This window comes from Maylandia zebra, linkage group LG19 (assembly GCF_041146795.1).
Source record: "Maylandia zebra isolate NMK-2024a linkage group LG19, Mzebra_GT3a, whole genome shotgun sequence".
In the NCBI taxonomy this organism is placed as follows: Eukaryota; Metazoa; Chordata; class Actinopteri; order Cichliformes; family Cichlidae; genus Maylandia; species Maylandia zebra.
Window position 1 is genome coordinate 16,947,495 of NC_135185.1, and position 138,636 is coordinate 17,086,130.

The 138,636-nt window shown below is 40.6% G+C and overlaps 5 protein-coding genes across 8 annotated transcripts; all 5 read left to right on the forward strand.

The window, feature by feature from the left end:
- Positions 1-17,698: 17,698 nt before the first annotated feature.
- Positions 17,699-25,383, forward strand: fosl2 (FOS like 2, AP-1 transcription factor subunit). Its single transcript, XM_004559252.6, has 4 exons — positions 17,699-18,403; positions 20,767-21,021; positions 21,194-21,301; positions 22,720-25,383. Exons 1-4 carry the CDS (start codon positions 18,275-18,277, stop codon positions 23,260-23,262), a joined length of 1,035 nt encoding a protein of 344 aa, XP_004559309.3. The 5' UTR covers positions 17,699-18,274; the 3' UTR covers positions 23,263-25,383.
- A 9,327-nt stretch (positions 25,384-34,710) lies between these two features.
- Positions 34,711-46,726, forward strand: LOC101468020 (uncharacterized). Of its 3 annotated transcripts, XM_076877580.1 has the most exons (12): positions 34,713-35,073; positions 36,004-36,138; positions 36,296-36,871; positions 37,984-38,103; positions 39,571-39,690; positions 40,741-40,860; positions 40,970-41,089; positions 41,213-41,332; positions 42,315-42,440; positions 43,438-43,557; positions 45,114-45,214; positions 45,773-46,726. In XM_076877580.1, exons 1-12 carry the CDS (start codon positions 34,803-34,805, stop codon positions 45,824-45,826), a joined length of 1,983 nt encoding a protein of 660 aa, XP_076733695.1. In that variant the 5' UTR covers positions 34,713-34,802; the 3' UTR covers positions 45,827-46,726. The 3 variants fall into 3 exon arrangements, with proteins under 3 accessions (XP_076733696.1, XP_076733695.1, XP_076733697.1); XM_076877581.1 differs by lacking the exon at positions 43,438-43,557 and having other exon boundaries at positions 34,711-35,073; XM_076877582.1 differs by lacking the exons at positions 40,741-40,860; positions 40,970-41,089; positions 41,213-41,332 and having other exon boundaries at positions 34,714-35,073.
- Positions 46,727-47,017: 291 nt separating this feature from the next.
- Positions 47,018-71,199, forward strand: wdr35 (WD repeat domain 35). Of its 2 annotated transcripts, XM_024806291.2 has the most exons (28): positions 47,018-47,360; positions 47,452-47,569; positions 48,759-48,830; positions 48,950-49,042; positions 50,667-50,795; positions 50,892-51,025; positions 51,412-51,577; positions 51,678-51,820; positions 52,963-53,088; positions 53,278-53,463; positions 54,998-55,033; positions 55,143-55,203; positions 55,724-55,868; positions 56,243-56,312; positions 56,589-56,642; positions 57,066-57,175; positions 57,297-57,516; positions 57,617-57,697; positions 58,205-58,341; positions 58,549-58,752; positions 58,907-59,053; positions 60,026-60,158; positions 63,366-63,476; positions 66,205-66,369; positions 67,245-67,385; positions 67,581-67,737; positions 70,002-70,242; positions 70,815-71,199. In XM_024806291.2, the coding sequence occupies exons 1-28, from the start codon at positions 47,337-47,339 to the stop codon at positions 70,963-70,965; spliced, it is 3,555 nt and encodes a 1,184-aa protein (XP_024662059.1). In that variant the 5' UTR covers positions 47,018-47,336; the 3' UTR covers positions 70,966-71,199. The 2 variants fall into 2 exon arrangements, with proteins under 2 accessions (XP_024662059.1, XP_024662060.1); XM_024806292.2 differs by lacking the exon at positions 54,998-55,033.
- A 3,167-nt stretch (positions 71,200-74,366) lies between these two features.
- Positions 74,367-79,579, forward strand: kcns3a (potassium voltage-gated channel, delayed-rectifier, subfamily S, member 3a). Its single transcript, XM_004559245.3, has 2 exons — positions 74,367-74,426; positions 77,368-79,579. Exon 2 carries the CDS (start codon positions 77,418-77,420, stop codon positions 78,729-78,731), a length of 1,314 nt encoding a protein of 437 aa, XP_004559302.1. The 5' UTR covers positions 74,367-74,426; positions 77,368-77,417; the 3' UTR covers positions 78,732-79,579.
- A 9,581-nt stretch (positions 79,580-89,160) lies between these two features.
- Positions 89,161-96,714, forward strand: LOC143413903 (G-protein coupled receptor family C group 6 member A-like). Its single transcript, XM_076877275.1, has 6 exons — positions 89,161-89,654; positions 89,737-90,031; positions 90,204-90,965; positions 92,776-92,988; positions 93,068-93,182; positions 94,264-96,714. The coding sequence occupies exons 1-6, from the start codon at positions 89,467-89,469 to the stop codon at positions 95,199-95,201; spliced, it is 2,511 nt and encodes an 836-aa protein (XP_076733390.1). The 5' UTR covers positions 89,161-89,466; the 3' UTR covers positions 95,202-96,714.
- The last annotated feature ends 41,922 nt before the right edge of the window (positions 96,715-138,636 follow it).

Genomic DNA, 138,636 nt, shown 5'->3' on the forward strand with positions numbered 1-138,636 from the left:
CCGTTGCATCCAGGCATGTTGCCAAGGGCACGGGAAAAATGTGTGAAAAACACAGAAAATATGTTGAAAAACATAATGCCCCCACGCACCCAGACACCACCGGGGTTGATTCCCTCAGTGGTGTCCGGCCCCATAAGCGCTGGTCAAGCGCGGGCCGCTCGCGCATGCGCAGTCGGGTCTGGTCAGAAGGACCAGTTTCCGCCACAAGAGGGAGCCAGAGCTCCGTCTACTGTGGAGCGCCTATCTTTGGGGCCGCTGTCAGCAAGAATAGAGAGATGGCGAGCTCTCGCTGCGCCAGAATGGGTTGTGAGGACATTAGAGCGAGGCTATCGTTTGCAATTCGCAACCACCCCTCCCAGATTTCACAAAGTGATTTTCTCTCTTGCAAAAGGCGAATCAGCCAGGATCCTGCAAGAAGAAATAACTACCTTGCTATCAAAGGGGGCAGTACGAGAAATACCCCAGGAGCAGAGCCAATGCGGCTTTTACTCAAGGTATTTTCTCGTGCCCAAGAAGGGAGGGGGACTACGTCCGATACTGGACCTACGGGCTCTGAATCAGCATCTGAGGTCATACAAATTCAGGATGTTGACGACCACCACTCTGCTGCATGTAGTGCGCCCAGGCGATTGGTTTACATCAATAGACCTGAAGGACGCATATTTTCACATCCCTATTTACCCGCCTCACAGAAAATTCCTGCGCTTTGCGTTTCAGGGCAGAATGTACGAGTACCAGGTCCTGCCGTTTGGTCTCTCACTGAGCCCTCGGGTATTTGTGAAATGCACAGAGGCGGCCATAGCCCCACTGAAGAGGCGGGGCATCCGCATAGCAACATACATAGACGATTGGCTGCTGCTGTCAGAGTCAGAAATAATGGGAAGGGAGCACACCAGGTTGACAGTGGATCATCTGATGGCTCTGGGTTTCACCATAAACTACCAAAAGAGTGTCCTGCAGCCAGCTCAGGCCATCTCTTTCATAGGAATAGCTCTAAACTCCGCCTCGTACAGAGCGTGTCTCTCTGTGGACAGAGTAAAAAAAATGCTATCACATGCCGGCATTTTTCAGTTGGGAAGATATCTCCCATTCAGAAAATGCCTGCAGATGCTGGGATTAATGGCGTCTTCACTGGCAGTCATTCCACTAGGCAGACTGCATATGAGGGAATTTCAGCGATGGGTTGCATCACTGAGACTGAATCGAAAGCGCCATACCCACCGCTATATCAGAGTGACAGCAGACTGCGCTGCAGCACTCCACTGTTGGAGAAATCCCACATTTCTCACTCAGGGGGTGTCACTGGGAGCTGTCACAGCCAGAAAGGTGGTGACCACGGACGCGAGTCTCACGGGTTGGGGTGCCACTCACGAGGGCAGAGCAGTGAGCGGCAGCTGGGACTCACAACAGAGGGGTGCTCATATAAATTGGCTAGAATTGCTAGCAGCTTTTCTAGCACTGAGACACTTCCTTCCCCTGTTGAGAAACCACCATGTTCTGATCAGAACAGACAACACCACTGTTGTGGCATACATCAACAGACAGGGCGGGTTACGTTCCCGTCCTTTGCACATGCTGGCTCGCAGACTGATCATGTGGAGCAGCATCAATCTGTTGTCACTGAGAGCCACTCACATTCCAGGAGCCCTGAACTTGGGAGCAGACTTAATGTCCAGGGGAAACCCGCAGTACGGGGACTGGACCCTGCACCCACATGTGGTGACCCAAATCTGGACCCGCTTTGGCCAGCCACAGGTCGATCTGTTTGCCTCGAGGGAGAACGCTCAGTGTCCACTGTATTTCTCCCTGAGGGACCAGGAGGCTCCGCTAGGGGTAGACGCATTAGCTCACAACTGGCCACATGCTCTGCTTTATGCGTTCCCTCCACTGGCCTTAATTTCTCCCACTCTAACCAGAGTGAGAGAGAGAGGGCTAACAATGATACTGATCGCCCCAAGGTGGATGAGGTCCCATTGGTTAGCGGAGATCATGCCACTCTTGTGGAGCGAACCTTGGCCTCTCCCTCTCCGACGAGACCTAGTCTCCCAAGCCAGGGGGGAGATTTTTCACCCTCACCCCGAGCGCCTCGCCCTGTGGGCTTGGCCCGTGAGAGGTTGAATCTGAGTATGGCAGGACTCCCCCAGGGTGTTATAGCCACTATTCAGAGTGCTAGAGCCCCCTCCACAAGATCATTGTATGAGAACAAGTGGAGGGTATTTGAGGAATGGTGTGGAAAGTCTCACACTCTCTCCTTTCAGTGCTCTGTGACAACAATTCTCTCCTTTCTCCAAGAACTGTTAGATAAAGGAAAGGCCTTTTCCACAATTAAAGTATATCTAGCAGCCATTTCAGCCTGCCATGTGGGCTTCGTGGATGGCCCGGTGAGCCATCACCCGCTAGTCTGCCGTTTCATGAAAGGGGCACGACGGCTCCACCCAGTGTCTAAACCTCTCGTTCCCACGTGGGATTTATCCCTGGTGCTGGGGGCAGTTTCACAGCCACCATTTGAACCACTAAACCAGGTGGAAATAAAAATCCTGTCTTTGAAGACTGCATTGCTCCTGGCCCTCGCATCTGCGAAGCGTGTCAGTGATATTCATGCGCTGTCAATACACAAAGAGTGCACCCGCTTCACACGGGATAACTCTAGAGTCACACTCAGGCCAAATCCGGCCTTTGTGCCCAAAAACCCTTATCTTCAATGCACCCCATTGGAGCTGGAAGCTTTTTGCCCTCCTCCTTTCTCCTCCCCTGAACAGGAGCGCCTACATGCTCTCTGTCCAGTCAGGGCTTTATGTACCTATATGGAGAGAACGAAGGTTTTCAGGAGGTCGGATCAGCTGTTTGTTTCCTGGGCTAAACCACATCTTGGCAAGCCCGTTAGCAAACAACGCATTTCCCACTGGATTGTTGAGGCGATCCAATTGGCTTATTCCAGCACGGGTCTGCCCCCCCCGGAGGGGCTTCGTGCTCATTCTGCCAGAGGGATGGCAACCTCTTGGGCCCTTTTTAGGGGTGTCTCTATAGAAGAGATATGTGCAGCTGCGAGCTGGGCTTCACCTTTGACCTTTGCAAGGTTTTACAGGTTGGATGTCACTGCACCGTCTCTAGCCCACACTGTGTTAAGTGTGGGTCCCCACGAGACCTCCTAAATTGGCAGTCAGTCGTTCAGATGGGCTTATCTGGCAATACGGGAGTCTGCATATCCCCATAGTGAGACACCGAAACGAATGTTTGAAAGAGAACTTGAGGTTACTCTATTCCGTAACCCCTGTTCTCTGATAACATGAGTGAGGTGTCTCACCAGATCACCCTCCTTGCACGAAGCGAGGAAGAGGTGAGCTTATCTTGAATGGCGGGTGACGCTGCGTCACACCCTTTTATAGGGAGGAGGGTGGCCCCTCCCTGACGCAAGCGTCACGACTGCCAGCCAATACTGGCTGGAGTAATGATATAGAGGCTTCTGAGGACAACGCTGAGAGAGCGTTCCCCATAGTGAGACACCTCACTCATGTTATCAGAGAACAGGGGTTACGGAATAGAGTAACCTCAAGTTTTGTACATACATTAGCCGCACCTGACTAAAAGCCGCAGGTGTTTCAATATTGACTTATCATATGTAAGAGAATATGCACAAAGCGAATTGTCAGGAAAGAGATGGCTGTTTGGAGACACACCCCTTTTATTAATATTTTGAAAAACAAGTTATGGGTACATATTTGCACATGTGCTGTGCTTCATAAATGAGTAACAAATGTAGTACATAACAGTAACCTACAGCACACCAGAAAAATAGATTCGGACTACCTTTTAGGCTCAGGTGCAGTGACACGGCTTTAACAAGAAGAAAAGTCAGTCATTCACCACCATCTTCCTGCGCACTAAAACCACCAAAGTCCTCTTCTCCAGTGTCGGAAACGAACAGGCTCAGGATGGCTTCGTCATCCACTCTCAGCTTCTTTCCTTCGTTGTCACTTTCAAAACCAAAGATAATCCTCATTGTCATTGTCGGAGTCGAACACCCTCTGAAGGGCCGTGGCGGTGTCCTCCTCTTCATCATGCAGCAGTCCAGCCCTTCGAAATCCGTTGGTGATCGTGGATGTTTGCACACTTTTCCACGCTGTCAGAATCCACCGGTAGAGTTGAGCACAACTTGCTTTTCGCAAGTTTATCGCCGCTCGTCATCCACGACTCCCGCTGAACGCGTAGCGCTACTTTGAAGTTTGTTTTTCGCGCTACTTGTACGGCACTATGTTGCCTGGCGGATGGACATGTGACCAACATACCACTCTTGAACCCCGATCCTTCCGCCAGGCAACGTAGTGCCGTACAACAGCGGAACAAACAAAACAAATCGTCTTACGATATGACAAAAATCATGGACAATCCATAGAAAAGCCGCACCTGACTAAAAGCCGCAGGGTTCAAAGCTTGTGCAAAAAGTAGCGGCTTATAGCCCGACAATTACGGTAGTTCTTACTGAAGAATTTATCACATAAAGGTCACTCCCACTAACTCCTGGGTATTACCACAGATTTCCTTAGAAGTAAAGCTAAATATTTCAGTGGTGGAGAAACATTGGGAAATTAATAGATGGCTCAGACAGGGTGATCAGTTGGGATTGGTCATAACTTTGTTAGCTGTTTCGACACACTTGCTCGGCCATCTGGTGCACAGTTGCTAGCTGAAAATGCTTAAATACCCTGTACACTGTGCTGTATGTTAACAGGATTTCTGGAATATGTTCCTCATGAGTGGCCAACCAAAGCTGTAATACTTTGTTGAAGATAGGGTTCAGATGCTTGTAAATACCAACATTTTATGCTTCCAGCTTGTTAAATGTACGACTTTTCTGCTTTTTTTAAATGTTGGTGTCTTTTTGAGCTCTTACAAGCTTACCTTGTAAGATGGTACAAAGACCCATAGGAACAATTCGTGCTTTCACTAAGAGCTGTAATATCACAAATGTCAACCATATTAAGAAAACAAGTTCCAGGCAAGAGACTTCTTTGAAAAACATCAAACAAGCAAGTCCACAGAGGACTCATTTTGAATGACCTGAGCTTCAACTGTTTCCTGACGGGGAAACATTTGACCATAGAAGAATAGTACATCCTTTCAGCACATAAAATCTGTTATCACCAGTTTAACCGTATGTAGATATCTATACAACTTTATCAAAAAAATTGTGTTTGGGCTGGGCAGTAGGCGTGACTGTTCAATACCTCAGCTTCACCCTACCGTCATAAGCCCAAAATATCCACTGAATGTTTTTTGTTAGTGTTTTTTAAGCTGTATTTGGTGGAATAGTTTGAAGTTGTGCTACAACCAACACCAGATCCAGATATTATCAGCCCTTTAAATGGCCATTATCAACTGTTATCAGTCACATGCACAAAGCCAGAAGGCCCATTCTTCTACCTTCTTTAAGGCTTAGTAGCCTGTTACGATCATTGTGATAGATGTAGGTCACATGTAAAGATTGTGTAAAATCTGCATTAAGCTACTGTATTTGACATATCTTTTGCCAAATACACTCTTTATTTTAACCTAAACCATGATCTTTTTGTAACTCTTTTATAACTAGTAATTGCATTTGGTGCCTAGAACTAAAGCAAAACACAGTAACACCAAAAAAAGTCAGGTCCAAGGAAAAAACTCAAATTTGTGAGACACAGTTGGATTGGGTGGATTAAGCCTCTACCACCCCTTCAGCTTCTAAATGGGCATTTTTGTTGCTATTTGAACATTCCCACTTCCAAAAAGACCTGTAGAAAAAAATGGTTTATCAAGTTAATGTTACTTAAATGGCTTCCATAAGAGAAAATCGCTTTACCGGGCAATAAAAAAACATTTTTATTGACACATGAAATAGACACATTTTAGGAAGTAAATGCCTAAAATACAACAAATACACTTTTCCTAGTGTTTTGGATCTGCAAACTTATTATATTACTTAGCCAAAACTGGAGCCAACAAGAAGTTGTTGTGAGTCTCCATCGTGTATGTTCTCCACAGGATTGATAATGATGTAGCTGCACATGCCCAGTAGGCCTAAAATGGTATGTGAAACGTTTAGGTACTTCATGGAGAGAATAAATGCATCAGCTTCTTGTGAGCTAAACATCACTGATTTTATATGCGTCCTTACATAAATCTTAACAAATTACACATTTATTAAGTTTTAATGTTGCAACCCAACTTAGTAAATGTCTGGTCTGACACAACCCAGGAGCTTTAAAAGGATTTACACACAATCCAGTGCTGAGAAAGGTAGCTTTCAATTGTGAGTCACTTGGTTTTAGACTTGTTAGCACCAGTTTTGAGCACTTTACATTTTCTAACATGACTGTTGAGTAAAGTTTAGTGAAATTACCAAAACCTAACTAATGCACTGGGGCCAGGTTGTATATTTGCAGGACAGGGATTTTCGGGGTGGGGTTGGAGGGGCCTAACAGAAAATCTTTGCTCAAGGAGTGCATAACAGATGAATCCAGCCATGGCAGAAAAAAAGGAGGTGGCGGGGGAATCATAAGTGAAGAACAAGGTGCCAAGAAAATCATATTCTGAAGTATTATGGGTAAAAGAATAAGAAATAGTGCCGTTACAGCAAATGTGATCAGAGCAAAACATGAGGGAAGGAAGATGTGGGGGTGGCAGTAGTGGTCGTGGGAGGAAGGGGGTGGGGGGGGGGATGCCAAGTGAGACAAAACCCCCTTGGCAGCCTAATTAAATTTTCCACTTTTCCACACTCACATTAAGCTTCCATCGAGCCGGAAGGAATGGACGCACCGGAGGAGTCGACCCCAGGAAGATCACCCGCCACCACCGCCTCCCCTCCCTCTTGCAGTTCCACATTTCCGTTTGACCAATCACAAACAAGGTGTGTAAGTACCAACTGAGGATATTATTCGTTTCATTAAGAACACATTAAAACCTAAAGAGCTCCTTTTTCTTTCCCCAGTGGGTTTTTCTTGACTGACATGTGTCTCCATGTATCACGATCAGTCCACGTTTCATCCATCCTTACCATCCGTCCTTGATTTGGGAACTAAATCAACGTAATATCGAGGTATAAATAGACCTCCACCTCAGGCATATTTTGCCTGTCCTTTTAAACTGTTTTTGTGTGACAATTTACAACTTTAAATGACACGCAAAGTAGCTTCAGTTAGGGAAAGGGTCAAGTCAGGATTAGGATGTTGTTCATGGAGGTCTGAAATAGCAAGTTTGATGAAACGCAGGATGTTTTTTACTTATGCCATTTCTTGATACCTGATAATATGGCAGGAAATTTAAAGGGTCTTTCCAGGAATTTTGTTCAAATGAAGTAGCACAGAGATGTTTGAAAAGGCAGATGTGATTTAATCAGAAACAGTTCTTGAGATCTTCTTTGGATGTTGGCTCCCTGTAAGAAAGATCCTATATTGCTTCAATAATGTTGTGGTTTGGGGGCTGGGGAGGCCAATCCATGACTGTTGGTGTTGAATTGTGCATTTTTCAGGGCATGGCTGGATTTTTTTCCTATTTCTTAAACACATGATTTTCAGAGAGTGTTCAGTTAGGTTTTTAGTCCTGCTACTTCTTCTTTTGTCCTCCACTTGTCCAGTTTCCTCAAAATTTTTAATAGCACAATGCACACTATGCTGATATAAACCAAGTTTCCAGCTAATAGCTATTTGGAAATCACCTTGTTGGTGCAACAATACTATTTTGTGTCTGTCAAAGTATGTTATCATTGACATTTTACATTTTAAAATAAAGAAACATTAACAAATTGTCTTTTTATGACAGTCTGCTAGGAATAAAGTGCCTAAAAATTTAATTTTAATTGGCTCATTGTTTGGTTATGTGTAATCACAACCCTGATTGGGTTATGCACCTGTTTTATACCCGAATGATGTGTTGTTCAGTGTTAAGTGACTTAAAACAGAAGCAAAAATCATTCCTTTAAAAATGGTCAGGTAAAAGCAGCTGGTGTCCAAAAAATAATTTGAAAGACTTTCAGAAAGCCTAGAGAACTTCTGCTTAAGACCCCTTTAAAACAAATGCAGAAACTCTAGTTCCTTGGAAGCTAAGTATAAAGAAAATTCCTTTTGTTCTGTATGAAAACAAAATGGTTAAAACTGTGTTCAAGGTTGTTGCTTTGCCATCAGTGTGTTCAGCTCAAAACTGTAATTAAAACATCAAATTTACTCTATGACACGTAGTAAGATATCAAAGAAGCAGCAGCGGGAGAGATCTAAAAGCGGATCACTGATGCTGTATATCTCTTCATCTTATTCCACAAAAGATTTTCCTCTGAGGACCTGGATTCACGGAGCCACAACAATGAGGATTATTCTGCAGTGAAGATACGCCTCAGAGTGCAGTAATAGCGAGCGATGAAAACAAAGCAGTCTTTATGTTTACACAGAGAAATGCAAAATTGCCTCTAAAGACACGCCAGCAATGATCTTCCCTTAAGCTGTGACAAGACATGCAGTTCTGCTCAACTGAAATCCCCCGTTTTTTTGTTCCAGAGAGGTGAATCTGCTGCTTTTACAGTAACTGATTCAACCTCATTTTTACCGCCTCCTGGGAAAATTGTTCTAGTGGACAGGAAGTGATGTGTTAGTGTTTCCAGACTTCCAGAAGAAACAGAGAGTTAGCTAAAACAGATCAAAAGCCCTGAAACTCAAACATCAGCAAGTGAAAATCCAAAGGTAAAATGATGTCACCGTCCCGCCCACACTTGTTGTTTAACAGGAGATTTCTGGGAAGTCTAGTGAAGACAATAATGCAGCATTTTAAACTTAAAGACTGAGACATTTATGTTCAACGGGAGCAGAAGGTAGTGTGATGCTCAGTCAACTGAGGTCAAGCAGCAGCAAAAGTACAATTCAACCAAAACCCATTAACATTCCAGGCTGCGCGGACCTCAGACTAGCATCCTCATAAATTACACTGATAACCTTGTTGACGGAGGGAGATAAACTCGCCCATTGTGAGAAGCGCCCACAAATGCCATTTCATTGGACTGTTTTGGGCTCAGGACGAGGAAAACAACTCGCAGGAGGAACAAAACAACACGTAAAACTTGTTTTTCTCAGGCGCCCAGCATTTTTCCTTTCCTCTCTTTCTAGAACTGGGCGAGATGAGGTGGGGAGGTGAGGGGCGGACTGTTGTTTTCTTCCACTGAGAATAAGCAGTCCAGTAAAAGTGGAAGGAATGGCGGGGTCGTGTTTATTTGCGAAATCGCAGGTGGCTGTGTTGACCTGCTCTGAAGTCCCCCGACCACTCGTGTTCTTTTCTCCACTCGGACGCCGTTATTTGTTCACTTCTTCCACCACATGCTCCAACATTTCCCCTTCTCTCTCTGTCTCTCACTCTGTTTGTGCCTGGGCAGCGTTCCATTCTTCTTTGTGTCGAAGTGCAGCGTGCCTGTGACGCACTTCCTTCCATTGTATCAGGAACTGATACCTTAATGCTCGTGAAGCAAGTGTGCGTTCGGGCATGTATCTGTGAAGGCACGGGTGATTACGGGTGTCTTGTCGTGGCTCTTTGCCTGCGGTCACTCCATTAAATGGGGCTGTTGGGTAAATTACAGAATAAAGCCTCTTGCTGGTCTGCAATTTCCTGCAACAAAATGTATGTTAGATTTCCCACAGTGACATGAAAACAAGTGGTGGCTGAAGTCGGGTTAGATGATGTCATTTGGTTTGTTTCTCTACCACAGCAGCAAACAAGCATGAAGGCTCTCGCTCTTTTTTCAGTCAGAGTTGAAGCACATGACTGTTATGGAAAAGGTTTGCTGTTTGGTTTGTTCTCTGGAAGTTATGACAGAAATGGCAAATGCTGAAATGCATTTGTTTACTGTAAAGAGAGACAGTCAGCTTCCAGCAGAAGTGATAATGTAAGATAATGCATACACTTCTCATGTCCATCCTCTCATCTAAATCTCGGCAGAAGATCAGATAAACTATAATTTATCTGTTTCAGACACATAAATCCTCACACATAATATATAAATATCATAAATAACATAAATATCTCAAAACTTCAGCTCCCATGAGGTAGTGGCCCAAGGATTTGTGCTTTAATTTTCAGAATAACCCTTTAAGATATCATAATGAGTATTTTCTCAGAACTTTTCACAATCTTGTTTATAACAAGTGCTGTTTCCGCTTAAACAGATTCCTTGTTATATTTTGATATGTCGCATTTCAATCCAGTAAGTGGGGCTGTTCTCTTCGTTTGAGTTGACAAACAGTCATGGAAAAGGATTTGTTTGCCTTCTGGAAGTTATGACAGAAATTCAAATGGTTCACATGCATTTGTTTACTGTAAAGAGAGAGAGTCAGCTCCACATCCAGCAGCGGTGATGTGTAGGCAGGTTTCAGGTTGCAGCACTGTAACCACACTTCAGCCCTGCAGGAAGCGCTTCTCCCACCTGGCACCTTTTCTTTTAACTACTGATATTTATAGAAGAAGAGCCTCTTAACATAATCAATACTCTTCGAGACTGCACATTTCACATCAAGCTTAACAATTACCATAAAAAAAGAATTCAGACGTTCCCTCTGTCTTCATCTGTATAAGCCATCACTTAGAGGGAACCAATTACTTCTCATTTTCAGGTGCATATTTTATTCTTGGGCTTCACTACATTTGCTTTACATGACTCATATATATATGTGTGTGTGTGTGTGTGTGTGTGTGTGTGTGTGTGTGTGTGTGTGTGTGTGTGTGTGTGTGTGTGTGTGTGTGTGTGTGTGTGTGTGTACACATATATGATGAGAGCAAAAAACGGGTAGATGAACAAATATAAACACAGTTTCAGCTGATTGGGCAGGGATAGCTCAGTAGGTAGAGTGGTTGCCCCATGATCGGAAGGTCGGGGGTTCGATTCCCCTTAACAGCTACCCTGAGGTACCCCTGAGCAAGGTACCGTCCCTACACACTGCTCCCCGGGCGCCCAATGGCTGCCCACTGCTTCACTGAGTGAATGGGTTAAATGCAGAGAGCAATTTCCCCACGGGGCTCAATAAAGTACAATAATGTACACACTTTCTTTCTTTCTTTCTTTCTTCTTTCTTTATAAAAGCTGAGGAGGGGTAGCAGTTAATATCGCCAAATTAGTAGAATTAGCATGGAAGTAGAATTAACATGGGATTTATTTTTGCATCTCTTTGCTTACTATTGTAATATTGTAATATCCAGGGTGCACACCACATCTCGCTCTATGGTAGTTGGGATAGGCACTAACCACGCCCCCCATCGACCCTGTCAAGGATCAGCGAAAAAGAATGGACAGATGATTGGTCACTGTAATAATAGATACTCACCACTTTATTAGGTACACCTTGGTAGTAGAGGGTTGATTCAACAAGGTGGTGGAAACATTCCTCTGAGATTTTGATTCAAATTGACATTATAGCATCACACAGTCAATGCATCAACATCACATTACTTCCAAGATGTGAATATCCTGTTCCACGTCATCCCAAACACGCTTTACTGGATTTAGATCTCGTCACTTTTACATTTTAAACCATTAATACTCAGACTTTGAAACTTAAACCAAGCTCAGTTGGCACTACGGGCTCCAAACTTTGCCGAGGAAATGTTTTCATGTTCCAAATTCTGGTGCTACCGTCTGAATGTTGCAGTAGAAATAGACAACAGGAAACATTTTTCCAATTTGTTGTTGTCCAGTTTTGATAAGCCTGTGTAAATTGTAGCTGAGAGGTGTGGTCTTCTGCTGCAGTAGCCAATCTGCTGCAAGGTTCAAAGTGTTGTACATTCAAAGATGCTCTTCTGCATACCTTGGTTGTAACAAATGGTTATTCTAGTTACTGTTACCTTATAGCTAGTAATCTAGCTAGCTATATTCCCTGGGAACAGGGAAACATAGCTAGCTAGCCCAATTCTGTCCACGGGAGAAAAAAAATCCAATAGCAAACAAATGTAAAGCTAACTAATTAACAATGATATCTTTCTTGATTTGTCAAGAAAAAAACATGGCTTCTTTTGCTGTTTCTCCTTATTTTTCTTAGCTATGATGTAGTGCTGTCAGGGTTTATCTGGTTAAAATGATGTTAACGCCATAACTGCGTTAATGCAGAAAATCTCCGTTAGCAAGTTAAGGCGGCTCGCCCCATGTGATTGGTGATCACGGCGCTAATGCATTGACGCCGTGCAGCCCTCACACGGGGCAATCTACTACTATAATAATTAAAGTTACTCAGTAATTTAAGTAAATGACAGTCTTTTTAGTTCCCATTGCACCACAACTTTACCTCCTATAATCCTAATTATAATTTAAACCATACTTCACCTACTCTAATTTTAACCCTTATAGCAACCTAAGGTCCTAGTCTTCTTTTAAAGACAATTTCTTTATTACTTTTCCTTCTTTTTGTATTGCAGGTGTTTTGTGTTACATTTTTAATGCAGAGGTTGAAAATTAGCATATCGTGTACCAAACGTTTAGTTCCATGTGTAAATGAACTACTGTCAACCATATTTGCATGTAAGCCAAAAGTGATATCAATCTTCTCATTTAACACTTAACACTTAGCAAGAAAGCAAGGTTCTTTCCCAAAATGTGAAAGCTTTCATTCGAGATAAAATCAATGTGTTTTAAATACCAAGTGATAGTGAAAGGATTTTTAAACTAAATTTAGATTTTGCTACAGAAAACTGTTTCTGTTAATGGCTTTAGAGTTGATTTGGGAAGCTAAATTTAATAATAATATTTAAAAGGGTTCAAATTTATTGTGAACACAATCTCTCATATTTAACTCAATATATCAACTTCCTAAAACACTGGATGCCACTTTTCTCCTAGTTCATAATGAAGGGTTTGCTGCTTTATTTTGATATCAGAACTGATAAAACCACATCCTCAGATTCTGAGTAAAGCTCCAATCTTGTGTAAAATGAGTAGCTCTTTTTGAGATTCTCTGTGCAGTGTTTTGAGCCATGTCTGTCCAATGCAGTCCTTCAAAGTCAGTCTCAGGTGTTCCTGAATGATTGTCATAAGTGTTTAATTAATTGTTTTGCTAAATGGGATCTGGCATTAAGGCTGAAACTACACCAAAGCAGGCCAGTTGTCTGAGTGGATTAGAATTCAGTCCATATGGACGTAGTCAGGGTGAAGATGTTGTTGAGCAGCTGCTGAGCTTTTTGCATACCTGAATGATGTGACCGGCCTTATTGGAGAGTATGCGGCCAATGAATTCATCTTCTTCTCTCTGCAATCCCACACTCCGGAGGTCAAGAACGTTCAAATTATCCCTCTGCGCTGCTGTGTTTGACTGCTTTACATGAGTCACCACAGCAACCAGTAAATGAAATCACTGAAGGATGCTTGCTTCAATTCACAGGAGCTGTCTGCCCGTCTGGCATCCAGCCTTTTTAAAGCCGTGTTCCTGCACACTGGGCTTCCTGATGAAACCGCTGATTAGATTTCCATTCAAAACCTCCAACTTGCACAAAACACTGTGACAAAGGAAGCACATGTTTGCCACAGCATTGTCAGTGCATGCGCAAGGAGGGTATCAGCTCCCTGCTAGATTTTGCTCGGCTAACTCAAAAATGCAGTGAACTCGGTGTTGCTGTTGTTGCGTAATCAAACAGCACGTGAAGTGTGTTAACAGACCACTAGCACAGTCCCACTGTCGGTCACTCTGATTGTTCTTTAACCCACTCTGTGTGCTCACAGTCAGCACTTTGTTACCTACGTGTGTCCTACTGGCTGCACCTGAGCTGTGAGATTAGCCACACTGATCATGTTGAGCTATTATCCAGGTTAAGGTATTACAACATGACAACATGACAGGCGACTGACGGCAAAGGAAAAGGAAAACAAAGTGATGCAAGGGCAAAAAAGAAAAAGTGAAGGAAATATGTAGTGAATTCTGAACAGTCTCCTCCTCTCTGGCACACTGAGCTGTTTTCCAGAGAATTATGTAGCAATGAAGTGACTCAGTGTGACTGTAAATGCACTTTTCAGGAGGTTTGTATGTCATTTAACCTTCAAGTCATCCAGTTGTATATTTTTACATGTCCTGTTATGAATTTATGAAGTGGAGAAATGTTTCTTACCATAAATTTGTCATTTTACAAACAGCAGGACGTTTGTGTATATGTATATCTATATATCTATTTCTATACATATCTATCCATCCATCCATCCGCCCGCCCGCCCACATGTGTGTATATAGATATATATACATATACACATACACACACATGTCCTGCTGTTTGTAAAATAACAAATTTATGGTAAGAAATATTTCTCCACTTCATAAATTTTATACACACACACACACACTAATGCAGTTTATCTTTCAAGCTCAGGTCCTCCAGCAGAGAGAGGCCTGGGAGCTTGAGGGTCCTGTGCAGTATCGTTGCTCTTCCTAGGACTGTGCTGTTCCTAGTGAGTGGGGGTACCACAATCCAGGATGAGACAACAAACATCCACGAGTACATCAGAAAGATGGCGGCGTGCTCAGTGAATACCTCGGGCAGCAGAAACCCAAGAAAGGGAGCAAGAGAAGAAACCATCATGGAAGGACAAGCCCCTGCATGAGACCCTTGTTCTTGGGATATATATATATTTTTGTGACTAAAATATATTCATGTATGATGTATTACTATATATAAAGCCTATAGACCAAGCTTTCAGCAGTATTCAAGTCATTAAAATAATCTCTAGCTGTACTATAAAAATATACACAATAATGATATGCACATTATGATACTGTATGCATACTATTCCTATTTAAAAAAACTCAACAATAAATCAAATAAATAAAAAACAATATTTAAACTGTGGTACAGCCACTTATCATGCAATACATTTCTATGAGGGGGACTGCAAATGAGCCGGAAAATTATACCAAATGAAATGTTTTTTACACCCATTCTCTGTATTTATTTATAATCAGATGTTCTAACTTCTGGTTCTACGTGACCCCCAAAAAATGTTTCCTCTTCTTGGATATCTTGGAAATGTCCCTGGGTGTGGGAAATTGGAGAATCAAAGCATTCAGTATTTGTCATGGTTGAAGAACAACTAGAAACTGACTCCAGGGTGTATCTTATTTAGGGTAATAAATTGTTTGTGGCACTGACACCAGGAACACTCAAACAGCAGTACAATGAAAATCACACAGCAAACTTGTTGCAAAGATTTCTATACAGAACAAAACTGCAAAATGTTTTACAACGTAAAAAACACCACTTTATTTTAGAGCTGAAAGTACAGCATTGTAATTTAACAACGATTATTTTACAGCACACTTAAAGAAAAAAAAGTACTCTACTGGATCATTGACAGCAATGACCAAAATTAAATGGACGTCTTGTCATGGATTTGTTATTATTCCTACGATCATGCTTGCGAAACACTTCCAGTAATCTTGGGGATTCTGATGTTATGATGACTGCAATATAATCCATAACGTGCCCTATATCTAACATCTTGTTGCGCAAAATAATGTGGTTGGGAAAAAGGAGTCAAAAGTAGCTTTAAAGTACTCATAATGTGCTACACAACAGAAAAAGTGAAAATCAAAAAAACAACCCAACATCAAAGGACTGTGATCCTGCAAACGGAAAACGCTGTGTGACTGATGTCTATGATGCATGATTAGATGATCATTTCCTACTATAGGCCATGTTAGGTGGTTTCATGAAATGGGTTTTGTTGTTAAGTTATAATAACTATCTACGTTAGCGCTTATTAATATATTCTGTATGTATCCCCCCGAACCTGAATTGACTTCCCTTTGTTTACAATCTCCTCATTCGGATTTATGCGGCGGTACCTGAAGGCAGCATTAGGCATCAACTCTCCTGCGTCACGAGCACCTGAAGCGCGTCTGCCGCGGCCAGGTAAGCCTCTTGCGCACGGACGTTCAGTGGACATTCAGCGGACGTCAGGCTGAATGAGATGTTCTGTATAACAAATTCCTTCTGATGTGTGATGGATAGATAAGATGATCTCAGTGCGCACATTGAACATACACCCTCTTGTGTCACCTGACCCCTGACCTTGAGCTCCTTGAAGCTGCAGTTTTTCGGAAGTCGGAGAGTTTGCGATTTAACTCCAAGAAACTGAAGACAAACTGGAGCAGCAGCGTCTGGCTGACTGACTGTTGCGTGTCCCATGATCCTCAAAGATCAAACTTGGACCCATATAAAGGTTGTCACAGTGCCACATCGTGCTTCTCCCAAATTGACGCCCATGGGTGCGTCTCAAATGATATTACGGCATTAATTATGGGATGGCAGATTAGATTACCCACCCTTTAGCTATTTAGCAGAAAACGCGTCGCTTAGCAACACCGCTGCGTTCAAAAGATTAACCATTAATTAGTATCATTCAGATACAGAATTACTCAACATCTTCGGGAAACTAAAACGCACGACAGGCAGGGCGTCACAGATCAGTGCGCAGGTCAAAAGGTAACGGGGCGAAAATGAATGACACCCAGTAACTCTGGAAAGGGTGACATATAGGAGAGCTGCAGTACCTGTATGTGTAACTGACGTCTTCACGTTATGAGCAAGCGAACAAAGTGAGGCAACGGGCGGCTGACTGGTCACCCCAGAAACCCCCCGCAGATTATTTTTCCCTCAGCGCAACTTCCCCCGGTTCAAACTTTCTGATGGGAGCGAGGCTTTCTGGCAAAGACGCGCGCGGCACCAGCAGTTATGGTGATGCAGATTAAAATAGGAACCGTGGCAGATGGGATTAGACTTAATGCGCCATTTTATATCGTGTAACGTGTCACATTCTGGGCGCTGCGCCCTTGTTTATGAGGTGCGTCCGAATTACAATTAGCCCACATTTCACCGAGATTCCTTTGAAGCCGCCGTGCTGCACTAACCGGCGGGCCACATTAATCTGACCGTCCGTGTTGTGTGCCACCTCTCTCCAAATTAGGCACAATGCGGCGGCGCCAAAGCGCACAAAGGTTTAATTGTGCAGAAACGCCGCGTGTCCAATCGCCGAGTGTGTATATGAGCAGCAAATGAAAGCTGGTGGACATGAAATAGTTACACCCACCATGACACCCCCCTCCTCTCTGTCTTTATTTGATTTATCGAATTTTCAGGCTGTGCACAGCTACAGATATGGATTTCATTTTGAAGCTGAGAAACTTTTAATAAATGCTTTTACTGCGCAGCACTCGCTCCCGGTGTGTGCGGGTGCACGCGTATCCGTGCAGAGTCGCTTTAGTTCTAAGTTTCTAAGCTTTAATGTGTTGGTTTTTCATCACTGCCGGGTGGCCGAACCTGGACCGGCGAGCTGTGAGCTCCGAGTCCGGACCACAGCGCGCGAGGGGAGGGAATCCCTCCAGTGTCTGACGCTTCCTTTACCAAGGAAACCCACACGCGCTCGCTGACGCAACTGCCCATTTTAGGAAACATGCGTCAATGGACCCAAGCAAGTCAGACAAATAGTGAACTCCGCGGCAGCACTGACGTCCGTAACAAAAAATAAACCCCTCCACACATGTTCTGGACCACTTTTACCGAATCCCAGCTTTTCGGTTTTCTCCCTGCTGTCCGCAGAGCGCAGGATGGTGCTAACGGATCTTTTCTTTTTCACTGCCTTTTGCAGAGACAACCCCTCCCTGCTGAAGTCGCAACGCCCCATGCGTGACGTAGGCTCTTTCGTTGGTGTTGAAAAGCCGTTGCAGTTCTTCATAGTGCCATTGAAGTGAGTCATCTCTAGGAAGTGTGGTAAAAAGGAAAAGAAAAAAAAAGTTCGAAGTGTTCCGTGAGCAGCAAAGAGAGCTCAGAGGAGTGTAGCTGGCAAGGCGACGGAAAATATTGAGAAGAGTAGAGAGGCAATAGGCTTTAAAGCGAATGTTAACCTGTGTGAGTCACTCTAACTACATGTTTGATTGTCGCTGCTGGATCTGACTGCTGAAGGTGTGCTGCTGACTTTAAGCTGACGTTTGCGCACCTGAGAGGATCTTTTGCAGCGTAGTGTAGGTCTACCTGCGGCTCCAGGAAAAAAACAACAAGAAATAGACTCTACAAGCAGGGATAATACACAAGAAAAAAACGATTTGTATTATCAGTAAAATGTTTTAGGTCAGTTTACAGGAGCAAAATTGCACTTTTGTTTTTTTCTCCTGCTTTGGAAATTAACGACTTCTCGAATCAGAGGATTTTTTTTTTCCTGTTGGTGCCTTTTTTGCATCGGGGATTTAAAAAAAAGGCTCTCAGAGCTCAAACAGTGCACTGAAATCTTCCTCTTTCCTGGATCATGTACCAGGACTACTCCGGGAACTACGACACCTCGTCCCGCGGCAGCAGCACCTCTCCGGCCCAGCCAGAGTCCTTCACAAGCGGCAGCAGCACGATCGGAAGTCCGATCTCTACCTCAAGCTACCAGGTAACAGAAGGAAAGGACTGGCTGCAGATTAATCTATTAATGAATGCATTCTGGATAACGTGAAAGTGTCAGTTCGTTCTTGTGCAAAGTCCGATTTTTAGAAAATTATTCCATCGTGTTGCTACTTCCAGCCATTAACTGAATTTAAACAGGAATTTTCCGGGTCGCCTGGAGACACAAATCCGAATGAACCCAGTGACACGGTTCGAATCAGTGACTCAACAGGGGCAATAGTCAATCTGTGCATAGGTGCAGTCTAATAATATTACAATGATTTTGCTTTTATAATATTTAGACACTGATTATTTTGTCTAATGTTACATTTCTCCATTAGTGCGCACCGCAGCTGGCGACAATGCGCGAGTTTGCGTAAATTTATGGTACAATTGTCTTATGCCAACAATTTACAAAAAAAAAAAAGACACATACGTGGTTTGTGCCCTGTTGCAGGAAAATTTGGCACACTGGAATAAATCCGAGTCTGTGATTTACAGATGTTAATTTCGCCTTTCTTTCTGCCAAATTCCCTGTGCGTTTGTAAAACGAACATTTCTGGGTTCTTTGCGAATTGTCTCACAGAGACGAATGCGTGTAAAGCAAATGCACACCTGAGCTTTTTACACTTTTCATGCTGTGGTAATGATAAACTAGCTAGAGATGAAGCTCATAGTGGATGCAACAGGCATTTCGTGTTGGGCTGTGAGGTGTTTCAATATTCCATATGTATTGCTGCAGAATTTATCTAAGTTCCGTTTAAGTGACCACATGTTATTATTCCACATGGAATCAGAGTCTAATTCGATCAGGCGGGTCTCGGGCTGCACATGGCACGTTTTCTCCAGCTGGAAACGCGCTCTGACTGGGAGCGCAGGGCAATCAAAAGCCCGTTCTTCCTCGTTGTGTTCACGGTAGTAATTGTAGAGATGCATCTAAAACACCAAAATCTCATAAGGGTACGTTTTTACATAGTCTGAGTGAGACTTTAGATACAGTAGAGGTGTGACAGTGTAATGCCGTGAAGACGCGGTATCTCAAAAATATGAGGATATAAATCCGGGAACAGGCATGTTGTTTACCCCCACACCCTCTGCCGTGCAATTCTGTGGAAAAGCCTCCTCGGGCTCACGCAACATTACGGTAAAAGACTTTTGGACAGCGTGTATCATTGCTCTGGTTCCCTGTAATCACACGCTGGCTGCCTGTTTCCCATTACAGGGTTGGAACATGAACTCTTCGCTAGTTTATGGAGACATATGTAAACGACCCCCTCCCCCCGCGTGTTTTTGTAAGACCAGTATCATTTTAATCGGACTTGTTTGGCTCTAATGTCATGATTCCACTGAATGTCCTTTGTAGGCAGTTATTCATTTCCTGGTTTATATGTATTGTAAATTCCAGTGCTCTTATTCTGAAGCTAATCTGGCCCAAAAATTCCACTCGCATAATTCTGGATAATATGCCTGGCTTGTTACTGCTGTCTGCTTCCCCCCTTACTGGAACTGACCGCGTTTCACATGTGCTCGACAAATGCAATACACAATGACTCACCAGATAAACAAAGTTGCAAGAGACTGCCGGGATATCCGACGGAAAGTCGGGAATAACGGGGATGTGGGGACGTGCGTAATTTACGCACACGGGCTGGCAGTCCTCCTTTTTGATACCAGAAACAATGATCTAACATCACTTCTCGTGTTGACAATGTTTGTACAAGACCTTGATGCACAAATGTATATAGGCACGATATGTAAAATGTTTGTCTGTATGACAGTCTGAACAAAAATCTACCATTCTGGAACACATTATATCTTGAGATGTTCTCACAAAGCAGTGACTGCATGTTTTGTTTTGTTTTTGTTTTTTTTCCACTATTCCCCCCTGATTGCATGTTTCTTTAAAAAAAAAAAATCTTCTGTGAAATAAATTTAATAAAGTTTATTCCATTAAAAATATAATTTTACATTTCCCATCTGCCCCGTCAAATCAAAAGTGAACTTAAGAAGACGTGAAATGGCTCTCTAGTGCACTGTTATGTCTCATTGTAGTAAAAATGAGATGCAGTGGACACCTTGGGCTTTCCCACATGAATCACTGCATGTGTCACTGTTTCACTCCAGGGGTTACATACAGTGTTTCGCCTATGTGGACTGAATCACCACTATAAGCTTGAAATGTGGAAAAATGTGTGACTCTGATGACGGTGGGTGGTGGTGCGTGCATCTCTGTGATGGTACTCTAAGCACAGCAGAGATGCTTCTGGAATAGATCAGAAGCAGCACATTAGGAAATAAATCTATCCTCTTCTGGAGACTTTTATCTTCATCATGCATCCTTTTTCACCATCTTTTCCCTTCTCTTTCCAGAAGTACAGGGTTGACATGCCCGGCTCCAACAGTGCCTTTATTCCCACAATCAATGCAATCACGACAAGCCAAGACCTGCAGTGGATGGTGCAGCCCACTGTCATCACCTCTATGTCCAACCCTTACTCCCGCTCCCACCCATATGGCCATCACCTGACCAATGGTCCCAGTCTGCTTGCGCACAACCCACTGGCTCGGCCTGGGGTCATCCGCTCTATCGGGGACACCAGGAGAGGACGCAAGAGGGATGAACAGGTAACGAGCCAAAGCTAACCACTGTAAAAAGCAAACAAACAAAAAAAATCTCTTTGATTGCTTTTCTGCTCACACAGAGCTCCTATTTATGCTCTTCGCTTCGTATTGATTGTGTGTGTGTCTGTCAAATACCTCATTCTACCTTTCATGCTCTTTCTTTTCTCGCCCTTAGCTGACCCCAGAGGAAGAGGAGAAGAGGAGGGTGAGGCGTGAGAGGAATAAGTTAGCAGCGGCAAAGTGCCGTAACCGTCGGCGGGAGCTCACCGAGATGCTGCAAGGGGTGAGTAGAAGACCTGCGCCAGGAGATCACCATCAAAATGTTCTTGTTTTTGTCTTCATAGAAAAATACCACAAATCTAAGTGCTGCAACATCTTGTGGTGAGAACCATTAGCCAGTAAAGCCCCATGCTTCCTGTTTTGTTTTGTTTTTTCTGCAAACTTTTTCATCTTTAATATTTTGTAGAAAAACAAAAAGGAAACAGAAACATATTTGCATACACAGAGAACACGGTGCACTTGTTTAGAGGCCTGGCAGGACTCCAGATTCTTGATGAGTGATTGAAGTCCACACCTAAATTTACAACCTCACATTACTGGTTTGACTCTCGCTGCGTCTCTGAGTGCAAGGTCTGAGTGAAGAGATGACAGGCAATGAAAAGCTTTTTGTCTCGGCCAGCTGTAGACAGAGGTAGGGCTGTCTCACAGTGCTGCCTGGCAGACAGCAACGGCATCTAAATGGACTAATTACCCAAATTACAGTGAGGTTGAGCTTGTCAGGCCTTAAAAAAAAGAACCCAGGAATGGAATTTGCTGCAGGCAGCTGTCTCCATGAATGCAGGACATTTTGTAAAAGGGGCAAATTGCTTGTCTCACAATTCCACATAGGGGTATACAGCATGCGCGCGCACACACACACACAGTCATACAGTCACAGCCAATGCGTCAAGGAAAAACAAAAATTAAACTGCATTATTCATACACCTGCTTTAAAAAATAGAAACCTAGGAGTGTTGCTTTTCAGTGACATTAAGTTGGAGTGTTCGAACTCTCTGAATAACTGATACTATCACTTTAAGAGTCTCGCTGTGCGCCTCCTCTCTTGGCTCTTCGCGTACCACTTCCTCATACCTTTGCCCATGAGTCAAAGTTCTCAGACAGCATGTCAGCTTATCTTTATGTCTCATGTCTCACAGCCGATCAAAGCCTTTATGGTGTGGATTTGTGTCTTTTGTGTCTCACGTTAATGACACACTGTTTGATGCGGATCTCATTTCTCTGAGACACAAACAAGGCACAGTCATTATGTGGCGCTCAAATTCAAGCAGAAGGCTTCGAGATTACATGTTGTTAGTCCAAATGGTTCATGACAAATTTCTGGGTTTAATAAAATTGTGGCGCTTGGGAAAACTGAAGCAAACAGACAGTGCCCTCTTTTGGCTTCTCAGAGAACCACACGTACAGTCTGGAAACTTCATATTACATACTTCACAAGTGCTGAAGATGATTTTTATCACCTCATGTTCATTAGTAAGATGTTGCATCATGTTTTTATTAAGTTTAAACAAATCGTCTACCACTCTTTGGTGGCTTGGTGATAACAGGGATGAAGTTCCTATGTATTTATTGTCTCTGTATTTCCACTGTCCAATTAAGGCAAAATGCAAGTGGTAGTTCTAAACTTTACTTCATATTCAACAGGAAACCGAGAAGCTGGAGGAGGAGAAGGCAGACCTGCAGAAAGAGATCGAGACCCTGCAGAAGGAGAAAGACAAGCTGGAGTTCATGCTTGTTGCCCACAATCCCGTGTGCAAGCTGCCCATCGACGAGCGCCACCAGCCATCCGGGCAGCAGTGTAATCCGCTCCCACTCACCATGCGCACCAACATGGGCACACGGGCTCAGATGAATCAAGTGGTGGTGAAGCAGGAGCCCGAGGACAGGGACGAAAATATGGGCAAGCTTCAGCGCTCAATCATCAAGCCCATTTGTCTGGGAAGCAGCAGCATCGGTGGCGGGATGTACAGCCCAGATGGAGACAGCCTGAACACTCCAGTGGTGGCAGCATCTACTCCGGCTGCCACACCAAATGCTCCAAACCTCATATTCACCTACCCCAACATGGTGGAGCCCGAAAGCCCCTCGCCCTCTTCTGAATCCTGCTCCAAGGCCCACCGGCGCAGCAGCAGCAGCGGCGACCAGTCCTCAGACTCCCTCAACTCACCGACCCTCCTGGCCCTCTGAGCGAGGGCTCGTCTCGGCGCGGCTGAGAAACAAACACTGTGGCTGAAAGCAAACACAAGGATCGACTGCGCGCCCTCGTCCCCACCCTCCCTCCGGTGTCTTTAAAGACGCAAGAGCACACTGAAAAGTCCAGACCAAGCTGACCATGTGAGCCGTTTCCCCCCTTTAGAGGGAGACCCACAAGGGCTACGCTGCGTGTTTCTTCTCGTTCTGCTTCAGTGTAAAAAAAAATTTTTTTTTTATTCGTCAAAGTGTGTGCACCGACTCTGAAAAGCATCATCCCTTCACCATTTCAACTCCAGAGTGTCAACGTTTACTGGGCAGACAATTCTGAAGAAAGACATGCCTGCATTTGGCAGCCGTTGGTTGATGTGATTACAGCAAGAGAGCGCGTTCTTAATATATATATTTTTTTGAAAATGTTCAAAAAGCCATGTGTCCGACACTTGCACTCTGCCAAGACGAATCAATAAATAAATCACTAAACGAGGTCAGCTTTCTACTGGAAGGGGAGAAAGAGACAATGAGCAAAGACTTCCTCTCATCTCTTTTCCCACTTCGATTTGTCCTTTCAGAACTCGATTCAGGAAAAGAGTGTGTGCACATTCCTGATGTTCTTTCCATCTCTTTAATTGTATTTATGGCCTGTACTGATTAAATTTTACAGTGTTTTGTTAAGACATTGTCCTCTCCTTTAATCTGCCTGTAGAAAAGCAAAGCGGTCGTCCGCAGGGTGACCCGAGCACTCCTCAGTGTTGCAAAGGATACGAGCCAACTTTCAATCAACGACTAGTTCCTACTCTCTACTTTCTATTTTGCCATAGTGGCTTGACTTTACAGTAGTATTGGTGTGCTTTTCCTCAGTGATTCTGTACCTGAACTTTACAACCTGTTTTTGACAAAGTGTATGTGATTTACATTGATGTCAGGGATATCTCTCATGTGTAGTAGAACCCAGTTGTGAAGAGCGTTGCAGGACTGCTGGCTGCTGATTGGTCTAGCCAAAGTGTTGCAGAGGTGGTACTTTACTAAACTCCGTCGCTTCAAGAGAGGTTCGTCTTTTCGGTCGAAGAGTTTGAACGAAACCCTCCTCGGCTTCTTTGTGCCGTTCATCCTCTAAACAAAGCGCTTACCTTTTTCCAACTCTGGTCAGGTTTCAGAAAAGCCGGGGGGGAAAAAAAAAAAAGATTTTTATGACGCGTGTAATCTTGTAATTCGTCCGTCTTTGTCTGAAAAGGAGGGATTTTGCTTAAATTTGAAAAAGCCACTGTGGTCTAGACTGTCGCCAGCTGCCATTGATGTCAACCCTGTTTATACTGTGTTTGTAAATCTGTCACTTTTAGTAAAGAAATGATGTTTAAATTCAACTCAGATGTGGTGATTTATGGGTGCATGAATACAACATCGAGGTACTCGGTTAGAAACGTAGTGGCTTAAAACGAGGGCCAGATGTGGTTCACTTTACGAGAATAAGGAAGGGATACGAAGACTCTCTCAACAGCTGGCCTGACATGAAAGAGTGGACACCTATGACACTTCTTTGTCTTTATTTTTATGTGTGTAACTTAAAGGGTTGAGGGTTTAATGCACTGAGAAGGACACAACAGCGATATCTGAGACTTTTTTCTTTTATTTTTTTCGTTTACTTCAGACATTCCTAATGACTATCAACGTCAGGGGTAAAAGGAAGGTGCCATCGCAAACCTTTTTGCTATGAGAAGAATAAGGGATATGGTTGGGAGAGTTTTGTTGCGCTGGTTGCAGAAAACAGACTTTTCAATTCAATACAAGCTGCTGCTACTTGTTTGGAAAGGCTCGGTAATGGTTGATTTACTGTGGCTGGTTGTTATCCTGCATGAGAAGGTGGAATGATAACCAAAAACATCACCATGTCTGTATGTTGAAATATTCTGGAGCCCCTCGACACACATAGGAAAGCCATTGACTGTAGATCTTCTACTGTACATGTCATCTACTGTCTCTGTCCTCTGTTTTACTATTACTTCTTTTCCAAATGCTTTAACTGTTTAAAATGATTCAAAATTAATAAAAAACAGCAATATGTATAGCAGTGTTTGTTAATTTAAAAGAATGATGATAATAAAAAAATAATAATTTTCACCTTGAGTTTTTGTCCTTTATTGTTTTGGGTTTTTAAAAAATGCATTTCAGACAATTAATATTACTGCATTAATTATTCTGTTTGAACTAAACCAAAATATTTTTTTTACATTTATACTTGGATGAACTGTCAAGTGAAAAGCAACACAAAAGGAATTCAAGAGCATCATAAATATAAATGGGTATTAAATTTTCGGTGAAGGTGTTATGTTCAAAATTGTTCACAGAATATATTTTAAGAATATATTTGAGTCATATATAAAGAAGACAACTTCTCGTGTCATCTCTTCACCAGAGTATGGCATCAGAAAGTGGCCCATTGTGCTAAAAGAACATATTATCTACTAGTGCAAAAGATCTCAAAGTCTGGTGACTGAGTGGCACGTTGGGGAGTGAACATAAGGTTGAGAGATCCAAATGAAAAATACATCCATCAAATGAAATTATTGCACATTCAGCTTAAACTAACCTTCCAGTCAGTACAAAAGAAACCCCTGACAGCTTTGGACTAGGGTCAAGTTTGCCATCATCTTAGTTTGGGATACATAAACTGTATAGGTGCAATGCACAGAAACAGACATCTTCTAATTAGTGCTAATAGCCCAATAAAATACCAGAACTTCACTCACCAAAATGACAGCCCAGCCTACTTAGAGGGTGGTTTAGTACACATGGCATTAGAAATGTTCCAAAATGCACTGACAGGTATTTTGCCTATGAGGTGTAGAGAATCATCAGCTGATTCTGTGTTCACTTAATAATTTAAAACATGTGAAAGTGTGCATAATCATCTTAAGATCTGTCAAAGCACAGGATAAACTGACATTCTGCAGGCTTTAGCATAAAGCACACATGCAATATTATTTATTTATTATTACTTTTGTTGTGTTGTGTTATTTTTTGCGTAGTGCCAATTTCATTGTACTGTTGTACTATGTATGACTGTGCAATGACAATAAAGAGTTATCTTATCTTTTATGTATATTTTAAAGCCAACAGTCACTAAATGGGTATAATATAAAATGACTTTGCTATCATGGATAATGATAGCATGATAATGATTTAAAATTCACCTCTTAATTCGTTTGCCTTGAATATCAGGCACACTGCACTTTGAACATCTCTTAAAATATTTGTCCTTTTATGAAAAACTGTGTTTTAAATCCAAACATGAGTATTTGCAGCCCCCAAGTGGTCAAATGTGGGAATTACAACAAAACGTTGACATGGAAGTGGAAGAAGTTGGGTTTAAAATCTGTGGACCATAAAATATTACAGATGAAATTGGCATCATCATCATCGTCATTCAGTCATATTGATGGTTTTCTTCAGGAGGACAAACTTGTGGGCCCAATGGGTGGTGTGGCGATTGCCTCACAGCAAGAAGGTCCTGAGTTTGATTCCACCACCTGGACGGGGCCTTTCTGTGTGGAGTTCAGTGATGCGAATAACGGCGTTACAAGTAACGGCGTTACTAACGGCGTAACTGAGATGAGATTGCATGAGGGACACGTGCAGGCATTGTGCATATGTGATGCCACGTGAAAAACCTCAGTTGGCATCAATGTAGCTTGCCATCACCAGTGTGTGAATGTGTGTGTGAATGGGTGGATGACTGGATATGTAAAGCGCGTTGGGATCCTTAGGGACTAGTAAAGCACTATATAAATACAGGCCATTTACCATTTACCATTTATGACTTTTTCATATTTGCATGACAGTGATATAGGATGGATTACACAGGTATCAGTTGGGATCACCATTGTCTGTTCCCAGAAGTCAGTTTTACTTCACACAACAGAGGTAGAATGTACACTATCATCTTTATATATTCCTAAAACGTAGCCTGGTAGATGATTAAAAGAATTTGTTGATACATGTACATATTTATTTAACTGTAAACTCTAACATTTATACCTTTCATGTGAACATAATCTGATTAATTCCAGCATTTCACATTCATAAATGTACTAATTTAATAGTTTTTCTTTTTTCCTTCTTTTTATTAGTAAGGATGTTATTGTGATATCTATAGAAAATTTAAAAAGAAATTTAATTAAATGTATTTTTGACATTTTCCCTGTTTCATCTGTTTTTTTTTTTAGCAAATTGTCATGGTTCCGAGTCTGATGACTCAGTGTTTTGTGAGGTTTTGGTTCTGTACTCCCTCTGTTCCAGTTCAGTCGGGTCTCTGTGTAAAGCCTGTGTCTCTGAGTCTGTGTCTCTGCATGTGTGTTGCATTTCCTGTTTTACTTTGAAGGTCTTTGTCTTATTTCAGTGTATTCAGTTTTGCGTGCTCCCCATCTCGTCTGTGTGATCAGTGTCAGCCATGTCTCCCAGCTATTTCTTCTTGGTCCATTTCACCTCTTGTATTTAGCGTCTGCATCTTCCCCTGCTCATCATTCCGTCGTCCCTCATTCTACACTCTGTGTTACGTCTGCCAGCTTACCTGCCTGTTTAGTTTATTTGTATTCTCAGTTTAGCTAGTTTTCTGTTTTTTCTGCAATCCAGGAATAAAGCCGAGTGTTTTTGAGTTACGTTTGCCTCTGTGAATCCTGCTCTTGGGTCCACCATTCCCGCCTGCCTTCACACAGCTGTGACGCAAATGAACTCAACTCAGTCCTGAGTGAGGCGCCAGACACACCCAAGTAAGCAACCTCAATCAGAGCAGGGATACTGTGGCCCCACCTTGGACCAAGGCCTGGGGAGGGGCTTATTTCAAATGCCTAGTGGTCAGTCCTTAGCCCGTGGGACCACACCAGAGTACATTAGAGTTATATTAAGAGTAACAGACAATATGAATTTTAGCTGATGATGCTTAGATTCATTCACTAAATTCTACCGGTATACTAACTTTAAATTGTTAAGTATAAAGACAGTATCATCAGTACACGGTCAATGTATTATATTGTTGAATTCAGTTGTGCAGTAAACCTCAGATCAGCAGCAGCAGGTTAGCTGGTCACAGCCTGTACACAAAGAAAACTGCTGTTGCAATAGCGAATGTTGGTGTGTTTTCGAAATGAAGTCAAAGTATTTCTTTCTTCATACTCTCTTAAAAGCTTTAGTTAAATTGGAATATTTTAAGATATTACTAGTCATGGGCATCGTGCAATGAGTGTCTTTAAACAAAGAATTCAGGATTACAAACAGTGACTTGATAATTGGATTATGTGAAAGGACCAGTCTAAAAAAAGAGGTATATTTGAATAAAATACAGTTTAATAAACATCAACCACTAAAACACAAACCATAAAATAGATCACACCAGATAGAAATGGCGATAAAGCACTGAGATCATCTGAGGTAGCTTTCACAGCCTTCCACCCAGATGTCTCCTAACTTGACTTACATCAACATATTCCTGTTGGATTTTCATTCTCTTATTAGCTAGAGCTTAATTTAACAAAAGAATTCTTAGTTTTCTTAATTTACAGTTTACAGGCATTTAGTGAAATATTGCAGTAAACTATTTCTGAAAAAACAAACAAAATTAGTGCTGTCAGCGTTAATCTCGATAAAATGACGTTAACGCCATAACCGCATTAACGCGGCAAATCTCCGTTAGCGAGTTAACACGGAACGCCCCGTGCGTGGGGCTGCACGGTGCTAACGCTAACGTGTTAACAAGCTAACCGCACTAATGCGTTAACCAAAAATTTTAAAACAACTATCATTTCTTCACAGGTGAGCACTGCTTGGATGTAGACAACAGCAGAAGAAAACAAGAAAAAGCTGGATGTTCAAGACATGAAAGAATCCTCACCTACCCAAACAGTAAGCTACATAAACTGTATCTCTTTCTGCTTGTACCACTTAGAATTGACTACATCAGTGGGACAGCTCACATTGAAACAAAGTAAGAAAGGCAAGGCTGAGATGGTTTGAACAAAGAAGAAGGAATAGTGAATATATTGACAGAGGCTCTTTACATCTTTACAAGATGTGAAAAAAATTGGATTTAGTTATGATAACCAAAGATAATTTGCACATCACCTGTTTCTTCTTATTAGGGCTTAAAGTTTGCATTGTGAGGTGGGCTCTTTGAGTGAAAGACGGTTCACCACAGGGGGTGACTCATACTTGCAAAGAGACTTCAAGTTGTATAATTACCCTTAGAGTCTGGTTGTTCTGGGTGTACTCAGCCTCTTTGCCTACTTAGAGATGAGATACGCTTCAGCCCATCCGTGACCATGAATTGGATGAGCCGTCAAGAAAATGGAAACGGTTAGAGTCAGAAAGGTTAAAACAGGGTATATTGCCCTTGCGGCAACTCATTAGCCAATGAGGTGAACAGACAGTCTTCCCATAAACTGCCAGGGAATCTCACATGAACCCAAGATTTATTTCTTTGCAAATCAGTGTTGTGTGCCAATCACAGGTAAACCCTTCCGCTCATAATGCTTCCAAATGTACTCAGTGATGGCGCTCTCTTGGTTAAGCTCTTTCCTGAACAAGATAATAAAACACTTGGGAGCCAAGTGACTGAAGAGGATGCTGAAGCAGGAAGTAAGGATGGCTGCACCTTCTATTGCTGGTTTGTACTTCCCTGACATGGTGAGATAAAGTGGGAGGAAGATAATCCAGATAACCATGAACAGCATCATACTGACAGTGATTAAAGAAGCATTTTTATACAAATCTGGCAGCTGTCTACCCTTGAATGCAAAAAGGAAATAAGTAAGGCCCAAGCAACCATTGTAGACTAGCATGGCTGAACCCAAAAGTACCCAAAGGACGTCATCTCACACTGGTGCAGGATAGTTTTGCCCACTTGGATCTCTTGAGGAGTGGGTGGGTTGAAGATCAGCCATGACACTGATACGGCCACCTGGATCCCAGAGACAACAGTCACAAGCACCAGTGGTTGATTTAGCTTCTTTATCCAGGGCCCAATCGTCAGATCAAAGTTGAAGCCCAACAAGATTTGAAACAAGTTGGCCAGAATGCAAGAGATGCAGAGGGTAAAGACTATACCAAAGAGCGGCAAACCTACGCAGTTTAAGTTCTGAGTAGGTTTGTCAATGAAAGTGAACGTAAGGCAGAAGCCAGCCAGCAGGGACAGCGGGAGTTCTAAGATTGATTGCAAACAGAACAGCAAACACAACAGTAACAATGATCCCAGTGGCTGCCAGAGAACAGAGGATGATCGAGAAAGGATCAGACCACGGGAGAAACTCAACTGTTTTGTTCAAACACCGATCCAACTTTTTAGACGAATATTGCCTTTCACTGCAGGGTTTACACCTTGAACCTGCACAGAGAAAGACAAATAATATTTAAAAACATGAAGAAAGAGAAAATATTTTCTTATTCAACATGCAAAAGCCTAAATGTAGACAACTTGGTTTTAAACATGGAAGTTTAACTGTAATATCTGATTACAGAGCAGAAGTGTGAGAGTAATATTTGAAAATATTTGCAAATTAATGTAAAAACTGATATAGGATAATTATGGAAATGAGGTCACGTTTTTAACAAAGATGGATTGCATTTATATAGCGCTTTTCGAGACCCTCAAAGCGCTTTACAATTCCACTATACATTCACTCTCACATTCACACACTTGTGGAGGCAAGCTACAGTTGTAGCCGGAGCTGCCCTGGGGCAGACTGACAGAAGCGAGGCTGCCATATTGCACCATCAGCTCCTCTGGCCAACACCAGTATGCAGTAGGGTGAAGTGTCTTGCCCAAGGACACAACGACCGAGACTGTCCGAGCCGGGGCTCGAAACGGCAACCTTCCAATTACAAGACGAACTGCCAACTCTTGAGCTACGATCGCTTTAATAAAAGCACTATAGTACTTTATGGTAATAATCAACTTTATAATTGTTATTTGATTTTTTTTTAAAGAGTAATAACAATGTTTACATGCGAATCTGTTTTCTTAGAAGTACCTTTATCTTTGTTTAAGTTTATGTGTCTTGTGTTTGAGCTGGTTTATGTGGCAAAACTGAATTTTAAAGGTTTATTGCTCAGGTATTAATAAAACCAGTGTCCAAATGGTAATAAACTATTCAAAAGTCAGTAGACGTTATTACTTTACTGTATGATGTGAGTAATTCTTGCAAATAAGTATCATAAATTTGCATTGATGTGACTATATAGGATTATTAAGCACAGCATAATTTAGATAATCATCATCTTACCTTTTCCAGGGGAAAACTCTCCAATCACACATGCAACACAACGTTGACAACACTTCCCCTCTGAAACTCGTATCCTGCTCCACAGGTTTGAGCAGTTGTAAGCGGACACCTTAAAAGGAAACAATTGCATTACTACATGATATAAATTATGTTGGGAAATAAATTCATGTTAGTTGTCCTCTCACCGTGTCATTTATCAGGTCTTTGAAAAGATATAATGGGATTTTAATTTTTCCATCTGGACTGTATTTCCCAATAGTTTCTATTTTTGCACCCTGTTTGAATTCAGACATGTTCCAGTATACGATATCATATCCCATCCTAGGATCTCCATCACTATTGAAGGATATGTGTGTGGTGCTCATGTTAAAGTTGACTCTTTGGATTTCTGAGAGAAACTGTAGAGATAAAACATTGTAAATCAACCAAACTTTTCTACAAACTAAAATATAAAGTTTAAAACATTTTTTTGTTTTACTGTTAGTAGGAAAAGGCTCTGCAACAATAACAGAAATATTGGTAACTTGTGGCAAGAAGTTAAGTTCCCAAAATCTCAGGACATTAAAAAATGATCAGCAGCGAGTTTCAAACCATTTAAAGCCATGAATGTGATGACAAATTTAAGGGTGCTCTTTGAAAAATATATTGCACAAGTTTCTATACAGGGATATGCTTGTGTAGTTCTCTTCCTGGTTTTGTGTATGTGATAGGGAGAGTGGAGGTGGGGCTCAGGAGGCAACACACCTGTTAGCAGTTGGTTAATTGTACTTTATAGAGGTTTGCTGCTAAACTTCTCACTCTCTTCTCCCCAACAAGCGGGAGACTGATTTTATTTATCCTTATTTTTTTGCAGATACCAGATACTCTTGAAAATCAAGCAAATTTATTATATAATCCTTTTTAGGGACAAATGTATAAAAATTATTTGTCAAAGACAAACAATTGATAATCAACAAGCTATCTTTACTGTACCTCTAAGGCTGTGAATTTGGGGCTATGTTCACACTGGTGGTTGTCCCACTTCAGCAAGCATCTGAGCCCCTCACCAATGACTTGAACAGCTAAATAGATCCTATAAGATTCATCCTGGTCGATGTAAGAAGCCAAGAAACTCGGTTCCACACATTGTCTTTCTTCTTCAGACTGATTTGAACAAAGTGGATTCTGCGTCAGGTAATCTTCGAGAAGGGCGTTTTCAGTTCAATTAAACATTGAGATGACACAGTCTTTAAAGCCAGGCACCTCTTTCTGCTTAAATATGAACCCAAAAACTTCTCCTGCCAGCTCGATGCCTGACATTGCAGAGATCTTTGGAGAGCTGGACCATGCATCACTTGCAATCCACGTTCTGTTAACTTTGTGTTTAATAGCTGCTTCCAGGATGATTTCTGCATTAGTCTCCTTTGTGAAGAGAATGATGGCCTCAGCAGAGGAGTTTTTTATTTTTTCCAGTAGTTCATTCAGCTCAGTTTGGGTCTGGGAGTTGTTTGTCATAAAATCAGCTGACAAGAGGTGAACAAAGAAACTTCTTCACCAGCTCAACAATACCTCTTGCCTGATATTTATCGCTCTGCACTGTTCGCAGAAGCTTGAATCTGTCGCTGAGAAACTCACTAGTTGATGCATAACCAATCTGTTAAACAGACATAAGGAGATATTACAATACATCAGTTTCAACAGATATACAATCTAAAGATTTAGTTGCCAAAATCATTACATTTCTACTGGTCCTTATTATTATTAATGTCTCTTTGTGTTTCTAACTGAGCTTTGTAGGACAGTATCAAATGAATAGAAAACAAACCTGGGCAACTGATGACAGAGCAACAATTCTTGCTACAGCTATCGATACTTCCGAGTACCTTTCTCCAATCACCACCTTCATTTGGGGCTCTGATGGTAATAAACAGCTTCGTGGGTCTGACTGACTCTTCAGCAGCTCAAGAGTCGCTCTCACAGCGAGGCCGACATCTCCACAGGTGTCATAGATGTCGTATCCTATGGTGATGTTAGGTAGCTTGATTTTTCTGATGGCGTATATCATTACCTGACTGCGGAGGAACATTTGTACATCCTGTCCATGAAACAGTGCAATATTATGATTGTAACACTTACATTGTATTATTTTTTTTATTTACTTTAAATATCTATGTGGGATCTATATGTATGACTAAGCTGGTGCATGACGATTTAAAGGAAAAGCCTAACCTGTTACTTTGCACAGTGAGGGGTTGTTGTTTCCCTGTGAAAGATCTTTTGTTTGCATGGTTTGCATCCACCTGTTCTCCAATCAAAAAGGTTTATGCAAAGGATGACACAGTATATCTGAGTGATCACTGTTATGGGATTGGTTTCTTCAGGATGACAATGCAGATTGATGTGTTAGACATTTCTTTCCACCATCACCATCACAAAAGCACTAAAAACAGGGGAATATTGCTCAGAAGAATGGTTTTCATTCCTCCATTAGATTTTTGTGTCTATAAATGCTGGAGATGCAAAATGCATTTGATTTCCATCCAAGATATTTTGAGAAGAGGAAAAAACATATGCAGAGCTCAAATTCTAAGTAATCCAAAGGTATTAAGACTAGGTTTCAAGTTTTTTTTAATTGAAAGACATTACTGATCCAAACATGTGGTGCAGTTTTCACAGCAACCCATGAGAGGGCAGCATGTTTCATTTAACAACCTTCATTGAGAATTATATGCCTAATAGTACAATCCGTTTTACTTTAATGAAATCAATCACTAGAAATGCTATCATTCACTATAGCTAGAGCGCTGTTTCAATGATGTTGCAAAAACTGTTTCTGTTACATTCAGTATTGAAAGTGAGGATCATGGGACCTGATCAACTCGGTGAAAGATGTGAGGATTAAGCTATCGAACTCAAATCAAATTCCTTAAGTCAAAAGAAGTAAGAATGATATTATACATTATACAAACGCCTAATCTGTATTTTTTTATTTTCTTCTTTGGTATTTCTCAAAATAATATTTATAATATTCTATGCATTTTCATATATTTCCCACATTTATATGTAATTAATTAATTAGTAGGATTATTTTATTTTGTCACGTTATGTCGCACTGCACTGTTACAGGAAACTAAGAGCAGCTTTTGCTTTGAAACCGCCCTCCTATATGGATTGGGCCTCCGGTTCCCACGCCCTATGGGCCGTGGAGCAGATCATATAAAGACGTTACATCCAGCTGTAGCAGCGGACACCCAGAGGGCACCCTGAGGAGGACCGCAGAAAACAGACATGGCTTCATTAATGTGGGGACTGGTCTGCGTTATCGGCGTTGTCCTGGCACCGGGATCTTTAGGCACTTTCTCACAGCCCCGGTCGCACATTACGCCCCCAATTCCACGAGTGTCCCCGCAGGTCCCCCCGAAGTTCTATGGGCGCCTCGACGATAACAGATCTACTGTCCAAACCTCCGACGAAGCACTAAATGACGAAAAATTTCACCAGCACCAGGCGGATGATTTTACCGTCCAAGGAGTCCAGGAGCAGCGGAAGGCGCGAGCAGGTACCAACAACTACCTGACAGGAAGGACGTGATATCCATCCACCTGCTGTGGACGCAGTGTGCAATGGTCCTTTGCTCTCACTTTGTATATATTTCTTTATAATATAAATTCACAATAACAGTAGATAATTTCTTAACTTTGTTGTAACTGATTACTTTTTGAAACTTAATAGTTTCTTTATTCTACTTTTTATGTAGGTGACTTTTGAAACTAAAGTGAATTTAAATAGTGCTTAAAATATATGTCCAAAAACCTTTTTTAAAGCAAGCAATCTTTTTGTTACTACTAACAATCTGTTGTTTGTCTAATTATCTAGACAAACTAACAGTTTCTTTGCTTATCCATTATATTTTGATAATAATAAATAATTTTACGTTCAAGAAACGACTTTGTTTTGTTTATCTTTTATGTTTAACAACTTTTTTTCTGTATAGTTTAACAGTTTATCGGTTAACACGCCTTTCTTCTATTAAATGGTAATCTACTGTTTAACTCGTTTGTAACTAGTTTGTAAGTGTCTACCTGTACTGCCATACCTTTTTTTCTACTCACAATTTCACTTCAGTCATAGTTTCAGTTAGCTGCACTGTTTGTCACTCGCTTATTTTTATTACATACTATTAGCTAACGGTTTAATCTCTTTGGCATATATTTACTGAGTTGTTTTAACCAATTAATCATCACTTATCTATTGTACTAATTTATAATTCTGCTTATCCCTTCACTTACTGGTTAACTGCTCAGACTTGCTCAGATTCATTACCTACTTAAATTGTACGTTTCTAGAATCATTTATAGAAAAAGGTCATCGAAAATTATTTTTAGCATGACTGGTGTTTTGTTGCTTTTTCTTCTCTTTTTGCACTAAATTAAAGCAGCCAGAGCTTTAATTCTTTTCCCTCTTAACTTTTCTTTGTTGCTTGGCAAAGATGCTGGCACATATTCCACGTCTCAGCCACTACAAAAAAGTCCAAAGCTGCTTTCACCGCTGCAAGACAAAGCTGCACCACTTGGATCCTGGAAGCCTGCTGGAGACTCCAGAGGATCCATCAGAACTAATGCAGGTACTAAACTGAAACATTAATAAATCTGTTTAATTTCTAGAATGAGTTTTGATTTGTGACTGAAAATAAAACTTTGCAGTAACTGTTGCAGTGCTTGTCTTAAGATAAACTGATTTTCATTAAAAACCACAAAAACATGCTATTTTTTTTCTTAAAGCAACAAGAACCAACTGCAGAAATCGACCAATAGATCTGGTTTTCATCATTGACAGCTCCCGCAGTGTACGTCCTGCTGAGTTTGAAAAAGCCAAGGAGTTCCTGGTGGACATGGTGGACAGTTTGGCCATTGGCTCTGATGCCACTCGAGTAGGCCTCGTCAATTATGCCAGCACCGTGCAAATCGAGTTTCTGCTGAACACATATTCTGACAAGTCCCATGTGAAGCAGGCACTGGCCCGTGTTGAGCCCCTTGCTTCAGGCACCATGACAGGGATGGCCATTAAGACGGCCATGGACAAAGCTTTCACCATGGAGGCAGGAGCCCGAGCTGGCTCTGCAAGCATCGCCAAGGTGGCCATCATAGTGACAGATGGGAGGCCCCAGGACAAGGTGGAGGAAGTGTCAGCATCAGCACGAGCAGCAGGAATCGAGATCTACGCTGTGGGAGTAGACAGAGCTGATGTGGCGTCCCTCCGACTCATGGCCAGCCAACCTTATGATGACCATGTCTTCTATGTGGAGACTTATGGTGTCATAGAGAAGCTCACTTCCAAATTTAGGGAAACTTTGTGTGGTAAGGATGAAGATGATGATGATGATGATGGGAGTGAGGATAAACGTGTAGATCCTGGAAGTGATGATTACAGCCTAGATAGCAGGAAGGAGGGTAACAGAATAAATGAGCATGATGATAAAGGAAACAACGGTACGTCAGAGCCATCCTTCTTTTATTCAGCTGTGATTGTATGGGCAGCACCATAGAGGGAATCTCCATTCTAAAGTTACAGTCCTCTTCTTTAGAACAAGGACAAGGTAACTAGTGATTTACCTCCAAAAAGGGCATCATTAACTATAGCCATTCAGATGGAGAGAAAGTAAGAATGGTGTTGATGTTGCCGGAATTAAACACGCACAAGTTATACTAACCAACTTAAAAGAGAAGACCAACCTCCTGTCACTGGTTGATCTGCTGACTTGGAGGAAACTCGAAGTACTTTGATACCTTAAAATGGTTGAAACCTGATATGATGCTGTCTTTATTTTCACAGAGAGCGTGCTCCGCTTCACGTGCAGCATTGCAGTTTGCGCCTCATGACATGTGCCTTGCTTAGTTACCTGCAGGCCTGCTCAGGTGCTCTCCAATTATGGCCTTCGCAGCCTCTCACATGAAATTAATAGCCACGTATCATAAAAAGTAAAATAATTATTTTATTTGAGTAAAATCATTTTAAGTGGAAATTTCAAGGTTTTTCAGTTAAAAAAACAGTTGATATAAAAATGCCAAGCTTAGTTTCTCCTTCCAAATTGTGGTTCCACACAAACTAACAAAGTCTATTTCTTATGCTAGCCATGCACCATTATACATTATGTCAAACTTTGCAAGACTTTTAACATGCTTTTAATATGCAAATATTTGTGTTTGGATTTTATCTGTTTGACTTGTACTTCATGGAATTGTCTTTTTTTAAGTTCTGGAAACTTGAATTTAAAAACACCTCTTTCTTCACAAATAACTCTTTGCTATAACATCACTGTAGCTGAAGCACAGAGATGAATCTAATTTGCATGATGCAGATTGCTAGAAGCATACTTGCAGCATACTAACATAGATGCGCAACACAAAATAATTGATTTCAGTGAATCACTAGACCTAAGCCAATCAGACACTGGAGTGTTTCTTTTCAGGTTTGGAGCCATGTGCTCAGGGACACAACTGCCAGCATATTTGTGTCAACAGTGGCGACTCTTACAACTGTAAGTGTCGCCCGGGCTACATCCTTAACCTGGACATGAAAACATGCTCACGTAAGAGTCTTTATGTTTTTCTTCACATTTATATCCATTGTTTAACCTTTTTTCTTTTTTTACCATCCCCCCAACAGAAACATGCATTGGTGTCCTGGATGTTTGATTTGTTTTCTTATAATCCACTGGGAAAGATTTAATAAAAGGCATTTTTTGTAAACTTTCAAGGGCATTATAACCATGTGGTATGGGTAACTAACTGGTCAAACCACGTTATAGTATATGAAAGATCTAATTTTTTACCTATATTCTTTCCTATTTTTCTATATTTACCAGGCTTATTGTCTAGCTGTAGTTTCTTTGTATAACCTTTAAATATAATCACAATAAATCCAACTGCCTCAAATATGATGATATTTGAAGAACATACCAAACAAAAGTCATCTGCAGTGACAATGTGAATTATACCTTATATACTTTAAGCATTTTATCTGCCTCACTTTCATATTCTTCCTGTGCATGAACAGAGGCATTGGGAGTATATATAAACTCATATTTACTAAACTTGAGAGCAGAACATCCATGACTATTGTGCTTAGTACAGTGAACTCATCTGCTGGCTCATACTTGGATCATCCACTGATCCCGAGACTCTCTTTGATCCAGGCCCATCTGGGTGCTCACATTACAAGGAATTTGGAAAAAAGTTCCTATAAAATAAGATGATTCTAAGGGGGGTAGGTTGAAACTTTATTTCAGATTTGATTTATTTTATATTGAATGATATTAAAACTGAAAATTGCGGAGAAGGAGGTGCAGGAAGCATTTGTGTTGTGCTAACAGTCATTAAGAATGGATCATTTTAAGGAACTGTTAATTTTATCCAAGTCAAGAGGTCGGTTTTAGAGCTTTGTTACTGACAAAGTAGATGGATTTATATGCTTTATTGCATTAATTTTGGATGATTGTGGAAATACTTTTCGAAAATATCTTGAGCTGTTCATCTGTTTTGTAAATGGATGGTTCATTAAAGCTGATCCGTCCCAGGTATACTTCCCAGGTTAAAGCCCACCCATCTACACTAAGGCGGATAAGTAGCAAGCAAAATGGATAGATGTATGAAATAATTTTTTTTAACCATATGAAATTTGGATTTTGGCTGTATGCGTCCCATCTACCACAGTAGTAGACACAACTAAAACTTATATTTTTTAACTGTAATCTGGATAAGAAAGGAAAACTTATTTCAAAATTTCACATGTTGTGAAACTCCTTTTGAACATTAGCTGGTTTGGGCACTTTGTTCTGAAGACACACACACTGCATACCAACTCTTGTTACTAATGTTTTGGGTTGCTCTAAATAGATTAGGACAAACACTATTCAGCACAAATTAAATAAGCAGGGCATGGTGAAAGCCTGCATTAATGAGCGGCACAAACTCTAATAGTGCAGAAAAGCCTTCTTAGCTGTTATTTGTAAACTGAAAACTCTTTCACTCAAACGTGAATGCGTGTTTCTTTCCAGGTTCAGATCCATGTGCCCGGGGAAATGACTGCCAACACATTTGTATCAACAGTGATGACTCGTACACCTGCAAGTGTCGAGTTGGATATGTACTGAATGCGGACCAGAAAACATGCTCACGTAAGTATATGATTTTTTTTATCAATTGATTTGCTTTTGAGAATTCATATTTATTAATAATGTTGTTAATTGTGCTGAGTTTGATTTTTGGGTTTGGACATTAAAAAAACTCACCTTAACCTTTCAGCACATTGTATTTCCCATGGTCTGGAAGTAAGTAAAATCTATCCCGACCTTCAGACTTTGGCCTGTCAGGTGAATATTAGAAACCAGTACTAAGAAGAAGCACACATAAGAACTGATGTTTCCTCTCATTTGATTGAGATCTGTGGTCAAATCACAGAGCAAACAGTTTAAGGGAGACTTCAAGCTAAGGCATCGAGCACATGACAGCGCCTGTAATAAGCGCCACAAGTTCAGGAACTGCTGCTGTCAATAGAGATTCTTACCTTGGTATGTATCAAGATGGGTTAATGTTGAATGCGTGAGTGCGTGAATCGTGAATCGCAATTCTCCATATGCACGTCGCTCAGTTTATGTAGGGATGGCCAGATGAGGACATTAAGCTGGGAGTGCCAGCTTAATTTAACATTTATTTATAAAATACTGACCCATAATAACGTTCAGGGGCTAAAGATACAAGCAACTGTACAAGTGACTCTTTTCAGATTTGTGATATGTGACCAGAAAAATGAGTGCAAACATATTTGTGCCAGTGATAATGATCCATACCTCTGCACATGTCATGAGGAATATATGTTAAATTCAGATCAAAAACATGTTTACGTAAGAATAAATTTTATATAATGGGCCTTTGTGATCAAGAAATTTTGTTTTTCATGCTCCCAGAATAAGGATGAGGTTGTTTGTTGTTATTATTTTTAATGGCAGCAAGTTTGGTAGACAGGAACTGACAGACCAAAGGGTAAAATATTTTTAACTCACTTTGGCAAGGACTGCATAAAGCTAATATTCTCATGTATTGTTTACTGAACTATTCTGTTTTGGTCTTTTAACATTAACTCTAAAAGGCAAAATTGCCAGTCACCAAAAGGCCAAAGCTTAGCTCTGATTATATAAAACATCACATCACGTGTGATCTCTTTTCAGGTTCTGATCCATGTGCCCACGGTCATGATTGCCAGCACACTTGTGTTAACAGTGATGACTCATACATCTGTAAATGTCGAGTGGGATATGTATTGAATCCAGATAAGAAAACATGCTCACGTGAGAACCTGGATCCTTACAATTCAGATGTGTCTTGGTTTTGCTTCAGAGTCTGCTTTGTTGAACTCTGTGACTGAACCAGGTAGATGTTAAAGTTTTTTTCTTCCAGGTTCAGATACATGTCCCCAGGGACATGACTGCCAGCACATTTGTTTCAGCACTGGTGATTCATACATGTGCAAATGTAAAATGGGATACACATTGAATCCAGACCAGAAAACATGCTCACGTAAGAAACTTAAATCTCAATATGTTTGTTTTTCATAAACTAAAGGAGAGTTTTTAACAATAGAAGTGGATTGGATCGTGTCATCAGTATAAGTCAGTCAGATGTGGAGCTGTTTCTTTACAGGGTTGGACTTTTGTGCAAAAGGACATGATTGCCAGCACATTTGTGTCCACAGTGACGATTCGTATCTCTGTGAATGTCACGTGGGATATGTTTTGAATGCAGACCAGAAAACATGCTCACGTAAGACTTTTCAGTATGTCTGTTTGGTATCAGTGGTGTGATCCAGCATTTCAAAGCATGCCCACAAAACTGCTGTACTTCACCAGAGTGTAGTTTTTCATCTTTAGCGTAGCAAAACTCATCATCTCTTGTACACATGGTCTATTGTTCTGATCTGAAATTACTTCTATTCTTTCAGTGAAAGATTTAAGAGATTTGAGTTACACAGCTCTCTGCGCTTCCCTGACTGAACACCATCAGTTAGAAGTGAAAAAATGTGTATTCCTGATCAGTTGCAAGTGATTGTCAGTCACTGTGAAACTGATTGCTACATGCCACTCGCTAGAGATAACTGTGTCGTGTGAGGAGTTGGTGAGGGGTTTCTGAAGGTTGCTGGTAGTCTCTAGTATTAAATAGGCTGCAAAGAGTTATATGGTGCTGTACCAAAAACCTCTTAGTGATTGCTCTAGTTTCTTACAAGTTGCCGTGACCACCAGTAGACTTGAGGTGACTCCTGTTGTGATTTGATGCTGTATAAATAAAACTGAATTGAATTGACTTGTCTGCAAATAATCTTAAACTGCTCACCAAGTGATAGAGATGTGTGATTTGATGCAAACTTGAAATAAAGACTGTTTTCCTTCAAAGTAAGATTTTAACATTTTCTAATTTCACTGCAATTTGGAGAGTAAACAGGGAGTGTTTGCAGACAGGTCAAAATCTTTCATGCAGACTGTGGGCAACCATGGCAGTTGGCTAGCAAATCACAAAGAGGTTTTTGGTGCAGCACAATCTTTTTTTCTTATTTCATCTGGCAACAGTCAGGAAATATTTGCCAATTGGCCGGATAACACACATTTTTCCATAGTAACTGGTGGTTGGCAGTGGGCTACTGACTGGTATCTAAGCCTATGTGATTGAGGCCTAACCAAGTATTCTTTATACAGACAACTGATTATTTGTTTTATCATGAGGTGCTGAGGGGATGAGTGTTTCTTTTCAGGTTCCAGTTCAGATGCGTGTGCCCAGGGACACGACTGCCAGCACATATGTGTTAATAATGGGAATTCATACATCTGCAAATGTCGAGTGGGATATGTGCTGAACGTGGATCAGAAAACTTGCTCACGTAAGAAAGATTTGTTTTTAAATTTCTTAGAATATTTTGTTATGCCATAAAGATTCAAGAAATTGTGGAGCAAATGTATTATAGTCTAAGGAGCTTGGAAAGAAAGGTACAAAACAAAAGTATTATGCATGATATATAATGCTAGAAAAATGATTCAGGGGGACCTAATGTTAATGTGTCATCAAAAAGTTCTGTGACACCTCTCATAAAAAGCTCATAAGAATGTACATTTGTACAGTTTCTGCTTTAAAGTAATCTTCTTGTGCACCTCAGGTCTGCCTCCAGCCCATCTGTGACATATGTTAGGTTTCAAGCCAACCAAGAGGCTGTAAGGGCCTTCACTAGTATCACCTCTTGGTTGGATGGTGCCTGTAAAACACACCTAGAAGCAGCATGAGATGCTTTAACTCGAATAACATTTTAAGGAAGTGGACAAATTTGCAGAGAACTAATTTGGCAGAATTGTTTGGTGATCAAGAATTGGCTCCTTCTTCTTAATCCAATGTGCATGGGTACATGCTGGCACAATGGCAGGCATTGTGAATGTCCCTGTGAATGCCAGAAAAATAACAAAAGTCCTTATGGTTGTACTATTAACCTGAAGCCTGTAGGTTTTGATACTTCAGACCCTCCGCTGTTGTTAATAAGAGCTAGGTTTTAGAGGCGCCAGCTCTTATCAACAGTAATGATTCCCAAAATGAAAGTCTGGTCAGTTTAACAAAGAATTGGATGTTTGCTCTCTGTGCATACTTGAGGTTCGTTTTGAAAGTGCAAATTCAATCTGGCACGTCGTCAGAACGGGAGTGACCGAAACTTAACAGTGGCATTTGACAAGAGGTGCATAAGAAGATAATCTTCAGGGGAGGTCAGCCAAATTTAAATGGATTTCTCTCCAACTGAGTGGGAGTGGATAACTTTTTAAGCCATGCCTCGTATTATGAGAATGAGAACAAAGCTGCGGTTGACAGAATAACCAAGTCAATTAATATTATTGCAGGTTCAGATGCTTGCGCTCAGGGACATGACTGCCAGCATATTTGTATCAACAACGGTGTTTCTTACACATGCAAGTGTCGAGAAGGATATGTGTTGAATACAGACCAGAAAACATGTTCCCGTAAGAATTTTACCTTTTTGTCAGCATAAATCTTCAAGCCTAGGTTTTCTGTAATGTGCAACTGATATGGTGGATATGCAATATTGTTTTACTAAGAGATGTGGCACATGGTTTCGGTAAGCCCTCAAAGGTGAGATGCCAGTATTATATTTGTATTTACAGTCATATTCTCTGACAGTGTCTATAGGCTTCACTATTTTCCTAAATGGAATTTGTATGTAAAAATCTGGATGAGCTCAAAGATTTATACCTATTATGTGATCCCTGGTGTCTGAGTGATTGGAAATCCCACAGGTTCTACCACATCTATCTGAGCACCCACTTTACCTGAGGGTAGGGAGGACATTGCTATTTAACATAAGCATTGACATGAGTGATATTTGTTATATGCCTTATGGATAATTTACCTAATGCAGTGGCAACATAGACTCCATCTGACCAACAGTTAATTCTGGTCATTGATGCTGTTCATGTTTGTTGGTCATAGCGATGGCCTATTGGTGTTTGATAGGCTCACCTCTGGCAAATTGGAGTCATAGAACTGAACATGTTGACTGTATTTGTTCTGTTGGTGCCTTTTGGAGCATTTTAATTGAATTAACCTACAAAGGATATAACTTGCTTTGTGATGCAGACCAAACGAATAAAGAAAAATCTGAAATGTACAGACCTGTACAGTTTATGGATGTAGACTACTAACCAAGCTTAATGGCATTAGCCAATAACTCAGCCCTCCTTCTTTATTTGTCAAAAAACAAAAAAGAAAAAACTCAACCCCCTAAGCAAACAAACAATCAAACATCAGCAGTCAAAACCCATGAGTAACAGCACATGTCATGCCATCCTTTATATACAGTCTATAATACAGATATAATAAATTCCATTGTATCTGCTTGGGAACATGGTCAAGCCTATAATACTGAATCTTCCCATTTAAGTTTACATTTTTTTGCAATGATATCTATGTATTAATGTTTTGTGTTTTTCATTTTGCATCCTTCATTTTGTGGAAAAGTCTACAGCTAACGAAGATCAGTGGCAAGCATTACATGTGCTGGTCCAGCAAAGATTATGACATGAGATGCTGGAACTGGAGTGGAAATTTTGTGATGGAGAACTCTGGCCCAACTAAAGAAAAATCTTTGACTGGAGTTATTACCTGTTATTACTGTTTCTTGTTTTTTTTTTTTTTTTCATTGCTATTTGTAGTACATATATGTTGTACATGTGAATAGTATTTCTTTAAGCATTGATTATATGTCATGAAATCCATGTTTATGATCTGATCTCCCTCACAAAGGACAAATCATGTTGGTTCTTCTGATGCATATCATCTTATCAATAACCACCAACTCTTTTTATTAAAAATAACATCTAAGATTCATAAGATTTATTAATCTTTAAAACAGTTTACTTATTGAGCACTGATTCTTTGAAAGGTTTAAAACATGTTGGTTGCTGCTGTTGATCCTTAAACAAGTGGAGAGCTGAGAAGACATGAAAAAACACCTGTGATATTATTTGACTGTCTCAATAATTTTATTTTACTCTTTCAGAGGAAATGAGGAGTGAAATAACCGAGGATGCCTGCATGTGTGAAGCTCAGATTGTGTTCCAGAAAAAAGTACAGTCAACCATTCAGGAGCTGAGCAGAAAGCATATCCTTATTCTTAAAAATGTGATAACTGCATGAAAGAAATATCTGTCTTTACTTTGTGTCTCAGCCCGAGCCAAACTATCTTAGCAACTGAAAAAACTGAGCAGGGGCATTAAATATCCTGATATATTTTTTTATAGAAATACGTCATTTTAAATCAAAATTTCATTGTTTCAGTAACACAAATGAATAAATTTTAAAAAAGCATTTATATATTTCACACACCTGTCCCATATCCTTGTTCCACTAACTGGTGATTGGTACCATATCTTGATGTTCTTCCAGAAATGATAAAAAACAGTACCATCAGTTCTACTCAAAGGTTCTACTCAAAGACACAAGGATCTCCCGGTGTTTCAAATCTAAACAAAGTAGGGAGGCTAATGTTGCTCCCATGAAACTGAGTATTCAAATCTCGAACAAGATTTGTTGTTAATTCATAAAAACAGGACAAACTTTGTCTTCTCATGTAAACGGATTATGTTTCCATGCAAAAGAGCCCACTCAGTCACTTCAAGGTTAAGTCAAAACTTGCTTTTTCTTTGACTCTGTGTCTCACTCGATGAACTCTCAGACAAAGTGAATCAGATTGAAAGCCACCAGCAATATTAAGAGCATCAATACCATCAGAGGACAAGTGCAGGGCATGCATTACATCCAGCTTCACGACCCATGGGAGTCAACCTGTAAACATCTGTAAACTGGAATGTTAACATTTCAGTGAAAGTGTGTGTGGTTTTGATTTTTGTCATATTAAATATGATTATTTTTTTTAATTTGCTGCCCAATCTGTTTTTACTTCTTGCTGTAAAGTCAGGTAAAACTGGTGTACATGTTTACATATACCTGGGTTCCTATTCAAATATGGATGACAACTTGTTTATCAACATGTAGTCAACTAAACATCTCTGCTTCTATAATTGTTGTTTATTGAGTAGACAGCCTATTACTTTCCTATTGTGCATACGCTACTTTGAGAGCTTTTCTATGTCCGTGCAGTGTAGCTCTTGGCAGAACACTAAGCCTCCATAGCAGAAAAATATAAGCTAATCTCTTATGTAACAAGAGTTTTATAGTTGTCCGTCAGATTGCAGCATTCTAAAAAAGACCAAAAATGAAGGCTGATTCAACAGGCTTATGGCATGTTACATCACAACGATTTATTATACCCCTCCCTTTGATACCTGGATTGTTTGATAACCTTTTTATTATGATTATAATTATTGTTTTGCTTGCACAAATGTGATTAGTAATTACTATTTTGTTTGAAGGAGATGGAAAGTAGTTCAAAGAGTTTAAGTATTACCAACTCTTCCAGTACTTTGCACACTTGGCCATGAAAGTCTGTTTTCGTGAAAAGTTTTAAAAACCTGACTTACTCTATATACATGTGCTGTTTAAATAGACGACCATGTGCATGACATAATGTATATTCGTACTTAACTGTCTGTATATTGATTTTGTAAAGGGTATTTAGTGGCAAATGAAAAATAAATTTTCTGAAACAAAGGATTTAAAATTTCTTATATTGTGTTATTTACAAATTTATCATTCATTTTAACACTTTAACTGTCTGATAATAATCTTTATCAGACAGTCTATGATCAGGAAATGTTATATTTTTGTCTTTTAATATGTAATAACTTAAATATTTAAATGTATTTGAATAATCTTTTGGGCACATGAGAAAATACATTACCAAACATGACTGGAAGCGCTGTCCAATGCCTTTCGCCTCAGCTAATAAAAAAACTACAACTACCAGGGAGCACCGAGTCTCCCAGTTTCCGATTTACCGTTACCACGGGAGACCGAAGGAAGCTACAGGCTCTGAGCACCCAAGGCAGCCACCATTAGCTACGAAACATCGATTTTGAACTATTTTCCAATATATTTGCTGATTTAACGTACTTTATCTGCAGGGAATCTTTAAATTTGTGAGTCATGATTTTATGAACGTCTCTAGCTGACGGTAACAGTTTACCATTGGCCACTTAACACTAGCCGCTAACTAGCTAAGTCAGCAATCTATGCTAAAGTAATCGTCACATTCACCAAATGCTGGAGCCTGGAAATTTCAATGTGCCTGTTATTTGTGTAATGTAACATTATCGCCACAACCATGTTTATATACCTCAGCAAAAAGGTAAGTTCGCAGTTATCTGACACAGCTCACTGGCCACAAGTACGCCAGGAGGACGTAGTGTTGGGTAACAGTTATCTCCCGTGTCTTGTAGATCGCTATTCCCAATAATATCCATCTAAAATGTGTGTCTTGGAACAAAGATCAAGGCTTCATCGCTTGCGGAGGAGACGATGGTCTTCTGAGAGTACTGAAGCTGGAGACTCAGACAGGTAAGATAGTTAAAAAGGTGCACGACTAACAGAGGCATGCACACAGAAGGATTTCCTGCACCTCAGAGAAACCCTTTGATGGTTAGAGAAAGTAAACAATGATTTGCGTTAACGTTAACAACTATAAACACGTGCAACTAGGATGACCAGGTGTCCTCTTTTTTTAATGTGCGACTGCAAGGTAATTAATGTAAGATTATCCTCCAAAACTAAAAATTTAAACAGCATCCCACCTTTTGATTGGCTTTACAGGGTCTCAGTAAAACATGGCACACTCAAAGGAGCTTTAATCATCTTTCTTTTCCATTTTTAGTGTTCCATTCATCCTTCATCAGTTTGTCTTGACCATGTCTACGTGACTAAATTGACTAATTGATGCTGCCGTCTAATTGGTTGATGATATGTTTATGTTAAATGATAGTTGAATAGGTTTACCTAATGGGTGTACCTAAGAGCTATTTTGCATAAACAACCTGCTTGTCACTGGTAGCATTACAGTATATTGATGTCACATTGTCGCAATGACGAATAACACCCCATACATTCAGCTGTGTGCATTTGTTACAGTCCAAGTTGTTATGTAATGCAAATGTGATTCGGATTTAAGGTATTTTGAAATGCTCTTAAAGCGTCTTGGAAATCGTTTTACACTTTCATAATACTGTTGGCTCAGCTCTTGTGCCGCTATGTTCAGTCAACCTGCTGTTGTTAGTTAGGGCCACTGTTTCTTAATGTTTGAGAAAATGTGTGAAATGATTGATGAAATTAGTGTTTTTTTTGTCTGCTGCATTTTATAAGCCCTTTTATTAAATTATGTTTTATTTTTCTTTATTAATTTATACATTTGGACATTTATTGCATAATATTGTGATTTTATTATCCAATTCAGGGTCAGTTGGTGTACCTACACCAACTTTCACAGGGCAAGAGACTAGGTATATCCTAAACAGGTTGCAAGTAAAAAAAAAAAAAAAGAGAAAAAACAAACAAAATTTGATCAGTTTCAGCATCTTATGTCTTATTGTCTTTGTAGATCTTTTTGCATGATTTTTAAATCATTACTTTCATATTTACTTGTCCAAACCTATTTTGGGAAACATGATTGTATATTTGCTAACCATTATAAACACCTCTGGAACTACAGTTACTTGGTGATGATCTGATCTCTTTTACCGTCCTTTGTAAACAGATGATGCTAAACTTAAAGGTCTTGCTGCACCCAGTAATCTTTCAATGAACCAGACTTTAGAGGGACACAGTGGTGAGTTATTTTGTATTAAGTATTTTTTGGCCAGTTTTAGTTATAGGATATTAGTATTCACAATTCTAAAATGAGACATCAGAAAATGATCTAATATTCAATAACTGCCTCCCATGCAGGTGCAGTGCAAGTGGTCACGTGGAATGAACAGCATGAAAAGCTGACGACCAGTGATCAGAATGGACTCATCATTGTGTGGATGCTTTATAGAGGTGATTATTCCATCCAGCTTGTACTGCTGCTCCTGGTGCAGCAGTATAAGCAGAGACACCCAGACCTCCCTTTCCCTGACCACATGCTAAAGCTCTTCCAGGAGAAGACTCAGGCGTTCCCAAGCTAGCCAAGTGTTGATTCTGTTCATGTTGATGTAGCGTCTTCAGTAGGAGAAACGTTTTATCACTCATCTAAGTGACTTCTTCAGTCTCAGCTGGCTGCAGGTTTCACCAGGCTTGTAAACAGTACATTTGCATTATGAAACTAGCACCACTGACATACAAAGGACTGTGAGGTCCGTTTCTTGATCATTAATATGCAAATTGTCATGACCGTTCATGAACTACTGATCAATGGCAATTGATCAGTGGCCATGAGTACCATTCACAGAGAGTTGGGTAGTACCTTCGATTAAAGCATTGTAAGATGGTGAAAGACGCACCCTCAGGGCCTCCCATCAATTCAGAAATGGTCTTTCCCTTTTTATGTAAATGGTCTCCTTGACTACCCGCTCAAACCAGCGTTCCTCCCTGTCCAGGATGTGTACATCCTCATCATTGTCCTGGCCTGAGGAGTTAGCTCGTCTGTGTTGTGCCATCCACTTAGCCAGAGATTGTCTGGCTTCCCCGATGTTTAAATCATGACAATCCTCCTGGGACTTTACAGCGCACACTGAATTACTCTGTTTGTGCCGGGGAACCCGATCTTTGGGGTGGACCAGTTTTTGGCACAGCATGTTTTGGGCTTTGACAGCCACAGAGACACGGTGTTTAGAGAAAACGTGTCTCAGCTGTTCCGATACTCCAGACACATAAGAGATCACTAAAGGTTTTCGATTGGGCAGCAGTTGTCTTTTTTCTCTCCTGCATTGCTCGGAGCTTTCTTTAGGTTCCTTCCCAGCTTTGACAAATATCCAGCTGGGATAAGCACATTTACTCAGGGCCCTCTTGATATGATGTTCTTCTGCTTCTCTGGCCGCTGTATCTGTGTTGTAGTGTCCTGATGACACCCAGTTTGTGCTCCAGTGGATGATGAGAGTAAAACTTTAAATACTGATCCGTATGCGTTGAAAGTTGATCTCACAGCCCACATCCTGCCAGTGTCTTCCAGGTTATTTCCTTCAGAATCCCACAAGCTCGCCAAGCTTCATAGGGCTCCTTCCACAATCTGGTTCACACTTGGTTTCGAACTCATACAGTAGCTCAGGTTCCTTCCTCATCAGATAGGTGAGATTTAATGTCCTTATAAGCAGTTTTAGTAATTGGGGAGCGAGCCATTAGAGCCTCTGACCCTGACATTGACCTTGGGTGTGACCCAGTCGACATGGCATCAGATACCTATGCCCCCTCTTATGGGTGGTGGATCCACAGGAGAATGAGGTCGTCCGTCTTTTGCGCTGAGCCAAGCCCAAGTTGTCAGGCAGTCACGCTCAATTACATACTTTCACTCTGTGTCTGGGTACAGCGTGACCCAATGGTAACCACATGCCGGACAGAGTAAGTATGTCCTTAGTTCTTTTCTTTATTAGCATTATTTGATCATTACTGCATGCAGGCAAAATACAGAAACAGGTAAAAAAAAACAAAAAAACATGTCTTTAACATTTTTTTTTGGTCTATTAAGGTGCATGGTATGAAGAGATGATCAACAACAGGAACAAGTCAGTAGTGAGGAGCATGAGCTGGAATGCAGATGGTCAAAAGATCTGTATTGTGTATGAAGATGGGGCTGTCATCGTTGGATCTGTAGATGGTAAACTGCTGCTTACTTAACAAAAATAATATTTGTGGAATTTTCTGAGTATGTAAATATGAATATATCCTTTATTATATATCCTCATCTCTTAAGGAAATCGGATTTGGGGTAAGGAGCTAAAGGGAAGCCAGCTTGCTCATGTGGCATGGTCGCCGGACAGCAAGATACTCCTCTTCGGCATGGCAAATGGTGAAGTACACATCTATGACAATCAAGGAAACTTCATAGTAAGTTTGTAAGCTTAAAAACAGTTAATTCTGTATGCTACTAGAATAGCTTTGCATGATTCAGAGTTGAACATAATGCTGTTTTTTCTTATAGTTATAGTTCCTTATAGTTGAGCAAGTTAATGAATTGTCATAAACTCTAGTTTTCTAGCTACCTTAATTGTTTCCATCCCCATCTCTGCCTCTATTCCACTGTGATAAAGTATGACAGAAACTAGCATGACCATAAATAAACATGAAAACCAGCTGAGACTCGATATAAAACAAGTGCATATAAAAGTATTAAATAATGCAACTATAATATTTATTTTTTTTATTTTACTTCACTGTGACTCAAGCAGAGGAAGGATATATGCTAACTCTTATTGACTCGTGTTGGCTTTCAGATGAAAATGACCATCAGCTGTCTTGTCAATGTGACTGGAGCTGTCAGTATAGCAGGTATCCACTGGTATGCAGGAAGCGGGGGTTACGTCGAGCCGGACTGTCCATGTCTCGCCATCTGTTTTGACAATGGAAGGTGTCAGATCATGCGTTATGAAAGCGACGAAAGTAAGCCACAAAAACAAAATTTAATTTCAAATTTCGTCACTCGTGTTAAATTAAACCTTTTTACAGTTCTTTTTTTGGTGCTCATACCCCTTTTCTTCAGACCCAGTGTGCATTGATACTCTGATGAATGTGGTCAGTATCCAGTGGAACCACTGTGGCAGTGTGCTGGCAGTGGCCGGTTCCCTTCGAGGTGCAATGGAGAAAGAGTTCAATGTGGTGCAGTTCTACACTCCGTTTGGAGAGGTGAGCATTATGGCTTTGATATAAGATGGGATTTTGCTGTTCTATATACCATCTGGTACTGTCATTTGGATCCAGGTTAAGCATGCATGGGGAGCTGATATTGTTGGAAATCTTGGCTCAAAGTTCACTGATCAGAGGAGCCTGATTTTTGACTTACATAATTTTATCTAGACTTTCAACACATTTTGTACTGCTTAGTACAATAATCAGTAATCCTCAGTAATCTACGAAAGGGCAACAATATCAGCATGATCTCAGTACTGAGGAGAGTCTGTACCATAGAACGGATTTAATCGATAAAGAAGATTTTACTCTGCAGCAACAAGCAAACAAACCCACTACACCAAATTAGTTTGTCTTCAACCATCTCTCCTACAAATGCACACTTTTTTCTTTTAAGCTAGCTTTGTGTAGGGGACCGATGGGTCATTTCAAGAAAATAAGTTTACAGTTGAAACACTGAAACTTAAAAAACCTGAAAAAGATGAAATACCACTCTTATTCATATACAAAAATGGGCATTTCATATTCCACAGGTCTGATGAAAGAGTCAGTTTATAAAGATAACAGTCTTCCTGCAAGTCTCTAGACAGTGGAATTAGAACAGCAATTTTCTTTTTATTGTTGTTGTTGTTTTTTGTTTTGTTTTGTTTGTTTTCACTTGCTTGTCAGCAATGCAAACCAAGCTCTGGATATAGATGTACAGGGACGATTCCAGGGAAGCAGTAGTGCAGTCTATTAGTCAGTCCCAGTGGGTGTTGGACTCCACCCACAAGTACAAGCCAGCAAGAGCTTGAGAGATGGATCGGTGCAGCATCAGTATTGTGGATGTGGATGCTGTATCAGTCTGTTTTGGTGAGGAGAGTTAAAATGTACTTCTGCTGTCACCTTTGACCACTGTTGGTAGTTACTAAAGAATAAAGTCTGGATATCTTTGAAATAAGTGTCAGAAAATGGATAGACAGTGTTCTTAAAGACAGCCAAACACTGTCTTTTAACTTTGTGCACATTTTGGACTGAAACCATTGTGATTACTGAGAAGAACTCTTTGGATGTTTGTACTTCACAGGTTTGGTTAGTTGAAGTGATATTAAAAAGTTGTGTGACATTTTTTTCGTTAATGATCTTCTTTGTCTGTGCAGCATCTTAGAACTCTCAAAGTGCCTGGGAAGCAGATGTCAGGAGTTGCCTGGGAGGGAGGAGGGCTGCGCATTGCCCTGGCTGTGGAGTCCTTTATCTACTTTGCCAACATTAGACCAGATTATAAGGTGCATGCCAACACATGTGATTCATGAAAAATGTCTTTTGCCCTGGTGAACATGATGGTAAATCTCTAGGTTTATCATTGTTTGGAAGGTTTAATCTGCTTTGATAGCTAAAACAGTAGAGCTAAGCAGTCTATGATCATATGTCTGGGTTTAGCTGTATCTATCCATCCTTTTTCTGTCTTGTAACAGTGGGGCTACTGCTGCAGCACGGTGGTGTACGCCTACACAAAGCCAGAACGCCAAGAGTACTGCGTGGTATTCTGGGACACTAAAAACAATGAGAAGTTTGTCAAGTATGTCAAAAGCTTGATGTCCATCACCACCTCTGGGGACTTCTGCATCCTGGCTAGCAAGGCAGATGACACCCAGCCTCAGGTATGAGCGCCTATAGATTACATGACCTTAAAGTGATAGTAGAAGCAACCAAAATACTGACAGATCTCTGCTGTTTTCAAATACTACAGACTACTTTAATACACAAATTACTACTCTGTATGACTTTAAAGGTACTTTTTGTAATTACCCTCTGCAGAATTTTACTGAAAAATTTGCCACCAGGGGGAAGCCATTTACAAGTGGGTGTGTTCTGCTCTCTGATGTGTGCTACAGTGTAACTTTTGATATTATGTTTTAGCTTCTCACCAGGCGTTGCCTCTTCCTTGGCCACCACTGCAAATAAGAATATGTTAAATAAAGGTTCCACAGACTTACAGTGCTAGTCTTCTACTGGTGCTATTTGGAAAATAGAGCACTAATTTAACTAGTTTTTCTCTTCAACACAGCATGCACATTTTGGAAGTAAAGTCATAGATCTATGACTTTACTATATGATATTATTTCTTTAAATTGTGCTGATAATTTTTATTTTTGTTATTTTTGAAAGTTTAAAAATAATTCTTAAACACAAGAATTTACAAAAAGTATCTTTAAGGTTCATACTGAAGGGCTGGGCGATATGGACCAAAATTAGATGGATGGTTGGATAGCGAGAAAGAGAGACAGAGACAGAGAGGGTTTATTTAGATGGCTTTACATTCCATCAGACCGACTTAGAGACACGGGGGAAACAAATGCTAACAAATTAGCTAACTATAAGAGCTGCAAAACAAAGAGTTAATTTATACCCAGAGTTAAGTTATTTTAACAAAATTAAAAATGACATAAGAAAAATTTTAACAAAAACTTAAATATAACTAAACAGCATAAATCATTTTTACACTACACATTCCACATTGCATTCCCTATAAGGAATACTGAATGAGTTAAAGTAAATTAAGTTCTGAACATAGACAGGTTAACATTAAGTTAACTTCTCTAATAGAACTCATGTAGATTCAATAAATGTCAGATGTAATGAGAATGTATGAAAACAAAAATTTTCTTTTGTTACTTTGTTATTTCTGTTTTTATTTATTAATTGTTGTTTTTAAGTTTTTATGCAGTGTAACTAAGATAAAGATAATTAAAATGTGTTGTGTAGAGTATTGGTGCATAAAGTTACCAACTTTATAGTCTGCAAATGTGGCCAGGGTTTAAACATGAATAAGGCACATGCCATTTTCTGAGTGATAAAAATGATTGTTTTTAATTCCTTGGCTTTGAAGAGTAATTTCCTTCTCAGTGTGCTCCAACTGCAAAACCTTGTTTGCTAAAATTTTAAGTTATTATTTGTTGTTGGACCAGAACTTCAGGTTCTGAGAGTTGGATACAAGCACTGGTGATTCTTTACATTGCTATGAAATTATGTTGCTATATCTTTTAAAAATCAATATATCGCCCAGCCATAGTTGTAGAGTTAGAGAAATCCAGCAACAGAGGTAATAAAAACAGTGGATTTGGACTAGTGTGAGGATCACAAATGTTTCTCTGCTGTTTTGCCTCCTGTTTTTTCTAATCCGTCGCCACACAGGAGGATGCTGAGGTAGAATCTGCGAGTCATGGGAGGGTAATGTACAATTTAAAAGCTCACACCCCCAAAAAAGAGGACAATTTGTTATGACATAAAGTTTTAAATTGACCTGCAGGATAATGTCACTCCATTTTGTGTTTTTCAGTATGTCCTGATTTTGTTCAACTCCATCGGGACACCACTTGACTCAAAATACATAGACATCGGTGAGTTTCATATGATGAGAAATACTTGTGGTGCAGCATTGGTATGATTAAGGCCACTGTTTGTCTTTAAGTCAGTGTGAGAGATCACACCACATTCATAGAGACATAGCTTACATCCTACCTCCAGCCACCCAGCTTCCTTTAGCACTGAACACTGGCTGCCTTTATGTTGCTCAGTGGGCTTTGCATATCCCAACTTGATAAACAGCGTTAAATGAAGTGTGTGTCAAACAGTAGGTCTGGAGACTGTTTGAGAATTTCTCCACAAAATTTAATTTGCAGAAAATGTTCAAGGTGTGCTGTGAGATTACTGCTGTCACCCACAATAACCTTGAGCATCTGTATGAAATGAGGGTCCTCTCAAGGGCACAGCATGCTTTTACATATTGAGACCCTGATGTTTTAACCACGGAGAAGCTTTGATCTTTTCAGAGCTGGCACTGTTAGATTCACACAGTCCCATGCTGTTATATATTTTAATCTTCTCCCTCATGTGATGCTCACTTTTTTATTTCTTCAGATCCAATGTTTGTTACCATGACTAAAACCCACGTTATCGCTGCATCCAAAGAAGCTTTCTACATGTGGCAGTATAGAGTGGCAAAAAAACTGACTGCCCTGGAGATCAACCAAGTGACAAGAACAAAGAAGGAGGGAAGGGAAAGGTGAGCTCACATGTTGCAAACTGGTCACGGGGACTGGACGGGTATAGAACAAAGCCAGGTATTAGCCAGAGAGTAAATCATGGAAAGATACGGGAAGGCCAGGTCACCACAGTGTTAGAATCTGTGAGCCAGTGGATGAAACCACAGGTTTACTGTCTCACTGTTGCTGTGTGAGACTTGATAATGATGGTGCAATAAAAAGGCTTCATTCATGTGAGTTTCCAGACCAGCGGCTTGGTGTGAACTAATGTTCTGCCAGATCTATCCTAACACCTGGATTACAAGTCACGTCAGGTGAACTAGAAGCTGTTTGCCTGTCTGGCTGTCTGTCTCTGTGGCTCCTTCTCATGTGTTCTGACTTCCTGCACCTCCAGGGTCTATCACATCGACAGCACTCCATCTGGAGCTAGTGACACCAGCCCAGATTTCACAAAGGCCTTCACAGTAAGAACGTTGTGTATCTCCTGTCTTACATTTCAATAAAGTGACACTTCTTCTGTTCTAAACTTAACACTTATTATCTGATTACATTCAAATTAAACACTCTTATCTCTGAACTCTCAAGTGTTTCTGTTAATGCAATTAAAATATACAGATATATGGCTTTAAAAGTACTTATTTAACTACTGACTGGTGAGAAAAGGATATTTTTTATAATTTAAAGTAAGATGGATTATTGTGATTCTCACGTTGTGTATGTGCACTTATGTTTTATTTCAGGCAACTCGAGATCCCATCTGTTGCATTACAGCTACAGATAAGACCCTGATTGTGGTATGTACAAACCTGAATTTATAAAAGATGCACATGAACAAAAATACAGACCGCAGAAACTTAACAACCTCACACCCCCAAATACAGCTGATTAAAGCTGTAACTATTGCATGTGAATTGTGTGCCTCCTTTCTCTCTGTCTTGTGCTCAGCCTCCCCAAGTAAAGTCTGAATGTGAAAACATTTCTTCATAGTTAAACAAATATTAACCAGAGTTTTCTTCAGTCTGAGAGGCTGGTCTGTGACATGATTAAGCTAGCTATAACTGGAGTTGATTCATATGAATATGTTGTTTTATATGTTTTTTTATATAATTTGTATATGTGAATATTCATGTTTTCTTTGCTTGCTGTATCCACGTCAGTCTGGCAATGAACCATATAATGGAATCAAGAGTAAAATAACTGTGTGTACGTCTTCACAGGGTCGTGAGTCTGGCACCCTCCACAGATACAGTCTCCCAAATGTTGTTCTCGTCCAGAAGTACACTTTGAACAACAGAGCCCATTATCTCTCCCTAAACTGCAACTCAAGGTAAGTGTTGGTGTTTTATGGTGTTACAGGTTAGCACCAGTAACAGGTGTGCTTTACTGAGTAATTTTAGGTTGTATTTTTGAGTCTAATGTCGTCGTGTATAATGCTTATTTTTCTTCAGTCGTCTGGCCATAATCGACATCGCGGGTATTATGACTCTGTTGGATCTGGAAGTTCACACTTCCACAGATAATGGGACTGGAAACCAGCCATCCACAGGAGATCCATCTAAGTTTGAGCGCAAAGATGTTTGGGACATGAAGTGGGCAAATGATAACCCTGATCTGTTTGCTATGATGGAGAAGACCAGGATGTATGTATTTAGAAACTTAGACCCAGAGGTGAGTCCTTAAGTAGTATGCCTGATGTACAGCTCCAACTTAGACTGCACTAACATTAATGTTATTCTTAGTGAGGGTAATTTGTTTATTTAAAAAACAGGAACCCATCCAAACATCTGGATACATCTGCAACTTTGAAGATCTGGAAATCAAATCTGTCCTACTTGATGAAATCATGAAGGTAAATGTCTGAAACAAGTTGCATGAAGCCCAAATATAATATGTAATGCAGTCATATTTATTTTTAACTATGTTTACACAAGTATGTCTGTTTTTGAAAGACTATAAGATGTTAAGGGTGAATATGTAGGCATTTTATTTGGAAAGTTCAGTGCTAGCTAGCTAATCTTGACTCAGCTCAGCCGACTCGGACAGGTCGGTTTTAACACGTATCCACATCATTCAGCTGCTTTTCCAGCGAGTTCCTCATCCTGCACTCAGTCTACAGTTCAATCGCCCTGCATAGGAGCTGTGACAGTAGTTTTCACTTGCTCTGCAAACTGCACAGACCATTACTCTTAACTGCTACAGGTTCTGGTCAGACTGACCAACAGCAGTTTGACACTGTGACCTTGGCAATCACCTAAATTATTGACTATGCCATGGCCCCAGCGACTGAAATTTCAAAATAAAATATTTGACACTGCTATTCTTAATTATCATTTAAATAAGGAATATTCCATTACAGGATCCAGAGAGACCAAACAAAGACAACCTCATCAACTTTGAAATCCGCTCCCTGAGAGACAGTCGGGCACTGATTGAAAAAGTGGGCATTGAAGAAGCTTCGCAGTTCATTGAAGACAATCCTCATCCAAGACTTTGGTAATTAAAAAACTTTCCACCTCTGTTCTTAATTCAATATTGTTTTTTTAAATATATATATGTAGTAATCAAGTCTTTATTTTATCCTTTTCATTCTTTCAGTGTTCTGCTACAATTTCCTTTTGCAGTGATTAAATTTTCTTTGCATGTTTTGGTGCTACATTATTTCTGTAAGCCAAAGAACACTCTCCTTTCTAAATCTGCCAGGCGTCTGCTTGCTGAGGCAGCCCTCCAGAAACTGGACCTTAAGACGGCTGAGCAGGCTTTTGTCCGTTGCAAAGACTATCAGGGCATTGAGTTTGTCAAGCGCCTGGGAAACTTGCAGAGCGAGCCAATGAAGCAGGCTGAAGTGGCGGCTTACTTTAGCAGGTTTGAGGAAGCTGAACGCATGTACCTGGATATGGATCGCAGGTACAGTGGCTTTTTCTGGTATCCCAAAAAAATCTCCCTACTACCTCCCATTTAAATTTCCTGTAGTGAAGTGAATTATTAATGTTGCTCCAGTACATATTTCTTCCCCCATCCTGTGAAATATGGTGCAAAATGACCATGTCTGTCACTGCAGGGATCTCGCTATCAGTCTCAGAATCAAGCTTGGAGACTGGTTCAAAGTGTTGGCCCTGCTCAAAAGTGGTTCTGGGGACAGTGATGATGCTCTGCTTGAACAAGCCAACAATGCCATTGGAGACTACTATGCTGACAGACAGAAGTGGTATTGAAGTTTTATTCACCCCTTTTTTCTGAGGTTGTTGATTCTCTCTTACAATCTAATCTTCAAGTGTTACTGGTTTCATTTTTTCATTTTTTAAACTTTATGATACATGCCCACAGAATCTGTCATTTTCATCCTTCATCCTTTATAGTCTATCAAATCAGATCTGCAGTGCATTCATTTGTGCGGATGGGATGAGGTGGCCAGTTCTCAGTTGAATAAAGTTGAACTTCAGGCTACTTTATGCAAACTAGAGGTGTCCTGTGTAACCGAGTGCCTCTGGATACCTGCAGACAACTTTTAACACATATGCAACCACTTCATGTTAATAATGAAGTGGCTGCTAAGATGTTATGTTAGGCCTTTTCAATCTGATCCTGAGCAGAATGTAATTGAGGAAGACATTACTCGAAATAAAAATGGAGACAATCATGGAGGCAACGAGATGAGAGGGTCTGCGTCGACTGCTCCTGTATGCCAGCCATGAGGAGAGGTGTATATCTGGTCATCAGTTGTTAGACCTCAAATTGTGGCTCTGACCTCTGTTGTTTGTGATTATTCATTTTAGAGATTATGTGCTCCTGTCATACAGTCATCAGATGTGTCTGTCAGTCTGAACAGCTGGCTCAGTCTCACTCGGAGAACACTGGATTTAAGAGCTGACTGAACTGGCATGTAGTGACTATTGTTTCACTTTCAGATTGATTGTCAGCTGATTGTTTACTGCTGTGCAGGAGACTGTCTAATATTTTCACATCTTTTATATTTCGTAAACCATTTTTAACTCGTTATCCAAGTACACTCCTAGTTGGAGAAAATTGTTGGGAAAACATTTGATTTAATCTGAAGCACTCGAACTCTTGGTTGGCAAAATGGATCAGCTGGATTGGGAGAGAAGTGCAGAGAACAGCCGCAGCTTTTTTTCCCCCTTTTTAAAAAAAAAAAAAACTTTAAATATGATTTCTTTTCAAGGGTCAGTGCTGTGCAGTACTATATTAAGGGTCGTAACCAGGAGAGACTCGCCGAATGCTACTACATGCTAGAGGACTACGATGGCCTTGAACGTTTGACCGCCGCTCTGCCAGAGAATCATAAGCTGTTACAGGTGAATCAGATGCTCTTGGATCAAATGTGTATATATATATATATTAGGGGTGCAACGATACTCGTATCGATATTGAACCGTTCGATACAGTGCTTTCGGTTCGGTACCCATATGTATCGAACAATACAAAATAAATTTTTAAATTGTTTTATCAACTTTCTTTCTGACGATGCTGTCTGTGCTGAGCGCTCAGTGGATCTGCGCTCGACAGTGCAGCCTAGGCGGAGTAGTGGAACGCAGATTCACTGAGCGCAGGGCAAGCTAGCGAGACAGAAGTTAAGCTCTCCTTGCAACATGGCAAATTGAACCTCCCCCACCCTCATTCAGATCTGGCGTTTGGAACTATTTTGGTTTTCATGTGAGGTATGACCCTGAAGGTAAGCGTCATGGACTAAAGTAAAACAGTATGTTGGATGTGCCACGCAAAGCTCAATTACATGGGTGGGAGCTAGTGTGTTAGCACAGTTAGCTCATTAACGTGTTGGCTGTCCAGCCCCATGCACGGGCCATCTGTGGTAGCTCGTTAACGGAGATTTGCCAACGTCATTTCAAAGAGATTTACGCTGACAGCACTAGTGGGAACACAACAAATATGACTGCACATTTACACCGACATCATCCTAGTGCAAAGACAAGTGGAAGCAGACAAAAACAACAAGCACGCATGCTACAAACTTTACCCGAGTTATTTAGACAGCCGTTAGCACATGATTCTTCTTATGGGGACCTGATATGTTTAATATGCTGCTGAGAATTTAGCCCAGAAGAAGCATATAGTATAGCTTTTATTTGGGAAAGAGCCATTTCTCTGTAATAAACTCTCTTTTCCAAAGATGAGTGATTCCTCAATCAGATACAGGGCTCACAAAATCGCCTGCCCGACGTCCCGGGGCTAGCGATTCTTCCAGTCGGGCTACCAAAATCTATCTCTGCCCTGCCCGTCGGGCTATCGTAGGAAGGAAAAATATATGTCAATGGTTTTGCATTCTTTCGGAAATGTAGCTGGGTAATTATGTCATTGGCATCGGTGAGCCACTGCCAATATGTGACATATTGAAATCGCGTTTGAATTTGCGCTTGTTTTTTGCTTTCACTTTGCAATTGCGCGAACTGTGTATTGGTGAGTGATGATAATTTGTGCACCAATTCCTCTGACATCGTCTTATCAATCGTTAGCTTACTATGCAAACATGACAAGTGAAATCTCCTGCAGCAAGCTTAAACATGTGAGAGGTTGATCGCGCAGAGAATCGCTGAGCGTTATGTGAGTGCGTGTGTAAAAGCAGCAGGATATATATTGTAGCGGGTCAGGGCTGTTCGGGGTTCTGTTTGTACAGTTATGTTTTGTTTATGTTGCCATAGTGACGGGTGACGCCCTCTCGCTGCGACGGTGTGTCCTTCCGGGGTCAGAGGGCGCCCTGTGTGTTGTTGTTGTTGTTGTTGTTGCTGTGCTGTTGCCGCGCTGAGCAGTTAGCTAGCGGCAGTGTTCTTCTGCAGATGTCAATAAACGGCTGTGCTCCCTGGCTAGCTCACGGGAAGCAAGACCAAACGATACCTCAGTCTCCTCCTTGTCTGAGCTCGCCACATTGGTGTCAGAAGTGGGATGATGGTGGCACCCCATGTTCTGACCCGAGTGACTTTTCCCCCCTCCGGTCGTGACCGGCCGGTGCGCCAAAAGAAGGCACTTGGACATTTGCAGGACTTTGTGTGGGGTAATGGGGTCGTCGGGGACGACTGACCCCTTAGGTGGGGGCTATGTAGCGGGTCAGGGCTGTTCGGGGTTCTGTTTGTACAGTTATGTTTTGTTTATGTTGCCATAGTGACGGGTGACGCCCTCTCGCTACGACGGAGTGTCCTTCCGGGGTCAGAGGGCGCCCTGTGTGCTGTTGTTGTTGCTGCTGTGCTGTTGCCGCGCTGAGCAGTTAGCTAGCGGCAGTGTTCTTCTGCAGATGTCAATAAACGGCTGTGCTCCCTGGCTAGCTCACGGGAAGCAAGACCAAACGATACCTCCGTCTCCTCCTTGTCTGAGCTCGCCACATTGGTGTCAGAAGTGGGATGATGATGGCACCCCATGTTCTGACCCGAGTGAATTTTCCCCCCTCCGGTCGTGACCGGCCGGTGCGCCAAAAGAAGGCACTTGGACATTTGCAGGACTTTGTGTGGGGTAATGGGGTCGTCGGGGACGACTGACCCCTTAGGTGGGGGCTATGTAGCGGGTCAGGGCTGTTCGGGGTTCTGTTTGTACAGTTATGTTTTGTTTATGTTGCCATAGTGACGGGTGACGCCCTCTCGCTGCGACGGTGTGTCCTTCCGGGGTCAGAGGGCGCCCTGTGTGTTGTTGTTGTTGCTGTGCTGTTGCCGCGCTGAGCAGTTAGCTAGCGGCAGTGTTCTTCTGCAGATGTCAATAAACGGCTGTGCTCCCTGGCTAGCTCACGGGAAGCAAGACCAAACGATACCTCCGTCTCCTCTTTGTCTGAGCTCGCCACAATATTTTAGTTCTGCTGAGCCAAATAAGACAGGTCAGGGTGGAGAAGTGACAGCCAAAGAAAAGCTTACCACAAAACGGAAAAGTTATGACAAATCAGACTATAAGGCAAAAAGAAAGTGCAGCTTTATGGTTTCATGGACAAAAGAATTTCTGTGGCTGCAATATGACAAGTGAAATAACCAGGGCTGCACATAAGTGGTCCGCAGGTGCGCATTCGCTGTCAAAATAAAAAACGGACACAAGATAAGAAGTTGCAACACGTGTTTACATACATAAGATTTTCAGGAGGAGGACAGACATTTGTTTAGAACTCTTAAAGATGTCGAAGAAGCAAGCTCCTTTAAGCAATTACTGTGATGTTCCTCCACCTCCAAAGTAATGTCAGAAGGAGTCCGAACCACAAAAGAAGCATGTATTCTCGGAAAAGTAGTTGCAGGAGGTGAGCTGGCTTCAAACAAATGATGAACGCAGAGAGATGTGGTGCGGAATGTGCCGTGAAAATTTAATAAATGAAAAATTAAAAAGGCATGAACATTTTTTTTGTATCGAAAAAATATCGAACCGTGACACCAAAGTATCGAACCGAACAGTGAATTTTGTGTATTGTTGCACCCCTAATATATATATAGATAGATAGATATGTACAGTGCCAGTTTCTTTAAATATGTTACCTTAAATCACAATCACTCTTCAACATCTTTTCTATATTTATGCTGTAGGAGATCGGTCAGATGTTTGCTACAGTTGGCATGTGCGAACAGGCTGTGAACGCCTACCTGAAGTGCAACCAGCCCAAAGCTGCCGTCGATACGTGTGTCCATCTGAACCAGGTGAGAGGTGGAAAGAAAAACTTTGGCGCCACAATTTCTGAGCAACGCTGAGTGATTTACAGTCAGTGAGCCTCCTGCTGTCCTCCCACTCCCAACCTATGCCTGAGTGATATTTAGCTCCGGGGTGTGAATGCTTATCTCAAAGTCACTGGACTCTTCCAGTGTAAATGTTGGCCCAGGAAAATAGGAACGACACCTGAAAAACCAAGGATGGAGCTGTCTTACAGGTAGATTTAGTTTAAAGGATGTTAAATCTGTGCTTTATTGGCGGTCTCCTCTTCTAAAAGAATATGTCATTAGGAGCCCCAGCTTCCTTCCTTAAGGGCGGTTTCTCCTGCTGTGTTAATACTGCACATTTGACAAAAAAACAGGCAAGCTGTCAGCTACTTTGCCTGTAACCATCTTGTTGTCTTAGATCCCAGATCTCTGAAAAACAGTGTTTGTGCCTAAATTGTCCAGATCTGCTCTCCAAACCCGTCACGACACACTGCTGTTGCTTTTGTGACGAGATAATTAAGAACAGCAGTGTTACATCCGAGTAATGCCCATTGGATTCGGGATATTAATTGCAGTTCTAACATGGATTCATGTTAAAAACTGTGATTTCTCATAATAATTATAGAAATACATTATTTTTAAATGACCATTTTCTCTCGAAAGTTTTTTATTTTATGGTTTAATCATAAATTTACAAAAACAAAAAACTTTTGCCCATGAGAGATTCAGTTCTGATCATTCTTTTTGTGACAGATTCTATAGGTATACATACTGAAAATCTCAGCACTTCCCAGAAATAATAGCTTATTGTAATCTCCCTGCTGGGAGGCATTGTACACAGAGGGACAACACAGAGAGACAAACAACCAATAGTCATTTTCACACTTACAGGCAATTTGGAAACACTAATTTACTTATCTTGATGAACATGAACAACGTTTGACAGTAGTAGGAAGCAGAGGTGGGACCAAGTCATTGTTTTGCAAGTCTCAAGTAAGTCTCAAGTCTTTATCCTCAAGTCTCAAGTCAAGTCTCAAGTAATGTCAGGCAAGTCAGAGTCGAGTCTCAAGTCACTGGTGTAAAAGTCCGAGTCAAGTCACAAGTCTGAAACTTTGAATTTCAAGTCCTTTCGAGTCTTTAAAAAAAAAAACGAAAAAAAGCATGTTGCAGTTATGCTAAATGTAAATATTAGACCATGTAATTTTTAAATCTGTGTTTTTCTCAACACATGACAAAATAGTGAACTTAGAAAATATACACAAATTGTGAAATTGCACCTCTTTAAAATGCAGCTCAATTAAACCTAGCTCCAAGAATAATTTTCACCGACAGTTCTGAGATAAGCTGCATGTTATTCTTGGATGCGGTTGTAGGACCGGCTTTAAAATCGCATGACAAAAATATCATACACATTAAAAAAAACTGTATCACCAACGTAGCCTGGACAACATTTGCTAGTTAGATGAAGTCAGCTATCTCATCTTAGCATATTTATATGCATATTTATAATTATACGGTTCTTGGAGTGAGTGCATACACTCATGAAGTTTAGTAATTTCAGGTCACTGCAACAAGCCCAGGTACAGTTTACCGACGGATGGGTGCAGGACCTTGAAATGCACCGTGTAGAAAGTAAAGACCATCGTATGTATCATAAGTTTACCAGTCTCACAAATCGTCTTCATAAATACACATTCGTTAACCGTTTATAAATAGGACCTTTGAGCTCAACGGTAATTAATTAGTAGTAGAAATAATTTCTGGTACCCATCACAGAAATGTAGCAGTGACAACAATACTGTATGCTGTAATCGTACTGGACAATTAGTGATACAAAACAACTGTTTTATCCTGTGAATAAAAGTATGTGTTTTTGTCAATGTACCATAATAACAGAAGCGAAACGCAATATTGTGTCAGGACAATTTACTATTTATGCACAACAAGCAAAGGAGCATAGCGCGACAATTTCTGTTCAGCGCCAGACTTGCTTGTAACCTATATCACTAATTATGTTAAGAAAAATGACGCATTAACTACAACAGCAGACTGACCTGTGTGTAAATGCTTGGAGCAGACTAACCTGTGAGCTGGAGTGTTCTAGGACGTTATATTTGATCTTTGAATGGCTGCAATCCAGTCGCCTCTTTGTTACTTCGGAAACATGGTTTGAACAATTTCTCTTCAACGACGTAATCCGATAACAACCGATCTCTTTACCCGTCGGCTTCCCGTGGCTGTCATGTGACCGGCTATTGCAGTTAATAATACAACAGCTTCTTGACATTTTTGTGTTTCTTTTTATCGCTGTATAACTGATTTCAATTGAAAGCCTGCGTGCGCTAGTACCGCTTGCCACGAGTTCCCAGAATCCTTTGCGGTTCTACCCGTGAATGACGTCACATTTTCAATCTCTATATAATATGCGTGTTAAATTTTATATTTGGGGTAAAATATCAAGTCTTTTCAAGTAAACCGGTTCAAGTCCAATTCAAGTCCCAAGTCATTGGTGTAAAAGTCCAAGTGAAGTCACAAGTCTTAGAACATTTTTTCAAGTCAAGTCTAAAGTCATAAAATTAATGACTCGAGTCTGACTCGAGTCCAAGTCATGTGACTCGAGTCCACACCTCTGGTAGGAAGTACCTGGAGGAAGCTCGCACCCACATGAAAAAGATGATAAAAAGACATATTTACTTTTTTTTTTTATTTGTATTGAATGTTTTTCCTGCAGTGGAACAAAGCAGTGGAACTTGCCAGGACACACAATATGAAGGAGATTAAATCTCTCCTTTCAAAATATGCGTCACATCTTTTGGAGAAAAATAAAACTCTGGAAGCAGTGGAGCTGTATCGAAAAGCTCACCATTTTCTTGATGCAGCCAAACTCATGTTTAAGGTAAGTCAACATTCTTTTTCATGTAAACCAGCTTTATAGATTAATTTTAAACACATATATAATTTTTATTTTGCTGTATGTTTTCATTAGTCAAGTTAGGTCCTACATTTAATATGGACTTAAATTAGAAAGTCCTTAAAAAGTTAAATGTACCATGCCTTTACTCACACTTTGCCTCAAGTTTGCCAAAGTGTATTAACTCTTTACGCCTTGAAAGCCTACTAGGAGCATCCCTTAACGATATTTCCTGAATGGTTCCTGTCATATTTCAGGCTTTTTTTATAAAACAAAATGACTGGGTTTGCATGAGATGTCAGTGAGGGTGGTCTCTGCTTGTGCAGCTACGTTTGGGGGAAAAAAAGAGAAACTAAAGGTCGTCAGATCACGTTTTTATTGAGGTCATCAAATATTATCTTTTTGGGAAAAGAGTTAACAAATAAAGATTCTGGTTTGTTCCATGAAAGATTAGTCAGTGCTTTGCAAATTATGTTGACACAGAACAAATCACATCGGGAAGATAGGCCTGGTATAAACTTGAAATAAAGCAAATAAATAATACTTGTTGATGTAATACATTTGCAAAAGTTCTGAAAACATGTTTTCACTTTGTCACTTTACGCAACTGAGTGTAGGTTGCTGAGAAAGAAAAATACGCCTCTGTCAGTGCGCCCCAGGGTGGCTGTGGCTACAATGTAGCTTGCCATCACCAGTGTGTGTGTGTGTGTGTGTGTGTGTGTGTGTGTGTGTGTGAATGGGTGGATGACTGGATATGTAAAGCGCTTTGGGGTCCTTAGGGACTAGTAAAGCGCTATATAAATACAGGCCATTTACCATTTACCATTTTACATTTGTGAAAGTGTGGCTTATGTTTGCAGATAGCAGATGAGGAGGCAAAGAAAAGGACACGACCTCTGAGGGTGAAGAAGCTCTACGTGCTGGCAGCACATCTAGTGGAAAATTACCACAAGCAGGTGAAGACGTCACAGCAGAGCAAAGGCAAAGGAAAGAAGACGGAGGTAAACCATGTACACACGTACTATTCCAAATCTTTCCAGTGCATTAGACATTTTTCTGCTGTAACTGTTTGAATAAATTATTTGTGATGTGTTTCAGAGAAAAGAGTCATTCTTGTGCTTATGTGGAAAGACGTCATCTGTTTATGTACAGAGGTTTGTGTTCATATCATTGTGTGTATCTTTGTCTGTAATTAGGCAACGCATGCACTTGCTAGCCTGCTGGAGGAAGATGCAACATCTGCAGACAATCGCATTGTGGACAATGCCTGGCGAGGAGCGGAGGCATATCACTTCTTCCTGCTCGCTCAGAGGCAGCTGTACGATGGCTACTTGGAGAATGCCATGCGCACAGGTGCCAAATCACTCCTGTAGTACTTATTATATTACTTACATTATATAATCATATTTTATATTCTAATATATACACATTGATTTACCTTTTTTGTTTTTCTCTCTAAAATGTGAGAATTTTCTGCTTCTCTTTTTAAAAAACTGATGCAAATGAACTTGGTTTTGTACTTTAAGTCGAATACAAAATACCAACAAGAAACCTTTCTGCTGTTCTGTTTCTGCTGTTTTAATCTGCTGAATTCTTAAACTGTACGAAATTGAGAGACAGTGAAAATATTTTTTTTTGACTACACGAGCATTTTTGCATGTTTTGTACTGTTCTTTGTGTCTTTTAAACAGTGTGTTAGGGCTGAGCAATTAACCAAATGTCTATTTTATCATTTCCATATGCTCCAGCGGTGTGATGAAAAAATCACTGTGATAAATTTTTCCCATTTTCCCTTTCAGCTTTTTTCTTTACAGCTCATTTCCTTTACCTCTGTTGGATTTTTTTTGGACCAGCAGTGTGGCCCAAAATTACTGTAGTTATTATTTGCTTATTTAATAATGGTCATAATTGAGAAACTCTCTCATTTAGTGTAACATATTTCAAGACTGCTTATTAGGCTAAAATGTTGCCCTGTTAATCTAAATCTCATTATAGCCAATGGGGCGTTGCCAGGAGATTCCCAGTTGGCATGAGGAACAGCCATCAAAAGCAGCAATATTATAAAAACAGGAATGAGTTTACAGAACTCACCTTCTCTCTGTCACCCTTACCTATAGACCTTTATGCTCTCGCCACAGTGTCCCTAAAGGTGCACAAAGGCTTGCCCTTCTCTCTCTAAGCAAGACATGGAGTGTCTACAGTGCGTGCTTCTCTACAAATAAGTTTGGACAAGTCATCAGGTGTAATGGATTGTCAAAGTTCGTTCCTGTTTCTTTCATTTAAGGAATATTTCTAAATTGCGACATATGGTCTCCTTAGCTGAACTGGAAAAAATTGTCCATGCATTTGTGTCATCGCGTTTAGATTATTGTAATTCCCCGTTTACCAGCTTGGATAAATCATCTCTTTCTCGCCTCCAAGCTATACAAAACGCAGCAGCCAGACTACTAACTCGCTCTAGCAAGCGAGCTCACATCACTCCTATTTTATGTTCTTTACATTGGCTCCCAATAGATTTTAGAATTCGTTTTAAAATTATTGTTTTAACGTACAGAGCACTAAATGGCCAAGCCCCAGATTATTTATCCAAGCTTCTCACAAAATACACTACTGCTCGCCGTCTCCGCTCACAGACTCAGTTTGTTGGTTGCTCCCAGAACACGTCTGAAGACGAAAGGGGACAGAGCCTTTCAGTCTGTGGCACCAAGGCTGTGGAACAGTCTACCTCTACAACTATGTTTGGTTGACTCTGTGGAATCCTTTAAAAAACAGTTAAAAACTTTACTGTTTAAACAAGCTTTCTGTTGACCAATGCTTTTTACATTTTTATATTTTTAATTTACATTTAAACTCTATATTGTGTATATTGTGCATTTTGCTATTTATCGCACTGTTTATTTTAATCTCTGTGTGCAGCGCTTTGTGACTACCTGTCTATGAAAAGCGCTTAATAAATAAACTTTACTTACTTACTTAAAGGAAAGGTGTAAGCAACAGGGAGAAAGTAAGGAAAGAGATGCAGCTGAAAAATAAGTGCCACCTAACATGGATTTTTCACAAACGTGCATAGCAAAGGGCAGATGGTGGAGAGACTGAAGGAAGAACTCTTCAGTCATAAGCACAAGTTAAAAATGGGTTGTTGCTTTTTCTTTTTTTTATATTGCTGTGGCATATGTTCAATTTCATGTGTTTATGTCGTTTTTCGATTCTCTTTTGAAACACTGTCGTTTGTGAGAAGCAAATCATTTTCCTGGTCACGTCTGCTGGCCTTTCATAGATCTTGACATGGAGCTGAATGGTCGTATGTCTACAGTGTAAACATTCTTTGCATAGATAAGCATATTTTTACCAGATATGCAAAAAGTTCTTTTGGTTAACCGTAATCCTTCTTCTAAATTTAACATTAATCATCAGCTGCAGTGAAGCCACTGAGCCTCGATTTATGAAGGAACGATCGCAGATCAGTGCCTTGGGAAATGATCAATTTTATTTTTTCATTTACATATCTTTTGGTCTTTGGCGGTTTTGTAATTTCACTTGTCCTATACTCAGCATAAGCCTGACTTTTCACTATTTATTATTAATTGATTTTGTTGGTTTTTGTTTTGTTTTTTAAGCTCTTCACCTGCGTGAGTATGAGGACGTGATCCCTCCTGTGGACATCTATTCTCTGCTTGCTGTCTGCTCTGCAGCCAACCGCGCCTTTGGCACCTGCTCACAGGCCTTTATTAAGCTGGAATCCCTGGAGAGTCTTGATCCAGAACAGCGGCAGGCCTATGAGGATCTGGCCTTGGAGATCTTTACAAAGCACAGCCCAAAGGACAGTCGCATGATCGAGTGGAACGCATCATCAGAGGGGTGAGATTTATCGCTAATTAACTTCAAACTCTATCATCAAACTGAGAGCAGCGTCATCTCCCAAAGTTGTGAAAATTATGTCTAGATGTAAACTTTTTTTATTTTATTTTACTGTTATGTTGATTTTGGCGATGATAGTTGAAAGACATGGTGGAGTATAAAGTTTGTAGCTGGTTAGTTGATTAGCAAGCTTCATCTCTAAGCAGTGCAGTGCAATGAACAGATACAGTTACTTTGTAATTACTGCAAAGTAACCAACAAGGGAAGTCTGTGAGGACTAGTGGTCATTAGAGAAACTGCAGCTATTAGCCCCAAATGTTGTGTTGTGATTCATCTCCTTAGGTTTATGAAATAAACTAAATCTAGAACTACAAAACGAGAAAACAGCCACAGCTCAAAACCAGAACCGAAGTTAAACACATTTAAAATGGAGCACCGAAAGCAGGAATCAGTGGCCTCTGCAAAACTTCTGGTCTTTCCTTTGTAGCCCTTTTACTGGTGCATTGTTTTGATGACAGTATGACCTGAAGCAGCTTTCTGTCTTTTGTGTTTTTTTGTCCTTATTTTGTCAGGATGGAGGAAAGATTTCGCACTTGCATCGTAACTGGTCTGCCTGTCCAGGAGTACAGTTGTTGGATTTGCAGTGTGTGCAAACACTGTGCTCATGATCAAGAAATCAGCAAATATAACTGCTGCCCGCTGTGCCACACTCCTATACTGTAAAAGGAGAACAAAAGATGAGAAAATATAAGTTATTTTCATAGAAAAAAGAGAAATGTTAAATCATTTTAACTACTTTCAGGCTTAAAGTTTAAAGTTAAAGTTCCTGAACAGGCAGCTACAGAGGAGCTACCAAAACAAGATTCACCCTAATCTTTGACTTTTACTATAAGCAGTGTAAAATACTTTGGTTCTTTGTATCTATTTTCACGTAAATAAATAATTCTGTTAATAAAACAGCTTAAACTGTTTCTTTGTTCAACCGGAGGAGACGCCAATGCTGAACCATGTTGAAGATCTCTTCAACATGGTTCAGCATTGGCGGAGACGCCAATTGGCGGAGACGCCAATTGAGTTAAGTTAAGCCCACTCTCTTAGCTGGGCCGGTGTCTTCACAGGAGAGCAGGAGAAGGTGGCCGGGGAATGGGAAGTGTGGGCATCTCCTGTGTTAAACTGCTGACTTCATGACCTGGAAGAGCTGGAAAAGAGAGAGACAAGGTTAGCACCAAGACCTTTTAAAGAAGACATTTCTAACATAAATTGGAGCAGAAAACGTGCAAAGTGGTGCAAAAAAAAAGTCACCAGAATGCAAGAAATGAAGTGTCTCAGTACTCCTCAAGACTAAGTGCATCCAGCCACATGAAATCTCTCTTTGTGTGGTCGCCAGGGCACAGCTTCTGTTATCCATTTTATTTTTAGTACATGGAAGAAGGACGAAATTTTCGAGGTCTGTAATTTCACATAAAAAGAAAAACTACAGAGCAAGAGGAGAGGGATCAATTTTTAAGAAATAAAACTCAAAATGTGTGAGTTTAGGCTCAGATGTTAAAACAAAAATATACAAGAATAAACGATGAAATTTTGGGGTTTCATTGCACAAGGCTGGTTCAATCTCCTCAGCCTGCACATGTCTGTGGCTGTATATTGAATATATGGAGGTTATAATTTCCTTCATATAGCCTTTAATTTGATTACATTTCTTTCTGATTTCTTGAATATGTATGACTTCATAATAGTAGAAAATTTTATGTTTTTCTCTGATTATCGTTTTTACTAATTTTGACTTTAAACTCATAAGCTTTGAGGGTATTTTTGTCATAATTTTACGGCTTGTCATGAATATTACCCCTTCTCAAGATGTCATTATATCGTTATTTATTTCTGTATTTTATTAATAATGTTTGTAATGCAGCATTAGAAAATTGAGAAGCTTTTGAACTTTAAAAAAAAAATCCACATTAATGATGTGACATGCCTCCATCACTGTTGACTGTAGGCAGACTAGTTCTTTTGTTTCATATCTTATTCTGCCCCCTGCTGGTAGGAAACTGCATCAGTGAGCTGTGTAGGTAATTACACTATATTGCCACAAGTATTTGTTCATCTGGCTTCACGTGCATATGAACTTAATCCATATTATTGAATATGATGTCGGCCAGCCCACCCACCCTTTGCAGCTAAAACACCATCAGCTCTTCTGGGTATTTTGGGATACACAATACTCATGGGTTCACTTGCAGAAGTTAAGACATTTTATTACACTGAGAAATATAAAGGTGCTAACTAGTGCAAAAAATTGTGATGCTATAAAAGAATGATTTTCATTTCAAAATAAATAAAATAGCTGTGACAGACTGGCGGCCTGACCAGGCTGTACCCTGCCTCTCGCTCTGTTGCAGCTGGGAAGACTCCAGTAAGTAAAGCTGCCTTTTGTCTGTTTTGGGAATGTTTTCTTTGTAGCACATGCCTAAGCCAAGCTGTATTTTGCCCATGTGTGGGCACCGGACCAACACAAAGAAAAACAACCATCCTCACTTTCATCTTCTTGCTTGCTTCTTTAGTTAGGTTAAAATTATTACCTAAAATGTTGCAGCCACAGTACTAATAGTGAGATATTATTTCTCCCTTATTAGTTTGTCTTCGCCCTTTTAACCTAGAACTGAATTTAAAATCCTTCTTCTCAGATATAAAATCCTGAATGGCCAGGCTTTATAGTAAAGACCTCATAGAATCATATTATCCCAACGGAGCACCTCACTGGGATACAGGCTTATTCGTGGATCACAGAGTTTTTAAAAGTAGAATCAGAGGCAGATCCTTCAGCTTTCAGGCCCGTCTTTTGCATGCAGGAGACAGACGCTCTCAACTTTGAAGATCAGGTTTCAAACTTTCCTTTTTGGTTACTGCTGGATCAGATGATGCTGATCACCAGGTGTCAAGTCATTTCTCATTAAAAAGGAGCTTTTCCTCCTCAGCATCACCAATTGCTACTCACAGCGGATTATCTAATTGTTGGGGTTCTCGTGGTGCACTTGGGTCAAAGCACAGGGAGCTGGCCACTGCTTCTGATTTATACGCTGGGTTAAATGCTGAGAAGGCGTTTCCCTCAAAGGATCATTAAAGATATCCTTGTTCATTTTCCACATGTCATCAAGGCTTCTGTTCACTATTTACTCATTTTCAAGCTGCCCTATCATTAGATGCTACAAACTTTGAATTAATATTTTATGCAGGAATCATTCTTTAATGACTGCATTTGTGTTTGTATCTTACCTATACTGATAACTTTGTGACCAATATTCTAAAATTTAATATAATTATAGTTTTCAGGCATTCCAACAGATTGTTTCTTGGCTTTTGTTTTAGTAGTGATGTCTTATCTGAAACCGCACCCACTTCTGAAATGTACCAACTGTCCATCCAAACAGAGATCAGTTCAATGGAGTATTTGGGTTTCCAAATAGACCAGGGAGAACAAGTTTTGTCCACTGTCTGCCCTGCTTGCTCAGTTATAACACTATATGCCCTTCAGGATATCTCGAGATTTTGCTCTTGATAGTAAATGTTATATGGACTGGTTTGCTTTCCTACTTTACATGACCACTCAAAGCACTTTGAGTGTTCTGGCCATGATTTACTGCAAAACTGGAGATTGCATAAAATTATACTCACATTACAGCCTATAAAGCTTAAAAGATACACATATTGCATATACAGTATATACAAAAATGTTCCTTTATTTTTCCATACCTGGACCAATTTGTGTAAAAACAGGGGTGTCTATTCCACCTCTCTTCTTACTGTTAGTGTGTTAGTTTTATCCACTTTTATTTTTATTTCACGACATTTGCTACATTTATTTTCTGTTCAGTATCCCATCATCGTTTTCAGCACTAATGTAATCGCAGAAAATTGTACACAGCACGGCGAAGACTGATTACAGAGTGATAAAATATTTACGCGGATCGATTTAACACACCTTAAAGGACCTGGTGCGACCTGGACGCAGTTTACACATCAAAGTTTAAATACCCACTCAGAGCCTGTTAGCGGGGCAGACGTGCCGTGCCAGCCATCCTGTGTGAAGTTGCGTCTCCACCTCTCTCACCGCAGAGCGCCTTGAACGGCACACTCCCCTCTGAACAAAGTCAGAAGATCCGCAGGACACATCGGCACATGAGCAGGTAAGCTGCTGGGCTTATTTCTCGCAGATTTGGGGGTCAACGAGATGTCTGAACAGGAAATATGATCTTACTGGGTGTTTAATTAAATTTTTTAGGGTTTTGGAGTTGAGTTCAAGCGGTGTTAGTGCAGAATATTTACTTATAAAAATAGTACTTTGTTGTTTCGCTGCATCTTTTCAGAGTCTAAAATAGTTTGATTCACCGCGTGCGTAACACAAGTCCGCACACACGGACTTGTGTTACGCACAAGAGCTGCACTGCTCCATGAAAGCCGGTATTGATTACCGCTTGGATGAAAAACGCTGCCCAGTGACATGGGTGTGTAAAAGTACATAAGTGGTTGGAAAAACACAAGTACTACAATTTGAGAAAAAGTGTTACATTTCATTATTTTATGCAGCGTATCCTATACATGCGTACAGTGCGCGCGTATGGTCTTTACACGAAACGTATAAATGTCTAATGTATAAACTTATAAATGCTATGGAAGTACCAGCCCGTTCTCACTTCTGGCGTATCATACCGACGGAAATTACACCAAAAGGTCACACAAAAATAAGGAGGAGGATGTATTTGCATAAGGATGGGTTTGGGTGATTTGTTTTTAAATTTTTGAATTAAAAATTCATCATTAAAATTAAATTCCTTTTTTCGTGTAATTATAATAAATTTAAAAGGATGTGCACTTTGAAAGAGTAGTATGTGACGTGACAATTTCTCGAGTGAAGTTCTGAAAATGAAAACAAAAAAACTGAATAATCATGAATATGCGTAAATGTATAATTCTGACAAATGATAGTCACAATCAGCTCAAGTTCTTGCCGTTTATTTATTTTTTCATATGCTGATAAAAAATGTTTTAATTTATGTGCTGTTTTCCTTTCACAACACATCTCTTTTAGAGCAGAGTGAACACATTTATTTTACTAGCCTACACTTTTCCTGTTGGGCAGTTATTACATATGGAATTAAAATTATACATCAACTACAGTAAAACATAAGGTTTCTGAAAACTCACAATTCTAAAGAAATGTTCTTAATCTAGATATTAAACAAGAACGTTTCGTGACGATACGCCACATACTGGCCAGCAGGGGGAAACAATCAAATACTTGTGGCTGTAAAGAAGTCAATGAGAACCTGAGTTCCCTCATTCCAACATTTTCTAGATTACCTTACTTCCCGTTTCAGATAATACTAAATCACACATGAAGTTCATTATGTACATTAAGGTCATTGTTTAAATCAGGCAGGAGAATAAACCACTGTATCCTCATTGGTTAATCACTCACATGTCAATAGATAATGAACATGCCATATCTCTCACTTTCTCAGATTTACTCCTCAGTTGTGGCTACTAAAAAACCCACAAATACAAAAAGAAGTTCTTTATTAAATAATTTAAATATCTGGATAAGTGGTAAAAACTGTGAGTGACATAATGATTTAAACAGATGACTTCGTGTTTAGAATAGATTAAAAACAAAAAAATAATATATCATGTGTGCACATGCTAATTTCACTACAACACTGCAGGACTTTCAAAATTTTTAAAAGTCCTGCAGTGTTGTAGTGAAAATTCTCCAAAGTCCACCATTGTTAGGTCCACCATATTATATCCAAACGCAGCATTTTCACTGTCTGGAACCAAAAGGAAACAAGTTTACACCACCTTTAACAAGAAGAAAAAAACATCTAGTTGATCTCTATGGTCTCAATCTTCGATGCTTCTATATCACTACTAAAGTCTTCATATCTGGGTTGACAGATTAATAAAACCCATTTGAAGTGGGTTAAAGCCACAGCAGGTGTGTAATAACCTAGGTCTTGCAGCGTGGTATCCACACTGGCCTGAAAATCTTTAGATTGCAGAAAGAAAAAAAGCACGACGAGCAAACATAACACCTCGGAGGGGACAGGGGACCCCACCTTCTTTATCAAACTCAATTTTAGATGATGTGTTTTAACATTAGGTTTCCACTCTCACAGGTATCACAGGAAGACGTGACTGGGTCATTTAAGGGCTTCTGACCGGAATTAAAACATAGAGCCTTTTCCTAACGGTTAAACACAATCTTTAACACAAAGCGCTCCATGGACTCAATCAAAGCATTATTTTCCTATGACCTACCTCTTTAGCAGGGGGCTACAAAACCCAATCTGTCGTTGTAAACATCACCCACAGGGAAACAAGCCAACCCTGCCTACAAGGGGGGATACTTAGACCTAGTTTCCACCGATTACACCAATCAGTGTCTCCATAAAACTTTTTTAAAAGGTCCTCAACCCTTTTTAAAACTCCCTCGTTTGCTCTTTAATATATTTCTTTTTCTTATTCTCTGTTCATTTTAACTTCTTGTGCATTCTTCTGGAATCCAGTCAAAATAACTTTGGTTCTGTTGGAGTTTTATTTGGAATAATGTTCTCACATATGACACTGACTTATTCTCAAAACATTGCAGGGGAATTAGTTACTTAAGGCTTAAAATTTAATTAAACTCCTCCGCAGCAGGCAGCTCTGATGATTTCAGGTCCTTCTGCACATTATTGCATAAAAAGTAAGTGAATTTTAACTTTTTAAATCTAACTCTATCCTGACTATGAAAGCTAACATTAGAAAAATTTTAAAATTATTGATATTGATTAAGAGTTTCACACATATATGTGTACAGTTGACGTGGTTCGACCGTGTGAACAGGATGCTTCCTGGGCACCTATGACACCTGCACAACTGTGAAGGGGGTGCTTTTGGCATTGAGATCCTGGGATCGATGGATGGATTTAAAATTGATTTAAAAGCCAGTAATGAAATATAAAGTACAATGGCAGTCAGGGCGTTCATAAAGAGCCGGACACTGTAATTCAATAAAGATAAAAAGAACTAAAAAAGACTAAAGCAAGCGTTAGTACGAGGTGTCCTCATTTCTGTGTTTGTTTGCAGGCACTGACTCCTTTGCAGGCACTGACTCCAGGGACTGGAGGAGCTTCATCATGACATATGGCAAGATTCTTCACCAGCCTGAGGGTTGCTTCATTAATGTCAACGTTGGAGGTTTCAAGCAGCGAATGGACCTCACCGTCCTGAAACGATTCCCGCAGACACGACTGGCTCGTCTTCTGTGCTGCAGATCCAAAGAAGCTATCCTGGAGCTCTGTGATGATTTCAGTCCCTCTGAAATGGAATACTACTTTGACCGCAACCCAAGTTTTTTCTGTTACGTTCTCAACTTTTATCTTACAGGGAAAATCCACCTGGTCGACGGGCTATGTGTGGTCTCATTCTTCCAAGAAATTGAATATTGGGGAATCAAGGAGCGTCACCTGGACTTCTGCTGCAGCACCAAGTTCCACGACCTGATGGATCTTGCTGAGGATGGAATCTGGGATCAGAGGAGCGACGAGATGCAGCTCAATAGCTCTGGTTCTTCTATTACTGATCTGTCTGTTTTGGAGGATGACGAACAAATGTTTGAAGGCTCCTGGTGTGCAAATGTCCGCCGGAGTGTTTGGATTCGACTTGAGAATCCAGGTTTCTCCACATCAGCCAAAGTTATGGCTGTAGCATCCCTCGCTGTAGTCATCACCTCCATCGTGGCCATGTGTGTTCACAGCATGCCAGACTTCCATCAGGTGGATCCTGCTGAAAAAAAAATAGAAAATCCAGTGCTGACGTTTTTTGAGAGCCTGTGCGTCGTGTTTTTCTCTGCAGAGTTTATTCTTCGCTTGGTTGTTTCACCATCAGCCAGGAAGTTCATGTGCAGCCCTCTCAACATTATCGATCTATTGTCAGTCATGCCCTTCTATGTCACTATCCTGTGTGACCTAATGAACGAGGGTGAGAGCACAGACCTGGAGAACGTTGGCAAAGTTGTGCAGATCTTGAGGCTGATGCGAGTGTTTCGTGTTTTAAAACTGGCTCGTCACTCAGCTGGCCTTCGCTCTCTTGGTGCCACCTTACGGCACAGCTCCCGTGAAGTGGGGCTGCTGGTGCTTTTCCTGTCTGTGGGCATTTCCGTGTTTTCCTCCCTCATTTACTGTGTGGAGAAAGACTCTCAAGAGTCTGAGTTGCAGACTATCCCTATTGGCTGGTGGTGGGCCACCATTAGCATGACGACAGTCGGCTATGGAGACACTTTACCTGTTACTTTGGCTGGGAAGCTCATAGGAACTCTGTGCATCATCTGCGGGCTGCTGATCGTGGCTCTGCCCATTACTAACATCTTTAACAAGTTCTCCAAGTTCTATCAGAAGCAAAGACACTTAGAGCTCAAGCCAAGCAATAACTGCACCAGCATGCACAACTAAAGAACAGCATCTAAAGAAGTCCTACCCCTACAGTCTCATTCATGATTTAACTTTACAAGAGATTACATCGGCAGGTTTAAGATTTCTTCATCGTCTTCCATGAGCAAGATAGAAGGGTTAAATAAATAGACTGCATGAAAGTTCTGAGTCATGGTCTTGTTTTTTGTAGTTTTGAATTATTTAAGTGTTTCTGTGCTTTGTAAAAGGTCACGGGATAGCTAAATATTAAACACAAAACACAGGAGGACGTTAGTGTAAATTTCAAAGATATGCAGTTTAGCATTACTGAGGACAAAGAAGACACTGTAGTTTTTACAAATGGCAGTTAGTGGGCTTTTTACAGAGAACTCACACAGTGTTGCATACTAAAATTACCAACCCCAGTCTTTGAACACAGCTGCCACTTTGTCACAGCTTCAGGATTACCAGCAATTAGCCAGATAGAAGATAACAAATACCAGCTTCAAGGTTTCCAGTTCCATGTGCCAGTAGTGTATGAATGAAAAGCTGAAATAAATGTAGATTGTCATCAGATCCTCGCCAATTGTTTTGAGACTGTATTGGAAAAATTAATGTAGTGTCCTATTAGAAATTAATTAAAACAGGAAATGGGTTAATGTCTGCATAAGTGGGAACAAACATGGAGACGGAAACAAAGCCATCAAAACAAAAACAAAAAAACTGAGTTAATGCAAATATTGAGTAATGTTGAGTAAATCTCATCCTTTTAAATTGCATTAAGGTTTAAAGTTTGCAGGGTTAGCTGTAGCTGCTAGCAGTGATCTCAGCTTTTTTTAATCTATAGACTGGAACTCTTGACTGTGTTTGTGCTATTGGAATAATAACATGACCCGCTGAGCAGTTGATTGTCCAAAAGGTCTATGTTCTAGCTTTGATGAATGCAGCTGTAGTATTTATTTAGTCTGTTACTTAGCATTTAGTAGCAAATATCTCAGTGTGGGCAATGAACTACTACAGTCTACAGATGCAACTTGGAAACCAAATCTAGTTTAGTACACTTCTCTTTTGACCAAATATGGTCCGTGCCTCTTCTTCTTCATTTTTTAAGGGGTCACTACAGCAGATTATCAGCCCTATCCCTCCTCAGAACATGTCCAAACCATTTTAGCCTTGCCTCTCTAACTTTGCGTCTAAACTTAACATCTTTCGCTCTGCAACCTCCAGCTCAGCCTCCCATCTTTTTGTCAGTTCAACTGTCTCCAAAGCATACATTACAACAGGTCTCTCTACAACCTTGTATACCCATCTTTTCTCTCTTGCTTTTATCGTTCAAACTTACTTGTTATCATCACTACTGTCTCTAAAAAAACAAAACAAAAAAACAACAACAACAAGATGGCGACGGCCACCAAGCCAAAGTTGAGGCTTCAAAATAGAGTCTACAAACAAGTGAATGACATTTCAGAGGCTGTGTTCATTGTTCAGACCCAATCTGTGATTTTTACCAACAAGTGTGAAATATAGCACAGAATTCTAGTAATGTCCTTTGTCTTTACCTATTGCTATCATGCTGCCGCAGACCTGCTATTGATCTGTGCCTCATTTCCCCTTCTCTTGCTTGTATCTTCCTTTCAAATGCAGTTAATTGCTTAATCCAGTGAGATGCCTCTTGTTGTTTGCTGGGTTATCAGTGTAATGAGCTCTTAATCAATGTCCCTGGGCTAAGAGTCAATAAAAAGAACTTGGAGGGTGCTGAATTAACAGTACATGCTATGATGAGTATTGATAGCCTGTAAATGGAGACAGTATAATGACTGTGTCGAGGTTTATTATCATTAGCAGGATTTATATTACGTCCACACAGCTCAAAGTTGACTGTGTGTGAGAGCAAACATTGAATCCTCCTCTCGCCGCAGTCACCTTCATCATCAGTATGTATGTGTGTCCTAATCTTCCACAGATAAGATCAATGAAAACAGGCCAAACGTCCTAGCTGCCCTCCAAATGCTGCCAATACTATACAGATGACTGATTTAAATACAAATCACTGAGTGCCTGTGGTGAAGTGGTGCTCTGTAGTCAGATTAGTCTCACAGACTGCTGAAAACAGTCATACTGCAGCCGTCAGCTGTCAGAGAATTGCTCAGCAGCCTGTGACTTCAGCACTTAAATAAATGTTTGCATCAGCACTCAGGAGCACGGTCACCTTTTCTGCTTGATTTCTTTCTCCTGCGCCTTTCCTTTCCGCTAAAAGTCACGCAGTATTGCAATCTAATTCACTTCACTGCGTAGGTTGTTCTAACTGGAAACCACCGTCAGCAATATCTGTGGTTACCTCAGTAATAAAGGTCAGCTGGGAACAGGAACAGAGGGGTGCTTTTTGTCCTGTCATGGTATTCAAACTCTGAAAGTCAATACATGCTGGGAGACTGATAACACAATGATGCAAAGATGCAAAGACAGACAAAGCCAACAGTTAAAACAGTTAAACAAATACAAACTGTATTTGTATTCATGCGTATCGGGTAATTACAGTGAATTTACACAAAGTGTTCAGTAAGCACAGCTTTGAAATAGCTGCAGAAAGGTGCAGAGAAAGGACAAAGCTGCAAGCAAGAGAAGACAAAGTTTATGGCATGCAGCCCGAGCCTGGAGCACCAATAACTATAAGCTTTATTAATAGGAAAGCTTTATGCCTTCTTCTACCTATTCTGTAGTGCTGTGCAAAAATCTTGAGTCACCCCTCATTTTGTTAAAACTTTGCTGGAAAAATTGAAAATGGGTGCAGTGATCTGTTGGAAAATGTACAAACATATATGGAAATACAGCTTATAAGGCAAAAAACAGAGTTTAAATGGTTCTAATGAGCTTAAGAAGACAGTATTTGACTACTTCCAAAAGAAGATGAAGGCTTTTCACTACTCTGGCAAAATATAATTCCTGTAGATAGAGGAACAAACAAAGTACTAAAGGTCTTAATTTCTTTTTTCAGCATCACTTAAACAGATTATTTCTAGTTTGAAAATATTTTAGAGGTGAAAAGAGGCAGTCATATAGGCATGTTTTATTTAAAAATTAAAGGGGAAAGGTGACTCCAAAGTTCCCTTAAAATAGATTGCCTTTCCACAGAAATCTAAAAAGCATGAAAACATTTCTGTCTATAAATTTCTGAACTGACAGTGTTTAGATGTCTAAAAGTAGGGAGTCACAACATTTCAGTATCTCCATATCTATGTTTATTATCTCTGTTGTTAGGTTTTTAGATCTTTGCTACTTTCTAATTTACCTTCACAAGATTTAAATCCATCCCATTTAATCTCCCTCTTAATCACTGCTAACTCAGCACATTCACGCCAAAGAAGGATGTGCTGTGCTCTTGAAATGGAAGAGCAGAGGATAAAAGGACACACTCTCTCTGACTGAAGATACTGTTTTGAATTCGCTGTGAGCTGTAATCCAATCTTGGCGTGGAACTTGATTTAATCCAAATACATATAATAGCAGCAGGAAAGACAGAAACCAGATAAAATGGGCTGCCATATGTTCAAAAAATATGCATCAGAACGACAAGTCTTTTTCAGACACATCTGACTTGCACAATTGAGTCTGTCACAAATTAAGTTGTAGCTTTCTTTGCAGACAAAGCAAATTAATTTGCAATGATTAAATTACACAGTGTCTCTGCCAACTCCCTGACTCAGCCCAAACTCGGTGTTTGATTTCAACAAAAGTGCCCGTGCTTGGATTTCAGCTATTGATATTTGAAGGGTCCACAAATACAATCATGTGCACTCTGACGTGTGAGTACTGCGAGGATTAAGCAACAATCTGATGCTGCCGGATGTGAAGGACTGCGAAAAATTCCATTGTCTCAGAAACTAGGATCAGATTTTCTTTACCACATGAAAATTGATTTTTAGTTTTTTTTAGCTCTGCCTGGAAAGATGAAAAAGAAGCAGAATGACATTGAAATATATATAACATATAAAGTAATGAGAAAAGGAGCTAAAAAAAAAGTGACACACAACATTGGCTTGTATTTAGGAGAGCAGAGACTGGTGAAAGAGGGGACGGTCACATCTATTTCTGGATTATTTATTTATTTATTTAAATATTCTGATCCAATTAATATATTTTTTCCTCAAATATTTACAATGCAAATAAAATGCATGTTGCATATTATTCAAATACAGTTGATAAAAATATCCCTTTATAAAAAGGGAACTGAATCAGGCAGGTGATCTCTGACACTTTGCCTCTATCTATGTCACCACTGGAGAGATGAACATGGTTATTTCTTAAAGCATATAGTTAGGGCTGGACCAGGTGAGCCTGAATCCTCCCTTAGTTATGCTGCAATAGGCATAGGCTCCTGGGGGACTCCCATGATGCATTGGGTTTTTCCTTTTCAGTCACCTTTTTCACTCACTATGTGTTAATAGACCTCTCTGCACTGAATCATATTTGTTATAAATCTCTGTCTCTCTTCCACAGCATGTCTTTTATCCCGTCTTCCTTCTCTCACCTCAACCGGTCGCAGCAGATGGCCGCCCCTCCCTGGGCCTGGTTCTGCCGGAGGTTTCTTCCTGTTAAAAGGGAGTTTTTCCTTCCCACTGTTGCCAAAGTGCTTGCTCGGGGCTTGGGTCCTGGTTGGTGTGTTGCCGGGGTTGTGGGCGGGTGGGTGTATGGGGGCCCAGTCCTGGCGCAGGGTTCCGCCGGTGCATCGAGCCACCTGGGGGGCACTTCAACTGGTGGGGGAGGTTGTTACATCTTGCAGGAGCTCTCCTCTCTTCAGGAACTCACTCTGCAGGAGGGGGAGATACAGGAGAGGTGGAGGAAGATCTCAGCCTGGGTGTCTATTGTCTTGTGTAGTCTGGAAGATGAGTGGAAGACGGGGTGGGTGCAGTTTTCTCTGAGGTGGGGTCGGGTGGGCTGTCCCGGGCTCTGTGGAGCCGGGTGGCGCTGCTGTACTGGGCCCCGGTCCGGATGGGCCTGGGCCCCCTTTCCCTGGCGGGTTGCAGAGTATGGGGGTGCCTACTGGGATCAGCGAGGGAGCTGGTCCAAGGGAGGGGTCACTTGCCCCTCCCTTCCTTCCCTCCCCATCACGTAGATATTGAGGGCTATCGGGAGGGGCTATGCGCTTACCTGCTGCTCTCTGGCAGGTAGCTCCATGCCCTCCTGGGTTTTAAATGCACCTTAGAACACACATGCATCAACACTACATATGAGCGGGTGGAGGGAAGTTTGGAGTCTTCACACCCCCCCGTTCTCTGCGGCCTGCTGGAGCGGGGGGGCTAGGAGGAGAAGTTGGCCGTCCGACTGGGGTCTGGAGTGTGGGGCCTCCCTGCTGCGGAGTCCGGGTGGTCTGCTTCTCCCCACCCCAGGGAAAAGGGTAACACCACCTGGGTCTGGGTGCAGTTTCCCCCTCCAGGGACAAGGGTACCTAGACCCGAGGCTTAGAGTACACTTGGGGAGTGTGATTGTGTGTAAAGTGTCTCTTTATGTCTGTCTCCACGTGGGGTGAGTGTTGAGTAAGTGCATATGAGAGCATGAGGGTGGGAATGGATGTTTGTGTCTGTGTGTGCCTGTATGTCTGTGTCTATATGTCAGGTTGGGTGTCAGACGCCACCTCTCTGGGGACATCTCAGGCCCTCCAAGGTATGGAGGCCTATCTCCACCCACCACCACTTCCCCTGCCAGTGGCGGACTCCCTCAGACATCGGTGCGTTGGTGGTTCTTTGTGTCTGGGGATGGGCGTCCAGGTACACACCGGCTCACTCCTTGGTGGCTGCTTATCGGGGCCTGGAGCCTGGGGCTCGCTCGGGCCACTTCGGGGGTGGAGTGCCCCCGGCCTGGTGCTCGGTCACTCAGGCACAGCTGGCTGCCGGCGGAGCTCACGGGCACGTCACTGCAACCCCCCCTGGCTCCTGCTCCGCGGTTGCTGAGTGACCCCTCATCTGGGACTCTCCTCAGCTCTTTCTGGGACAGTGACACGGCTGCCCCTCTGTTGGTCTTCCTTGGTCTCTTGTGTTCTGGGGGCCTCTGGATGTCTGGAGTCTTGATCTCCTCTATACCTGCTTCATGCCCTGGAGGACGGGGCTGTGGCTCCCCCACACCCTCTAGCAGATCATTACATGAAGGAACCTTTTAAATACAAGCGCGTCCATGCTCACAGGTGTACACACGGGTGCTCACACACACAAACTACACCCTTTTTGGCTCCTACCTCAAAGCACACAGTGCGCTGTCGATCTTACGTGCTGCACAATAATATTCAATATTTAGTATTTACTGTTGTATTCACATACATCATCGTGATGTTGTTTATTCTATTGCTCTCATTTTCTTCTGCTCATGTTTTCTTTTTTCATTCTCAACAGGTGATCCAGATGATTGATATATGTATTTTTTGTCTGCTTATTTTGTTGGTTTTTGTTTTTTGCCCTTTATCCCCGTCCCTCTTCTCCGCTGTTTTTCTTTCCCTCTTTCTTTCTCCCCTCTCTTTTCATCATTCAAGTCTGTCCCGTATCTAGCAAGTGAAAATAAAAAATAAAATAAACAATAAAAGATGAATCAAATAGACCATTACAGCACGGCTGGGAGGGTCCATTTGGTAAAGTAAATCCGTTGGGCATCTTTCTTCGCCTTTAGACAATAATTCTGATGGCAAAAGAGCCAAACGGGACAGGCAAAAAAAAACAAACAAACAAAACCAACACAAAAACAAAACAAAAACAAAGTGCTCGCTCGTAGGGGGTCATTTGATTGTTGGGTTTTTCTCTGTATGTATTATTGTAGGGCCTACCTTACAATATAAAGCACTTTGAGATGACTGTTGTTCTGATTTGGTGCTATATAAATTGAATTGAATTGAATTAAATATATTCAATAATTTGGTGTTTTGATTATGATTCTAATTGTGGTCACTTTCCGTATGTTTATACATACATTGTGACTTTAAGTTTGGAGAACTGTTACTTCTTTAACAGCAAATGCCAACTATAGGTGTTGTTGGGTTATAAGAACACAGTTTATGGTACAGCTGTGCCAAACGTCATATTGAACTGACAACACTTAGAAATGAAGCTACAAAGCAAAGATGCCTCATTTTGTTAAATGCCTGTTTCCTCAAGTCCTCTTGTAGGATATCTTCCTCACCTCCTCTGCTTCCATCTCTGCAGGAGGCTCTGAAATGCAAGGAGAGGGGTCAAAAAGAGGAATCAAGGATGTGCAATCTGTAAAATAAAAAAAGGCAATGTGCGTGTGTCATTCAGTCACAGCATGCTGAGCTTGCATGAAAGGGAGAAGATATAGCAGGTGTCCTTGTTACTTAACTTGGCACTAGTCCCCGAACTCAGTGAATGAACCATTCGTGGACATTGTAAACACCGTGCCCTGTGAATCGAGACATTGTCACCCTGGACCACTCCCTAGATGGAAATTAATTCCTGGATGGAAATGCATGATTAAAGTGGAACAAATACCCAGAAGTACTTTTCAATGTTTTGCATGAACTCTTTCTGTAAGGGACAAAATGCTAAAGAAGAAAAAGGCCTCGGACAAAATACCATTTTTTTTCTTTTATCAGCTTAATGACATAGATAGATGCTTTTTTTAAAATCGGAAAAAACAACTAAAACCAAGTGTTCTCATTTACAACCATTTAAGCACATTATAAATGTTATAAAATAAATGTACAATATGCTCTCTGAGTACAGCTTGCTAATACTGGTTGGACCTCTTTCAGAACTGCCTCAATACAGCAAAAATATTTACAATGCAAATAAAATGCATTTTGCATATTATTCAAATACAGTTGATAAAAATATCCCTTTATAAAAAGGGAACTGAATCAGGCAGGTGATCTCTGACACTTGGCCTCTATGTCACCACTGGAGAGATGAACATGGTTATTTCTTAAAGCATATAGTTAGGGCTGGACCAGGTGAGCCTGAATCCTCCCTTACTGCCTCAATACTTAATTGCACAAATTCACCAAGGAAATATTTGTTGCGGTTCTTGTCATGTTCAAGTTTACTTTCCAAAACCATAAATATACCATTAATTTAAATTCACATGATTTATTTTATTAAATGCGTGCAAATGCTAACAGCAACCATTTAAAACTAAGTTTATTGTGGAGTATTTCTTCTCTTTTTCCCCATCGTTTCTGGATTTGTTGAGCAGATTAGATCAGAACTAATTGCTGTTTCTTCCTTTAGTTTTTGAAACCAGTTCTTTGCGTTCATAATATTTGACTGAGTAATGATTATTATTGAATGATTATTTGATTTGATTTGATTTGATATACCTTTATTAGTCCCATAAGGGGAAATTTCATGTTAAGGCTGCCGACCTATTGCACGCAATGGCAGCGCCATCTTACCCTCCGACCATACATACATTACACAAAAACATCACATGGGGAAGACAGGTCAGAAAGGTATAACAATGTTGTCAACTGAAAACAATCCTTGTTTATTGGGCTTCTTGTACTGGGTATTAGACATTGCCTTTAACATTTTTTTTGTCCCAGACACTATTACAGGTAGTGACGGTGTCTGATGAGATCTTAATTTTTTCTTCAGAAAGTCATTTAATGTTTTTTTTTTTTTTAAATTTATTAAGAATTAAGGGATATAAGAAAAGGCTAGATTATCTCTCACTGAGTGTGATTTTTGACTGAGTATGGTTGGTTTTTTTTTATAAGTATTGTCCCTGGTGGCGATAGTTATTTCATCGTTGAGAGTTTAAATGAAGTGCAGTTATTGTTTATGGAGAACAGTTTGTCACTTACCTCAGTGAAACAGTTTGAGGATTCTGTATGGGTTAGTGGGTGGGTGAGGTGGTCCATGAATAAAGTACTTACTAATGTTAGCTTTTCAGAACAACTTTTAAATTTAACCTCCTTATTCTAACTGGTGCTTTCATTGCAAAACTGGTTTTCTGTAAGAATTGAATTGAATTGATATATCTTTATTAGTCCCACAAGGGGAAATTTCATAAGGCTGCCGACCTATTGCACGCAATGGCGGCACCATCTTACCCTCCGACCATACATACGTTACACAAAACATCACATGGGGAAGACAGGTCAGAGAGGTATAACAATGGAAAATGCACCACATGAGGAAAGATAAGGAGAAAAAAAATAACTCCCCCCAGACTGAGCTCCAACAGGGAGATCAGTTTGAGAACAGAAAAAAAACACCTCTGCACATAGCACATGAAAAAAACTCTTAATACACCAAAGAAACACATGACAAGCAACAGGGGTAGGTAAAGGGTGAGAGACCGCCAAATTAGACAGTACATCCGGGCCTGCGTGCGCTGGCCTCCTTGATCCACCGTCAGCATCGGAAGGGAATAAGCGTCGAAGGCGTTTGGAAAGGGAGGGGGGATGAGTGTGTGCATATCAGTGTATATGTATGTGTGTGCGTGTCCAGAGTTCAGCTGAGACAGTGTCCTTCGCCCTGCTAGGCTAAGTAAACAGTCTTCCAGCCAACCCAGGTGGCCTTGCATGGAATGGGAAGGAACAGACTAAACACAGTCGTTATCAGGGTGTTGTTGTTCAGCTCCAGCCTTGAGACCGCAGCTGGCGCCAAAGGGGTATCCGCATGAAGTGATGGTGCTTTTTACTTTAGTGCGAACAGCTCATATGAATTTCAAAGCAGTTCTAGAGTCCAACACTGGTCTCTCAATCTCCCGTTGGAGAGCCGTGGAGAGCCATACTTGCGTTCTGTGATGTTGTCATTTCTTGTGCTCAAGGAGCCAATTCTGAGAACGGCAGTGTGCCTCCCCGAGATGTCATCCAATTTGCGCCGAGAGATGTTATTCCGAGCTAGCCCTTCGAGATGTATCCAGCCTGCAGTCAGAGATCTTATTCTGAGTATTCACAGCAGCTGTAGCCTCTCCAAGATCTTATCCGTGCTGCACTCAATGAGCCCATTTTGAGAAACTCACGCCTCTCCCATCGTTCCAATCCCAGCAGGCAGCCTTGTGGGGGTTTGAACAGCCGGTTTCGCTTTCTTAATTCTTCGATAAGTCAGGGCCAAGCCAGCTCCGATCTGTCAGAACCCTGTTACCATGGTTCCAAATAGGTAGATATCTTCAGCACTCAGGCTCACCCAAGCCCAAAGACCAGTTGATCCAATCCATAATTCCTCTTTTAGGTTTTAGAGAACAGACTGTGAGAGAATGTTCCAGGGAAAAATAAGACAAAAAACACGAGACTAGAAAAGGACATAAGAGGCTAAGCAGGGAAGCTAAGGGAGAGGAGGAGAGGAGAAAAGTGCGACCGCCTTCGTCAAGAGCAAGAGCAGCGTTTTTCTTTTTGCAGGTGTTTTTTTTTCTTTGCAAGTGTTTTTCTTTTTGCAGGTATTTTTCTTTTTGCAGCATTTTTCTTTTTGCAGCGGGTTTTTTTTTTTTTTTTGCAAGTGTTTTCTGAAGTTGCAGTCCGTTTGGCCTCTCAGGGCTACCGTATTTATGCCTATTTCTACTCCTGTTTGAATATGTTATGTATTATCATTTAGAAAAACTTGGAAAAAATGTTTTTAATTTATTTGAACATGTTGAAACTAAAACCTAGACATCATTGTCTGTGACAAATTCAAATCATCTTGGTCTTTTCGTGTTTGGAAGATTAAAGAGGAACTCATTTGGATTGCGTTACAAAAACAATCTGATGATGCAAATGATAAACGAGTAGAAGTTTTTTATATAGCTGCTGTACAGGAACCTGGTCATACTGAAAAGAGAAGATAGACACGTGTAAATGTTCTACCTGTGCGTATCCATGATGTTTTTAATGTGGTTATTTGTCATGAGTGTGTTTCACTCCTCTTTGGGACAGAATAGTTTTCTCCGTGCATACTCTCCTGGGAATATCATCATTGGTGGACTTTTCCCCATTCATTTAAAAACTAATAGGACTAACACTTCTGCACCTCTCTCCTGTAGTGAGTAAGTACAGGCTGAGTTCATCAGCTCATTAGTGTCAAATAGATGATTTGTGAATTTAATCTGTCTTCTGTCAATCTTGCAGCTATGGTTTAAACACATTCCTGCACAGTCAAGTGATGATATACGCCATCAACAAAATCAACCTACCTAACATCACGATAGGATACGACATCTATGACACTTGTGGAGATGTCGGCCTCGCCTTGAGAGCAACTCTCCAGCTGCTGAAGAATCAGTCAGACCCAGAAAGCTGTTTAGTGCCAGCAGATGCTCAGTTCAAGTTACTTGAAACCAAAACCAAGGTGGTGATCGGGGAAAGGTACTCAGAAGTATCAATAGCTGTTGCACGACTTGTTGCTCTGTCTTCAGTTGCCCAGGTTTGTTTTCTCTTTTTCTGTCCTACAAAGCTCAGTTAGAAATATAAGAATCTAAATTTGATGAAAATCAATAATATCAGCAAATACATAATCTGTCTTTAGATTTCCATGCTTATGTGTTGAAAAATCTTTAATGAACTGTTTTCATATATGCTCTATGTCTGTTTAACAGATTAGTTATGCATCCACAAGTGAGCTGCTGAGCAGCAAGTTCAAGTTTCCCACTTTTCTGCGAACCGTGCCTAGTGACAAATATCAGACAAGAGGTATTGTTGAGCTGGTGAAGATATTCCATTGGAAAACAGTGATTATTGTGGGAAGTGATGATGAGTATGGGAAATATGGCAGTGATAGCCTTCAAGACAACTTCAACAAAAAGAGCATCTGCATTGAATTTGTTCACATCTTGTCCGCTGATTTTACGACAAACAATAATAGCATGGACCAAACTGAGCTGAATGAACTACTGAAAAAAATTCAAAACTCTTCTGCTGAGGCCATCATCATCTTCACAAAGGACACTAATGCAGAAATCATCCTGGAAGCAGCTATTGAACACAGAGTCAACAGAACGTGGATTGCAAGTGATGCATGGTCCAGCTCTTCAAAGATCTCTGCAATGTCAGACATCAAACTGGCAGGAGAAGTTTTTGGGTTCATATATAAGCAGAAAGAGGTGCCTGGCTTTAAAGACCATGTAATGTCGATGTTTAATGGAACTAATAACACAATTCTTAGAGATTACCAGACGCAGCATCTACTTTCTTTAAATAAGTCTGAAGAAGAAAGAAACCAATATCTGGCTTCTTACATCGACCAGGATGAATCTTATGGTATCTATATAGCAGTTCGAGTCATTGCTGAAGGGCTCAGACGCTTGCTGAAGTGTAACGACCATCTGTGTGAACGAAGCTCCAGTTTCACAGCCTTAGAGGTACAATAAAGATAGCTTGCCAATTATTAATTATTTGTCTTTAACAAATATTTTCAGTTACATAAGAAGTTTGTGAAATTTTGTCTGTCTTTAAAACATGAAACTTAACCAGAAATTGATATTCTTGGAGAAAAATCAACCATAATATTGCCAGGAAATCATTTATGCTGAATGGTACAAACAACATACTTTTTCTTTTCTTTTTTTTTCTTTTTTTTCTTTTGCCTGTCCCGTTTGGCTCTTTTGCCATCAGAATTATTGTCTAAAGGCAAAGAAAGATGCCCAACGGATTTACTTTACAAAATTGACCATCCCAGCCTTGCCGTAATGGTCCATTTGATTCACCTTTTATTGTTTATTTTATTTTCACTTGCTGAATACGGGACAGACTTGACTGGGGGAAAGAAAAACAGCCGAGAAGAGGGACGGGGATAGAGGGCAAAAAACAAAAACCAACAGAATAAGCAGCGAAAAAAAATTACATATATCGATCACCTGGATCACCTGTTGAGAAAGAAAAAAGAAAACAAGCAGAAGAAAACAAGAGTAATAGAATAAACAACATCACAATGATATATGGGAATATGACAGTAAATACTAAATATTAAACATTATTGTGCAGCACATAGATCAACAGAACACAGTGTGCTTTGAGGTAGGAGCCAAAAAGGGTGTAGTTTGTGTGTGTGAGCACCCGTGTGTACACCTGTGACCATGGATGCGCTTGTATTTAAAAGGTTCCTTCATGTAATGATCTGCTAGAGGGTGTGGGGGGGCCATGGCCCCGTCCCCCAGGGCATGAAGCAGGTATGGAGGAGATCAAAACTCCAGACATCCAGAGGCCCCCAGAACACAAGAGACCAAGGAAGACCAACAGAGGGGCAGCCGCGCCACTGTCCCAGAAAGAGCTGAGGAGAGTCCCAGATGAGGGCTCACTCAGCAACCGCGGGTTGCAGTGACGTGCCCGTGAGCTCGGTCGGCAGCCAGCTGTGCCTGAGTGACCGAGCCCCAGGCCGAGAGGCCGGGGGCACCCCACCTCCGAAGTGGCCCGAGCGAGCCCCAGGCTCCAGGCCCCGATAAGCGGCCACCAAGGAGTGAGCCGGCGTGTACCTGGACGCCCATCCCGGGACACAAAGAACCACCAACGCACCGATGTATGAGGGAGTCCGCTACCAGCAGGGGAAGTGGTGGTGGGGGGAGATAGGCCTCCAAACCTTGGACGTTTTCATTTTCACTTCCTCTTTCAGCGAAACTGCACATATTTCAGCAGCATGGCACTTTACTAAAAACACCCTAAGCTGTCTTGCCTGCAGTCCAAATGTTCAATCATTTAAACCAGGGGTGTCAAACATACACCGAGCCAGATACAATTATATCCGGCCTGCAAGACAACTTCATTATCATTATTATTCATTATTATTCTGTTACTTAAATATAGACATGTGTGGTCCCTACAAAAATGTCAAAATCTCAGCTGAAAGTCCAAACAAACCATTTCAATAACCTCCAAACAGCTAACAATTTAAAAACAACAACAACAACAATGATTAATATTAACTTCTTAAATTTTAAATGATTTGCAAATTTTCCAATTTTCTTTTACACAATGTTGCCCTTTTTCTGGGCAGAGATGTTACACATTCCACAGCACCCACTGCTAAACTATCGACATTTGTCTTGTTTATTGGTAGATATGTAAGTTTTTCTTAGAAAAGGTTAAACATTAAAATTTCAAATATATTGCAGTTTGTGATGATTTTATTTCATAAAAATGTCTTTCTTCCTTTATGATGTTTTGGTTTTTTCACAGCTTCTATCGGAAATCCAGAAAGTAAACTTTACTGAGAACAACACACAAATATACTTCGATAGTGATGGAGATCCCAGTTTGGGATATGATATTGTATACTGGAACAGGTCTGATTGCAACAAGAGTATGATAATACAAACTATTGGAGAATACAGTCCAGATGGAAAAATTACAGTCCCAACAGACCTTTTCAGACACCTCATAAATGACATGGTGAGATGAGTTTTTAACATTCATTTATGTCCCATTAAGGTTTATGAATCATGTACTCATGCTACTGTTCCTTTTGCAGGTCTCTGTTTACAATTGCTCAAAAAAATGTGAAGCAGGACAAGGATTTACATTAAAAGGAAAGTGTTGCGGAGTTTGTGCTCCGTGTGCAAGTGGAGAGATTTCTGATGGAAATCGTAAGTCTTTTATTCCAAATCTAAATTACACTGCTCAAAAAAACAAAGGTAACGCAGATCTGAATGAATGAAATATTCAAAAACTTTGTTCTTTACATAGTTGAATGTGCTTACAACAAAATCACACAAAAATTATCAATAGAAATCAAATGTAGCAACCCATGGAGGTCTGGATTTGGAGTCACACTCAGGGTCCTGGGTCTCCTGACCTAGTGTTTTCAGTTCTTTGTGATTTTTGTGTTATGTCTGGTTCATTTGTGATTTATTTTATGCTTCCTGGGTTTTGATCCCCTCTTGTTTCTCTGTGCCCTCCAGCATTTGGTGAATGTAACGATTACTTTAGTCTTCTGTGTTTAAGTCTTCTCTGTCTGTTTGTTCCCCCTGTGTCGTTGCCTTCTGTGTCTCCCTCTGTGTGACTGTCTATATCATGATGTGCGTTATTGTGCTTTGCTCCCACCCCTTGTGTTCTGTGTTTTCGTCTTCCCTTCGTATATTTCTTCATTCTCTCTCTCTCTCTCTCTCTCTCTCTCTATCTCTCTCTCTCTCTCTCTCTCTCTCTGTACTTCCTGTGTTACGTTTAAGGTCCATGTCTTGGTGTCAGCGTTTTCAGTTTCGTGTCCTCCCATTCCTGTCAAGTGTAATTGTCCTCAGCTGTGTTCCTTGTGTGCTTCCCTTCCCTCATTACCCTCTGTGTATTTATGTCAGAGTCCCCCTCTGTTCCGTGTTGCGTCGTTCCTCGTGCTATGTGATCCTTTGTGTGCCACTCTGTGGAACGTTAGATTATATTTTCCCAGTCTAGTTTAGTTCATCATTAGTTGTAACATTTTCCTGCGTCTACAATAAACTGTCCTTTTGAGTTCATTCCCGTGTTGCAATTCCTGCATTTCGAGTCCTGAGTCCAGATGTAATTTTATTGCCTATCTTGTCTTCCTAAATGTGCAAAGTGCATTATGCATTCATTATACTTGCCTGTTTAATATTAATTTATGATTGCAGCTTCTTTTTCTTTCCAAATGATTATAGGATAGGAAAATATTGTCTTCTTTACTTGTGCTACTTGTGTTTTTGTTTCCTTCTGCAGATTCAACATGCAAGCATTGTGAAGATGGGGCATATTCTCATCCTGAAGAGAATACATGTTTGAAAAAAAGTGATGACTATCTCGATTGGGAAGATCCCTTCTCAATCATTCTCAGCTCCCTTGCAGTTGTTGGGATCATTGCTACCATTGTGTTTGCTGTTCTGTTTGCAGTATATCTTAAAACTCCCATTGTGAAAGCAGTTGGAGGTTATTTGTGTTTTCTGGAGCTTTTTGCATTGCTGGCTGGCTTCTGTCTTACATTCACCTTCATAGGCAAGCCTACTGAGAAGATTCACTGTGTAGGTGTTCCTCTCTTCGGCATAGCCTTTACTCTCTGCATCTCTTGCATTCTGGCAAACTTGCTTCAGATCTTCTTGGGCTTCAAGTTTGACCTTAAGGCAGAGTCTTGGATAAAGAAGCTGAATAAGCCATTGGTGGTGGTGACCATCATCTCTGGGATTCAGTTGGGCCTATCTGTCTCATGGCTGACCAAAGAACCACCACATCCTGACAATAAATCTTTAGATTACACTATCCTATACAACTGTAAGATTGAGCCCCATACATACTTTATAGCCATGTTAGTCTACAACACTTTCTTGGGCCTTATTTGTTTCCTGTTTGCATTCAAAGGTAGACAGCTGCCAGATTTGTACAAAAATGCTTCTTTGATCACCATCAGTATGCTGCTGTTTGTAGTCATCTGGATCATCTTCCTCCCCATTTATTTGACCTTGACAGGGAAATACCAACCAGCAGTACAAAGTGCAGCCATCCTCACTTCCTGCTTCAGCATCCTTGGTTGTCATTTGGCCCCGAAATGTTATATTATGTTGTTCAGGAAAGAGCTTAATCATGAGCGCGCCATTGCTGAATACATTAGGAAGTTTTATGAGCAAAAGGGTATTTCTGTGGTCCACTCGCAGTGTCACACTTAAATTGTTCTGCAAAGGAATGACTCTTCCTGTGATGACGTTTTAATCAATATGTCTTTCTAGCAATTTAATATGTGATTTTTCCATAGGCTGTATATAAAGGATGAATGCAGCCACTGCCACATTACCTATTGGTTAGTGAATTCCTGTTGTGAAGCCTCCAGCTGAGTTAGGGACTACGTTGGGAAGGCAGTATCTCTTTGGCTCATTGGCACCCTTCTGATTAATCCCTTTTTAAATGTAATTTACAAAATGAGCTATTATTGTGTTCAGCAAGTCTAATTTAACCCTAACCCCCTAACTCAGGGGTCGGTAACCCGCGGTTCCGGAGCTGCATGCGGCTCTTTAGTCTTTATTTTGCACCTCCGGGTGGTTTGGGAAATGAAATTAGAAGTATTTAGCTGAAGTGTATTTTATTTGTGTTTAGTTCTTTTTTTAACTTGTAGTTCTAAATTGGAAGATTATTGTGATTTTAAAATATATAAATAAAATTATATCTTTTTTTTTTTTCATCGCTCAAAATAAGCGTCACACTCGCGAAAGCCGGTATACCCGCCGAAACGTCGTGCATTTATCGAGACTTTCGACCCCAGGTAGGCCAATTATGGATCTTCGGATCCATATTATGTCAGCAGCTGTTCTCCACCGTGAACTATGTTAAAAACAAACACCGGGGCTCACGACTCACAGATGACAGCTTACAGTCCTGCGTGAAGATGAAAGTGACTTCGTACAGCCTCAATTTGCAGACGCTGTGCGCAGAGGTTCAGGAGCAGAAGTCCCATTATAAAGATATCACGGCAGACCCGAAGATGTTTGCATGAACATGCTTTTCAGCATCTCTTTATCGATCGCTTTTCACACACGGTTGTTGTACGCATACAGCCGGCTGTAACTTTTCAGCTCACAGCCCGACAACACAACAGCAGAGAGAGCACAGACGTTAAGGCGGCAAGGCGTGATTGTGGGTGCTGCTCAGGTGCGTTCGCCTCCCCTGCAGCGGCGCTGCAGACCACGCCCCGCAACACACATTAACCAGGTAAAATACATATTTAGGGAGAATTTTGCAAATATATATATATATATATATATTTTTTTAGCAGCATAGTGCTTTTTTTCAAATTATTTTTTAAAAGTCAGGTCAAGGCTCCAAAAGCCCAAAGGGTGGCGGCTCACAACAGTTTTTGTTTGCTACATGGATCATTTTAGTTCAGCTGGGTGTCTTTCCTTTTGTTATATTTCTTTAAGAGTTCAAAATGTGTTAATTACATAAATAAAATGTAATTTTCTCTGTAGCACTTCATGGATTTCATAAGCAACACACCTTAGTTGCTCTGTGGATTCTTTTAAAAAGCAGTTAAAAACTTTTCTGTTCAAACAAGCCTTTTGTTGATCTACCTATTTTATATTCTTTACATTATTTACATTTGATCTTTTAAATTGTGTATAATGTCTATTGATTGTATTGTTTATTTTAATATTTGTGTACAGTGCTTTGTGACTGCCTGTCTGTGAAAAGCCCTTGATAAATAAACTTTACTTACTTACTTTAGTTGTTCAAACCAAGCATAAAGGTAAAAAACACAATATATACAGTGTTATCTTCATTTTAGATTTCAAAAAGTATTTGCGGCTCCCAGTGTTTTCTTTTGCGTGGAAACTGGGTCCAAGTGGCTCTTTGGGTGTTAAAGGTTGCTGACCCCTGCCCTAACTAAAATGAAGGAATCTTGGTTTATATCAAATCAGCGTATATATCAAAGCTCATCTTGTACAGGGCTTGGTGCCCAATCTCGGGAAAACAGGGAGAATGTATGAAATAAGATCTGCCTAAATAAAATGGCATATGTTACATTAAAAATAGAAAAGATGTGTGATAAAGGTACGCCTAGCCTGCCTCCAAACAGCTGAGAAAGAGGGAAGGCAAAATTGACACAACACACAGACAAGAGAGTTTCGTAGTGTAGAGACTAGAGTAGTGGTTAGACCACCTCATAGTCTGGGTTAGTTGTAACATATTCTGGGGTGAAATGTAACACAATGAAATAAGGGTACTGACAAAATCTTAAAATGTAATCTTTTTTATTCAACACCTGAATGCACCTAGAACTATTTATGTAGCTGTGTGTGTGTGTGTGTTACGACCCCCTCTGCTAGGCGACAGGTGGGGGGGCAAACATACACAAGCCCGCTCACGAAATCAGAGTAAATAAGGGGTTTTATTGCAAACGTTAAACTGAAAACCGATGGGGTTGTTCAACAGACCACTGTGCAAATAATTAATACACAAAGAAAAGAACAGGCAAGAATAAAAGCTAAAGGTTAACTAAGGTGAGCCACTCTTCAGCCATTTATACTCCCAGGTGCAGACAATCAGCCAGTCAGTTGGTCCGGGAGTGTCGTGGGATCTCCAGGGAGCCAATCGTCCGTGTGGTCTGACACACTTCATTCTGCATAAAAGAAGGCTGGCACGGATCTCCCAGTAACCAATCACTTACAAGTCATAGCACACTTGGATTTGCATGAGAAGAAAAAAAAGCAGTCTCACTCCCTCCAAGGCCCAGGGCCGTAACAGTGTGTGAGAGAGAAAGCAGAAATCTAGCTTTTGAACCCCCCAAAAAAAGACAAATTATGGAATTTCCAACTGAATATTTCATTAATTTTGGTTGGTCTTCCTTGAGCTTGGCCTCATTGGCTCAGTGGGCATTGTAACCTACAACTCTTGCACCAACTTTTGAACATAACAATGAAGCTGAAAAAATGTGGTTGATTACATTGAGAAGAATTACTTTTTTTCATGGCTTACCTTGGTGTGGTTTGCAAAGTGCTTCAGAAAGATCAGGAAATGGGTTCCTTGCACCCATCCTGATTTATTTCCACTACCAATACTTCCTACTGGCCCATCTCTGACAAAGTGGTCTGCATATAGTATGCGTGGGAACACAAACATTGGAGGAATTGTGTTGCCAATGGCATTAACCGCATGTACAAAGGTGACCAGTGAACCTCCCTCTGCTGATGTCATTGCCCCAACTTTTTTAATATAAGTTAAAGTAATAGTGTGGTAAGTTGTAATATTTGCGTGAATGTTACAACTACCTCAGGCTGTTGCTGTTACAACTAACCCAGACTCCTACAGCCATGAACTAGCTAACATTACAGCCAACGGCTAAAACATTTACACTAAAGACCTACACAGATTATATCCCCATAGACATACAAATAACACAATTTAAGTGTGATGAGTTCAACTGCAAAGCAGATAATGCAATTAGAAATTGAAATAGAGTAAAAAGAAATTTTTAAAAAAAAAACCAAACAAACACTTTTTGGCATACTGTGATCCACACAGAAATGTGGTCACAATTGTGAGTTAAGTGTCGTGATATATGGAGATTATTTTGCATGTTTTATTTTGCTGGTTTATTGGTGTAATTTAAAGCCACAATGTCATGTAAGTTCCCTGTTGCCAGGAGAGTGTATAACACTTTGGACAGTAGGGGGCAGCAGCGTGCTTTGGGAACTGAGTCGGGTGCATAGCTGCCGTAAGTTTTCCATTCTGGCAAGACTGACCAGGCGAACGGCAGCGTGTCTCCTGTGCTCACTTTCTCTCCTGTTTTACAGGTCAGTAATGTGGTCAAAAACATAAAGAAATACACAGCTGGACACTGTGATACTTAAACTTTCATGACATAAGACGGGTCTGTGATATGCGATGTATTATACTGTCACTATGTGAGCTACTTTAGCTCTGTAAGATGTTATAGCTAGGCTATATGCCTGGGTAACGCTAGCAAGCTGTTGCAACTGCGTATAATACTCCATATAATAATAAGAAGCACCTGTAACATGTTGACTCATGTGTGTATCAGCCACTAGATGGCACTGTGTTGCTGCAATGTGTGTAATTCACTCGCGAGCAAGAAGCTCCAGAGGAAATGGAGAAGTAGAGGGAATAAAGTGGAATCGGAGCAGAGATTGGTGTGTGCGTGCAGTTAATAAGAAGCTCGGTATATAAACAAAAACAAAACATGGTGTCAGAGTAGTGGTTTTCTACGCAATCCCTCGCCGTCGGACAGCGCAGACATGGAGGCTTATGGCGTTCCCACACCGCGTATGGATTGGGACTCTAGCAACCTGCCCGAGGCATGGCGGCGTTTCAAGCAGCACGCCGAGCTAATGTTCGCTGGTCCTCTTCGGGGGAAGGAGGAGGCAGACAAATGCAGCTACCTTCTTCTATGGGTCGGTGAGAAAGGACGGGACGTCTACAACACGTGGACGCTCACCGCAGACGACTCCCGAAAGCTTCAGACGTACTACGATAAGTACACTGATTACATCATACCGAAAGCTAACCCAATCTACGCCCGATATAAGTTTCATGAAAAGATGCAGGGTGAAAATGAGACATTTGAACAGTTTATTACGGAACTGAAACTACTTGCTAAAGACTGTGGGTACCCAAATACAGATGAAATGGTCAGGGATCGCATTGTATTTGCCACTAACTCGCCACACGTCCGAGAAAAGCTACTCAGCCAAGGCGCAGAGCTCACGCTAGAGAAAGCTATAGATATAGCACGATCACACGAGCTAGCAAAGCAACAGCTAAAAACTATGGGTCACTCCAGGGGCCAAGAAACTGTGCACGCCATCGGCAGGAAATCGCACAGACAAGAATATCAAACAAGAAGTGTGAGACCAAAAGAACACGCTAATGCAACACTAAAAACGTGCAGCTATTGTGCCGGACAACACAGTAATAAAGACACCTGCCCAGCAAAAGGGAAGCAATGTGCAAAATGCAAGAAAATGAACCATTTTGCGAGAGCATGCAGGTCAAGACTCCCTTCGCAGACAAAAGCCCACCTCAAATCAGTACACACTGTGAGAGAGAACATAGAAATGTCAACTATGGACACAGATGAGGACCAAGACTGTTTCTACATTGATAGCATCACCATAGAAAATGAAGGAAGAAATGATGAGCAAGCATATGCAGACATGCAGCTTGGTTCCCCCCCACAGACAGTGAGGTTTAAAGTTGACACTGGGGCACAAGCAAACACAATTCCAGCTTACATGTTCCAGACACTCTTTCCACATGTGACACTGAAGCCTGTCACACACAAGCTCACAGATTACGGGGGACACTCACTCAGCATGGAAAGGAAATGCCAGCTAAAATGCAAACACAAAGACAAGACCTGCATGTTGGAATTCCATGTTGTTAACACAAGCGCCCCACCTGTATTAGCAATGAAAGCTTGCCGTGACCTTAACCTGGTAAGGATCGTGATGGCAGTGACGGAAGAAAGAGGCAAGACAACCAACAGTTCACAGGCAATACTAGACGAATATGCAGACGTATTCAAAGGGATAGGAGAATTTCCTGGTGAATGCAGTTTCCATGTAAATCCAGACGTTGCACCCACAGTCAGCCCACCTCGTCGGATTCCCATTGCTCTGCGAGCCCGACTCAAAGACGAGCTCGACAACATGGAAAGGAATCAAATCATATGCAAGGTCACAGATCCTACGGACTGGGTGAATGCACTTGTTGTCGTGGAAAAACCCAAGACGGGCAGACTCAGAGTATGTCTGGACCCCAGACCCCTCAACAAGGCTATACAAAGACCCCATTACCCTCTACCCACCTTAGAGGATGTCACCACAAAACTTGCTGGGGCCAAGTATTTCAGTGTTTTGGACGCCAGATCAGGCTACTGGGCCATTAAGCTAAGCCACGAATCATCTCTGTTAACCACATTTAATACTGTGTTTGGCAGGTACCGCTTCCTCAGGTTGCCATTCGGCATAATCTCAGCTCAGGATGAGTTCCAGCGACGCGTGGACGAGACCTACGAGGGCCTGAGGGGCGTGGCAGCCATTGTGGACGACGTACTGGTCTTCGGAGAAACCAAACAGGAGCATGACGACAACCTGAGGGCCATGCTGCAGCGCAGCAGGGAGAGAGGTGTAAAACTGAACCCTGACAAGTGCACCATCTGCGTCAAAGAGGTCAGTTACTTCGGTCACACATTGTCACACGAAGGGCTGAAACCAGATCCACAAAAAGTAAAAGCAGTCCAAGACATGGCGCCCCCACAGAACAGGGCGGAATTGGAAACAGTGCTGGGGATGGTTAATTATCTAGCAAGATTTGCCCCACACCTGTCAGAGATAAATGCTCCGCTCCACCAGCTGTTAAAGCAGGACAGTGAGTTTGTATGGGACAAGAACCATGACAGAGCCTTTCAACGAATGAAGGAGCTGATCACTAAAGAACCAGGCCCAGTTCTCTCCTTCTTCGACCCCAAGAAAGCGCTACGACTCCAGGTCAATGCATCCAAAAGTGGCCTCGGTGCTGTGATGCTGCAGGACGGCAAGCCAGTCGCCTACGCATCCAAGTCACTTAACAGCACGGAGCAGAACTATGCCCAAATAGAAAAAGAGCTGTATGCTGTTCTCTTTGGTTGCAAGCGGTTCCACGAGTACATGTACGGTCGACATGTGACCATTGAGTCGGACCACAAGCCACTTGAGTCCATACTCAAAAAAACACTAGCGTCAGCACCACCACGGCTACAGAGGATGATACTACAGCTGCAAAAGTACGACATCAGCATCATCCACAAGCCAGGGAAAGACATCCCGGTAGCCGACACGCTCTCCCGGAAATCCATAGAGTTTCACGACAAATCACTATGTGACGGGATGGATGCGCAGATCCACTCAGTCCTCAGCAACATGCCTGTCAGTGATCAGAGACTCTCAGAGATAAGAAACGAAACAGCCCAAGATCCTCAGCTCAACAGCCTGAGACGGACCACATTGAGTGGATGGCCAGACAAACGGTCTCAATGTCCGCCTGACATCCAGGAGTTTTGGAACCACAGGGATGAGATCTCACTGATAGACGGGATCATGTTTAAAGGAGAGAAAATGATCATCCCAAAAAGGCTCAGAAAGGACATGATAGGGCGGATTCATTCCAGCCATATGGGTATAGAAAAGAGCAAAAACAGAGCCAGAGACCTTCTGTTTTGGCCAGGCATGGGAAAGCAGATTGAGGAAGCAGTCGGAGCCTGCAGCACATGCCAGGAGAGACAAGCTGCTAACCCCAAGGAACCCCTGTTGTCACATGCAATACCAGAACGACCGTGGCAGGTCATAGCCACCGATCTGTTCACTTGGAACTCGGAAGACTACATCATCATGGTAGATTACTACAGTAGATTCTTCGAGTTGGAAAGACTGCGCAGCTGCACTGCAGAAGCAGTGATCCACAAACTAAAGTCAGCCATGGCTAGGCATGGTATTCCAGAGTCGGTGATTAGTGATAACGGTCCGTGCTATGCTTCAAGTAAGTTTCAACAGTTCGCAAAGTCATGGAGTTTCACCCACACCACTACTAGTCCCCATTACCCACGGAGCAACGGCCTAGCCGAGAAAACAGTCCAGACAGCAAAGAAACTTCTGGACAAGGCCAAAGCGGAACATAAGGATCCCTACTTGAGCCTATTAGAATACCGGAACACCCCCGTGGACAACTTAAAGTCGCCTGCACAACTACTCATGAGCCGGAGACTTCGCTCCATCCTCCCTGCAACACCAAAACAGCTGGAACCCCAAGTAGTTTGCCAGCAAACAGTGCGTGAGAGGAGAGAGGTCTGCCAGCAGCGCCAGCAGACTTATTTCAACAGAGCCGCCCGACCTCTGCCTCAACTATGTCCAGGCACACTGGTCCGGTTCCGGTAACAAGACGGTTCCTGGAAGCCAGCTGTGGTCACAAGTTGTGCCGACACGTCCAGAAGCTACAACATAACCACAGATACAGGACAAGTTTACCGGCGTAACCGCCGACACCTCCGCGGACGCAGGAACAGCGTAGGAGGTGAGGAGTTCATTCAACCAACAGGCATCAGCGATGACAGCCCTGTGGTATCTCAGCCCCCGCCTGTGGAGCCCCCTGATAAAGACATTACAACACCTGGATACACGACTCGTTATGGGCATGTTACCAAACCAAGACAGGTCTTGGACCTGTAATATTGTAAAGGGTGCAGGCGGATCGCTGCCCTAAAAAAAAAAAAAAAAAGAAAGAAAAATGTTTACATGTTTGTTGTTCCAATGATGTCACTAAATGCATCTGTTTATTATGGTTGTGATGTAGCCAGTATTGAGTCGAATGCTATGTTATCAATGGATGTGCTCAGGATGTTATTCCTGTAATTTCAGTTGCCTTAGGAATTTTTCAAGCCTGAGTTGTGTTGTGTTTTTTTTAAGAAGGGAGATGTAACATGTTGACTCATGTGTGTATCAGCCACTAGATGGCACTGTGTTGCTGCAATGTGTGTAATTCACTCGCGAGCAAGAAGCTCCAGAGGAAATGGAGAAGTAGAGGGAATAAAGTGGAATCGGAGCAGAGATTGGTGTGTGCGTGCAGTTAATAAGAAGCTCGGTATATAAACAAAAACAAAACAGCACCAACCCAGTTGGGTTTACAGTTCCTGATAAACTTGTAGCTTTGTGTTCATGACAAATGTTTTGTATAACGTGTGTGTAAAGTGTTCTGAGCCTGCCTGAAGTCATGTGTAAACTTGCTGTTTCAGTGTTAGAATCTAACTGGTCTGAAAAAGACATATGAAGCGAGAGCGCTAATAAGAGTACGGCCTACAAAAATGCTGGCAAGGAAAGTAGTGCAGTAATGTTGAAAGTAGAGTTTCCTTTCTATGATAAGACACTACCATGATGATGTGAATTATTTTGTTTATCTCATTTATGGGAAAAGAGGTGTAGTTGTCATTTGTTTCATTCATTTAAACCCTTTGTTGTTTTATGCCAGTAGTGTGGACTAATATTGAAATGTACTGGTGGAAAACAAGCCATGTGAGGGAATGAGCAGTTATTGTGAAATTGAGTTAACAAAAGAGTGGAGCAGATATGCTTGTGTTGTATGAATAAATTCTGGCAAGACTGACCAGGCGAACGGCAGCGTGTCTCCTGTGCTCACTTTCTCTCCTGTTTTACAGGATCGTAATCTGGCTACGCGCCCATCATAGTGGGGCCTGTAACAATACAAATGACTTTTTTTCTTCTTAAATTGTCTGTGTTTGCCAAAATGTGATAATTTTTCACATGTGATAGAAGAACTGAGTTGGGCATGTACAGGATGAATCACATCATTTGAAACTAAGCCCTGATTAGAGAGATTGGAAGTGTTACAACTGACCCACATTGCAACTATCCCCAGTCTCCCCTACATAAGACTTTTATTTTATTTTTATCTTTAAGTTATTCGTTATACACTGAGGGCCATGGGAGCATTGCTATTTCAAATTCCTGTGTATGATCAGTACATATGGTCTTTGACAATAAAGCTGATTTTGACTTTGACTTGACTTTGCTGACTGCTTGCTGCACAGGGAGGAGTGGGGCGGAGCGGTGGAGGATCCTCTGGCTGGCTGGAGTGGCAGCAAATAACCATTTAACAAAATAAAAACAAAACAACAAAAATACCAGAAATTATGATTTATAATTTGCATCAATGTGTTTTCTAAATTCTATCACACACATACAGTGGGGCAAAAAAGTATTTAGTCAGCCACCGATTGTGCAAGTTCCCCCACCTAAAATGATGACAGAGGTCAGTAATTTGCACCAGAGGTACACTTCAACTGTGAGAGACAGAATGTGAAAAAAAAAAAAAATCCATGAATTCACATGGTAGGATTTGTAAAGAATTTATTCGTAAATCAGGGTGGAAAATAAGTATTTGGTCAATAACAAAAATACAACTCAATACTTTGCAACATAACCTTTGTTGGCAATAACAGAGGTCAAACGTTTACTATAGGTCTTTACCAGGTTTGCACACACAGTAGCTGGTATTTTGGCCCATTCCTCCATGCAGATCTTCTCGAGAGCAGTGATGTTTTGGGGCTGTCGCCGAGCAACACGGACTTTCATCTCCCGCCACAGATTTTCTATGGGGTTGAGGTCTGGAGACTGGCTAGGCCACTCCAGGACTTTCAAATGCTTCTTACGGAGCCACTCCTTTGTTGCCCGGGCGGTGTGTTTTGGATCATTGTCATGTTGGAAGACCCAGCCTCGTTTCATCTCCAAAGTTCTCACTGATGGAAGGAGGTTTTGGCTCAAAATCTCACGATACATGGCCCCATTCATTCTGTCCTTAACACGGATCAGTCGTCCTGTCCCCTTGGCAGAAAAACAGCCCCATAGCATGATGTTTCCACCCCCATGCTTCACAGTAGGTATGGTGTTCTTGGGATGCAACTCAGTATTCTTCTTCCTCCAAACACGACGAGTTGAGTTTATACCAAAAAGTTCTACTTTGGTTTCATCTGACCACATGACATTCTCCCAATCCTCTGCTATATCATCCATGTGCTCTCTGGCAAACTTCAGACGGGCCTGGACATGCACTGGCTTCAGCAGCGGAACACGTCTGGCACTGCGGGATTTGATTCCCTGCCGTTGTAGTGTGTTACTGATGGTGACCTTTGTTACTTTGGTCCCAGCTCTCTGCAGGTCATTCACCAGGTCCCCCCGTGTGGTTCTGGGATCTTTGCTCACCGTTCTCATGATCATTTTGACCCCACGGGATGAGATATTGCGTGGAGCCCCAGATCGAGGGAGATTATCAGTGGTCTTGTATGTCTTCCATTTTCTGATGATTGCTCCCACAGTTGATTTTTTTCACACCAAGCTGCTTGCCTATTGTAGATTCACTCTTCCCAGTCTGGTGCAGGTCTACAATACTTTTCCTGGTGTCCTTCGAAAGCTCTTTGGTCTTGGCCATGGCGGAGTTTGGAGTCTGACTGTTTGAGGCTGTGGACAGGTGTCTTTTATACAGATGATGAGTTCAAACAGGTGCCATTCATACAGGTAACGAGTGGGGGACAGAAAAGCTTCTTACAGGAGACGTTACAGGTCTGTGAGAGCCAGAGATTTTCCTTGTTTGAGGTGACCAAATACTTATTTGCCACCCTGATTTACGGATAAATTCTTTACAAATCCTACCATGTGAATTCATGGATTTTTTTTCACATTCTGTCTCTCACAGTTGAAGTGTACCTCTGGTGCAAATTACTGACCTCTGTCATCATTTTAAGTGGGGGAACTTGCACAATCGGTGGCTGACTAAATACTTTTTTGCCCCACTGTATGCGTGAAAAGTAAGCGCAAGGGCACTCGTATGGCATTATTTTTGTAGCCCTATTCTGAACGCACGTAAATAATCTTTGCAAGTACAAATGTTGCATTTTGAGGAGAATTTTTTTTGAGCAAAGAAAATCTTAATTTGAGTGAACAAAATTAATTGCCGCGTGCAAGAAATGTATTTCAGAGTTTGCGATTATCCATATACACACACACACACGCACACAATAGCAGCCCCTCTCGCTCAGTTGTTGGCATTTGCTCTTGCTCAGATCTCTGCTCTGTGTGCTGAGAGACATCTGTGAACCTGCTCTCAGTGTGTCGCTCTCGCTCTAAACATCTCTGCTCCCTGCAAGCTCAACTCTTATTATACACCATTAAAAATGTGCCACAAAAAACAACCAAGCAGAATTGGATGCAAAAATTCTGATTGGTTGTTTTGGTCTAGCTACTACTGCATTCCAGAAACACTGTCCAAAATGTAGCTAAATCCAGTGGAGTGGTTTGGTTTAAACCTGATTGAAACCCATTTTACATCATCTTTCAAGTTTACATAGTTTGCAAGTTAGCTAGTGTCAGTTATCAGGCTAATATTAATGTACAAATGTATTTTATGTTACTTACATGTGATATCCTTAAACTAAGTAACCACAGAGGGAACTGGGGCCTGCGCCATACAAACTGGCACTACTCTCAAACAGCTTTGGCCCCTTGGTGCATAAATCCCTGCTACATTTCATTCATAATGTTGCCAATCCAAGCTCATTATGTACTAATTATTTTATTCTTGTTTGTTTGTTTGTTTTTTGCTAATACAACCTTCATCTCCGTAATCAACCACAATTGCTGAATATTGCCACAAGGGGGTGTCTAGTTCTAGTCACCAGGGTCTGGAGCCCACATCCTGTGGGATTTAATCAACAATACCCCGTGTTATAAACTGTGAATCCTTACCTGATTGTTCATTTATCTCATAATAAACACATTATCTAAACAAAGCGCCCCTTCCCATTGTGACTAAACCAAAACATCATGACATGTAACCTTAAACCTTAATTTGGTTTCTTTAATATAGGGAAAGATGCAACAACCACAACTTTTTAAAAAATAATTCCTGAAAAGTCAGTGATTTATTTTATGTAGAATATTTTTACTTTAAATTCAAATTATTTCTTTTTGCATTTCAAAATTACCTTTCGGTTCACCTTCCATCTGATCATCTTTTTGATTTGTAGCTGGATTTTGGTGAAATTCTGTTGCTTCAAAATCATCTCTGCATATCTCAGCAGCACTGACGAGGCTTATAAAAAAACAAAATGCAAGTCAGGGTGTCTTTCAAATATAAACTGTCAAGTCATTTTATTTAAAGGTACATTTAAAAACAATCAATGTCAATATCATGGTGTGAATTTACCTGATTCAAAAAATGAATTTTAACTACAAATGTGTTAACATTGATAACTTTATAGTCCAGAACTGTTTTTTTTTTGTTCTTTCTGTTATTATTAATATTACTATTCACAAAAAAAACCAAAACACAACTTTTATGTTTTCATTGTTCGATGTGTTTTGTTTTGTCTTAAACCAAATTGCCTATGTTTTGTGAGCTTCTATTTATTTTGTCTATTGATTGTGCTTTTCTCCAATTAAATGAATTACTAGATTAGCTTTGTGTGAAGTTGTAATTTGCAATCTTTCTTTTTGTTCTGTTTTATTTTGTTTTATTTTTTTGGTGTGTTTTTCAATGTAAGGTATTGTTCTATTGCCATTTGTTATATAAATGTTCAATTGAATTGCCTCAAAAACAAAGGTATTATATTTGCTACATTTTGTTACATTAATAAATTTTACAATCAAGTTGAAAGTGATCACAGTTAAGAAAGAGGAAAAATTTGCATCAAGTTAGAAAGACTGTCTGACAATGGTGAGAATGTCATAACCTTTTATAACAGCTGTTGCCCATTATTTGTCATGAATGTGTTTCATTCATGTGGCTCTAAAAACAGGAAACCTCCAAAATTTCTGCTTTTGTATTTTATTTCTGCTTCTGTTTTGCTAAACTTTTTATATAGCAACACCTGGCTTCTACTTAATCTGTTAATTGAAGCGGAAACAGTAAAAGTGTATTTACATTTTCATTTTTTTTTTAGCTCTATTATACGACTACAATCCTTACTGACCAGGATTTCTACAGAGCAGCATAACTCATTCAGAGACAGATAACCCCTCAAATTGAAAGAAAGAAAGAAAAAAAACAACCCATAACTTTTTATATTTAAGAAGTTTAGATATTAAAGTCACTGTCCACAGCAGCCCAGCAGTGGTTGATTGTGATAAGCACACGTTAAGCAGGATCCACCCATCCATGAATGAACCAATCTACAGTAGCTGTCATAGGGAGAACGGCGGGGTACATCCTGGATAGGTCGCCAGCCACTGGCTTCCTGCATCTTGAGTTAATAAATAATTAAATCAGATAGGCAGTTTAATAATCATATCAATCAAGTGGATTTTACTTGCCCTGCAGTCTGGCATTTCTTCCAGCTTCCATGATGACACGAACTCAGGAAATCAGAAAGTAATATCACCTGATTCTCTCACCTGCACTCTACATGCTTCCCTTTTTTCTTTTCATTCGTTTTTGTCACAGTACTTTTCTTTAGCATTTAGCAATAATGTTAAAGCTATAGAATGGGAAGCTAGCATCAACTTAGTTACGTTATTACATGACAGGAAATCTCAAAGGGAAAATGACTGAAAATATGCACAGACTGATTCTCCTGGAACACAATCTGTTATTCACTTAAAATACAACATCTGTACTTGAGGGGGGAAAAAGAGCTTTGCGATAACTTGAAAAGGGAGTAAGATGAAAGTGAGAACAAATAATTTAAAAAGTATTAATTGCTTTACAAGTAATGTTTGATAAAATGGAAATTTAGCTATTCTTCTCAACATTTTCAACAGTTGATCTGTATATGATGTGTTCTCAAAGTTATCTGGTTATTTCATATTTCATGCCTTTGAAAAGAAACTGAATGCTAATTTTGTGATATAATGCTGCATGAGAATATATTTAAAGCTGTAAAAAGTGCTAGTTTAGATTAATAGAGCACCTATGCCTATAGCAGGAAAGCCTGTGGCATTCGTGCTCACTCATAGGTCAAGGTTTTTCTTTTTTTTTGCAATGCATTCTATTGACTTTCCATGCAAGTTTAATCTTTTTTTTACTGTACTTAAATCTTTTGAAGCATTTTGAATTGCCCTGTGTCTGAAAGGTGCCAAAACCTTGCATTGCCTAGTTTAACTCCACTGACTTTACACATCAGACTCTTGTGAATTGTTATTACCAATGTGAAAAAAGCTTTTTGCAGTTCCAGTGCAGCTGTGCTAAATCTCATATCCAAGGACCATGCCTTTTCCCTGGAACTTTTAGTAAAATGGTTATCAAGGCTATCTTTATCACTCTCTTTATTTTTATCTTTATATGTCTTTAACTTCTAGTCAATGAGAGCATTAATTTAAGCAAAAGCTTTTTTAAAAAATATTAAAAAAAATACGACATAAGAAAGACAACTTTGTGCACCACTAAAAACAAGACAGACAATCTTAGACTTTAGTTTTAAATCAATGGGTTGTTTTCATTTGGTCAAGATCATATTTTTGTGTCAGAGAAATCAGAGAAACGATGCTGCAGTGAGCTCTAGCAGTTCTGCTGAATGGGTTTTATTTGGACAGCTGGCGTCCCATTTCTTCCTGTTTCTAGCTAAGCTTTTTTTTTTTTTTGCCTGTCCCGTTTTGCTCTTTTGCCATCAGAATTGTTGTCTAAAGGCAAAGAAAGATGCCCAACGGATTTACTTTACCAAACTGACCATCCCAGCCTTGCCGTAATGGTCCATTTGATTCACCTTTTATTGTTTATTTTATTTTCACTTACTGAATACGGGACAGACTTGACTGGGGGAAAGAAGGGGAGAAAGAAAGGGAAAGAGAAACAGCTGAGAAGAGGGACGGGGGAGAAGGGCAAAAGACAAAAACCAACAGAACGGGCAGAGAAAAAAAAAGCATATATCAATCACCTGGATCACCTGCTGAGAAAGAAAAAAGAAAGCAAGCAGAAGAGAACAAGAGTAATAGAATAAACAACATCACAATGATATATGGGAATATGACAGTAAATACTAAATGTTAAACATTATTGTGCAGCACATAAGATCAACAGAACACAGTGTGCTTTGAGGTAGGAGCCAAAAAGGGTGTAGTTTGTGGGTGTGATCACCCGTGTGTACACCTGTGAGCATGGACGCGCTTGTTTTTTGTTTTTTTAAAAGATTCCTTCATGTAATAATCTGCTAGAGGGTGTGGGGGGGCCACAGCCCCGTCCTCCAGGGCGTGAAGCAGGTGTGGAGGAGATCAAAACTCCAGACATCCAGAGGCCCCCAGAACACAAGCTAAGCTTTAATAGCTTCCTGTACGTAGTCTTCATAAAGAGAACTCTTGACAAGACATCCAAATTTAAATGAATATATTCACTTTTAAATGACACTGTGCTAAAATTCCTTTTCAGGATACAATGATTGGAGGGAATTCTGTGGATTGCAGCGCATTAAGACATTGGATGATTTGTCACTGGCCGTGGGAGACTCCAGGGTTGCTAAGCGAATACTTGACATATACAAACATCCCGACAATATCGATGTATATACAGGAGGACTTGTTGAAAGGCTTTTGCCTGGCTCAAGAACTGGTCCTCTCTTTGCTTGCCTGATTGGAAGGCAGATGAAAGTGCTCCGTGATGGTGACAGGTACATAAGATTTGTCTAGGTTGAACATTCAAATGAAATCAAGGCTTCAGTGAAACTTGTGTATTTTTCATTTTCAGGTTTTGGTGGGAAGCTGATGGTGTGTTTACCCAGCAACAGAAAGAGGAACTTTTAAAATTTTCCCTATCCCATCTAATCTGTGATAATAGCGACATAGGGATGTTCCTCTTGATCCTTTCAGATTGGGGAAGTATCCATCTCATTATGTCTCCTGTGATCAGATACCCTCAATGAATTTGGAAGCTTGGAAAGACGAAATGGGCGAAGGTCAGCCTGTGAAATTTTTGGCAAATCTTTCGCCTATTATTTAAAAAAATCATTGCCTTAAATTGGTTTCCTTTTTTCTGCCACATATTAACGAGAAAATTTTACCCAATTCCAGACTTAAAACGGTGTGGCCTTCCTAAACAGATCAACAATGGAGATTATATCTTGTCCTCTACATCTCGAAAACTGGTTGCTCTATACTCTTGTTACCATGGTTTCACATTAAAGGGTGCCGCTGTCATAGTTTGCATGGGCAATCGATGGTGTAATCAACCTCTACAATGTAACAGGTATGTAAACTATTTATGAACTATCTACTTGATGTTTACCTGCAGTACTTTATGTGAGGGATTCACATTGAAATATACTTTATAATGCAGATTCACCTTTGTAGGATTTGGTTGAGCACCACAGACATTCCATTGCCTCTTTCAGGCTGTCACAGTAAACAAAATGTTTTCTCATTTTTTGTGAATCCGGTCATTGTTTTGTTTTGTCTGTTTTTAAAAAAAGAAACAAACAAAAAAAGTTACATCATGTTTTCAGGTATTTGTGGGAATACTATAAGAGAATTCCTCACCACTAATCAAAACTTGGCAATCACGTTGCACTCACTAAAGCATTTTTCTGTTCTGTAATCTTGTCTGTGCAGTTCGTATTTCTAGGAAGACAATTAAAATATTTGTATGTTTTTTCTATGAACACATTCGTTTAATGCTGGGAAAATGTTTGTGTTTCTCAGAAGATGTTCTTACTATAAAATACGCAATAAGATACCATTACGAGAACTCCGTCAACATTAAACCTCAGTGATCAAAAGGATTAATTTGATTGGAGGTTTACACTGATAGATTGTCAGTGTCAAAATGTAGGTGGGTCTCTCACTGTTATGTCAGCAATCTTAAACATTCAGGTTGTTCTTGCTTAGCTCATTCTTATTAAGCTGTCATTATTGACATAAAAATGATGAATGGTTTCAGGTTGGTTTCCTCTTAAGTTGGCAACAGCTGATAAACTTGGCTCCAATGACTCTTTCAAATAAAACCAACCTGTGAACAGATGTATAACAGTAGAATTTTGCCTGATCCCTTATAAGTATATCAATATAGACCATTTAAAAATATACATACTTATTATTATGCATGTAAACAGCATAAAACATTCTCATTTACATAAAGTCAGACTGATTAGGAAAATCTGAGTTACAGGAAAACTGTAGGATAAGTGACAGAACCCAAAACGCAAACAGGGTTTTTGTGATTTAAACTTATACTTCTCATTTTTATATTTAGTGAATTCGAGGTCAGCAGCTCATTAATGTAGCCCAACAACGTTTTTCACAATATGTTGGGCTATATTTCGGTTCTCTAATTCAAATAAAGTGACTTCAGATTACAAACAAAACCAAACTAAATTGGTGGCTATAATGACTATAGTGATAAACTTGAACCTTTAAAACAGGACTTCACAAAGTAATGGAGAACATCCCAATGGCTATGTCAATCATTATTTGATTGGCTGTTTCAATTTCACACTGTGAACCCTGTACTTGTGTTAAGTTAACCAGTTGCTATCTGCTAATTTTTACAAGACTATGTTTTAAGCGTACAGTTTCTCTCCTAACACTAAATAAAAGTACTTTTCCTGTTTCTCATTTATTAGTTTTCTTTTGTATATGTCACATTTAACCCTTGTGTGGTGTTCATATTTTTGTTACTCAGCCAGTGTTCATGGGTCTGGTGGACCCGCTAGAGTTTTGGCTTTCCAAATGAACACTATCAAACAATTTTATGTTAAATTACTCAACAGATGTTTACTTCATCCCAATTACAAGCCATATGAACAGCAAACATGGTTAATTTTTTCCCTTTACCTTTGTTAGATCACATTTATGAATTAATGTGCTTCTCGTTTTTTGTTTTTTTTTATAAAATGTTATAAAAAAAATAAATCAGTTATAATCAAGTGGAGTGAGTGGAAAGACACAACACATTTACACGTGAAGCAATATGTTTCACAACTAAATGGGATCAGCTGCTCATCAATGGTGACATTAGGCCCAGGGTTGTAAAACAGGGAGAGGTGGTGCACACACTTATCCCACACTGCCCTGATGGCAGCTAGCTTGTCTCTCTGCCGTCGAGCTGGTCTGTCGTCTCGGTTATCAAAACGGATAATCCTGGAAATTTTGTGGAAGTTTTCCAGACACACTGATGCACGGAAAGGTTCTTGCCGGTTTCTGCATCCCACAGGGATTCTGTGGATTCCCCTTTGGACCTGAAAACTCCTGCAAGGATAAGAACCCCAAAGTAGGCCTTTGGGGTTCTTAGATGAATTTGGTACATCTCCTTCCACCTCTCTCCAAAAACACACCTTCCTTCTAGATTACTGCAATCCAGAATAATTTTCTGGATGGAATCTGGGATGAAAAGCTCAAATGAAGACTTGATGTCCTGCACATGAGTAACTGTCAGCCGTGTTAGCCCTGGCTTATCACAGTAACAGCTCTGCAGGGTGGCTCATTTCTTGGGCAAGAAGACCATTCAATTTCACCAGTTATTGACATCCATATTTCTTCACTTGCTGTCTGGTGGGCTTGTTCTGGTCCTGGAGCTGGCTGCAGATGGGGTACTCGTCTTCGTTTTGTTACTAAATGGTGCTCAACCTCATCCTCTTCTTCAAAGTCACTGTCAGACTCTGAATTTTCAGAAATGTGAAATATTCTGAAACCTCTTTGTCAACATCATCATCCGAAGCCCCTCTCTCTTCCAAAATCAATTGGATGGCCCTTGCAGCAGATAATCTTTTGCCATCTTGATCAGTTGTGATAAAGAACCACAAGTCTTATTTATAGTATTGTGCCCCTAATTTGCAGGTGGGACAGGGTATGAGAAAATAAAATTTGGATCCCTCAAGAAAGAGGGTAAAATGTGCAGGAATGTCAGAGCAGACCGTGTTGATAGTTGAATTTTCAACAATGTTGCAACTTTGTGCAGGAGGGGAAGAAAACACTATCAGCAGCACCAGAAAGGAGGAGGACAGAGTGTGGGAACACAGGACCTACACTTTCAACACTTTTATTAGACCTGGGTCCAGTGGACCCGAACACCTTGTATGTAATGTAAATGCGTGGGGGGAGGTACAGTATGTGGTCATTGAAAATTAGTTCGGATTTATGTTCTTCACAGAAAATAAGCCAAAGCCAATGAATTTCAGGTTGAAAAAATAGTTAATTGTTTCATTTTTCTTTTGAATAAAAGTGAAAACGGGTCTCACAGACCCGAACACCATACAAGGGTTAAATGTTTCAGATCATCAAATAAATTTTTATATCAGACAATGCTAACGCGAGTAAATACAAAATGATTTAAATGTTGACTTCATTGATGGGGAGAAAAAAGGCTGTCCAAACCTACCAGGCACTGTGTGAAAAAGTAAATGACCAGCTAGTTAATGTCACGTTTTAGTTAACAGACTCAGGCGCAGACCGGGAATCTTTACAGAGTTAACAATCAGTTTATTTACACAACGACACCAGGTGATGCTATTTACAACGTGCTGGAGGGAGGGGAGGAGAGTCCAGGGTTCCGGGGTATGTGAGGGGAAAGACGCGAATCAGACGCCTTCCAAAGGCTCTCTCTCTTCACTCCCCACACTGGGGAAACACAAATCCACTTACTCGTCCACGGGATGACAGGCAGGCAGGGAAAGGTCCGGGAAAGATCTGTACACAGAAACTTTAGTTAGAGACGAACAGACGGAAAGAACTCACAGATTCTGATTCTCAAACTACTGAGCGACTGACGCTGATAGCTCAACGACCCAGCGACGAGTGACACAGTGCTGATCATCCCGATAGGCAGCAGGTTCGTGGGCCAGGGGCGGGAGCCCATAATGAGCACCGCCCCGGCAGGTGAGAGAGAGAGAGAAAAAACATGTTGCCTAGTACAGGATCAGCTGGTGAGGCACAGGGACCATGACAGTTAAATCACGAATCAACTGTGATTAACAATGTTTTTTAGAAAGCTGCATTAAGTTTCACTTGCCACACCTACACCTGACAACTGTCAGACCTGGTAAACCAAGAAATCTTTTAAATAGAACAAAATGCAATATATCATTCCATGATCTGAAGAAACTTAAAAACAGGTGAGAAATAAAACCACTGACATCTATCAGTCTGGAAAGGGTTACAAGACTTATTACTCCAAGAGTGCATTGATAACTTATCCATAAGGTCCCAAAAGAACCCAGAAAAACATCTAAAGAACTGCAGGCTCACTTATCTTAGTTAAGTTCAGTGTTCCTGATACAACAAAATAAAAAAGAGACTTGTCAAAAATGGCATCCATGAGCAGAACCAGGTAATAAGTTTAGGGGGCAATTACTTTTTCACATATGACCAGGTACGTTTGGAAACATTTTTCACTTAATAAATTACATCTTCATTTAAAAGCTGCATTTTATTTTTATTTGAGTTACTTTTATCTAATATTAAAAACTTCCAAACAAATATAAAGTAAGAAATCAGTACAGAAGGATACTTTGTCACTGCGCTGTATTGCCTTTCATGTTAAACAAATGCTTTAACTAAAGTGGCTACGGATGGGCTTAGGTCAAGTACAATAAACATCATCTCAATTTAATCTTAAGCTAGCTTTACTCTAATCAAGGCAATGTGAATTTGATTTGATATGATTAAATTGATTAACATGACGAGATTTAAAACACAAGATGCAAAATAATAAAGTACAGAACTTCTCCAAAGCAGAAATAGTGAGCGTCTTAATGCACGAGTTCCTGGACAAAATTTCATATTGTGTTTGTCGGTACTTGAGAGTCAGTCGATCTACTGAAAGAAATATTGCCTGTCACATTTTTCATAACTGTCAAGAGTTTCAGTTTACTCTGGTAAGTTGGGTGTGCACAGTAAAACAACACTTGTCTGTCTTAAAGTTATGCTAGCAGGGGTGTGTGCGTTTTGATTGACTGCAATGATTTGGTTTCAGTATTATTCTGTGAGACAATAAAAATAACACCATGTTTTTGTTTTCCTTTACAGGGAATCACCCCTAAGATGTTAGCGATGCAACAGAATGGGAAATGCTACATGATTTTATATTCAAGTTCACATGACATTATTGATTTTTCTTTGATTTTATTATCTGCAACATTTAACTTTGGAAAAAAATACTAATATTTATGTATTTATACATGTAAACATTTCTCTTCACGCATGTGATTTTTAATTTTTATTTCACAAAAGGTAAGAAAAAAAGTAAATTCTTTTATAGCACTGTGATAATAAACATCCACGCACACAGCGTTACACCGGTGTTTTTTTAAATTTGCAGTCTGTTTCTGCAGCAGCTTTTCAGTTGCCCTCATACCACACACAGATCTCTATTCAGGTCCTGGCAGCATACTTGAAAGGGAAGAATCCCTTTGTCACTGTCACTTGGTGTTCGCTCGCTCTGTTCCTGCTCAAACACAGTGGTGTTTCTGAGTAGCTTATCTGCTTAGCAATTTAATTAAAAACATTTAAATACATTCTTTTTTCATAGTATAATCTTCACGTGCTTCATCCGAAGCACACTTTCTGTGTACTCACTACCTAATTTATAGCCAAAGTATTCACTCACTGTCTCTGTACTGTTTCGCTAGCTTAGCTTAGCTCGTAGCCGACTCGTTAGCACCATGGCTACTTCACCTGTCCCTCCTCCACTTTCTTGCTCATTGTGTCAGATGTTTAGTTACTCCTTGGCCTCCTTTAGCAGTAATGATATCAGTAACAAATGTAGCATATTTGCAGCTCTGGAGGCCAGGATTACTGAATTGGAGACTCGGCTTCGCACCCTTCATTCACCCGTAGCTAGCCAGGCCCCTGTAGCTGGTGCAGCCGAAGATAGCGTAGGCCCCGCTAGCTGTTCCCCGGCAGACCCCAAGCAGCTGGGGAAAGAGGGTGGCTGGGTGATGGTGAGGAGGAAGCATAGTCCTAAACAGAAGCCCCAGGTACACCACCTGGGGCTGGGTTCATGTGTCTAACCATTTTTCCCCACTCGGCGACACACCTGCCAGGGGTCAAACTCTGGTAATTGGTGATTCTGTTCTCAGACATGTGAAGCTAGAGACACCGGCAACCATAGTCAATTGTCTTCCAGGGGCCAGAGCAGGCGACATTGAAGGAAATTTAAAACTGCTGGCTAAGGGTAAACGTAAATTCAGTAAAATCATAATTCACGTCAGCAGTAATGACACCCGGTTACGCCAATCGGAGGTCACTAAAATCAATATTGAATCGGTGTGCAACTTTGCCAAAACAATGTCGGACTCTGTAGTTTTCTCTGGTCCCCTCCCCAATCAGACCAGGAGTGACATGTTTAGCCGCATGTTTTCCTTAAATTGCTGGCTGTCTGAGTGGTGTCCCAGAAACAATGTGGGCTTCATAGATAATTGGCAACCCTTCTGGAGGAAACCTGGTCTTGTTAGGAGAAAAAGCATCCATCCCACTTTGGATAGAGCAGCTCTCATTTCTAGAAATATGGACAAATTTATTAAACCCCCCAAAATATGACTATCCAGAGTTGGGACCAGGAAGCAGAGTTGCAGTCTTGCAGTCTTACACGCCTCTCTGCAGCTTCTCTCCTCCTGCTACCCCCCCCCAAAACCCATCTCCATAGAGACTGTGTCAGCTCCCAAAAAGACAAAGAACAAACTAAAAACCAGCAACAAACAACTTAAACATAAACAATTACAAAGAAAGAACAATACAGTATCCACATCTGAACCAAAGAGTAAAACAGTGAAATGTAGATTATTAAATATTAGGTCTCTCTCCTCCAAGTCTCTGTTAGTACATGACTTAATAATTGATCAACAAATCGATTTACTCTGCCTTACAGAAACCTGGTTGCAGCAGCATGATTATGTTAGTTTAAATGAATCAACACCCCCAAGTCATTCTAACTAGAGATGGACGGATCCGATATTACGTATCGGTATCGGTCCGATACTGACCTAAATTACTGGATCGGAAAATAAAAAATGTAATCTGATCCATTAAATATCACGAAAGCACCTCACAAAACTTGCAACACGCCGTAACTCACCTCAGAACGTTAGCACGTCGGAGCACTATGCATCACGTGATAGAGCGGCTGTGGCATGCGGGACCTGTCGGTGGTCTGGATAGCATTTGGAGCTTCGCTAGCAACCCGACATTTCATCTCCGACAAAGTTATCCCGAGAGAAGTAAAGCAAGTGTGTAAGTCCATCTCTGAATGTTTGTAAAGCATTCCTGCGTTAAGCTTAACAAGCGATATATGGAGCGACTGCCTCTTCTTGCTGCTACTTCAATCATGAAACTGCTTAATGATCAGCTGATCGGCTTTTCTGTCGCAAGTCCATCTCTCTGGTTTGTTTTTGGCCCACTTTGCACCAGAAAGAGGAAACCAGCGGCTGAACAACAGCAGCACGTTTAAGCTTGATAAGCTGTTGTTAGAATTTATTTAATATTACTTTCTACTCGAGGATCTTTTTCTACGTAGCTGACGGCTGGTAACTGTGCAGGGGCGGATCTAGCAAAGTTTAGCCAGGGGGGCCGATAGGGCATTAACAGGGAAAAGGGGGCACAAAGACATACTTTTCTTTCTTATTCTCATTTAAAATGTCTAGCTTTTAATAAATAATTATCTGACACCCAAAGTTTTAATTTGATGTAAAATGAATAGAAGTCAATTACTGGTCATTGCAACCAGGTCTAATATCTCTCCATCATCTTCTCAATATCAAACTTTTAACTTGCTCTCCTCTGATACTTGGTCGTCTTTTACTCCTGTTACATTACAAGACATCAGAGGCCTGCTTTGTCATATAAAACAGACTTCAAGCCCCCTTGATGTCCTTCCATCTTCATTTTTCACTAGTGTGTTTGATTCAATTGGCCCCTGTATTGTGGAAACGATAAATACTTCTCTTCATATTGGCTCAGTCCCCAGCTTCTTTAAACAAGCTATCGTCGAGCCAATATTAAAGAAACCCCAGCTGGATCCATCTCTTCCTAACAGTTATAGGCCAATATCCAAATTGCCTTTCATATCGAAAATTTTAGAAAAAGTAGTACTAGAACAACTTAACTATTTCCTGGATAAAAATGCTGTTATGGACACTTTCCAGTCTGGTTTTCGTAAATTGCATTCCACTGAAACGGCCTTACTTAGAGTATCTAGTGATATCTTGATGGCAGCAGACTCTGGAGAATACACAGTGCTGGTCCTGCTGGATCTCAGCTCTGCTTTTGACACTGTAGATCACAGTATCATGATAAACAGACTCGAGAACTTGTTTGGGATTACTGGTGTTGTTTTAAAATGGTTTATATCATATCTGTCTGAGAGATCTTTTACTGTTTGCATGAATCATGTCACATCAGAATCAACAGTTTTGCCGTGTGGGGTACCTCAGGGATCTGTCCTGGGTCCAATTCTCTTTTTACTTTATGTATTTCCCCTAGGCCAAATTATTAAGCGCTATAAATATATCTCCTATCATCTCTATGCTGACGACATCCAACTATACTGTTCCTTCAAAATGTCTGAGTTTTATAAATTGTCTAATTTAAGTAATTGTCTGACAGAAATCAACAAATGGTTATATGACAATTTTCTCCAACTAAACTCTGATAAAACAGAAACTCTAATTATTGCTCCAGACCATATGGTCCCAGAAATTAGACAGCATATCAGCTTCTTAGACCCTTACGTAAAATCAAGCCTTAGAAATCTCGGTGTCTTATTTGACAGCTCGATGTCGCTCGAGCAGCATTCTAAGCAGCTAGTCCGAAACTGTTTTTATCATTTACGGAATATTTCTAAACTCAGACTAATGGTATCAAAGCTTGAACTTGAGATGATTATTCATGCTTTTATTTCTTCTCGTTTAGACTATTGTAATGGCCTTTTTACTTGTTTTAACAAATCAGCCTTAAATCGTCTTCAGACTGTGCAGAATGCTGCAGCACGTCTCTTAACAGGCACCAAGAGAAGATCGCATATCACTCCAGTCTTGGCCTCCCTTCACTGGTTGCCTGTAAATTTTAGGTTTCAGTTTAAAATTTTAGTTCTAACCTTTAGGGCCCTGCATGGTCAGGCTCCTCAATATTTATCTGACCTGCTGAAATCACATACATCTTCTCGGGCTTTAAGGTCATTAGATCAGAGACTGTTGGTGGTACCACGCACTCGTTTTAAAACTCGTGGTGATCGGGCCTTTCAGACTGTGGCACCACGGTTGTGGAATTCTCTCCCACTGTCTCTTCGCTGCACGGACTCCATTGATTGTTTTAAGAAACAGCTGAAGACATTTTTATTTAGAAAAGCATTTGATTAATTTCTTCTTATGCTGTTTTTATAGTTTTATTGTTTTACATTGTTTTATTTACTGTTATATTGTTTTATATTCCCATTTTCTGTGTTGTAAAGCACTTTGTGATTTTTATCTGTGAAAAGCGCTATATAAATAAATTTTACTTACTTACTTACTTACTTATATAGTGACTATTAAGTCTAACATATATACCCTAATAAGCTATAGTACTTTTTCCTTTGGGAAGGTACCATCTGTGCAGTCTGCAATTTTGTTGAAGAAAGATGTTGAATCTATTTAATATTTCTTGAAAAATAATTGATTTCTGTGCATTTTTTTTTCACACTGCATCAAATTAAGGTTGATTACGTCGATTAAGCATCATGAGGTGGAGCGTGAGGGGTGGTTCCCTATTTTTTATTTATTTATTTTTGTTGTTGCTGGGAGTTGGAACCCTATTAGTTAGGTTGCTTAATATTTACGCTAAGTACTCTTTAAAATACCAGAATATGGAGGATGGTGTAGGTTTAAGTTTATTAGATTGATCAGTATTGCTGAACTATGAAAAATTTTTTTTTTTTGCATACAGGTATAACAGAATAGCTTTAGTGTAGTTGTTGTTTGAAACTTGAGTATGAACTTATACAAAATGCATCAAGATATTAAAAAAAACAGTTTTGTTGGTTAAAAAACACTATATCGGATTCATATCGGTATCGGCAGATATCCAAATTTATGATATCGGTATCGGTATCGGACATAAAAAAGTGGTATCGTGCCATCTCTAATTCTAACTACCAGAAATCTCGAAGCACAGGCCGAGGGGGCGGTGTGGCAGCAATTTTTCACACCAGCCTATTAATTAATGAAAGACCAAGACAGACTTTTAATTCATTTGAAAGCCTGATGCTTAGCCTTGTTCACCCCAGCTTTAAAACTCAGAAACCAGTCTTACTTGTTATCATCTATCGTCCACCTGGGCCTTACACAGAGTTTCTGTCTGATTTCTCAGACTTTATATCTGATTTAGTACTCAGCTCAGATAAAATAATTATTGTGGGTGATTTTAACATCCATGTAGATGCTAAGAATGACAGCCTCAACATGGCATTTAATCTGTTATTAGACTCAATTGGCTTCTCTCAAAATGTAAAAGAACCCACCCACCACTTTAATCACACTCTAGATCTTGTTTTAACATATGGCATAGAAACTGAACATTTAACAGTGTTTCCTGAAAATCCTCTCCTGTCTGATCATTTCCTGATAACATTTACATTTACAATAATTGATTACACAGCGGTGGAGAGTAGACTTTATCAAAGTAGATGTCTTTCTGAAAGCGCTGTAACTAAGTTTAAGACTATAATCCACCCACTGTTATCATTTTCAATGCCCTGTACCAACATAGAGCAGAGCAGCTATCTGAACGCTACTACAACAGAGGTCGATTATTTTGTTAATAATTTTACCTCCTCACTACGTACGACTCTGGATACTGTAGCTCATGTGAAAACTAAGGTCTCTAATCAGAAGTACCTGACTCCGTGGTATAATTCTCAAACACGTAGCCTAAAGCAGATGACTCGTAATCTGGAGAGGAAATGGCGTGTCACAAATTTAGAGGATCATCATTTAGCCTGGAGAAATAGTTTGCTGCTTTATAAGAAAGCCCTCCGCAAAGCCAGAACATCTTACTATTCGTCACTGATTGAAGAAAATAAGAACAACCCCAGGTTTCTCTTCAGCACTGTAGCCAGGCTGACAAAAAGTCAGAGCTCTTTTGAGCCAACAATCCCTTTAACGTTAACTAGTAATGACTTCATGAACTTCTTCACAAATAAATTTTTTATCATTAGAGAAAAAATCACCAATAATCATCCCACAGATGTAATATTATCTACAGCTACTCTTAGTACCATTGATGTTAAGTTAGACTCTTTTTCTCTAATTGATCTTTCTGAGTTAACTTCAATAATTACTTTCTCCAAACCATCAACGTGTCTTTTAGACCCCATTCCTACAAAACTGCTCAAAGAAGTCCTGCCATTAATTAATTCTTCAATCTTAAATATGATCAACCTATCTCTAATGATCGGCTATGTACCACAGGCCTTCAAGCTAGCTGTAGTCAAACCTTTACTCAAAAAGCATCTCTAGACCCAGCAGTCTTAGCTAATTATAGGCCAATCTCCAACCTTCCTTTCATATCAAAAATCCTTGAAAGAGTAGTTGTCAACCAGCTAACAGATCATCTGCAGAGGAATGGTTTATTTGAAGAGTTTCAGTCAGGTTTCAGAGCTCATCACAGCACAGAAACAGCTTTAGTGAAGGTTACAAATGATCTTCTTATGGCCTCTGACAGTGGACTCATCTCTGTGCTTGTCCTGCTAGACCTTAGTGCAGCGTTCGATACTGTTGACCATAATATCCTATTAGAGCGATTAGAACATGCTGTAGGTATTAAAGGTACTGCACTGCAGTGGTTTGTATCATATTTATCTAATAGACTCCAATTTGCACATGTAAATGGAGAGTCCTCTTCACACAATGAGGTTAATTATGGAGTTCCACAGGGTTTAGTGCTAGGACCAATTCTGTTTACATTATACATGCTTCCCTTAGGCAGCATCATTAGAAGACATAGCATAAATTTTCCCTGCTATGCAGATGACACCCAGCTCTATCTGTCCATGAAGCCAGATAACACACACCAATTAGTTAAACTGCAGGAATGTCTTAAAGGCATAAAGACCTGGATGGCCGCTAACTTTCTGCTTCTTAATTCAGATAAAACTGAGGTTATTGTACTCGGCCCTGAAAATCTTAGAAATATGGTATCTAACCAGATTCTTACTCTGGATGGCATTACCTTGGCCTCCAGTAACGCTGTGAGGAACCTTGGAGTCATTTTCGACCAGGACATGTCCTTCAACGCACATATTAAACGAATATGTAAGACTGCGTTCTTCCATTTGCGCAACATCTCTAAAATTAGAAATATCCTGTCTCAGAGTGACGCTGAAAAACTAGTTCATGCATTTATTACTTCCAGGCTGGACTACTGTAATTCATTATTACCAGGATGTCCAAAAAACTCACTGAAAAGCCTTCAGCTAATCCAAAATGCTGCAGCAAGAGTACTGACAGGGACTAGAAAGAGAGAGCATATTTCTCCTGTTTTGGCTTCCCTTCATTGGCTTCCTGTTAAATCCAGAATTGAATTCAAAATCCTGCTCCTCACATACAAGGTCTTAAATAATCAGGCCCCATCTTATCTTAATGACCTTGTAGTACCATATCACCCTATTAGAGCACTTCGCTCTCGCTCTGCAGGCCTACTTGTTGTTCCTAGAGTATTTAAAAGTAGAATGGGAGCCAGAGCCTTCAGTTTTCAGGCCCCTCTTCTGTGGAACCAGCTTCCAGTTTGGATTCAGGAGACAGACACTATCTCTACTTTCAAGATTAGGCTTAAAACTTTCCTTTTTGCTAAAGCATATAGTTAGGGCTGGACCAGGTGACCCTGAATCCTCCCTTAGTTATGCTGCAATAGTCGTAGGCTGCCGGGGGATTCCCATGATGCATTGAGTTTTTCCTTTCCAGTCACCTTTCTCACTCACTATGTATTTTTATTTTATTTTTTTTAAATGACATCAGAAACAGCAGTATGCGACATTACGTGATGGCAGAGCTTCAGTTCATCCTTTGTCATTTTTTTTTTTTTTTTTTTTAATAGATAGGACAGGGGGAATGAATGAGAGAAAGAGGGGGAGAGAAAGAAAGAAAACCAAAGGGGAGAAGAGACGGTGAGAGGGGGGGGGAAGAGAGAGGAAAAAAAAAAAAGAACTCCTGGGTCACCTGTATGGAGAAAAAATAAACAAACAAAAAAAACAAACAGAGGAGACAGCAAACAACAAAGAGCAACATAATAATAGAGAAAACAAAGCACCATCACAATAAACTAGCTAGTCATAGATATCAATATTTACTAAATAATAAACGATATTGTGCAGCACGCAAGATAGACAGCGCACAGTGTGCTTTGAGGCAGCAGCCAAGAAAGCTTTAGTCCGCGTCTGTGAATACCCATGTGTGCATACCTGTGTGGATCAGCATGCTTGCATTCCAAAGGTTTCTCCATGTAATGATCTGCTCTCACTCACTATGTATTAACAGACCTCTCTGCATTGAATCATATCTGTTATTAACCTCTGTCTCTCTTCCACAGCATGTCTTTCATCCTGTCTTCCTTCTCTCACCCCAACCGGTCGCAGCAGATGGCCGCCCCTCCCTGAGCCTGGTTCTGCCGGAGGTTTCTTCCTGTTAAAAGGGAGTTTTTCCTTCCCACTGTCGCCAAAGTGCTTGCTCATAGGGGGTCATATGATTGTTGGGTTTTTCTCTGTATCTATGAAGCGCCTTGAGGAGACTTTTGTTGTGATTTGGCGCTATATAAATAAAATTGAATTGAATTGAATTGAATTGAATTCAGATGATTGCGGTCAGGTGTGTGAGTCAGCCTCCCTTTCCTGACACCACACCCTGAACACACTCTCCCAAGCACCTTTCAAGAAACATTACAAAGTGCTTCAAAACAAACTGCTAGAATGTAAAAACTAAAGCAAGTTCATAAAGATGAGTTTTTCGCTCAGAGGGAGAGAGTGCCAGTGTTGCAAGAGGTTTGTCTCCTTCGGTGTGATGCATAGCCAGTATAGGGCCCTGATGACCATGCAGCACTCTAAAGGCCAAAATCCAATTCCAAAAGTGGAGTCTGAATTTAAAGGAGAGCCAGTGCAGCTGGAGTGTGACATGTGCGTATTAAAAAGAAGCCTCACAGCAGAATTCTGAGCAACACTGCTAATACAGTGGATGCAAAAACTCTTTTCCAGTAATGGGAATAATATACGATCCTTTTCTGAAATCTGTCCAAATGACTCATACAAGCCACCTGTTTCATGTCCTGAGTGCCAAAAACGTATTGGTTGCACCGGTCTGCCTTGTTGTGTGATGCCACTCAACACAGAAAACCCTTTGCATGCTACCTAGAAGTGCAAGAAACAAAGCTGTGAAAAGTTTTATTATTCTTTCTGTAACTCTCTTCATCGTGACCTCATCCAACACGCACAGAAAAGAAATAAAAAAAATCTGTCTTCCACATTTATAGAAAGTAACCAATATTGGAATTTTGACTGATATCTGGTTAAAATGTAGTAAGTTCAACTAAATATGTTGCACCAGAAAAACACCCACAGTCTAAGCAAAAGACAAAGACGTCCTGTATACATACATTTACTATATATATATATATGCTCTGTCCCCACTGCTGTTCTGCATAGGCCTGAACCCCCTCAGTGAGATCATTAACAAGACTGGCTACGGATACCGACTACGGAACGGAGCAGTTGTCAGCCACCTCCTGTACATGGATGACATCAAGCTGTATGCCAAGAGTGAACGAGACATCGATTCACTGATCCACACTACCAGGCTATACAGCAATGACATTGGAATGTCGTTCGGACTGGAGAAGTGTAGTCGGATGGTAACAAAGAGAGGGAAGGTAGTCAGAACTGAGGGGATTGAACTACCAGAAGGCAACATTGCAGACATAGAGGACAGTTACAAGTACTTGGGGATCCCGCAGGCGAATGGGAACCATGAAGAGGCCGCTAGAAAAGCTGCAACCACCAAGTACCTGCAGAGGGTCAGGCAAGTCCTGAGGAGTCAGCTGAATGGTAAGAACAAGATCCGGGCCATCAACACGTACGCCCTGCCCGTGATCAGGTACCCTGCTGGGGTAATAGGCTGGCCAAAGGAGGAGATAGAAGCCACTGACATAAAGACAAGAAAGCTCCTTACCATGCATGGAGGGTTTCACCCCAAGTCCAGCACCCTGAGGCTGTACGCTAAGCGGAAGGAAGGGGGCCGGGGACTGGTGAGTGTCAGCACCACAGTCCAAGATGAGACAACGAACATCCAAGAATACATTGGGAAGATGGCCCCAACTGACCGAGTGCTCAGTGAATACCTCAGGCACCAGAAACCCAAGAAAGAGGAGGGAGACGAGGAACCATCATGGAAGGACAGAGCCCTGCACGGTATGTACCACCGGCAGATAGAGGAGGTGGCTGATATCCAGAAATCCTACCAGTGGCTGGACAAAGCTGGACTGAAAGACAGCACAGAGGCACTAATCATGGCAGCACAAGAACAAGCTCTGAGCACAAGATCCATAGAGGCTGGGGTCTATCACACCAGGCAAGACCCCAGGTGCAGGCTGTGTAAAGATGCCCCAGAGACAATCCAGCACATAACAGCAGGGTGCAAGATGCTAGCAGGCAAGGCATACATGGAACGCCATAACCAAGTGGCCGGCATAGTGTACAGGAACATCTGTGCGGAGTATAACCTGGAAGTCCCGAGGTCAAAATGGGAGATGCCCCCAAGGGTGGTGGAGAATGACCGAGCTAAGCTCCTGTGGGACTTCCAGATACAGACGGACAAAATGGTGGTGGCTAACCAACCGGACATAGTGGTGGTAGACAAACAGAAGAAGGCGGCCGTAGTGATCGATGTAGCGGTTCCGAATGACAGCAATATCAGGAAGAAGGAACACGAGAAGCTGGAGAAATACCAAGGGCTCAGAGAAGAGCTCGAGAGGATGTGGAGGGTGAAGGTAACGGTGGTCCCCGTGGTAATCGGAGCACTAGGTGCGGTGACTCCCAAGATAGGCGAGTGGCTCCAGCAGATCCCGGGAACAACATCGGAGATCTCTGTCCAGAAGAGCGGAGTCCTGGGAACAGCTAAGATACTGCGCAGGACCCTCAAGCTCCCAGGCCTCTGGTAGAGGACCCGAGCTTGAAGGATAAACCGCCCGCAGGGGCGTGCTGGGTGTTTTTTTTTTATATATATATATTTATATATATATATATATATATATATATATATATTTTTTTTTTTATGTATCAAAAAGCCTGCTGAGGGGAGATTGATAAACATTTAAGAATTTAGCTTTAGTTTATCCTTCACATGATCAAGAATCATTAACTATGACTTCAGACATATGTATTTAAGTTTTGTTTTATTTTAATCAAGTATTTCTTACAGTTATTTTTTAAAAAGAGTTGGCCCATTCACATGGCAAGAACAAAGGCGCTGATGTTTTTGTTTTTTCTAATATTACTAGTATTAAACTACATTTAAGTCCCCAACAGATAAGGATTGTATGAATGAATGTTCAAATGTTAAAATTAATGACAGCACAAGAAGGAAAGACACTGAACAAGCACAGCTCGTTTGGGAGGGTTGTCATGAGAAAGCTTCTCTGATAAACATGGCAGCACTGCTTAGGTTTGTAAAGCAACATTTGATAAAACCACAAGACTTGTAGAGTAATCTTTTTTTTTTACAGATGAGACCAAATTGAAGATGTTTGGTCATAATACACAGCACCACATTTGGAGAAAGCCAAACACCATGCCAACTGTCAGCACAGTGGTGGAGAAGTAATGATTTGGACCTGGGCATCACCTCGCAGTCATTGAGTTGACCAAAATCCCTCTGCATATGAAAGTAGCACAAGGTGACACTTTTTTGTTGTGCCATTCGCTTAGCTAGTTTCACCAATGTATAATTCGCAGCAATTTTCTTGGCACTTAACACCAACACTGCATTTTCTCTTCCATGGCTGCTGTGTCTGTTGGGAAGGTGTTAGTTCTGTGTGGCAATGTCCTGATAACACAATGAGCTTGCATCAAGACGTTAGGTTAACTGCCCTTTCTAAATTGCCCATATGTGCAGATTCGAGTGTGCGTCTCTGTCTCTCTATTATGGCTTGTGACTAACTGGCAACCTGCCCAGTGTGTACTCCACCTATCACATTGCGTTACATGTGATGCCTTTCAGACTCTCCCACAACTTCAAGAATAAGTGGTCACGAAAGTGGGAATAAAATAATTGGCACATAATTTGCCCTTTTCAGGTAATGAAGTTACAGGCAAGTCTTACTGATAACAATACAGGAGCTGTCTATATTCAGTTACCTTGCGGCCTCTATGAAATATTCTTAGCTTCGTCTACACCTCACACCTGACCTGAGGGATCTCATGGTCAGTGAACAGTTATATAATTTCAATATTTGTTGCTGTTATAACCATTGTATCCTTCTTGGAGCTCTATTTTATTATTCTGTAAACAACTTTGTAATTATATTTTGAAAAGCTTTACACAAAGCTTTTTAGTATATTAAGTTGTAGATCTCAAAGCCCACTAGGCCATAACTGTCTTCACACATTATTAATCTCAGTGAGACCTACCTGAATAAATAAAGGATATAGATATTAATACTTTGACATTACTAGTGGTAACACTGATAGACTTTTTCACGACAGTTCATCAGGCAAAATCCCTTCTCTCAGATGAGGTATTTTGGACACTTTTGCCTACTGCTCTGCTTTCTGACTTTCATGGCTGCAGACACATAGTATAGACAGATGCCAGAGAAATACTTCAAGACCACCAATCAAATCTATTGATTGTGTTAGACAGCAGAGTTTCAGAGATTACTCTTTTGGGGAATATGCAATAAAAATGAGAGACCTTGTGAAACAATCCTTATTATTTCTAAAGAGGTGGAGAACTTTTGTTGACTCCTCCTGTCTTATGTGACCATTTTTTGTTTGTGTTATAAGTTCTGGTGTACTCCTAATGTAGGTATTTAAAACTTTCCTGAGGCTGCTATATGAGTCATCTTGTTGAGCCTCATCAAGGCAGGGTTTCAATTTAGAATTCCTAACAGCATCTGGTTCCAAGGATTTACCTCAGTAAGTAAAGAAACAACACAACTTCATTCAACTTCATTCGCTGACTTCATTAAACAATCACAGTAAAAAAATGTGCTGGGTGTGTGTGGGAACTAAAACACTGGTCTAAAAATAAACACTGGTGGAATTATTCTGCGAAATTATAACTACAAACAGGTCAAATGTGCAGTAGAAAACCTCCGTGGTACATCTTTCTTACTGATTTATATAAGTCTTATTTTCTGACACCATGTGTGAAATATAGTGCCTTTGTTTAAATAGCTATGTTGCTGTAAGAATATCTACATTCCTCTGGTATTTTCTAAAAAAGTAAATTCTAAAGTAAAATGAGTGATTTTTTTTTCTGTCGTTCCTGTCATGTTAAAAAGAAAGTACAGCGCAACCAAAAAACATTCAAGAACATTCAATCTTCCTAGAAGTTTTTGTCTCAGCAAATTCTTCCCAAGGTCAGACCATGCAGAGTGCAGATAATACGTAAGTTCAAGACTGTACTTTCCTCAGTTAGCATGATAAATGTTTGAGTTCGTGACAGTACAATCAGAAGAAAGCCTGAGCAAGTAACGGAAGGCTCGCCAGGAGAAAGGAGGATTTAAGTTTCTAAAGTTGATAAACCACAAGACCTCTGTAAAAATTTTGTCTGGATAGCTGAGATGTTTGGAGAAAAACAAACATCCCATACTGTCTGTAAAACATGGTGGTGGAATGTCTGTTTTGCAGTCACAGGACCTGTACAGTCATAAAGTAGACCAAGAACTCCTATGTATACTGTACCAAAGTGATCTAGAGTCAAATTTGAGGCCATCTAAAGCTTGGCTGAAATTCTATCATGCAATAGCAAAATGATCCCAAGGTGTCGTAATTATCCAGAAACTGTCCAGACCTCAACCAGATTCACATGCTGTAGGAGGGTCTTAGGAGAGATGTGGATAAACAAATGCCTTCAAACTTTAATGAACAGCATTTTAAAGAAGAGTGACCCAAAAGTCTTCTACAAGAACATGAGGAACTAACAAAGTTATTTTGCTGCTGAAGGCCATAATACACACTGTTGAGTGATGGGAAGTACCTTCTTTTGCTCCTTCATTTTGAGACATTTTTTGTTAAGTAAATGATACAGTGTAACACTGATAAGTGTAGAAATACGTATCGTCTATGAAAAATGTGGCATTTTAGGTAATGGATCTTACATAGAATGACCATGAATAATGCTTCCACAATACAAATCTAACCACTAACCAATAGAAATGTGGCATGAAATGACATGCTAATATATTCAACACTGGCCCAATGCACAAAAAAGCTTAACAAACCTAAATGAGCTAGATAAGGGGAAAACGTACAAATATTTGTTTAGGATGTCAAAAAGAAGATACTCTAGTCACTTGTAGCAACCAGTGGTTGCATGGGAAAAATGTTTATTCCACAGCTGGTTGCAGCTGGTTGTTTGACAGTCACTGTGAAATTGATTGCTAAAATAGTAACTAAGTCTCAAGACTGGTTAATGACTCCCAGGTAACCACCTGTTGTGCTAACGTGTTTGTTTGTTTATCCACCTTGAGGAATCACCAGTTAAAACACTTTATTATGATTATTATTTATTAAAGCACTGAACAATTAAAAATTATCATGTACATGGATCTCTTCTGTTTAGAAATTTGATAGGCTGTAAAATAGTTAGCTGGAGTCAATCTTCCCAGAAGAGAATAACCTCAATTCACAGATTTTTATATGAGAATTTGCATCTATCTGATCAGTTAAAACCGATGAGGAGAAGCTACTTGCTTTGCAGGACTGAGCTATAGGAGGTGGCCGTGACCGATACCAGGCGCCAGTTATCGTGCCTTCAGCTGCCCCCGCACATTCTTTTATAGTAATATGTCTGCAGGTTTCTAAGTAATTATTCAATCAGTAAAAACTTATAGATTCTACTAATCCTAAATAAAGATCAAACCCATCAGCTGCTAGAAAATATTCATACTCTTTGGTCCAGTCATGGCAGGCCTCAGTTACACAGGCCTAGAGACCAGTCAGCGACCCTCTATCCTTTATTAGTCTATAGAATATATTTCCTGACTGGTTGGTAAATGGTTGCAGGAGGTTGCTGGCATTCACAGGTGGGAAACTGTTCACAAAGATGCATGGGCTGTTTCTCTGAAAACCAAAAACTTTAACAGGAAGTTGTTGACTATTCTCTAGAATTGTGTGACTGATATGATGTAAGAGTGGACTAAGCTATCCTGCAACTGTCTATTTGTAGATGGTAGACAGTTGCAGGATAGCTTAGTCCACTCTTGATGAAATTATTCTTGTTGGGTTATATATATAAAGTATTTCAAAGACAAACAAGTTTTTACTTGTACAAGTATGCTGGGAAAGTCAATGATATCCATTCAATTTATTCATATGACTGTAGCTAGAGTATAACACTGCTCCAGTAGGCAGTATTACAAAAACTCCTTGCAGCCGTCTCACTTTTCTGCATGACACAACTGGTTTTGTCACATTACCCACAATGCATCATTGTTGCTTAACACTGAATACAGAACAGTGTGCAGTGGCCAATGAGATCTCTAGCCTTAATAAAGCTGTAGTTCTGCTTTAATCAGTTCATGACTTTCTTACGTTTTAGCCGCAAACCTCATTCCCTCACCCAGCATTAAAGCCAATGATTAGTTTCATGGAGCTGCTTTGTTTTCCCAAACTAATGAATCAGTGATGAAAAAAATATCTCACATATGTAGCAAATACTCACATCAGTCAGTCATATGAGCATGCACATAATCCCATTTGGAGTTTATATGACATGCTTTCAAGAAAGCAAAAGATGGAAGATGCTTGCACCTTCATGCTGTAAGTATGAATAGGTGTCAGTTATTATCCATCGAGAGTTTACTGACTAAAACAGTCCACTGCAGATTACAACTAACTGGTAAAGACGTACCTTTTTCTAGAACTTATAGAAGTTATTATATGAAATCTGGGTAGAGTTCACGCAGGATATTATTTAGGTATCTATAGTGAAAGGCTTGCTCTTATTTTAAATAGATTGTTTTAAATAGATGTTTTTTAAAATTTTCCTTTCCAGTCACCTTTCTCACTCACTATGTGTTAATAGACCTCTCTGCATTGAATCATATCTGTTATTAATCTCTGGCCGCCCCTCCCTGAGCCTGGTTCTGTCGGAGGTTTCTTCCTGTTAAAAGGGAGTTTTTCCTTCCCACTGTCACCAAAGTGCTTGCGCATAGGGGGTCATTGTTGATTGTTGGGTTTTTCTCTGTATCTACTGTACAATATAAAGCGCCTTGAGGCAACTTTTGTTGTGATTTGGCGCTATATAAATAAAATTGAATTTAATTTAATTGAAAATTCATCTAAATCCTTGACCTACTCTGATGCATGCTCATGTAGCTGAGCACTTGAACACAGTTGAGTGCCACTGCCAGAAAGATGGAAAAATACAGGAAATCTTTAACCTCTCATAGCACCAGCAGTAACTTTCGATTTAAGCTCCTTATTGTATCATATTTTGACTTTGGTTTACTGAGCTCTTCACTTTTTCTTAAGTGTATTTTGTAATGTTCCATACTATATTGTATTTCTTTTACTGAGCAATTTTGTTTTTCATATTTTTCACAACACATAATATATACACAACACACAAAACAGTAATTTCCCAACATTGGCCATAGATATTATCTTATCTTACCTTACCAATGACCGGCTTGTGCTTTGAAGATTGTGATAGCTTCTCCTTAGCTTTGTGCAGTCTTTCAGTGTGCATTTCAGTGAGCATTTGAAAAATGTAGTCTTTTGTAACGCTATTCCTGAAGGTTTTGCACAATAGATATAACATAAACATCAAAACCCTCTCAAAATTTTCACAACTCTTTGCATCTCCTGGGCAACAAACGTTATCACTGAACATCTGATAACTATACGATATTAATAAGTGATGGCAATGCACATAAGAAAGTGAAAATTAGTTTTTCTAGAATGTACCAAATTTTCAACGTCTTGATGCATGCTCAATCATCCAGGTGAGGAAATCCCAAAAACATTAATTCTGTTCATCTAGACGTAACGTTTTCAGCGGGAGAAACGTTTTGTCACTCCTCCAAGTGACTTCTTGAGTCTCAGCTGACTGGAGGTTTCCCCAACCTTATAAACAGTACCTTTGCAAAATGACTGAAACTAGCACCACTGAATGAAACATGGGCAGTGAGGTCAGATTCTTGATCATTAATATGCAAATTGTCATGACCATTGATCAACAACAACGTCACAATAAGACGTTTACAATTCTGGGTTCCAAAGATTATACTACCCCTTTTCCCTACTTCTTTTTAGACAATATGTGAAAATGTGTTTGAATGGGAATCCTGCTGCGTGGGTGTCACAGGGGTGAAGAACAGTAACACTTTCAATAATTTAGTAATGACACAACAGTAATTGCACCTGAAAAAACAGGTTTAACTGTTTTGCTTTTTAGGCGTGTCATCTTTTAACACATTAGAGTTACTGGCATCAAAGATTAAGTGCTACGTTGGAATGTTTGATTGATTGATTGATTGAATCTTTATTTTGAACATGTTGAAAAAGTATATAAAAAAAAATAGAATTAAAAGAGACAAATGAACAAAGCAAACAAAAGGAAAATGTTAATAGGTGAATATGCGATTGTATAGGAATTTCTTTTATTTATGTATTAATCACATTATTTTATTGTATAATGCCTTGGTGCCACTGGATTTTAACATGTCTGACACCCATACTGAAGACAAATGGTGGGGGTGTAGTAGGTAGGGCTGGGTATCGTCACTGATTTCTAGAATCGATTCAATTCCGATTCACAAGGTCCCGAATCGATTCGATCCACAATTCGATTTAATTCGATTCGATTCGATTCGATTTAAATCTGGGAAATTTTGACAGTCAGAAATATTATAATTCAGATCAGTACATTTACATATTTTTGTATCAATAAAAAGGAAGCTGACACACGCAAGACTTTATCACAGGTGTGAGCGTCACAGCAGATGCCTTTGTGTCAAAGTAGCTGAGGATAAAACACAGAAAAACATGAAGGTGATTTTCCTGGCCTGGGATTTTATAAAAATATTCAGCAGTACATCAAAAACGAAAGAAAACCATTAATTAATGAACATTACCTCTGACGTTACAGCGGTTTTATTAGAGACACGGCTAAGCATTTTGCATTTTGAATAATTTTAAAAAGTTTAAATTTGTTCAGTATTGAACAGCAGAAATGAGGTTTTCTTTTCGGAAGAATGTAAAAAGGGAAAAAAACAGCGGCCGACAGCGCTGTAAGCAACAGTAGACTGTTGTAGTGCGTAACAAGCAAGCGAATAATGAAGAAAGGGAAACTGTTCTTGAAGTACAGAGAGAGAGAGAGAGAGAGAGGGAGAGAGAGAGAGAGAGAGAGGGAGAGAGAGAGAGAGAGCTGCGCATCACGATGGAAGCAAAACAGTAAAAGTAAGAGTGAATTCATGACGATGTTTATGTGAAGCGTTTGGATCTTCTTTTGCTGCTGGTTCGGTCAATATTGTTTGGAGAGACATCAAACTAACAGCTTTAGAATCAGCGCATAAAGGGCGTGAACACAAAGCGCGGACCCGGCGACAGATCAGAATCAGCGAGCTGTCGGCTTTCAGCCCCGACCGTGAGAAAGGCGACATCTAACTGATTCTGATCCGCGGGTCGCGCTGTGTGTTTAAGTCTATGTGCAGAATCCGTGTACCTGCTCTCATTTACTGTCTTAACTGTTTGGTGGTTCTTGAAATTTTGTGAGATGTCACCAGAGATCATTTCGGGCAAAATAAATTTATATTAAAAAATCGATTCAGGATTTTAATGAATCGATTTTACGTTATCCAAGCCAGAATCGATTTTAATCGATGAATCGATTATAAAAACCCACCCCTAGTAGTAGGGCTGCGCGATTAATCGTTAGAAAATCGCGATCTCGATTCATACTTATGTGGATCTCATTTCCAAATGACAACGATTTAAAGAAAAAAGAAAAAAAAAGACGACGATTGTACCGCATTTTGATCCGGGACGTAATCTGCATGAAAACAAGCGCTCACTCTTCCTGCTCAACAAATGACAAGGGCGGAGCCTTATACCACGTGATACAGAAGCTGTGCAGTGTGATGCTAAAATTAGCAGGGAAAAAAACAACGGAGAGCACGTCAGGGATGACGAGAAAGTGACAGGAGAAAATCCGTCCTGGTCAACCACCCAAACATCAATAACGGGAACCTTATACAGCGCTTCGCTATACACGTCGAACTCCCGCAGGCACAAAGAAATTTTGGAGGCTATTACTTATCACCTGACCAAAGATATGGCTCCCATCAACACTGTGCAAAACGAGGGATTTAGGAAAATGATCAACACCCTAGACAAACGCTACACAGTGCCGTCCCGCAACTATTTTCTATTGTTGCACTACCTGCTCTATACACGCAGTGTCGAGCAACGGTGGAGACGGAATTTCAAGCAGTACAACATTTTGCGGCAACCACAAAACCTGAGACATTTGTTGTTTTTATGTTTATTTATTGTTTTTATGTTCAGTTTCAACTGTTGCGAAGTTGATGTGCAGTTAATAAGTGCAATAAATATTTATACTGGAAAAGAGAATCGTGAGAGAATCGTGATCTCAATTCTAAGCCAAAAAATCGTGATTCTCATTTTATGCAAAATCGTGCAGCGCTAGGGTGTAGTAAGGAAGTTGGGGGAAGCAGACCAGAGTCTTTTGTCTCTTTGAGGACTCTGGGAAGTAGCAAGGGAGTGTGAACCTTAAGGTGTGAAACAGCTGTGTACTGCCTTTTGTTCCTGAAGAAGGTATTTACCTGAGAGCCATGCTAGGCTCAGTGAGAACTCTGCTGACCGTCTGTCCCGCGGACATGCAGGGGCTCCATCAAGCTTGGTTGTCTGTTGTCTTTGTGTGTTTGGATTAAAGAATGTTAGCTACCGCTCACTGCTCGTCTGCAGGCTTTATTTAAATGGAAAACTTCCACAACACTATCTGAAATGGTGTCATGTTTTATCACCACATAATACAATGCTGCATTTTCTGTACATGCTCTGGTCACGTGTCAGATTGATTATTACAATTCTATCCTTGCAAACGTCTCTATAGACATCAACTGGTGTAAAATGCAGCTGCTCATCGTATTACCAGACCTTTCTATAGAAAATATTAATACTTTCTTTCAACAGCTTCACGGGCTCCCTGTAAAAATACTGCATAAATGTTAAGATTCTGTTTCTTACTTTCAAATCTCTCCATGATCTCGTACCTCCATTTATCTCTGATCTTCTGCACATGGCCACTCGTTCCTGTACTCTGAGATTTTCCTTTTCGGTTGCTCTTGTTATATTCCCTGCTCGCCTGACTATCTGAACACTATGAGCTTTCAGCCAAGTGGTGCCTCATATTTGGAACTCTTTCACACCACATTTGCATTATTGACCCCCTATCTCCAAAGCCAATGTTAAAACACATCTTATCAAGCGTTCCTATTCTCTTTGATTCTTTATTGCTGACTTTTTAATTATATGATGTTTTCCAACTGTTGGAACCTCTTGCATATTGTGATTTTGGTAGTTATTTCCCCAAAAGTTCATCTGGAAGTAGCGTTTTCAGTGGGATAAACATTTCATTACTCATCACAGTGACTTCTTTAGGTATTTAATTGCTTGTAAGGTGTCTTTGAGTGTCTTGAAAAGCACTTTGGTCTCAGAATCTCATCTCTGCTTTTCTGGTTCTGTTGGCTTCATCGGGTGATGGCCTCCAGCTCGCACTGGAACGGTTTGCAGCCGAGTGTGAAGCAGTGGGAATGAGAATCAGCACCTCCAAATCTGAGGCCATGGTCCTCATACGGAAAAGGGTGGAGTGCCCACTCCAGGTCCGGGACGAGTTCCTGCCCTAAGTGGAGGAGTTTGAGTATCTCGGGGTCTTGTTCGCGAGTGACGGGAGAAGGGAGCAGGAGATCAACAGACGGATTGGTGCTGCAGCCGCAGTGGACGCTGCACCAGTCTGTTGTGGTGAAGAGGGAGCTGAGTGTAAAAGCGAAGCTCTCAATTTACTAGTCGATCTACGACACTACCCTCACCTATGGTCACGAGCTGTGGGTACTAACCGAAAAAACAAGATTGCGGATGCAAGCAGCGGAAATGGACTTTCTCCAAAGGGTGGCCGGCCTCTTCCTCAGAGATAAGGTGAGAAGTTCAGTCATCCAAGAGGGGCTCAGAGTAAAGCTGCTGCTTCCTCCACATCGAAAGGAGTAACAGTTTTAATAATTTAGTAATGACACAACAGTAATTGCACAGCTTCACTTTACTTTCGGTCGTAAAACCAAAACTTGACGATGTTACTGTTTTATTGTAAATTTTGTGAATGGTTTTGTTGGGACGTATCAGTATAACTTTCTGACCAGTTTTATAGTCAAAAATATAACCATGTCAACAACAGGTCCAAACGACACTCATGTAGCCTACGTAGATTTTGCATAACATTGAAACTCATCAACCCGGTTGTACTAGTGTTTGTTGAGCCCAGAAGCAAATTCAGTGACTGGGCAGAAACAGTGATGTGTTTCAGCTTTTAAGAAGTATGTTTGGTCTCAAGAAAAGTAAAGTCAAAATTAAGGAAGGTGTTTTTGAAATCTTTTCCTAAAGTCCATGAACTAATGCTTAATGATGAGTTCAAAAGAAAAAGCCAGCTGAATTAAAAGCTTAGGAAGCATTCAAGCAGATAGTCCAGAATTTTCATGGCAATTACAGAACAGAGATTTATGCTAGACTTGTGTATAAGATCCTAAAAGCATATCAGGTACCAAATCTGGGAAATGTCAGTGATAAGGACACAGAATTGAGGATATTTTCAGGTAACGAGATTATTATTTGAGATGCATGAGATTTGCCTAGGTGCCTAGGTGAAGGAAGAAAAAAGCA

Coding starts and splice junctions, on each gene's coding strand:
- fosl2 (XM_004559252.6), top strand. CDS start 18,275: ATGTACCAGGACTACTCCGGGAACTACGACACCTCGTCCCGCGGCAGC. Junction 18,404..20,766: donor TCTCTACCTCAAGCTACCAG/GTAACAGAAGGA, acceptor TTCTCTTTCCAG/AAGTACAGGGTTGACATGCC. Junction 21,302..22,719: donor TCACCGAGATGCTGCAAGGG/GTGAGTAGAAGA, acceptor CATATTCAACAG/GAAACCGAGAAGCTGGAGGA.
- LOC101468020 (XM_076877580.1), top strand. CDS start 34,803: ATGGCTTCATTAATGTGGGGACTGGTCTGCGTTATCGGCGTTGTCCTG. Junction 41,090..41,212: donor AGACCAGAAAACATGCTCAC/GTAAGAAACTTA, acceptor GTTTCTTTACAG/GGTTGGACTTTTGTGCAAAA. Junction 41,333..42,314: donor AGACCAGAAAACATGCTCAC/GTAAGACTTTTC, acceptor GTTTCTTTTCAG/GTTCCAGTTCAGATGCGTGT.
- wdr35 (XM_024806291.2), top strand. CDS start 47,337: ATGTTTATATACCTCAGCAAAAAG. Junction 49,043..50,666: donor TGTGTGGATGCTTTATAGAG/GTGATTATTCCA, acceptor TGGTCTATTAAG/GTGCATGGTATGAAGAGATG. Junction 67,386..67,580: donor GCAAAGGAAAGAAGACGGAG/GTAAACCATGTA, acceptor GTCTGTAATTAG/GCAACGCATGCACTTGCTAG.
- kcns3a (XM_004559245.3), top strand. CDS start 77,418: ATGACATATGGCAAGATTCTTCACCAGCCTGAGGGTTGCTTCATTAAT.
- LOC143413903 (XM_076877275.1), top strand. CDS start 89,467: ATGTTCTACCTGTGCGTATCCATGATGTTTTTAATGTGGTTATTTGTC. Junction 89,655..89,736: donor GCACCTCTCTCCTGTAGTGA/GTAAGTACAGGC, acceptor TCAATCTTGCAG/CTATGGTTTAAACACATTCC. Junction 93,183..94,263: donor AGAGATTTCTGATGGAAATC/GTAAGTCTTTTA, acceptor TTCCTTCTGCAG/ATTCAACATGCAAGCATTGT.